At 42.9% G+C, this 116,899-nt stretch overlaps 3 protein-coding genes across 7 annotated transcripts; 1 reads left to right on the plus strand and 2 right to left on the minus strand.

Annotated features, from left to right (window-relative positions):
- Nucleotides 1-12,521: 12,521 nt before the first annotated feature.
- Nucleotides 12,522-13,756, minus strand: LOC128815565 (uncharacterized). The gene is made up of 3 exons (XM_053992374.1): nt 13,477-13,756; nt 12,997-13,316; nt 12,522-12,588 (listed from the first exon to the last, which is right to left on the minus strand). The coding sequence occupies exons 1-3, from the start codon at nt 13,738-13,740 to the stop codon at nt 12,522-12,524; spliced, it is 651 nt and encodes a 216-aa protein (XP_053848349.1). The 5' UTR covers nt 13,741-13,756.
- On the plus strand, nt 13,756-103,096 carry USP22 (ubiquitin specific peptidase 22). 5 transcript variants are annotated; one of them, XM_053991907.1, is made up of 14 exons: nt 13,756-14,254; nt 45,601-45,733; nt 54,568-54,681; nt 55,227-55,271; nt 59,926-60,027; nt 78,410-78,579; nt 85,214-85,361; nt 91,266-91,371; nt 93,220-93,378; nt 95,460-95,586; nt 96,926-97,017; nt 98,437-98,499; nt 100,392-100,541; nt 102,485-103,096. In XM_053991907.1, exons 1-14 carry the CDS (start codon nt 14,129-14,131, stop codon nt 102,525-102,527), a joined length of 1,578 nt encoding a protein of 525 aa, XP_053847882.1. In that variant the 5' UTR covers nt 13,756-14,128; the 3' UTR covers nt 102,528-103,096. The 5 variants fall into 5 exon arrangements, with proteins under 5 accessions (XP_053847882.1, XP_053847883.1, XP_053847887.1 ...); XM_053991911.1 differs by lacking the exon at nt 13,756-14,254 and adding an exon at nt 42,446-42,463; XM_053991913.1 differs by lacking the exon at nt 13,756-14,254 and adding an exon at nt 49,319-49,410 and having other exon boundaries at nt 45,652-45,733.
- A 6,089-nt stretch (nt 103,097-109,185) lies between these two features.
- Nucleotides 109,186-112,222, minus strand: TNFRSF13B (TNF receptor superfamily member 13B). The gene is made up of 4 exons (XM_053992494.1): nt 112,084-112,222; nt 111,003-111,119; nt 110,303-110,512; nt 109,186-109,460 (listed from the first exon to the last, which is right to left on the minus strand). Exons 1-4 carry the CDS (start codon nt 112,220-112,222, stop codon nt 109,186-109,188), a joined length of 741 nt encoding a protein of 246 aa, XP_053848469.1.
- Nucleotides 112,223-116,899: the final 4,677 nt, after the last annotated feature.

The raw sequence follows: 116,899 nt of genomic DNA on the forward strand, positions 1-116,899 counted from the left end.
GGGACAGCCCCAAAATCCCAACCCGTGCCTGAGAGTGAAGGCTCTCCCCCAATCTAGGACTGGTTTGCAGACTGTGCAAGCCCCAACTGGTAAGTGTTGGCACAATCTAAAACTACGCTTGTTGTTTTTATTTGCACTCAAATCTCTTCTCTTTCTCATTTTGTCAGGCCACAGCTGCAGAGGGCTGGAATCCTTTGAGCATGTTAACGCTTCCTTGACAAACATCCTGCTGTTCTGTGGCTGCCCTCTTGCAGTGCAGAACTCTTTCTTGAGCAGGAGAGAAGAAAAAAAATCTCCAAACTCAAGGATTTGAGTTTGCACTTGTGTTTGGTGACATCTGCTTTACTGCAATCACTCAGTGCAGATCTGCAGCCTTTTAACCCTTATCTCTAGGGCAGCAATTTTGTGCCCTAGTTGGGCTATTATTTATCACTTTTTATTGTTTTTTTTCCAAGGAATATAAGATGTAGCTTCTTTCTGTAAGAAAAGCTTTGGTTGCTTACCCTAAGAGCAAAGATCTGGGCAGAAATCCCCACAGGGTAACAAAACCCTTCCCCAGGGAAAACATCCTTGAACTAGTTTGTACTGAGAGCTCCCAGTTTCACAGTGCCTGTGGCTGGAAGATGTAAATGTTCAAAGGGCTGTGGCAGGATTAAAGATTTTCTTGTCTCAGCCTCTCGTACAAGGGTGCAGACTCTCGTCCTCCCCTCCCTGCTCCCATAGTTGGAGTCAATGAAAACATTCTAGGGTGGTAGGGGGGGAAAAAAAAAACAGACCAGGATGGAAAACAGAAAAACAAGGGCTTCTCAGGGCTTCTCCAGTTCTTTGCCCCTGCAGCTGTTTGCAGATTTCTCTGTGTCCCTTCCAGACCCAAGAAGATGGTCTTAACTTTTGCCTCAGTTACAGTTCTGGTTTGGGACTGGGCTCTGACTCAAGGACATCAAACTCCTTTCAGAGAACTCTTTCTGGGTACTTGGTCACTGTTTCTCTCAGCTCTTGTCTCTGGGAGAATTTTGCTGCAGGTTCAGTTCATTGCAGTTCAGTTTTTTTCCACCACCTGAGTATTATTTTTCTTTTCCAGCTCTTTTCTATAAGGTTTGTTTGTAATTACTCTTTCCTCCAGAGCCTGCACTGCAGCATTTCCAAGCTCAGTGTGAGAACAGTGTAGACTTAGTGAAACTGCATTTCTGATGTGTGATCGTGCTGCAAATCCCCAATCCTTGCGGATAACCCAAGAGCTGGGGAAGAGGGAGAGGCAGCAATATCCTCTCCTCCTGCAGCTCAAGATCCCCACCATCACTTTCATGGAGCTAAATGCTTCCAGGGGAGAGAGTGATGTTTTGTCACACACAGAAATGGCAAAGCTGAGGTACCCTTTCCATAAACAGATGCTAATTGTGGTTGTTTTAATTGATGACAGGACAGCTCAGGCCAACTGTACAGAAGTATTTCCTACCTGCAGCTTCACTGCTCTCAGGATATCCAACCCTGTCCTTCCCTACTGCCTTTACTTCTTGGTTTGGAGGGGGGAAAGCAGGTACGGGCGGAGGGCTGGGCCCCCAAGAGCTGAAAAGGCACAGGCACATCTGCCGAGGAGTGGAGAGCCCACCCCTCTCTGGGTTTTGGTGGGTCAGGAAGGAGTTAAATGACAGCAGAGGGAGAGGCTGTGCTATTGTTCAGGCATCCCTGGGTCCAGGGTGGCTGATCTCTATTCCCGGATCTGCCTCCGGCTTCCTGCACGACCTTGGACCGCACACTTACCTTTTCTTTTCCTTAGCTCCCAAACTACAACATGGAAATCCTTCTCTTCCTGTGGTGCCTCGTTCCCTGCGGGTTTCAGGGGGGCTGAGGTTCTCTGGTGGGAGATGAGGGAAGCAGAGGAACGCGTTTCCACTCAGAAAGATTTAAGGAGAGGGCAGCAATTTTTGGGGCATGGCCCTGTTCGTTCAGGAACAGCCCAGCACGGGCTGTGCATATGTGGGTGATATTTGGGGTTTTTTAGCAGCAAACTTGTGGTGAAAGGCAAATGTTGGTGCAGCTGCCCAGAGCGCTGCCAGCTGCAAGGAGCCTGTTCTTCACTAGATGGTGCTTTGATCAAAGATTTGGATGACCGCAGTTCTTTCTGCACATAATTTCCTATTTTTTCTTCCCCAGTCTCCATTCCTGCCCCTTTTTCTGTGCTTTAACACCACGGGGGACACTTAATGATGCTGGATATCGAACAAGGCTAATCTGTGGTACTGCAGGCTCCAAGCACCCACCAGCCCGCCGGGCTCCCGGGCTTTGGGGTTTGAAGTGTGGATCAGTGCTGCTGGGCTGTGGCAGAGAATTGAATTCTTTCCGTGTTTTCTATTCCCATAAGGAAAAGGCTTCAAAGAGCAGGTCCCCTCCCCCTCTCTGCTGGTGAAGGGCATTTAGGGAAGCTGGGAAAGAAATCCAGCCCTGACAGACGCATTTATTTAACAAACCACTGCCTTTCCCTACCTTAGCAGAAGACTGGGTGGGTTTTTTTTTAAAAAGGGGATTGCTGCTTTTATATCCATCTTTGTATTCAGGAGATGGTTACCTAGCCAAGGTCATTGCTGCTGCATGCCTGGGTCGAGCAGCGAGCCATCGTCCTCTTCTTGAACGACCACTGCTTTCAGTGGGGCTCCCCCAAGGAAAAAAAATAGGAATTAGGTTTGGATCTGGCCAGCACAAGGTCCCAAGCTGCTGAGAAAGCCACAGGAACAGCGTCCCCTTTTCCAGCGGCAGCAGAGGAGATGAATGAAGCTGTAATCAAACATTTCCTGTGCAGACATGCACGGGGCTGGGCTGGGCTGTGACAGCCTGTTCCCGGCACTCCAATCCGGCACACGCAGGGAGAACCAGGGGCTGGGCCCCCGCCACGTCTCCCTGAAGCTGTCGCCTCCCTGGGGACGGTCCCTGCAGCCCGGTGTCCCCAGTGCCTCGGTGCCGGGCTGCTGTGCCAGTGCCCGCGGGCATCGCGGCGCTGCCGGCGGCTTCCATGGCGCTCAGCTCCCTCCCCGCGCGGTTGGGCGAACATCAGTGAATGGGCTGGGGCTGGGTGGCTGCTCTGACCCCACAGCCACGCTCAGAGGCACAGCGCGACATCCCGCTCCTGTCCCCGGCACCGCACCGGCCGCTGCTGCCAACGCCAAGCTCGCGGCTTCGATCCCCGGATGGGCCATTCACCTCTGAGTCGGGCTCGGTGATGCTTGTGGGTCCCTCCCAGAATATCCTGGGGTTCTGTGTCTGCACGTGTGTGCTGGCGGTGCAGGATGTCGTGCTCACGGCAGCGATGCCGGACTGCAGCGTGACACAAAACTCCTCTCGGGACCGGGGGCTGACACGGATTTCTGTGTCATTGCCCTGTTAGCGTCCCACTGCACATGCATTTGTTCATCATTATTAAGATATTGATGCCGACTAAACCCTGACCCTGCATCACACAGAAATTCGCCCAGAACTGCGGGGTTCAGACTCGAGTGAGAAGGAGGGACAGGGCATTTCCTCACATCTATTCCATCTGGAGAGCAAACCCCTCTCCCAGCCCCTCCTGCCTGACAGGGAAGGGGTTTGGTGACCCAGGAATTGCATCACTGGTGCATGCAGATTATTTTTTTCGTTTGTTTGTTTTCCCCCTGAAATGTGCTTATTTTATTGTTTTCCTCCGATGCAATTTGCCAGCGTGTCCCAAATTACGTGGTTCTGAGATTTAAAAGCAACATACCTGTGTGGGGGAGAGAAGGAGTGCTTTTCACTGTGCAAGCTGGCTCTCCCTTCCCTCCTCCCTTCTCCCCACATCCCCATGTGCTATGGAGCCAGCTGCTCCCGGAATAGTTTGGGAATGAAATGTCACCATTTGAAACTGGTGAGTCACACTTTTGGGAGGAGGGGAGGAGAGAATCTGAAATCTTGCCGTGTGGCAGAGCGTCTCCTGGTGAGTACAGAGAGATTTTTAAAACCACAGACTCCCTGATGATGGAGTTGAGGGGCTTTGAACGGAGGCTGCTGGGTGTGTCCACGCTGCTTTTTTTTTTTTTTTTTTTTTGCAGGAGGATCTCAAAATCTTCTGCAGACTTGAATTTTCTTCCCCAACATGCCCACTGCAGCTGGATGCCGGTGCCTCCTCCAGCAGCACTGGGTTGTATCCGTCTGACAACACACCTACAGTGACTCTCTTAATTAAGTCTCCCGCACTGCTGCGAGGTGTGTAATTACAGTGAGACCTGACTTAAGCATCCACTCGAGGGACTAACAAAAAGAATTCCTTACCAGAGCAGGGAGGAACAGAACTTTACTGAATAAATTTTTTAAAATATATTTTAGGGAAAGTTTATTAAACAAGGGACGGTAATTATCTCGGTTTTTCTTTCTCCTAAAATAAGGATGATGCCTTTAATATACTGAGCATTAACATAATCAGCTTTTCTTTTCCTACCAAAAGCATACTTGAGAAATTCTGTCTTTTAACAGAGATTACTATAAAAAAGTGTCAATTAGTGCAAATGGTGGCAATGATCTTGCAAAATGAACTACTGTTTATCAGAAGCTCAGCAGTTTTCCCTCTCTGCCCAAGCCCAGTGACAGAATTTTGTAGTGAAAGGGCAGCTTTCAGGATTGCAGTTTTAGGGTGCTATAACCCATTTTCAGCACCCCACCTGGCAGCTTGGCCTCGCAGGTACCAAGAACGGTGTGTCTGGAGGTAGCTGTAACACTAATGGTGCCTCCCAAGGAGCTGTAGCAGTTCCAGGAGGATGGATTTTGGCTGTTGCTGCCCCAGCTCGCTGTCAGAGGTCCCAGTCCTGCCCCCGAGGTGGCAGCTGGGCTGTGCATCCCCACACACAGCCCAGGGTATTAATCCAACCCAGCAATTATTTCAGGTTCTGCTGCCATTCCGAGCACTGTGGTGACACTGAGAGGAGAAGATGTGCCGCCCTAATGATCTCCAGCTGAAGGACAGGGAGAGGCTGGAAATAGGAATATCAGAAATAGCCCCCAGAGGGGCTGTCAACCCTCAGGTCCCACCTTCCATGGCATTCTGAGTTCATGCTGTGAGTAAAACTCCCAAATTGCTCACCAAGCTTGCAGCGAACTTGGTGGGGATTTTGCAAGCATACGGCCCTGGAGGGTTTGATGCCATCTCTGCTTTATTTGGAAGACTGAGCTCAGAGCAAGATTTTATAAAGTGTGCATTTCTATCTCAAATTCTAGATAGCTTTAACTAGAAAGCCACATCCTCCATTGTCACTGGATTTGACAGAAAAACCTGGCTGCAGAAATTTGCTGCAGAGCCTCCGATTTTCTTTAATACAAAATAAAACAACCTCAGAGACAGCCTTGAAAAGTCAAATCCGGGTGCTATTCCACATACATTTTCTCAGCAGAAAAGCCTGTTTATTCTCTGAAGTGTATCAGTGTTGCCCTTTTTTTTTAACTCAGACTGTCACAGTGATTTTGCACTGCAGAGCTCCACAGAGTCCAACCAGCAATGCTGCAGGAGCTGAAAGTTGCAGCAGCAACGCAGGCGTGAGCCAAGGAGCCAGGTCAGAAAAGGAAACCCCTCTGGCTGCACCCTCAGGTGTGAACTTGGAGCTATTCCAGTAACTCCTAAGAGATGGGAATGTCAGTGGATCATCGATTCTGAGGCATAATGACAGCATTTTAGTGCCTGATACTGTCTTACCTCTGTTTGTTCTAGCATAGGTGTCTGCCTGCTAGGTTTAGCTCCCCAGGTTCCTGATGGGGATTCCCTTTAGCCTGCAGCTTCCTGCAGATAATTCCCATGATAATGCTGGGAATGATCAGTGTAAATACTCCCTATGGAAAAGCAGCTTGTTTCTCAGAATGAGGTTATTGTCCTTTCAAATAGAGTAACAAAAGACAGATTTACTAAGTATACAACTCACTGAAATGCTGCATCTTTCAGAGATACTTGATGATTTCTTTAAAACTTGATGGATTTTTGCCCAAATCAAAGGATTTTGTCTCATCAGCTACAGTGGGATTTCCTAGAAGGCCTGAGACAACACATCCTCAGCCTCTTGGACCTTGGCTTAAACTGATACATAATGTGTGGAAGTCTTCTCAAAAGGAACAAGCAACACTGGAAGGCCAAGATTACCACTGATCTGGTTTGGGGGGAAAAAAAAGAAAAAGACAACTGAAATGACGTTGGACATTCATTAGCAAAGCATTGTCAGAACACAATAGAAGAACAGACAAAAGCCAGTCCAGATTCTGTGGTATTTCCTAAAGGGCTCCCTCTGGCACACAGCTATTCCCTGCCAATCCTTCTGTATTGTTTTTGATAATGAATAGACGCTGAACAGATGATTGTTGCATTGTCCACTAAGTGATTCATTTACATTAAATAGTTCTACAAAAGTAGGCTTTGGGTGGACTTTTTTAGTCACTTCAGTTATTTATTTATACAGTTTAATTACTGTCTTTTAACTCTCCACTGTAATAATTATTTCCTGATTGCTTCAGCTAAATTACTCCTCTGAAGTCAGTGGTCCAACAAGCTCTGACATGAGAAGCAGCATCCATTAATTTTCAAAGGAGCTTAATTTTGAATGGCCACCTCAGGGAAGTGCTCCTGGTTTGGGAAGGTGCTGAGATTCTTCAGCACCTGCAGGTCCCTGGTGTCCCTGGTGCCTGGCACTGAAAGAAGCAGAAACTTTGCTGGATAAACCATCTCAGTTCCATGAATTTCCATGTTAACCTCTCAACTCCTGCTAGATCTTCACCAAGGTTCTTGATTAACCCAGGGCTTCCATTGCAATTTCAGACTTGTCTTACAGAGGTCAAAAGTTTTGGTTTGGCTTGGTTTGCAAATGTGACAGATGTCATGTGCTTGAGGACATATTGTTGGAGAAGAACTTCAGTATGAGAAGATGTTTAGCCCCAAATCCACATCCAGGACTGCATGACCACTAATTTGGATGTACTGAAGGGCTCTTTAATGGCTGAAGAATTTGAGGAAATCAACACTCCAGGCCTTTTCATCTCCAGTTCTCTGAGAAGCTGCATGACTTCCTTGAGTAGTTGCAGTTACATCTCAAATTCCCTGATTTTGCAATTATTCTCTCTTCCCTATTCCATGTACAAGGCAGGGAATCAGCAATGCAGAGAGAGGAAGGGAACAGTCCCAACAGTGTTGAGTTGTCCGTGGAATGTGGCCCCAGTTTAAACCTCCCTAGGCAGAGCAAGGCAGCCTTTGCAGGCTGACATTTCCTCAGTCCCCTCTCCTTCCATTTTGGAAAAACAAACTTGCCAGCCCTGTGCCAAGATCCCAAAGAAAGAACAGAAGTTTGTTTTGAAGAGTTTAGATGCCTGCACCTGCCAAAATGAGGCAAGATTGACTTTTTGCAACTAGTTTCCTACCAACTCCTCAGCCAAATGAACACAGAGGACAAGAACATTCCAGTTCCACTGTAGCCTCCCAGTTCCTTGCCATTCCCTACTGCTCTGGCTACAGAAACTGGGCAGAAGCTGCTGTGTGACTACCTAAGCTTTAGGTTTCTGTTTGTGTCACATTTTTGTTACCCAGCTTCAGAAACTGCCTTTACCTGGCCTGTGATTAAAGCAAACTACCCTCCCCCAGGATCTGCCTGAGCTTCAGCCTGCATTTGGGTTATGTGGCATCACCATCAACCCAGATGAGACTCGGCAGACACAGAAATAAAACCATCCCTCCCTCTGCATAAACCCACAAAGCACTGCCAGGGTTTTCCCTGCTGGCTTCCACTTTAACCCTGCAGCGTTGCTCTCCCCGTGTTCCTGCTCTCCCAGGGGCCCGATCGCTCCGTGCTCAGTGGCAGGCACGGAATCAAACACTGCATTAGCAGCTCCATAATAGCTGTGCTCAGTGGAACCCAGCTCCCCTCATTAATCCAGAAAATGAGAGTTGTTTTCGTACATTTGAGAAGCTAATTATTTAAGTGCTGGGAATTAAGGCTCATCAGATGCTGGTGACTGAGTTTGGCTTTGGATCCCAGGGGATGGAAGGAGACCAAGGGAAGCTGGTTTTGCACAGGTGAGCAGTACAGCAACTCACCAGCTGGGAACACATCCCTGTCTACCTGATGCATAAAAGCCCCTCTCTTTGTACATGTCTGTTCTTCCAGACATCATCCAATGACTCAGAGAAGTTGTGAATGCCCAGAGAAGTTCTGAATGCCCCATCTCTGACGTGTTCAAGGCCAGGTTGGACGGGGCTTGAAGCCTCCTGGTCTAGTGGGAAGTGTCCCTGCCCACAGCATGGGGCTGGAACTGGATAATGTTCAGTATCTTTTCCATTCTATGATCCTGTGATTCTTCCCACCACTGATCAAATAATTCTATATATAGGATTTTATTTTTTCCTACCAGGAAAAGGTGTGCCCCACTTGAGGCTGACCAAACCTTTATATTTTGCAATAAATCAATATTGCTTTGTCTCAGGTGGGTTTTTAGAAAGGGAAATGAGCTCACACCATTTGTTCACCTATAATCAGTTGTCATTCAGCCTTACCTTTGACCACCATACTCAGAGAAAGGTTTAGATAGAAATGCTGCTCCCTGACCTAACAAGGGACCTTCCAGTGCCTTGGGAAACAGAAGATGAACTGGGTGAAAACCCCCCTCGTCTGTTAGAAACCACAGATGAGGCCAGATCTGCTGTTCTAAACAAAGTTTTTACAACAGAATGACTTGCAACAGTAGATGGGTGCTTTTGACATTCTTCCCAGAAAGTGACAGAAAATCTATTGATGCTATTGCCAATAACTATAGGCTAAGGAACAGGGACTTGGTTCCTGGATGTCACTGGATGGATCCCCTCTTCATAACAAGCAGCTTGCCAAGAACAAATGTTTCATTTTTTATGGAGATAGCCAATGTCCTGTGTTGTCTTCAGAGACTGAGGGAGTGAACTGCTCTGTGTGTTCACTTGAAGCCAGATGTTAAAGTATTGTCTGGATGTAATTGCCTTGACAAATAGCAGGAGTGACATTTTAGCTCCATTCAAGTCAGTGGCAAAATTCCTGTTGAGTTCAGCTGGGGCCAAGATTTCACCCTCTGACAGTGCTGACGGGAAATCTAACGAGTGATCTTCAGAAAAACAAGCACAGGCATTGTGTTTTTCTAGGACTATTTTCAATCCACGGGCCATGAATCCTTGGAGTCTTGTGCACTGCTTTGAAGAGATCTGCAAAAGATCTCAAAGACAACGAATTTTAGTGTTAGTACCTTTAAATTTGCTATACAGGGGGCCGTGACTCCAAGGGAGAATGTCAAGAGTTGATTACCAAGTCCAAAGTCAGCTTTATCCACTGAAATGCACCTATCTGTGCAGTCCTTGGACTGACAATCATCTTTCTGGCAGGATCTGCTCAGCTGAACCAATCCTTTATCATGGAATGTTGTGGATTCAAGAAACCACTCTGTGTCCTATGCTAAGACTGAGCCACGTGGAAATCTCTGCTCTGGCACCTACCAGGTGCCATTGCCAATGGATTGGGATGACAACAAGGCTTTTTAGAGAAGCTGGCATAGCTGGGACTTTACAACCCATTTGGTTTTGTAGCAAGGTCAGTACTCCATCCCCAAGATAAATGAGAGGTACCAGTGTTTCCCTACAAACCTTCAGGTATCTGAGGTAACTCAGCTGAACTTCACAGGGATTCAGAAGCAATCAGCTTCAGGCAGAATCACACAATGGATTCTGCCTGTGATATCTCCAGAGCTTTTAGCCCTGCAGCCAGACATTCAACCTCATCTGCTTTAAAGCAAGTGGATTAAGCAATGGCAGTACTACTTGGATGGAAGTTTACAATGCTTGGATGACAAAAGGCTTAAGCTCAGGGGAAGAAAAAATTCCTGAAGATTAAAAATAGGGTAATTTTTAAAAGTGTTTTTTTAGTCTTTAAAATATTCTTCTGTGTTTTGGTAAGCAGAGTTGTTCTGTAAGTTCTTTCCTTTTAGAATGTGGAAAAACTTGTATTTTTTAGAGTGCCTGAAAAAATGCAGGAGAGGTACTGAGGAATCTTCACATATTCTGTACTGGTCATTAGCATGGAGAGCCCTTGTGCTTGTGGGAGCAAAGCTCCTGAACATCCCCCTTCAAATCCACTTGTGGAGCCAGGGGCTTCAGCCTCTTGCAGGTCCAAACTTAGGCCAGCTCCACTTGCAATCCAGGGTTATGGGAGGAATCCTACCCAAATCCTTGATGCTGCTCACACACCTGATGGAAGGGAAAGGTTCCTGTTTACCTGAGAATGAAATGGGACATTTTAACACATATCATGGCAAAGCATGCCCAAGTGATGAGGTAACAGCTATCCAGAGGAGCCTAGAAGTGCCACCTTGGGATGGCATGGATAGAAGAGGCAGTTACTTTGCTTTTCCATGTGAAGAATGCTGCTTCTCCCCAGCTGAGCTATCATGGAACGCAGATGACTCTCTGGAGGAAGACTTTGCTGCACATTTGCAGTGTGTTTTAGCTACTATCAACATTTATATTCCACTGGCATTTCAGGGTAAGCACTAATTAGCATAATCATCAATGCTTTAAAATTAAAAATTCTTCCAAGAGACACAGGAGGGATTGAAACTGTTTCCTTTCCCCAGAGGCAAATCCTTTCCCAAGCTATCTGCTGCACCAAAAGGTCTTATTCTAGAAACATTCCCAAGCTATGCCCAGGAGTAAATTAAACTACAGCAAACTTGTAAACTCGTGTGTGTGTGTGTGTGTGTGTGTCTGTGTGTGTGTGTGTGTAGCAAGCAGGCCCTGATTTGACAATTACTCCTGACAAAATGTTGTCACTATTTTCCACTCCTATTTTGTTTTGGCTGCTGCTCTGCTGTTGTGTCACCTTTAGTGTGTGGGCTGCAACAAGCAAGAAATGTTTGTAGAGTTGGAAGTTTTTATACTTCATAGGAAAGATTCTGGTGTCTTCACAGGACAGAAAGCAAAGGGTTTAATGACACATGTAGAGTTTTGCCTCAAGCTCCCCAAATCAGGAGTTGGTCTCAAAAAAATCTCCAAAGCCACTGTTTTCCACACCGTTCCAAAGTGGATTTTTACTCTGGTTCCAATTTACCACAAGAAGCCCAAGCTGAATTTCTAGCATAAATAAACCCCTTTTATGGAGAATAAGGTGCCAAGGGAACCTTGGGGGAGCTTTACGTTTGAAAGGTAATGTCTATATTTTGGAAATATCCCCTAAGAGTGATCTTTCAGTTTGTACATTGCTGCCTTTGGGAAGTGACAGTGGGTCTCACCAGGTGTGCTCCAGGATGTGGGTCCTTTGTGGCTCAGAGGATGCTCCTCTCATCCCCAGCAGGGTCAGAAACCTCCAGGACAGGAGTAGGTAACTGTGCTAATTGTTCTGGAAGTGGCCAGAGAGAAAGATCAGTATTTTTCCAATACTCCTTGAGAGAGAACTAAAAAATGTAGGTGTTTCTTAAAGCAATTGTGTTTAAACTCACAATTCTTGTTATTTCTACGTAAGACACCCTAAAGGGAGTAAACACAGGGACTCTGCAAGACAGAGTGGCACAGAAATCTCTGTGAAAATTTCCGAGTCTGCAGGACATTGAACATATGTATTGTCTCTTTGGTATCCTGTTTTTTCAGCGAGATGGACTTAAATTTCATTGGCAGAAATTCTCTCTTTTATCTTTATCTCCTGTTTTGATGTGGTAGCCATGGAGAAAAGCCCCAGATTAGTAACAGTAGGTTGCTGCAGAATAAGAATAACTTTCTGCTTGTATTTAGATTGTAGCAATATCAGAGGCTTTGTTTAATTGGAAATATTCAGAGAATAATTATTAGATGCTGTTAGGACACTAATCCTGTTCCCTTCTATGCACCTTGAGTTGACAATCCTTAACTTCCCTCTTTTCTGAGGGTGGTTTTCTCAGGGGAGGGGCTGGCTCTCTCTGACTCCTGCTTTTGAAAACTGGTTAATTCTCCTGGAAGTAGGGCTAACACGGGAAGGATGTGCAGCACCAATTCCTGTTCCCTTTCCAAGGAAGTGTAGGCTGCACTGTGATGACTTCGTAGGTCTAATGATTACATAGGGTCAAAGAGAGGGTACAGCCTCCCTCCACATTCCACTCATAATCTTCTGAAACATTCAGTGCAGTTTGTGTACACAGCGGGAAAATCGGGCCCTCTCCTGGCTCTTGGCATTTTTTTTTTTTCCACCTGTGGGACAATTTTTTTTCCACCTGTGGGACAATTCCAGGTTGATCACTGGAGCATAATCCCCAGACTGTGTGGAAGAGGGATTTCTGGGGGAGGCTAATAAGTAGTGTGAGCCAGGAGATGCAACAATTGCAGGAGGACAGCGTGTCCTGCTGCTGCCTCAGCCTGGGGCCACAAACCCAGCTCTGTTCTTAGCCCTGCTTTGCCACCAAAACTTCTAGCTACATACAAATGATAAATTAAGTTTTCTACTGCCCACCTTGCTTTCTTTTTAAAACAGCAGCACCTCAGGAGGAAACGGAAAGTCCTCAGGTGATTGTCACTAATTTTTGCATTTATTTCCTGCTAGCTGCAGCAGCAGCTCGGGAAACTGGACACTATAAGGAAATCTGCAAGGTGAAGATTTCAAGGTTACAGCTCCCGAGGAATGTGATTAGCACGCACTGAAGAATGGGGTTGGTGAAATAATGTGGTGGCACTTCGCCACTTATTTCCTTGTTGCACAGTGTTTGCAGTGCTTGTCTAAGAAGCCTCTGCAAAGCCTCCGGTCTCTCTCTTCAGAAACCACGGCATAATTCCCATCCTTTCCCTCCTGCCTCACTCCATTATGTAACCCTATAGTGTGTGTGGCATACAAGCTAAAAACTATGTACAGATTCCAACATTTTTTCACTGTCTTCCCATTTCCTTGTATAGGAAAAAAGCTGAAATAACAACAAGTTCTGGTTATACACCGCTTTTGTTTCTTCCCTATGGAACACCAGGATGCAGACTGGCGGTATGGAGGGACCACAGACGGTCCTGGGAGCCCTCGGAGCGTGGCGCGGAGCTTCTCCCGGGAGCCCGGCGATGCCGCTCCCCTCAGGAGACCCCTCAGGAAACCACTGAGGGAACGGCGAGAGCGGGACCAGCGGATGTGACAGCAGCGCAGGCTGCTCTGCGAGGGACCGCCCCCTCGCGGACGCCGCCAATCCGATCTCCGCTTGCAACGTGACTGACGTCCATGCCAACCAATCACATCGCCCCTCCCATCACATAGACTCCACCTTTCACCCCCGTTGGTCAGATAAGCTGTTAATCGTCCGGGATGTCCCGCCTCTTTCCGGCGGGGGAAATGCTAGGTAGGAAGGGTGGAGGGGGAGAGAAGAAAGGGAAAGCAACCAATGAGACAGTAGAGATGCGTAGATTGACAGGGATGCGAACCAATCGTCGCGCTCCTTCCCCCCGCCGCTCCCTCCCTCGCGGGCGGCGGGGCAGAGGGGGCGCTCCTCCCGCACCTTCCCCGTTGGTCTATCCCACTCCGGGCCGGGCGGGCTGGGTTGAGTGAGCGGCTCGGACCATTGCTCGCGGCGGGCGGGGGGGGCGCGGGCGAGGCGGAGGAGGAAGGAGCCGGCGAAGGAGGCGGGGGGGCGGTTTAAAGGGACAAGAGCCGTGCGGGCGCCGGCGGGGGAAGCCGGAGCGGCGGCGGGCGGGGACTCGCCCCCTTCCCCACACACGCCCGCTCGCACCGCGGCCGGGGTCGCCGCCGCCAGCGCCCCCATCCCCTCCCTTCCCCTCCGCCCGCCGCTTCCACAGCGGCCTCTATGAGGTAGAAGGGAGCGGCGGCCACTCCGGGGGCGGCAGCGGCCGCTACAGCCGCCGCCTCCTCCTTCTCCTCGCCTCAGAGCGCCCCATCTTTGTGTGTGCGGGAGAAGGGCGGGAGGGAGTGCGCGCTGCCCGCCCGCCGCGCTTTGTTCGGAGCCGGGGGGCCGTGGCGGAGCCCCGGCTCTATGTGCCAGCGGCTCCCCGGCGGCGGCGGCGTGAGGGGCCGGAGCCCCTGAGGGCGGGGGGGCCCCGGCCCGTGTCGGTGCTGCGGGGCGGGGGAAGGGGCCGGCTCGCTGCCCGCCGGCCCGGCCCGTGTGCGGGCGGATTGATGTGGGGGGGTCTGACATGAGTCCGCCGGCGGCCGGGTGCTGCCATGTGACCGGCTTCAAGGTGGAGAACTGGAAGCAGAACCTGCGGGCGATTTACCAGTGCTTCGTGTGGAGCGGCTCGGCCGAGACCAGGAAGCGCAAGGTACCGGGGGCGGCTCGCATCCACCCCCCTTCCCTTCCCTTCCCTCCCTCCTTCCTTCCCTCCCTCCCCGACCCACCCGCCGCCGCCTCGGGGAGGGGACGGGTCCGGTCCCCCTCTAGCCCTCCCTCCTTCCCTCTCCACGGGGCAGGTGGGCCCGAGCTCCCGCACGCGGTCCTGGGGGAGGGAGGAGGAAGCGCTCCGGGATGGCGAGGGGGGGCACCGGGATGGAGGAGGGAACCAGCCCCGGCGGGGCCTCTTTCCCTGCCACCTGCCCCGGCGGCTTTTCCGCAGCGGGGCTGTTCCGCAGCGCCGCCGCTTCCTCCTCCTCCTCCTCCTCCTCCTCCTCCCGGAGGTTTCCCGGAATACCGGGGGGAGGGGAGGCCCGGGGCACCGGGCACGTCCGGCCTGTGGCGGAGCTTTGTGGAGCCCCGCGGGGCCGCGCCCGAGCCCGGGGGGCTGCGCGGAGCACAATGGCTGGGAGCGGGTCCCGGCGCCGGGCGTTGCGGCTCGCTCGGTTATATGTGTGGTTTTCCTTAAAAAGGGGAAAAAAAAAAAATCTGCTCGTGCTGATAATCCACTTGGAAAAGGGGATTCCTGCTCTGGTGGGGCGAGGGGGAAGAAACTGGTTCAGCCTGGAGTACAGGGAAGGGCAGGAGGGGTTTGCTCTGGGAGCTGTTGGCACCTAGGAAAAATCCCTGTAAACCAGGCAAAAAGCAGGAAGAGTGCTTTTCCCCACCTATCTCCTATAATAACATCCTTATACACTTGCATGTTTCTGGAGGGCTGCTCTATGCACTGTGCAACTAATTACTGTTTTTCCCTAGAATCAACTAGTTTTTACTTCAAAGTGACTTGGCAGATTTCTGTCAGTCGTCGCATTGGTGACTGAAGAGGGGAAGGCAGCAGCTGCACGGAGCAAAACTTGGGGTTTGGGACAACACGGATTGTGTTTTTGTTGGAACAACCCATTGAAAACTTTCTGATCCCAGTGCTTTGCATTAAGCTGCTCAGCTTATTATTCGTAATAGAACTAGAGCATGAAGGATGGACTTAAAGGGTGAGGTGCCAAACCATTTCTCTGTGTTCAGTTCATGTTCTCAGGATGATCCAATTTCCCAATTTTTTTTTACCTAAAGAGGAAAAAATGGAATCTGAGAAGAAATACGTTTTAAATGGATTTAATTACTTGGTAGCCCTGCAAAGTATAGCCAGACTTGTTTTAAATACCTTACAATTCCCTACAGGTCGATATTATGGAGTATATTAGTCAAAATCTGGGTTTATTTAGCCTAGAGCATGTTAAAATACAAATTGAGATACAGTTGATGGTGCTTTCGGCTTAAATGGAGAAAAAATTGTGTCTGTGCTGTGGAAGAAAAAAATGGCAAGTGAGGTATGAAGATGTCTCAGACAAATATAAAGCAAATGCTATGTGGAAGAATAAAAATAAAATTTCATAAGCAAAATTACCTTTTTCTAAATACAGAGCATCCTGTGTAACCTGCATACCTCATGTGTGCTGCAACAGCTTTTTCCTTCTGAAATCTAATGTAGGGATACGTTCATCATTGCTTGAGAAAAGAGCTGAAAATACAGAATATTCCATTGTAATCAATCTGTTCTCACTTCCTCTTTGCACAGCCAGGCTCATAAAGCAGAACAGGATTGTTTCAAAATTATCTGTCAGCCCAGGGAAAACACCAGTTTTCCTAATACATGCTAAAAATGCTTTTCTCCCCCCACATTTTTTTTTAAGCAGGTTGCCAGTTTCTGAATCCAGCCCACCTGAAATATGTGGGTGTACATGATCAATATGGGGGAACATTTTGGGTAGCTAAATTGGGATTCAGTTCCCTGTCTATGTTTGTAAAGACTGAAAAAAGTCTATAAATGACAGTTCTGGTACTTTATTCACCCCTTATTTATATGAACATGAGACCTTCTTCCATGGAATTTTAATTCACTGCAATTCCCTGTACATATGTATGCCTGACAGTTTTACATGTAAAATTAGAAAAAGGATGTTTTCTGTTTGGTGGCATATTTATAGTCTAATAACTAGAAATAAAATTACCTAGATAGTCCATATAACTTGAAAACAATCCTTTGTCCTTTAACAGTTTACATACACATATATTATGTATAAGTGTATATATGTATATATTCTAGGAGCAAACTGTGACTGCTTAAGAGCACCTATTTATTGGTGAAGATTCTTCTTAATCCTAATCATCAAAATGATGAGGCTAAATTAAAGGTTTATTAGCAAGTGACATTCTTTTTATTGCATGATCAGTCACATGATATGTTTATCACAGGAAACATTCCATATATATAATTGATCTTTATGGAAGGCACTGGGCAGTTGAACTGTTGTTCAGATGAAGGTAGGTATAAAAATGCCTTGGCTGTTGGTGAGAGCCAGATGTAAATGCTTCTGGTTCTAGAATGGTAACTACTATCCCTCCTAAGCCTGTCTTAAAAATCCAGGGAGCATTGGGAACTGCAGGGGGCAGAAAGGGTCTGTTCTCCTGCTCTACCTACACTGCGTTGTGCCTTGGCAGACCATTTTAGTGCTGTGCTATTTGGTTTTAATACGCACCTTTTCTGTGAATAAGCTTTTACGAGCTCCAGCTCGCGCTTCAGTTTGCTTTACAGCCAGTGCTTCCAGCAGAATGGCTCTAAAGCCTGGTTTATAGTGGGAAAGCTGTCTCCTGAACGTGTATTTCAATCCTCAGTCAGAACCAAGAGGTAATTATGTATGTGTCTTTGTAGGCACTGGGGTTCTGGTGAAGATTTTCAGAGTGTGTTTGCTCCTGAAGCATTGGCTATGCCAGGATTTGAGCTGTCATCACGGTGCATTGTTGTATCCACACGGAGGAGCGAGGCTGTGACTTGCCTCATCTCACTGCATCTTGGCCAAACTCAAATGCAGCACTCGTACAAGCTGTTCTAGGCACAGGGCTTGCCGTGGTGTAATTTTGTTGCTGGTGGTGAAGCCTAAGCAAAGACAAAACTGTCACGCTGGAGAGTGGAACAGGAGAAGAGGGAAAGGGAGAAATCCAAAGACTGACTCTTGAAATTGTAGTTATTGTGATTAAAAGTTGGAGCTAGGTTTTAGAGCTCAAGTTGTGTGTAAAGTGACATAAAATTAGTGTGGACTGTTTCATTGTTGGGCTTTGACTTGTAACTCCTGATTTTTAATTTGCCGTAGTTAGAATCTGTTTAATAACCTGATGGCAAAGCTTGTGTTTCTGTAGGTCATGGACTTTACCTTGAATATTTTGATGTGAAAATTATCTCATGCTTAATTAAATAACACTCTAGAAGAGGTCCTTAAATTTGTCACCACTACTCCCCATTCAGGAATTATGGAGCAGACAGAGGATGCTGAAAAGGCTTGTGCCAGACCTTTGTGTCATCTTTTTCCATTTTTTCTGTAGGGTCACACTTGAAACACTTGGCTTATTCCTTTAGGATTACAGATGAGAAAAATCTGTTTTGCAGTGCTGAATGTAGCTTTTGTCCCCATCAGTGAGCAATTACGCATGTAGATGCATCTTTGTGTCCAGGAGTTGGTAAGTAATGGTTTCATTGCTGGAAGGACAACTGAATTTATGATTAAATTCCCTCTTCCTGGACTATACGCCTTGGAGGAAAACTGTCTCATTCTGAATGGTTCTTACTATCACTGCCCTGAAAAGGCTCCTCATGATAAAAGTAAACTGGTCATTGTGACCACAGTCGTGATACGCACAAGGTTCTGTGTGGAATTTTAGAATGTTTGTTCAGTGCTTCAGCCAATAGATCAAAGAATAATTGCCTGTCAGGGGCTGTGCACTCTCACTGACAGTGGCTGTGTCCTGGCATATTTCTGCCTGTTTGAGAGCTTCTCTTGTTTTTCCCATTACTCTCTCTTCACATGGGTCCTACAGACCAACTCTACCTTTCAGATATGAAGAAATATTTACTTTTATAGGTGATGTCTTTGTCATGTATCGTTCTTCCCATGAACTTGTGACTTCAGTGTGTGGTTCCTTGTAATATTTTGACAGATAATCAATTTTTAGACTTAAACCTGAAATTACTTTGATTCATTTAGTAACTTTCAAAGTTAAAAAGGTTAAAATAACTTAGCAGATAACTGCCATGTCATGTTTTCAGTAGCAGGTGTTTTGGTTCACAGTCTAAATCAGTGTGTCATGTTCTTGCTAGAGTGACCTTGCAGTCTTCAAGGTAAGCTACTGGTGGAACTTCTCACTTCCCACGTTTGGGGCCTTGCCCCACGTACCTGTCCAGGAACAGGGAGGTGTTGCTTTGGTGATTTGCTTTGTACTGTAACAGACAGGCCAGGAACCTCACCAGGCTGTGCCATCTTTGCAGGCTTGGTGTTTGGATTGCTTAAATTAACGAGGAAATCTTAGCTTGTTTTTCTTTAACGTTTTTAGCATGTGCACCAAACTTCTGGATTACAAATCCTGTGGAGCATTTGAAAGAGCAGTCCAGGATTCAAGAAGCATGTCTCTTTTTCAGCTGCGTACTCTGCTGTGGCTGCCTAAGTGACCTGTCTGATTGACTCAGGAAGGATGTTCTTCTTTGCCATGTGCTGTGGGAACTGCCTTCTCCCTGAAAGCCCATGAGAAGTGTCAAAGTCAACTGCAAGCTTCATTGTTCAGGAGGTCTCCAGTTTCATGCTTGAGCAATCTTCCTTAGTTCTTAACCACTAAGGATTTAAAAGGTCCTTAGACCTGCTGGAGGTAATGTTCTCTTTCCTCTCAGTGTGAAGACATGACCTTTGGTGTGAGAGATTCCCAGACTTGAGATTTTAGCTCTGTACCCAGCAGAGCCTGGTGTACGTGGGACATGTCAGATTGAGAATGTTCCACTGAGTTTATGTCTCTGGTGCTGAAGAACATAATACAAGACCTTCCTCTTCCTAGTGGTGCTAAGCCCTATTCTGTATCCTGTACCATGGGTCTTTTAAAATCACTTGTTGGTTTCTGGGCCAAAGGTTAGGAATTAGTCTTGCACCATGAACTTGAAGGTGGTGAATAGCAGTTCTTAAGTTGTGGGATCTGAACCATCAGGACTTCTGTTTTTTAGCATGGATGGGAGAGACAGTAAATGCAGTTTTCTCCCTCCTTGTGTTTGTTTCCTGTTGTAGAGCAGGAAGATGGATCTGCACAAGCAGATGAAGTTAAAAATAGGGATAGTTGGACAAGAAGGCTTACATCTTTTTTTCTGTAGTCTTATCAGCAGTCAAAGGTTTGCTCATAGCCAAGCTGTTTGTAAGAGTAGTCGAACCATCTCTTTAATTTTGTCTGCAGTCAATGATTTTATTTGCTTAACGCTGAAAGCTTTTAAACTGTAATGACAGCGAGTAGTGTGAAGGTGAGCAGGGTGGAATGGCTTTGTTTGATTTGCTGGACTATGTGTTGAGCTTTATTTTAAGCCATCAAAGCTTTAAACCCCAAACAAAGGTTAGGTGATAGCCTCATTTTTTGTTCCAAGCCTTAATCTTTAGGTGAAACCAGAGCTGCAAATTGCTTGCAAACCTTGTACTCTCCTCTCATTTGAGGATTTTCTGTTTCAGTAACTGGTGTAACAAATTTAGAGGCAAATGTTACCGACTGGTACTGGAAGTTTTCTGCTTGTGAATTGCTGACTCTCCTCCTTGAGCTGAGCAAAAAAAAAAAAAAAAGTGTTTTCCTTTGGGATGGACTCTGGGGATCCTTCTTCGTAACAAATGCTCTTGCAACTGTTAGTTTGATTCCCAGTGGTGGCTGATTTGTTTTAAACCAGAGAAACATTAACTCGGTTTAAAACCTTATGTTTCCCACATTAAACCAAGCACCCACAGTTTTTTCCGTTCATGTGCAGATCTATGAATTCTTACGAAGAAACTGGTTTATTTCTGTCTTTTTCCTGGTAGATACAGGATTTTTTTTTATTAGCCACACCTTTCTGTTTCACTTGACTGACAGCTACTTTAAAACTGTGGGTTTGGGCTTTTTATTACATTCTCATGATTCTCCCAGTGTTTGTAATGTGTCTGTAGCCCATAGCAGCACCCAAGGTGAGTAGATACTTATGTCCTCTTATTATACATGAGGTATAGTGGCATCAGGAGAAAGGCAGTCTGAAAGTGACCCATAAACATCTCACTGGCCTGTTCAAAACATTATTAAAAAAGAAATTATTTTTCTCCCCACCACGCAAAGAGCCATTGTTAGAACCTTTCTAGACTTGGACAGAAAGAGCTGCCTAGAGGCACTGTCTCCAGCCTCTTGTTAACCTGTGGACAATGGAGCAAGTGAGTAATGCTGTAATGACATTACAGTTTATTCTGTTATCCTGGACTGTGTTGTCAGCAAGCAGTGTTGGAGTGTAGGGAGAGCCATATGTTACCCAAGAGGCCTGAATTGGGAACCTTTCCTTAGCAGAAGCAGTTCGAGAAGCTGATAGATCTGTTCAGACTGAATGGAAGCTCTGTCTTGGTAGTTGTATTCTCTTACATATTGATTCGGCAGTCCTTTATGTACACTCGGCTTAATTCAAGCTAAGAACTTTGCTGCATTAGCTAGTAATAGAATCAATGTTGTAAAGAGTTACTCCTTGCAAAATTGACCTGCATTCTGTTTGGGAGTGGGACCACATAATGCAACTGGCACAGCAGCTCAAGAACAATCTGTGGTTTAGTGTTGGAGCAGCTGCCATGGTGCTGATCTCTCTCATTTAAGAGAAAGAATCATTTTATCTGTCTCAAGACCTATTTGAGGATCTGTAAAGTGAACTGTTACCAGACACCAGTTGACTCAAAGTAACCTGAGATTCACTTTATCAGTTGATAACTGATTAGCAGCAAGCATTCTGTCCTGTCGCATTCTTTTGTGTGTGGAATGCAGCAAATACTCTACTTTAGATTTTCCATTTCTCTATTTAAGTAGAATGTTCCTTAAGGTTTGGTTTTATTTTTCTTAAAACCTCTCAGAGATACATAACACTAACAAGAAACCCATAATTTTTTTTTTTTGCCTGTCTCTGCTACTTTTAAAGTTGGTAAAAAGAACTTTTTCCCCTCCTCTTATTCTTCCTTTCCTGTGTTTAATGGAGCTTGAAATTAACGTGGCTTTTCTTGTCTACCTCTTGCATAGTATCACTGGTGATGTCAGCATATCCCTGGTGGGAAATATATCTGTGAAGATCTACAGTGCACTAAATTTGTCATTGAATGAAAAAATTTGGTATTAGACAAGGTGAAACTTAAAAAAAAGAGAAAAAAGTGGATATTGGTAACAAGAGTTGTTTTCAACACTACTTAAAATGTAGTATCTTTTTAATGTAACTGTTGAGGGCCAGTGCAAGTTTTCATGTCCTGACACAAATTCTGACATTAAACATGACAAATATATTAAACATCCTCATATTTCAAGTAGTGGTGAGAGGCAGCTCACAAACTGACACTGCTTGGTAGTAAGTCTGAAGACAGAACTGGGATTTGACTGGGCTTAAATGGTCTTGTCCTTGTACCATGCTGGTTTTGCCATGGTTGTTTTGAACACACAGCTGAGCTCTTCTGCATGTACGTGTAAGATGTGAAAATTTAACTATTAATACATTCAGTGAGTTCTGTTTATGTAGAATTAAGATGTAGAGATCATTAATCTACATTTCATTCAAAAGATCATTGGAATATCTTCTCTTTGTTATTAGTGCCTTTATTTGGAGTTCTGTGTTGCCACTCTTCCCTAGTATATTAAACCAAGTTTTCATCCATGTATTAATCCATAGTTTAAAATATATTATATTTAAAAATCACCTAGTTATTAGGCCCTTTTTTTTCTTAAACACATAAAAGAGCCTGCAGTATTTGAATGTAGTTTAGCGATGGGGATGATGGAGTATCAAACACCCATGTGGGCACCATGTTCCATTGCCTCACTTGTCACTCAGAAGTTCATGCATCCAAGTAGCCCCTTTTAAATAGGCTTTGGCTTTGGATTCATCTCACTGAATTGACTGCCAGGGCTTTTATATGTATGTTTTGCTTCTGTTTTTAAAGGGCTTTTGTTTTTGCATCAAGTACAGACTTGAATTACTTCAGTGTTTATCAGCACAAGGAGAGAAAGCAGCAGTTTATAAGCTTTATTTTTGCCTACCTCCCTCTTGCCAACTTCTATTTAAAAAGTATCTTTCCCTCCTTGTGTCTTTGTTCAACCTGATGTTATTTCACAGAGTTTGTCTAATTACAGTTTGTACTTCTGTCCTCTGCAATCAGCCTTGTTGTTGCATTGCAAGTCAGATTTTAAGGGACCTTGTCTACAATATACTCGGTAAATAAAGGTGAGATTTATTGCACAGCAGATGTATGACAGCTCAGTAAGTGCAGACAGCTGAGATAGCTGACTGATTTCAGTACCTCGTTTGTGTTAGGTGAGCTTTTGTGACCCTCTGCCCTCCAGGGACAAATGCAAAATTTGTCTTAAGGTTTTATGTTTTTCTTTGCTGTGCTTCATTATTTTCATATTAGTGCCCAGTTTTGCTCTTAACTGGATCTCTGTCCTGTTGGCAGCTGGTGGCCAGAGTGAAGCTCTCATTCACATTGGCCTCTGTGCATTGTTGACTTCTGCCATGCTCTCTCAGTAAGCATCCCCTCCCGAGAGCTTATTATTGGACATGTTTATCTGCATGATGAACACTCAGTTCTTTGGTCACTCAGGACTACGTTTTGACTACGCTTTTGGTTGTGGGATAATCTTGATGTGGAGAACAGGATGAGAAATGCTGTGAAAATAGTTTCAAAATTCCTGCAATTCTGTGCATAAAGAGGAACAAGACTCTCCTCTGTCATGATGAGGCTGTTCCCTAAGGAAATTTCTTATACTGTGTTCAGCATAATTTTATCTTACTGCCCTTCGTGATGTATTTCCTTGTCACATAGTAGTTCTGCTACTTAGAACTTTTCTTGCTATGCAAGTTCCAGAGTTACCCCAATAAATTAAATTTGTTTTCTGCTTGTCTTTGGAATAATTATATCCTTATTGAGAGGTTTTGGGGAGTAGATTTTTTTTTTTGTCTGCCTTAGGCCGTGTACTGCAAAAATCTGACTGTAGAAAAACAGAACTCCAATTTTGCAGTAACCTGAAGAATTACTTTATTACAGCAATTCTTTATAAAACAAGCAGTTTAACTCTGTAAGCACATTGTACCTGTACGTTGAAACTGGCAGACAAGTTGTTTTAAGCAGTAGTGAAAAGGATGTTAAGGAGAAGGTGAGTTTGCAAATCTGACAAGTTTTAAAATATTGAATTGAAATTTGGAAACTAGTTATAGATACGGGTTCCAGTGAGGCACAAGTACATGATGGAATTGGTAAATGGTTTGGGTGAGAAGAATGCCACTGAGGTAAAGGACAGGCAGTATTTGACTTACCAGAAAAAAGCAAGAGATGTGAAATTTGAAGCTTTCTGTGCATTATCTTGGAGACTGGTGAGTGAAGAACATGAAATCAGCTCTTCAGCTCTAGGTGAACAAGTGTCTTTCCTTAATTGTGTAAGGAATTACCAGCTCTGGGCTGCATGTTCCTGCTGTTGTACCATTGCTGTGTCATGTTTGTGTGGTTGTGCCATGAAACAGAAAGAGCAGATAAAGACGAAAATTTTTTTTTTTACTCCTCTTACTGATACTTCACCAACCTGAGTAGTGACACTGGGAGGCTGCATGTGGCAGCTTGAATAATAACTGCTGCTGTGCTCTGGACTGTGCCAGGGACAGACCATGTGTGAGTGTTGTCCTAATGGTGGCTTCTTCTGTAAAGAGTTTCTAATACCGACTTCATCCAGAAGGTTCTGTGAAGGAACCTCTGTTAGTGCTGCAGTGGTGTGCTTGTACCTGCTGTTCTCACTGGTGTGTGCTGAGCCTGATACATGAAACTTGTCTTATGTCTGCAATTGTTGGAACTTACTCCTGTATGCAAATAAGTTACCCCAGTTTCCTTGTGAAAAATAAATGAATTGGGGAGTGTAGAATGCCTGTAATCTGTGATCAGCTATTACAGTAAATCTACTTTTCATATTATGTTTAATTTAATGAAATGAATAGTGTTTTTCCAAATAATCAAGTTACGAGCCGCTTGTGTCCCTCTTTACAGAGGCCCGTCTCTAAGTTAAGATTTCTGTCTTTTATAATCAAGCTCTAGTAAGCTGACGTAACTTTTTTGTTGGTTTAAAGCATGTGGTCATGGGCCGTGTGCCTAGATCATGCTCCTGCTGCATGTAGTTGAGGATGATGGGATAATGGGACTGTAAATTATCTCTTTATGGTGCTGGTTTTCCTCTGGCCTCCTCCCTTGTGCAGTGTGGAGCAGCCCCAAGGCCGTTCCGAGTGGTGCCAGCTGGCTGGAGCCCTGGGGGCCGCTGTGCCAGATGGAGACAGCAGCACTCCAGTGAAAGCCAAACGTGCTTCCCGGGGTCGTGGGGAGGTGCAGCCTCTGCAACCCTGCCAGGGATCCCTGGGCAAGAGCTGTCCTGGGACTCCGTTACTCCTCTACTGGTGCAGCTGTGGAGGGGACTGGGCTAGGGCATCTGTCAGGCTTTTTTTTTTTTTTTTTTTTTTTCTGGTGTAGATTCTTAATTCAATATTCAGCTATTAAGCATTTTCAATGTGTTAGCATCTCCTTTTTCCTAGTTTATGCTTCTGTACTGTATCTGTGAAATGATCAATTCCATAGCATGTACAGATGCTCGGTATTGAGACAGATTTTTTCAATTTGATTAAGTGTGGTGGTTCCTGATGTGTTGTCCTGCTTTTTTCCTGACTACCGAAAAATGCTGTTATCCATAAGATACTCAGACTAGAAACAGCTTGTTAATGCTGATTTTTTTTCACTAAAATGAAACAAAGCCCCAAACCCTTCATTCCATTGTCTGAAATGACAGCTTCAGATATGCTCAAAAATAAAAGCATCCCTTCATTTGCCTAGTTGACTTTATAGTTTGTATTGAAAAAAATCTATTTCTTAGAATACCATTGAAATCAGTTGTTGGTGTTACTGCATTTTATTCAGCCCTGTGGCTTTTTTTGTATTCCAGAACAATTCTTAGTGTAGAATAGCCTCATCTGCACAAGATATACCCCACAAAACCCATGTGTTTGAATATTCCCATCTTGTGGAGATGAGGACAATAAATGGGTGAAACTCTTCGAAGAATCCAATTCCCTGGTGGCTGCTCAAACAGCTATTTGTTCTGTGAAGGAGCTGAGATACACCAACCTACCCAGTGTTTCTTTACTCTCTTGACCCAGAAGGCTTTGTTCTTATTGACCCATTAATGCAGCTCACACTTCTAATCCAGGAACCCAAAATAGCTGCCAGGCCTGGATTTTACTGTGGTGGCATTTGCTGCACAGGTAGTTGGTATAACCCACCATGCAGAACTGCAGCTGAAAACCCCCCTGAGCTGAGGCACATGAGACTATTTTGGGCAGATATTTCAAGTGTCTGATTTAAGTAAGGTAATAAACCCAACTTGATAGAATGTACAAAGGACTTAGCAGAAGAACAATATATTTGGAGTCAACTCTCCCTGTCAATCTCCAGAACTGGACATGAGTGGGAATAGGGAAGGAGGGATGTGCCTTGTAGCTCCCTTGCCCTGATGATTGTGCTAGAGGAGTGAAGTACAAGGAGAATGGACCACAGAAAGTACTAGTTACCATATTCCAGCCTAAATAGTATTTATCTCTGCTCTTGAAGAAAGAATGATAGTGTTTTTGTGATCTCTTAGGATATGACACAGATTTGGGAGTGATCATTCAGTCTTGTATTAGTAAGGCAAGTGATTTAAGGCTGAGTCTATCCTGAAGGACACACCAGCTTGAGGTAATGAAGCAGTGGGAAGAAATGTATGGTGAGAAATAATTTAAAGGCTTTAGATGCATTTCCCTGGTTTCTTTACAAAGTAGATTTTTTCAAAGTGACCTTCATTTGCAGGAACTGTTTCTACTCAGTGTGTGCTCCTCTTTGCTACACAATATTTTTGGTACCTTTTTGCTTGGAGAAGCTTCAAATCACAGGGAATTGGAGTTAATTTCCTAGCAAGGTAGTAAATGACTTGTAATCGCTTCCTTAACAAAATTCTTAACATGTACTGTTCTCTTAATTCTCTCTTTTGCAGGTGTCTTATATCTACTTACAGGTATCGGAAATAAAGCTTTTCAAGGAAATTGTGAAATTTTCCTTTTGTCATGCAGAAAGAAAGCTCTGCTCTATGTAAAACCTTGCTGAGTGTGATGCCTGCAAGACTGTTCCTGTCACTTTAAATACTTTTATATCCAGCTACTACTAATAGTTAGTGAATTAGTTTTCTTTCAAGATATGAAATCCTTTTGTCCTGCTCTTCCTCAGTGCTGAATCCTTTAACCTCACCAATTCATATGTTTCAGCTCACACTGCTTAACTGCTTAAAGTATTTCCTTCAAGTTAAGGTCTTGAAAGTAGAACACATAATATGTGAAATCAACTCTTACCAGCATTAATGTACTTTTCTTCTGGTTCATGAAGCAAAGAGATTGCATTGGAATTGAAATTGATGATTGGTGGAATTTCCAAACTGTTTATTGAAAAAAAAATTAGCAAACCATATCAAAGGGCAGAAGTCATGCTTTATTTCTGTCAATTCTACAGAGCCGAAGAAGGTTTAAGTGTGGTGTGTGTTCAAACAGGAAGGAGATTCCACTCAGCTTTGTCCTTCACTTCTTCTGCAGGTTTTGCTTTAAGAACTTGTAGTAAGGAGCTTTGGTTCCAGGTTTCTTTGTGGTTTATTAGGTGGAAAAGTGAAATGGATGACCAGGAATCTACTTCTTAGCAGAGATGGTTTTTGTTGTAATTTCCTCTCTGACCTTCTAGCGAGGCCAAAGCTGGTTTTGAACCTGCCCTTAACTCACAGGTAATGGTGAGTTCTGCTGCAGAGCACACAAGATCTGAAAGACTTTGTGATGTCCTGAGTTGGACTCAGTGGTCACACCAAGCTTTCAGTGTGACTTATTTCACATCAGCTTGGTTTGACTGGTTAATTCAATGTTTTTCTGTTAAGCAGAATCTGGTGCATTGTTTCCTGATTTTTGTTCTGTATCTGTTCTTTGAAGCACATTCTCTACAACAGACAGCACCTTGTTTTCAATGGCTACTTTTTAATTTATTCTTTTTTCTTCCATACCATGAGTTTTCCTTCGTGTTCCCACTTCTCTGGCTGTACACTGCCTTTTTCCCTAGAAATTATCTGTTTGTTTACAGTTTAGACAAATGTCTACATTTCTGTGCTCCTAATTTTTTAACGTGAGCCCACCCTTTCGAGCCTAAGCATGGAGCACTACTCCTGACACAGAGTCTGAGCAGACTGTTCCTCATGCCAAGGTTGTAAGTGTTAATCTTGCTGCAGACTGGGGTGATAATTCATTGCTGTCACAGCAACACATGCTGAAAGTTGCTTCTTGCCAGATTTGTTGGCTATATGCTACACTAGAGAAAATTATTTCAAGAGTCTTATTGCATAGCCAGATGCTGCAGAACTCGTGCAATCAACCTCCCCTCCCCCCTTTTTATGGCTCCTCTGACTTCAGGGAGGAAAAACTATTATACACTGAAACACATTCCTGTGTAACACTAGTAAAGACGTGGATGAACTTCTGATTGTGGCTAATTTTTCTGGTTTTTCATGTAGGGAAGTTCTGGTTTGTGTTCAGGATAAAAAGGAAGGAAAGCTTTTAAGGTAGGATGAGGGGAATTTTAAAAGGAAATTAACAGTCTCTCCCCTGCTGTTTGTTGTGTTCTCTGCCATAGTTGGGTGCTGTGGAAATTTTGTGTTTTCTTTAAGAGCTAGTGACTAGGTTGGCTCAATTCTGAAGAACTGGAGCCTTTGCCATCTGTGTCCTTAGGATCTTTCAAATGCAGGAGAACCTTTGTGAACTCTGGATATCATCATATCTCAGCACTGGCCTAAAGATGATTTTTGGTTTAGTTATAGCTGAGATGTAGAGCCCTGAAGAGGAAAATAAGTGGGTTTTTGGTACAGGATTTGAGTCCCCTGTAACAACTTAACATTTGCTCTTATATATGTGCTGTAAAAAAATGCAAGTTATGTAGGTTTTTTCCCAAGGTATCCATTACATTTTGGGCATGGTGGTGTCTGATTACCAGGGAGGTGAGATTTACTGACTGTTTAGTCAGAAAGAAATACACTTTTCCCAATGTATTTCCAGCATAAATCTCATCCAGTGGCTGGGCATTGTGTCACCAATAATTTTATCCTCTCTTGTATTTTAAGAGAAGGTGCCATAGAAATTGCATTATTATGAATGTGTTCCCATGGGACAAGATCCAGGTGAAAATGCAGTGTTAGAGAGTTTATTATTACCCACACATTGTGTGTCAATGCAGAGCTCCCCTGCTTTTCATTCCTTGTGCTACAGTTCTTTGCACTTCTAGATCACAGGAAACACTGCCCTGAAAATCAGAACTAGGAAGGGCTTCTTAGACCTGAGCAAATCACCTCTCTGCTTGGCAGGGAGAGCTTTTCAGCAATTTAAGGTACTCTAAGAAGGCCCGAGGCCTCAATGCTCTCAAATGCTTTTTTAATCCTGCTGTTAAGCACAAAGGCCATGTATTTGTCCCCAAAACACTACCCATGTTTTTAAGTATAGAGACAAAGCAAGAGATCAGGACTAGAAAGCTGTACTGGCTCTCATGGAATATTTTTGCTCTAATCTGTGTGAGATTACTGGTGATTTGCAATTGTAATACTCTCCTGAAGAATCCCTTGGTTTTGCTTCGAGCTCTTAACTGGTTTTTCAAGTGCAATATGCCAAGGAAGTTCTGGCTTTTGTTCAGATGAAAGACTTTATAATTCACTTTCTCCCTCATTCCTATGTTTCCCCTTATCCCGCCCTATCCTGCTGTTGTGGTTTGTGTATGTGTCAGCCTTTCATTTTCCCACGTACAGGGGCTTTAAGAGCCCAGACAGTTCCTGTTGCTGGGGTAGCCTGCACAGCTCTTGGGAGCTGGGGGGAGAAAGGTTGAGTTCCTTGTTCTGTTTCTGGCCTCCACTGCCACATCCAAATGTTGGATTGAGGCTCAATCTGTGCACTATAGATGTTGAATTTATTCCTGGTACTGTTTCCTTGAGTGCAGGAACAGGAATTTGTTTAGAACAAATTGACAGATGAGTTCTCTGTTCTTACCAACATTCAGATTGCACTGTGGTTATTTTTAATAGCAAATACAATGTCCTGTTTTTTTTCTTTTTAGCAATGCCAAACACACACAAATGTCTGCTGCTATGTTAACTTTGGTGAGGGATTTGGAGCTTTGATGAGCTGCTGTATATCAGCTAATGTTTTCCTTAAGTGTTGGTAAGTCTGTCTGAGTTTTGGAAGCTGGGACAGGCTAGATCCATGGAAGAATGTGTAAAAATGTCTCATCTGCCAAAGAAGATTTGTTAGTATGTTCAGGGCAATAAATAATTTAAAGTTTCTGAAAACTGTTAAGGTTTGTGTGATATGGGGAAGAAGGAAAGCAAATGATAAATACATAACTTCCCTCTTTCCCAGTGAGACTGCTGTTTGAGCTGTTCCCTTCTCCCAAATTCAGTTGCTCAGCTGGGAGACAAAGAAGGGTTAAGTTGATCTGTTTGCTTGAACTGATTGATTTCAGACCCCAGTCATTTACAGCTTTGGGGCAGAGCTTGTGGAGTCTTACCTTGTGATGATGTTTCCCTCTTGGAATGCAATGTGGTAATTCATAAGATTGCATCAGATGGATTCCCTGCTTAAGGGGAAGCTGCGGATTCCAGCAGACCATCCACGGTCCTTTAGGGAGAGAACTGAAATTGAGAAGGGAAGGCAGGACCCACAGAGCCCTTGCTGCTCTCTGAACATGGGCTTATGGGCTTCTCTGGAATTCAGTCTTCTGCTTGATAGAAATAATTACCTTCTAACACAACAAAGCTTTCCGTTTCTGTATGGTAAGTAAGTAAATGGCAAATAATGGGAGATGGAAGCCTGTACAACATCTCATACAAAGTGAGGGAATGTGGAAGAGTTAGAGTCAAAGCCTCTTTGTTTTGGGTGGGGGGATGATGAGGGAAGAGTATTTTTAATGTGTTGGTTTTTTTAGGAAACCCCTGAATAGTGAGCAGTGAGGATGTGGCAGGGAATTCACTAACAACTGCCTACTCAAGTGTGGTAGAACAACCCAGAGTTCTGTTCAGGGGTAATGATCCCTCCAGACCTCAGGGAAGAAATGGGATTTCAGGCTGATTCTGTCAGGGTGGTGTTTGGTGGCACAGCTGATTCTGCCCATCCCAGCAATGTGTTCTGTACACAATTGTTAACGTGAGGCCTTGGCACAGAAACTGTTGGCCAAGTTTGATTTCCCTGAAGGACATCGTGAAGTCAGCAGAAATTACAGTGTGGACTCAGCTCAGAGGGAAGTTATGGCTCTTTCCCGTGGATGGACCTTTTGCTTCTTTGTCCTTTTTTTTTTTTTTCTTAATGCATATGTTGACATTCAAATTTAAAACCACATAACAAAGGAAACTTTTTCTATCAGTCTGAAACCCAAAACCCTTTCACTTGGTGCTGCAGTAGCATGTAAGATTCCTTGATTATACCAGTACTCCTTAGTCTTGGAGAGTCTTGAAGGAACATATTGGCTGATGGGAAGCCAGTTGGAAATGAGAACTCTTTTCTTCAATTGGAAAACCAAATTAGTATATGCTTAAGTCCCTCAAAAGCACTGCTCATGCTATCTAATGTCTGTTAATCATTTCTTAGGAGAAATGATGGAAATGTTACTCAATGCACTAATTCTCTACAGTGTTTCTAATTACTCCATTGATTTTTTTGAAGCATAGATTTGTGTAAAGGAACACACGGGTATATTTGAACAAATACAGAGCAATAAAACTGTAATTGTAATTCATGTACATTCAACAAACAAAGCATTAATTTTATTAGTTTTTCCAGCAGTCTGTGTGTTTGAAGTGTGTGGCTGGTTCTTTCTTAAGTCTGTGACTCATTAAAATTTCTGTACTGTATTGTCTCATCTGTCAGGCAATCTCACGTTGATTTGGTGTTTTATATGTACACATTGTATAAGTAATTCATTTTAAAAAGTCAAAAAATGTATGCAAAGGCTGGTTTAGTAGTTGATTGTGGTAAAGTTTACCATTCTCCATGGTATTGTCTTAATCATAAAAGAAAAAAAATGTTCCTCAGGTTGTTCCAGTCAGTCTGCATTCAGTGTCTGAGTTCTGGTCCACTGAACAGTCACTGCTCTGTTATATCCGAGTTAATAATACTGTGACTTCATCTATTGTTTTAATAAAAATGCCAATAATTATTGTAAGTGGTTATGAAATTTCTTCCTTTCAATCCCAGTGTCTCAGAAGAGACTCCTATTAAACTTCATCTCACATCATGAGAGAATGTATGATGAGAAAATGTGTGTTGGTATTTGGAATCCTGTAAGAACACTTACTTATTTCATTTTTGTGATGTTGTCGTTGGGTGGAGCTCAGGGTTTGGAGTTTTTTTTTTCTCCTATATAAATGCATTTCCAGATGTTAACTTTTGAAAGTCTCAGTCTGAATTTTGAGGTTTTAATCCTTCATTTCAAATGCACGGAATCACTGTAGTGGGTTTTTTTTTTTTTTAAGTTTAATTAGGGATTTTTGGTGTGTGTGTGTATATATGTTAAAAACCCACACACATATAGTCACTGGTAATTTGCTTAACCTTGGGCAGGAAAAGTGGAGAATGGTAATAGGAGATGCTTCAAGGTGTGTGGTATCCAGTATAGTACAGAATCTGTTCTTTCTCTGCCTTTTTCAGCCTCAGGTTCACTAATTTAACGATCAATTTAAGAGGCTTCAAGGTCTGCTGTGTTTTGTCAGAGCAGCAGAGCTAGACCATATGGATGATGTTTTTTCCCTTTATCCTTTTTTGTAATTTCTGTGGATGTGTTTGGCTGTTGGTGTTTGTTGTCTTATTCTCCGATTAGAAGACAAATTTAGTTTGCGATGGGAGTTAAAAAGCAATTTGTTTCACCAATGTGTGTTCCAATTTTAATTAGTGTCTTTTTTCTAGTTGGGAGTCTTCAGATAGATGATTTTTGCTTTCCAAAGAAGTTATTTAAATCACATGATTATTATATTTATACAGCTGAAGTTTTCTGTGTTCTGCTTTGCACAAAAGTCCACGTGTGCCAAGTACCCTCACACTCTCCTGATAAAATAAACTCTGAATTATATCTGAGTAATTCTTTTTCTGAAGCTGTCTGCAGCTTTGCTGTACAGATGCCCTTTTGCTAAATGAAACGCTACTTATCTTAATTACTAGTGTTAATGGACGTGCTGTGGGCTCAGTATTTGCTATTGCCAGGTAGAATCTAAGTTATGTCTTTTTCTGCTTGACAAATGTGACAGAACTGTAGTTCTGACTGTCGTGTCTGAATGAATCAGTGCCACGTGCATGAGGAGTTGCTGGCAATCACCTGGAATGCATAAGCAGACTTCTCTTCTTTCAAGCATCTTTTGCAGGCACTGTTATTCCTGAAATGCCACGTGCTCCTAATTTGTCAGGTGCATGTGTTCCAGTGATGGCTTATGGTTTCCCCTTCTGCGTTTTTCTCTTCTTAAAGGTCTCAGCTCTTACAGAATCTGCTTCTGTCCAAGGATGCAATGTGAGCTACTGAAGATCCATGGCATTAATATAGGTAGATGTAAATAGATCAAAACCTCTACCAAAACCCCATGTATTTTCCCATTATACAGACAATTCTTCTGTTAAGGTATTATTTTTAATTTAAATTGCAATGTGCTCCTGGTACTTGGTATTTGCTGAATGTTAAGAGTATATAAATTGTGTTCTGAAACCATCTTTGCAGGAAATTAAGATTCAAATTCTGTTTTCTTTCTTCTAAGTAGAATGCTTACACGATGGTTACACATTCTTAACACATTATGTGTATGTGTGTGTGTGTATATGTACATAAATTGTATTTTCATTTGAGAACGAAGATTAGTTCTTTCCAAAATGCAGAATTTCCCAAGAGCCAATGAAAGAAAAGGGAGCTGAGTGGGCTGAAATAGTTTTGGTCTAGGAAGTTGTCACATTGAATGGAGTTCTATTTTCCCTCTTCCTTCATAGCAGTTCTGACATGACCACTATGTGGATTTTTTTCTCCTTGGTGCTTTTTAGTGTTGTCAACTGAAGTGTTGTGTCTAGCAGAACTGCAGTGATGAACTTGCTGTGCAAACACTTGTTCAAAGGGTCATGTGGAGTATTAATAGATCTGATAAGTGGTTCCTCCATGAGTTTTACCTGGGAATGGTGGACTGGAAAGTCCTAATGCAGGTTTTGGGTTAAACATGGCTAGGTATCACTTTCCCCTCGCTTCATTCATCAGTTACCACTGCCATCACTTGATTATCAGAAATGGGATGTCAGGAAATCCTGCTCTGATTAAGTCTTTTGGCATGTTAATTTCAATTACTGCATTACTGAGGAAGAACTGCCAGGGAATGGTTTTGCAGGACTGATGAAAACCACTTGAACGTGCCTGTAAAGTTTCTGAAAAATTTCCCCTCTCTTAGAGAATCTTTTAATTTCATCCTTAATTTCTGTGTGATTAATGAAAGAACAACTGGATTAATTTATTAACTTTGACAGGCAAATTGTCTTTTACATCAGAGTTCTAGCTCTCTGTCAGTGGAGAAAATTAAATCTCTACTAGAAACCTTGATGTCTTCACAAAAAAAAAAAAAAAGAGGTGGAAAATGTTATGTATTACATAGCATGTTACTTTTTCTTGCTTACAGGGCACAGACATAAGGGCTTGTAGATCACCTGGAAGGTAAGAGGGTTGTGCTTGAATACTTCCCTGACCTGGCTCATGTAAGGGCAGGAGTTAAACTGCTGAATTTGAACCCATTCGTGTTTCTTTTTAAAATCAGGTCTTTGTCACTGAGCTTTATAAGCATTTTTGGTTTGGATGTAGGTTCAAGATAGTCTTTGACATCTTGAAACATTTTGCTTTGCTGTCTTGTAGCTTGAGTTTTTGTATTCTGGTTTAAAGAGCATTTTGTGAGAATGTGAGGCAATGGCACATGATGAGTTCTGAAGCACTGTCAGAAAGATCACTGTGGAATGAAGAGGTGGCATTGTGTCTGAAGTGTTCTGTCTTGATGGTTCGTGTTCTGCAGAACTCTGAACAGTTTCAGGAGCTGGAATAGTTTTAGGATTTTTTTAGAGTTCAGATTTTCAATTTTTTAGGTTTAAAGCTGTGCCCTTTTGAAAGATCACTAATAACTGCTTGGAACTGGCTACCAGACATGGTTCTTGGAACTCCCCAGTTGCTCTGTAAGATGAGTCTTTTATGGGGTACAGCATTAAGGAGTTGTCCTGCTTTCTGATTTGTTTGGGGGGGTGGTTTTTTTTGTTGTTGTTGTTTGTTTGTTTGTTTGTTTTGTTGGTGGTTTTTTTTTTTTTTTTTTTTTACTTTTCACATACTCCTGAAGACACAGGATTTGATGTATTTGGTAGTACAAAGGCAGATGGATTTTTATCTCACCAGGACTGGGTAGCACTTCAACTGAAATATCATCTTCCATTTCCATGTTTCATATTTTAATAGAAGCTTTAGAATTTCATGGAACCTAATCAATTCAGAAACAAACTGGTGTTTACACAGACAGGTTATATAATGCCTACATTATGTTTTCATGCTTTACATCAAGGGAGGAAGGCTTGGTTTAGTTCCTGCACTTTTTAATAGTATTTTGACCCTTTCTTCTGCAGCCCTTCCAGCCCCTTCCTGGAACAGCAGAGGGTAGGTGAGACAGGCTTCTCTGTAAAACCTGGCAAGTCAAATGGCAAAGAGTGGAGGTGCCTTGGGTTTGGTTTGTTCTGTCTTTTAAAGAGACAGGGAAATAGGGAGAAAGATCTGCTGTTGATGTTATGAAATAGACTTTCACTGTAATTAACAGCCTGGGAGTTTTTCTGCTTGCTTTTCTTATCGTGGTGTTGCGAAAGCTTGCTGTCCTGCTGGGATTTCTGTTTGGAATGCAGAGGTGTGCTCTAGCTAAAAGCATGTGCTTTGCCTAATAAGCTTTCCTAGCCACTGAGCCCAGCTGGCTGCTGCAGTCTGCATTTGTTTTGTCTTAACTAATTTTTATAGCCATGCTTTAAATGAAACTAACACTTTTTACATTAAATGGCAAACCAAGCACAATGTCCATAAATGAAACCAAACACTATAATCTTACTAATTTTTCCTTTCAATGGGCAGCATTATATAACTAAGCAGCCTACTAAAAAGGAAGATATGGAAATAATACTGGTGGGATGTGAATGGGGCTGAGCTGAAGGGATCAGCCTTTGTTGGAGGGAATGTCTATGTTGAGTTAAGGGTTTAGCACTTCCTCTCATAAATACAGAAGATGAGTGAAGAGAGTGGGGCCTGGCTGGTCAGCACAAAATGTTCTTGTCAAATCTTGGTATCTTTTGCTGTAGGTGATGATGAATGTCATCAACATGTAGCACTTTGCTGGAGTCTCCTGATGGGTTAACTTTCAGGGTTGCTGTAGTCTTGCAGCTACCTTGAGTTGATAAAAAGTGTTCAGACGCTCTGAAATTCAGCCAGATCTTTCCAATTTGATCCAAATTATGAATGAACAGGAGAAATGTTAGAAGGTAAAACAGGAAATAGAAAGTCTGATTCATTGTTTGTAAGTCTACAGCGGTGACACTGGAATTGTTGTGGAAGTTTGTTCTCCATGAATTTGTGGAAAATAATGGTTTTGTTCTGACTTTTAGCTGAATATGAACATTTTTCATATAGTACTAGTCAAATATACAAAGCTCTGGCCAATTCATGCTTGGCTGTTAGTTTCAGTGGAGCTTTTTTAATATGATGGAGCAGCTGCTTGGAAATTAAAAAAAAACCAAAACAAACCCATAACAACAATAATAAAACCACCACCAACAAAATATCTCTGTAACCTTGTTTATATATTTATTCTCACAGATATAAGGGCAGATTCTTTTCTTCCAGTGAATTCACATAGCTCAAAGTTGCTATGAACAGGAACTTCTCCCATTGCTGTGAGGGTGAGTGTCATCTGACCTGCACACAAATGTTCTCCTGGTCCTTGTAGGCAGCTCTGTCAGCTGGATCAGGGTGAAGGTTTGAATCTCTTTGCTGGTTCTTTTTGCTGCTTTTTGAAGAATTGCGTTGCAGTGAAGCTCTAGACCTCTCTTTTTTTTTTTTTTTTTTTTTTTTTTTTTTTTTTCCTTTACACAAATGTCAGCGGACAGATTTAGGGCCTGGATGTCGGCCCCATTCACTTACAGGTTTGCCTCATGTTTATTAAACTGTGACTGATCAGAATGGTTCTGGAGTCAATTTTTGGAGTCAAAATTACTGAGGATGACGCCTCAGAAAGACACAGATAATTGCATTTGCATTTGCACTATTAAAAATGGTAGACTTCTTCATGTGACTTAACTTTTTTTTCTTTGTGGCACTCCTTTTATAATTTACAGAAGAGACTGTACAAAATATCAGGATGAATTTCTGTGTGCGCCATTAAAAAAAAAATCTCAATTCAGAAATTTGTCAGTTTAGGTCGCCTGAACTAAGCAATGACACTAATATATAACTAATCTATTAATGGCCTCCAGGCAGCTGTGAGAAGGAAATATATGGATTTTTACTTAATACTCATGATTGGTACATTAAGAAAACAAACAAACAAAGTGTTGTTGAGTGTTTGGATATTGCTGGGAAAAAAATCAGAGAAGATCTCTTCAGGTGTAGTCAACAAACTGCAGTGAGGAAAGAATCCAGAACTTGCTTCTGTGATGTTGTCATCCTACATCCTACAGCTCTTCCTATAACTGAAACCTTGTTAAAATACATAATATCCAAGTGGTGTCTTTAATAGTCCTGATACCAGTGGGGCACACTGGATGACATTTTTGTTGCTTCTCGGTTCCATATATGTGATTCCAAACTTCTCTGTGTGGGAAGCACCCCTTCCCTGAGCCCTCCTTAACCATAGGAGGTAGAATTCCCTGTGCCCTGATCCCGAGAGGCAGTCACAGTTTATCAGCACCTTCCTCCCAGTTCATTCCTTTGGGAGGAGGGTAAAATGCACATATTTTGCAAAACAAGTTAATGTTCTAAATACATCACGAAGTGTTAGAACAGAGTTGTCTGTGCACTCTATGGAAAAAGACAGAAGCTCTTTGCTGAGAATCTATCGCCCACCTTCCTACATACTTTGTGATTAATGTTTATTATATTATTGTGGTACTGCAGCAATTTACAAACTCTTTAAATGGATTAAGGAGTAAATCTCTGTCATGAGAATGCTTCTTTCCCAGCTGTCTTTCTGAAGATGCTTTCATTCATCTTACCAGTTTTAATGTGAGAAATCTAAGCTCCTTTTCTCTTCCAGAACATATTTTATGCTCATATTGCTTTAATAATGTTTTTTCTGTGCTGACCTGCCTGTAGAATTCAGAATATCCATCTGTCTAAATCTTGTCCTCTAAAGGGTGACTTGCAATTCTGACTACCTCTGTCTTACCTCTGTAACTTCAGGCTTGCAAATTTGCATAAAAGTTTTATAGTGAATGAAAGACCTCTTCTTGATCTCTAGTAACATGAATTATTAATTTGTTTTGTATTGAGGTGTGAGGAAACAGTAAGCTTCATCTTACTGGATATCAAACATGTTCTGTGCAAGCACATTGAGAATTTGCTTTCATTCTCTGGCTGTTCCTCAGCAGTAACGTGCAGGTTGGCTTGGAGTATTCCTGAACATAAATACTCAGATGCTGACTTCATAAAATCATAAGTGGAACTAGACAAGCAGAATTTCTCATTTCATACATGTGTCATATATAAGAACTGAACCAAGTTTTGACAAATCAGCAATAGATGTACCCTATTCAGTGTGGCCTTGGGGTTTTTAAAATCAGAGTGACTTGGTTTGGAAGGGACCTTAAAGATCCACCAGTCACTAATAGATGCCCTCTATCATTCTACTGCTGCTCATTTTCTACTGTTTGTCTTTTTTGCCATATTTGTCCCACAAGGAAGTCACACCATGGAGAATCTGTGTTGTAGGATCATCCCATCCATCTTTCCTACCAGCAGAATTGCTCTGACTTTGATCTGAGCTAATTAAGTGTCTGTATTTTTATGGCTATCATAGAGCAGTTGAAGAAAAGATAGCTGGAATATGTGTGCTTTTCCAAATGAGCCTGTAGGAGTTGTTAGGGCTTTGATCCCGAAGTTTCTTTTTCTCTTTCCTTTCTGAAAGGATGCTGTCTAGAGTATTTCCATCGAAGTACTGTGGCAAACTTCCCAAGAGCATTCCTGTTTCCATAGGAAGAATCCCATTTCTTAGTTTTACACAGGGCAAAAAGTAATCTCTGCAGCCTGGGCAGGGTTTAATAAGACTCTGCATAGCATCAGGCAGGTTTGGCTGTTCAGCTTATTCCTTGAATTGCTTCCCCAGTCAGAGATCAGAAGAGATCAATATGTTACCTAATAGGACACTTAAAAACATTTCCACGATTTGCTGACGTGGGGGAATGGGGAGGGAAGGGAATAGATTTTGCACTCGATCTGAGCACACACTGCTGCGGTCTTGGCAAGCCCCTTGTTCTCATGTGGAATTTGCTGCTGCAGTGGTGCATTGCAGGAAATAGATAAAAATCAACACACGGAATGTATCCATGCAATGTATATATCCAGGGAAAGAGCCGTGCATTTGAACCTTAAGAAGCTTATGTGTTTTCACAAGGCAAATAGACTTCCCACTGTTAACAGAATCGTACTATAGAAGGACATGTGTTTTAATTTGAATAAGGTCCATTATTTAAATGGTTTAAAAACACAATAGGCTCTTAACTGCATCTCTTATAGAGTACTTGAGAAATCATTTAGGTTTGTAAATGCTGGTGAAGGGGACCTACCAAAGGTGAAGCAAAGAAACAATTTCAGCATAGTCATTTGAATTCCAGAGAATTGCTTTGTTCTTGTTGAAATACAACTTTTTACTACTGTGACTATTTACAGGAAAAGCAGAATTACATTTTTAGAGCATCCTCCTATTTTTTCCTCTAGCTCATGCTGTCTTTTAAATTGTACAACTCTTCTTTTTCTCCCAAGTTTCATTTCAGCCTTGCACCTGTTGCAGAATTTTGTGTAAAACAAAGAATGGAAGAAGTTTTAAAAATTGCAGGGATTCAGTATCCATCTCTTGAAACAAGACACATCATCCAGAATAAGGAGAGCTGGAGAAAAATCTGTATGTAGAATTAATGGTACCTACTCAGTTCTCTGTTTTGCCCCCAGACATAATTATTAATTTCATCTGGGTTATGTATTTGTAGATTGACTTGCATTTTTCTCTTGATGAGAGCCCTTGAACCACAGTCATGTTTTTGTAACTTGGACAGACTTTGGCTATAACATGGTTCTCATTTAGCAACATGACTTCATTTCAGAGTGAATTCAGAAATAGGTGTTGTATTTATTTTGTGTATTTTCCATGCATGAAAACCCTATCAGATGAAAAGGGAAAAAGTTTCCTCAAGTTGCTTTCTAGCGTGTTCAGTGCTTTCCTTTTTCTCTTCCACATTTTTTTCAGTTATAGACAGAAGTAGGACTCGCTGGAATCAGCAGCAAGCTGCTCACATGGTCATAATGGTATATTTTTATTTACACTCCATCTGAGAACTGTGATGTTATTTAACAGCTTAGGCCATTTCATCTTTAATTATAAATTGTGATATTGTTGTCTTCAAACTTCAAGCAGATGGTCAGAGCCAAGTGTCCTGTTCAGTCTGGGAGAGCTGTGTAGACATCTCCTCTCTGCCTTTTTTTTTGGTTCTGCTGCTATCTAAACAAACATTTAGAATAACCCAGTTTATGAAATTACTTGTGATATTCTGAGCACTTACCAAACTCAAAAATTCTGTAACTAGTGCACAGTTTTGCTTGTACAAATAAAACCTTTATGGATACCTCTGACCTCAGTGGGTCTGAAAATAAAATTTACAATATTGATGGCATGTTCTTTTAAAGACCAAATTGACATTTCTAATCTTTCTAATTAAGACTTGGTTGCAGGAAGTGAGTGAACAATACTTAAGTTGATTTTTAAATTATTTAAAGCTGATGTGTCAGAGCAGTGCACTGACTCAGAGTAACTGAATCATCCTATCAGCCTGTGGAGGAGTGATTTATATGCCATATCATGAAGAACTGTAGAATCAATTCCTTCTTTTTGTCTCTTCAACTCTAAGAACATGGCTTTGAAGTTTTAATTATTTAAATTTCTGAAATGTCCCAGCCCCTGTACTGGTGTTTGATGGATTTGTGACAGACTGGTGTCAGGAACACAGCATGGGGAATCTGGGAGTAAATACAGACTAAGGAGTGACAGAATTGTAAGGCAGATTTGACCCATTTTTGTTACTCTTGAGGTGCAGAGTACTCAGGAGTAATAAATGCTCTTGGCTGTGCTTTAATACTGGCTCTGTCCTCCCACAGGGCAGAAGAAACACCACTGTTGGAATAGCCATAGGGTCTCCATCTTCAGCAGTGCTTGGTTTCATGGCCTTTTGTGATTATCTGTCCTTTTTTCCTTTCAAAAAATAGGCCAAGGGAAGCACACTGTTCATCACTCACCATGAGCTGCTGTGGCTGCTTTAGATCTGGGAGAGAATTGGTTGCAAGATGAATGAATAAGAATAAAAATAAAACTCTGTGTCCAGGCTGTGATCTAAACATAGCGAAGGGAATAGAATAGGTAAAAATTCCCAGAGAGGATTGACTGTTCCTAAAATGTGAATGTTAAGGTATGGAACACTGAATATGTGAGGAAATGTTTAAACTTTGCTTCAGTGTCTTGATCAGTGGCCCAATGAAGGCGTTTGCACATCATATAAAAAAAATTTCAGTCTAAGGTCTCTGACTTCCTTGGTTTGGGTTTGTTTTTTCTTCTTTCCCCTGGTCTGCTATTAAGGTAATGAATACTGCAAACCTTAAATCAGTCTCCTCACTTTTGTTCGTGGGTCTGTAAGGGATTAAGGATTCAAGAAAGCAGAGTTTTATTGCAGGAGCTGTCACAGATTCCTAAGGCTCTACACAAGTGTTGCTTTCACCTTCTTTCAAGTCCTCTGAAGCAAAACCTTGTAAGGAATAGTTTGGCAGAGCTGAGGTAACACTTCTGGAGCACAAACACTGCTTCTGGGAAACAAAGCAGGTTATGGTGGCAAACTTGGGCATGGAGGCAGAATTTCCCACATAAATCTGTATTCTCTAGGTAGGCATATGTAGACAAACACCTTAATCTGTGCAGACTGAGAATAAAGTTGTCTCCGAAGAAGGGGGTGGAAAATGAAGCATTCCCACCAAAAACTTCCAGTAATGATTATAACATGTTAGAATATTACAGTTTCTCTTTTTTTTCTGATGTGTCTAAACATCTGTTTTACACAAAAGACTTACTTTAAAAGATGGGGAAATAAAGTAGATTTGGTTTGGGAAGCTTTTACTTTCCTGATGCTATGAATTTGTACCTGATCAAACATTGCAGGGATCCATAACTCATGTTTGCTTTTAGACTGCCTTAGGAATCTGCTTCTTTGAGTTACTTGTGAACACCTACAGGGTGGCAACACCTTCCTTATGATCTTCTAACCTCCCAAGCCTCCCACTGTCTTGTTAGTGTTACCTCGACCATCTTTTCCCCTGTACCTTTGTGGTGGATATGTTTTGCAGATTGTGAAAGGTAGGAGGTCTTTGGCTTACAAGCTTGTAGCTAAAAACCTCTCTGTTCTCTAAGTGCTTTGATATATTTAGTGTGAGCCTAAGAGGCAAGACTCCTAAGTACCACAGTGGAAAACTTCTAAAAAGATGTATACAGTTAAATAAAAATTGTACTTCTAAAGCTATTTCTGAAATAGCTGGAAATGTGGAAGGAGAGTTTGTAATAGCTCAGGTCACTGGATGCCTCTTGCTTTCCCTTTTTTGACTCCTTTTTTTTTTTTTTTTGACTTTATAGGGATAGTTTATTTCCATTGCCATTGGTTGGTGTGAGGAGCCAGTATTACATGAAGTTGAAACAGGTTTGTGGGTTTTTAGAACAACTGATGCTCCTGCCATGTGTGACCTCCTTGCTTTAGGTGGAGCCTGAGCTGGCCCAGGACAGCAGAGCAGGAGCTGTCAGACCAAGAAGTGCAAGGGCAGAACATCAGTGGATGTGTTCATTTTCTCCACTGCTATCCTGATGGTTTGATGGTAAACCAGTAATAAGCTGTTCTGACAATTTGGGAAAATCTGGAGTGTCAGCACTCTAGGTTTTGACCTAGTGATGCCTGCTGCTTTCTTTAACTCATTTTGTATCATGACCGTTCACAGCACTGAGAGCAGTTTTAGAGGTGGACTCTTGCCTTGCCTTGCAGGTGGTCACAGCCAGTTCCCCTGTGTGTGTCAGGCACTATTGTTTGCACCCTCTTTTGCTGGGCTGAACCTCCTCTGTAGAGGGAACAAAACCATTGCTGGGTCTGGGCCTGTGAGTTACCCCAGCCCTGGTAGCAACACAGGAGATCAGCAGAGGGTGAAACACTGCAGAGGGAATTGAGACACTGTCAGAACTATCAGTAACTCTTGGAGTGTGCATACAGAGGTTTAGTGTGGATTGAAGGAAAACTGGCTGGGGACATGAAGATGAGGGATTGTGTATGATGGGGTGAAAGATGGAGAGTGGGGTACTTGGGGGTGAGGATAATACAGGAGGGAAGCAGGAAGGGAGCAGAATAATAGTGGGAGAGAGTGTGAAGGAAGGGGAAAACTCTTAGTTAGATAAGGATCTTCCTGTACCTTGGGGGAGGAGAAGTTACAGGTTAATTCTGTTGCTGAAATCCTGGTTGAGTTCCCTAAAGTATCCAGACCATAAGCAAGACCTAACTTGCTTTTTTAAAAAGTTGAATGCTGTTTTAAAACAAGCTGGTGACTGTATGGATCTGACTGCTTCTCATTACTCATTTGCAGTATTCTGTTTCATCTTAGACTGTAGCCTCAAGAGATGTGAGCAGGGTGGGAGTATTATGAAACAAAGTAATTTGATTATTTGGGGTGGGGTAGGAGAGTGGCAGCTTTGTTTTAACTTAGCAAATTGTTTAAAAGCACAGACAGATGACAAGGAGACAGCTAATCTGGTTAAGAATAGCCACTATGGTTCTTGATATTGATTTCTTTCCACACTCTGTCTTTTAACCTTGTTTTCTTACAACTTTTTGAAAAGCCATCTTGAGCTATACTGAACAAATAGAGGATATGGATAAAATAGCTTCCTTTCAAGAGGTGATTGAAGCCTCTTTCAACTTAGCACTAAATTTCTTATACATTCTTCAATTTCTCTTAATTTCCATTGCAATAAAAACTCCTTAAGATACGAATTTTCTGCCTTTTACCCTAAAATGACCAGCTTTTACATGCTTGTTATGTCATGTGTTTACAATACATTTAATGCTAAAAGATTTATTTTTAGCTGGCTCAGTAGAATAGCTGGTTGCTGGAGTTGTTGTCATAGCAGCAATCTTAACAGATAGGCTGATCCTATTTAGCTTTTGCAGCCAACGAGCGGCCGTTAGGCAACAGTTTGACAGTTCTGCAGCATTTTTCTAAAGATGGAAATTGTGCTGGTGGTGGTGAATTTTTTTTGGCCCAACTTTTAAAATATTTCTCTCTGTAGGTGTGTGGAGTTCGATTCAACATTTTCCCCTAACAACTTATGATAACTTTGAATACACAACATGTGAGATTCAGAATTTAAGTCTTAATTTGTAGGAGCTTGAAAATAAATTACATGGTGCAACATATTGCAAGCTGCTTTGGTGATTTTTTTTTTTAAAAGCCAAAAGTATTCTGGGAGAAAAATGCCAGACTAGAGAACAAGATTGTGCATCATTTATTCAGCAGTAATTTTAAGTCGTGGCAGACTGGGCAAATACTACTGAAGAATTTTGTGGGTTGTTTTTGATGAAATGCACTGCCTGAGTTAGATGATATCTTAGGATTTTAGTAATCCCAATTCTTATTTTTTTTTTAGTATGAAGAGAAAAGGGTCCTTCTATATTGTCAAGCAAAGAAATAGTATTTTCAGATTAGGCTGTAAAATCAGACATACCCCTAAGTGTTCTTTGTAGCTCTAAACTGTTACAGAAGTTCAGTTGCCCTCAGACATAGGTCTGAATGCAGTTCTGAGATGAAAAGTGAATTTGCTGCAAGGAATTTCTCCTGTCTGTAACTTCCAGTCAGATGGTATTGAACCTAAATTACTTTCAAAGTGGTTGAGCAAAAGACTTACTCTCAAAACTCTCTTAAGTCTCTTATTAAACAGAGTAATTAAAAAATTATTGAAGTACTTTAGTTTAATGCTAAGAGATGAGTTCAGATGCCGTTGGCTTAGAGTGCTTCAAATATGATTAAGAGTTAAAAAGTCTTTTTAACCTTCCAGTGACTTTTTTTGCTCCTTAAGCCTCACTTGCCAAAATGTATTGCTGTCATAGACTGTCATATTTGGGGTGTGTGCTTTTTAATTTCCAATGAATCAGGGCAACTTTCCTCAGATCTGCCCATTCTGGGTAGTTTTGGGGAATTGTTCAGCCCGTTCCTTTCAGCTCCTGGTCCAAAGCCAGTCTCAGAATGGCAAAGGCAACTTCTGTAACTCTGGCTGGTATGGATTCCATACTATGCCACTGTTCTTTGGACTAATGTAGAAAAATCTGATGAGGGAATCTGGCAGAATCTCCCAGCAGAGATATGAAATATCATATACCCACACACATTTTAATGTTCAAGTTATATTACAGCTTTTGAGAGCATCAAGTAGGTCAGTGCTGTGAAAAAGCAAAGTTCTTGCCATAGTCCCACCACCCCACCTCCTGCCTCTTCACACCTTAACCTCCCTGCTGGGCATCTCCTTTCCCTGGGTTCTGGTGTTCATCTGAATCATGAGACCTGCTCTCTGGTAGGACTTGAAAATCTCTTGGACAAATGGAAGAGTTTTTTCTTTTATTTTATCTGTTATTATCTGTTATCAAAACCAGCTGCTGGTTTTGTCACATGAGGACAGAGCAGTTTCTGCTGTTGTGCAGCATTCCAGAGTGAAAGGGAAGGGTGGCCGTGAGAGCTGTGCCCGGTTACCTGAGCTGGGGGATGTTTCTGGCACTCACAATCTCTCTCTGTTTTGCTGTTTCAGGCAAAGTCGTGCATTTGTCATATGTGTGGTGCCCACCTGAACAGACTCCACTCTTGCCTCTACTGTGTCTTCTTTGGCTGTTTTACAAAGAAACATATTCACGAGCACGCGAAGACAAAGCGACACAATTTAGGTGAGTTCTCATCCCAGTGGTGCTCATCATCCTCTGTTATCCCTGTCCATTCCAGGCCAGTAAAGTGATATTTTCTTGTAGTTACCTCATTAAGCAGAGAGATAATTTTATTTGAGGTTTGGGTTAGTTTAGTGGTATTATTCTAAACTTGGTGCTTAAACTTCCGTTGCATCACTTTTAAGTTTATCTTCACAGCTTAAAATTTCCTTAGTATCTTGGTATTTATGAATTAATGTCATATATAAAAATGTGAGGAGGCAGAGTTTTGGGGTTTTTTTCCTAAGTGTTAAAAATGGTGGGTTTGATGCCTGGAACTAGAACATTTATTTCAGTAAACTTTTTTTTTCAGGAGGTCATGTTCACTTCTTTTCTTGCTGAGGAATACACCCATCATTTCTGTCACAAAGGAGGCTAATCAAGTAGCAGTCAGAATTATTTAAACTGCTGAAATTTGGAGGCGGGGGGAGTTTCTTCATTTATCTATGTTGGCTTCTTCTTTCTATTGGGGTCAGTAACCTAAGTAGTAAGAAAAGAGTTTAATTCATATGGAGTACCTTTCCCTCAACAGTCTCATAAAATGCTGGTTTCAAGGCCAACAAGTTCTTCTGTTCTGTCAGCTTTGGTGCTATTTCATGTTCAAAACCAAAAGCCTTTGGTTTTGTTTCAAATTACCTATTGCTTTTAGTTCAGAACATTTTTGAGTTATAATGCAAAATCCTGATCTATACTAATATCCTGTTTTAAAATGGATAGATGTAATTTTTCTCCAAATTAAAATACAGTCTTGGTGGAGTGATGTCAGAAACAGGGGAAAAAAATACATTCTTTCATGGCATAAATTTCCTCTTGACCAGCATGGCCACCATTCCTAACTTAATTTATCCTAAAGTGCTTATGGAACAAACTGTCTTTATTTTCCATGAAGACAGAGAAGCTCCAGAAGGCCAACAGAGCTGTGTACTCCTGTGCTTAAGAAATGGGTGTGTAAGTTTACTATTTATGGAAAAGATTATTTAAACCAGCAGATCGTTACAGTTTCTTCCTCCATATGTGTCAAGAAAGCAAAAGATGAGGCTCAGTAGTGGTATAGTTTAAGTTTGTAAATGTCTTGAAAAACAGAATTCTGGGAAATAGTACTGAAAATTCCATCATGGTGTGGCTGAGAGCTCTGGGACTGCTCAGCTCACAGGAGAGGCTCAGGGGAGCCTCATGAACAGGTACAAATACCTGAAAGAGGGGTTCAGAAAGTGCCCTGGGCTCTTTCCAGTGGTGTCCAGGAGGCAGGGAGGACAAAGTGAAATACAGGGAGTTCTCTCTGATTATCACACGACTGTGAGGGTGACCAAGGCCTGGATCATGGAACCCTGAGAGGCTGTGGAGGGTCTATCCCCAAATATATTCAGAATCTCTCTGGACATGGGCCTGGGCAGCCTGGATGGCCCTGCTGGAGCAGGGGCTGGACAAGGTGACCTCAGAGGTCCCTACCAACCTCAGCCATTCTTTGAAAACTGAAAATACCAACTCAATCCTGTGTGACATCTTTTAATTGCTTTTTGCAGAGTATGATCTCAAAGAGCTTTTAAAGTCAATTCATTAGCTGAAATTTTTTTGGAATCTTTACCAATGTGGAATTGCAAATTATTTGAGGTAAACTTGAAGAATTTCTGGTAAAAGGGGTGTGTGGGTGGGTGTGTGTATATATATATATATAAAAAAAACAACCTTTTGTACTAATACAGGTTTATGGCTACATTTCAGGTTTAAAAAACACTGTGCTAAATTGAGACTGTCAACAGTATTTACCTGTTTATCTGTGGACATTTTGTAAACACTGTAATATTTTTACCACTAAACTCACCATATTTATGGAGAACCTTTTTAAAAAGCTTTATATTTGCACACATTCTCAGCTGCTGTTTATGTATTTGCGAAGCTTAAATTCAAGTTATTTTTTGTGCAAGGTAGAATTTGCTGTCATCTGCTGTAGTGAATTAGCTTGTGTTTCCTAAAAGGAAAACCAAAACTGGATGGTGGAGGAGGGAGATTCTTAAAGATGCTCTTGCTTGAGGACTGTTGTGGTTATTGTCCTGGCACTAGACAATCAAGGGTGTGTCAGAAAAGGTATGTCCCAAAAGGAATAGCCTTTAGATAAAAAGGCCAAGAGTTAATTAAGCCAGAGCACAAAATACTTTACTGAATCATCCCAAAAAGGATTCTTCTGCAGCTAAATATAAATTACTTGGTGCACAAATACACATAATGTGAAGATTGTGCAAGCGACTGCTTGATTTCTAGTTTTGGAGATTCCTTTTTCTGTTTTTTTAATGTATATTTTGGTGTTTAATTTCCAGCTGCATGTGAAATGAGATTTAAAAATATTTTTGTAGTTTTACTAGTGCCTTTGGTTGCTTTTGCTGCTGCAGTTTTAGTTGGGAAAATAACATCTGATAGGCAAAAACAAGTTAAGTGCTTTGAGATTTCAAAACGAAGAGGAATTATTTTAAAGCACTTGGTGACTTTTTGCTGAGCCAACATCAGTCTCCATGGAGACAAGCAGGAGCTGCACACTTAATCACAGTTGTAAGAAATACCACGGATTTCAGCTGTAACAGCTGTCTGAGCATGGCAGGGATGTGTTTGCAGCTCTTTGCTGTGTCTTTCAGGAGGCTCCAGCATCAAATTCCAGAGTGGTTTTAAATACATCCCTTGCTACGTCTGCCTGCCTGAACCATCTAAATTAGGCACTCACAATCTGACTTTACAGTGATACCTGGGCTCTTGAATCTGCCTCCCTGTTCAATGTATATTAATAATGCTGGACTTAATTTAATGTATTCCTTGAGTTGTGGATGTGGGTGATGGGTAGGTGAGGTAAGATCCAGCTATAGGAGCTGCTTGCTTTCATCTCTGCATTGCTCAGTCCCTCTCAGTCAGTCTCCAGGAAAGTCTGATATTCCCACTGGGCTTTGTGTGTCTTTTGTGAGGAGTTGTGCAATGGTGAGAGCAAAGTCCTTACTGAGCTCCTCTGGGATTTTTCATGTTTTTGATCCTGTCAGATGTTTTCTTTTCCCCACCTGTAGGAACTTGAACAATTTTAAACTTTTCTTATTGAAACTCCTGTGAGATTCTCAATATCATCATCATCCTTCACTTTTCCAGTTCCAATGTGTCCATTTCTGGTGCCAGCCCTTTGGACTAAGACAGTTTGTTGTGCAAAATGAATGCTTGTATTCTTAGTTAATACATCCATGACTTCTATTTTGTGCTTCTTAACCTGCTGTTCAACACAGAGCTGATACTGTTACTTAGAAGGTAAACTCAGGGACTCCAAAACTTCTTTTCTGATTAGTGTTACTTGACTGCCTCTTCAGTGGTTGGAGGTTGACTCTTGGTGCTATTGCCTGTTTGCTAAGTAACTTGAAATCCTTCTGGAGCTGTTTTGATTATCCTAAATGAATGTGTGCCACCAACATACTCTGTCATCTTCCTAAATAATCCTTCCAAATCAGGTTCAGCACCTGGGGAATCTGCTTGTGGATTCTATCCTTGTAAAAATTGATGGTCTCTTCCTTATCTTTTCTACAGCTGCTCAATGAAGGAAAATACACAGTAACTTAGTCCCAGAGTAGCAGAAGCAGGAAGATGTCTGTGAACAGTAGCTCTAAAAGAGAAGAGAGGTTGGTACTATAAAGTTCATCTCAAAAGCATAGCAGTGATTAATTTATCAGTTTTCTGATTGGGACTGAAAAGTCCTGGGCAGATAGAAATGAAGTTTTAGTATTATTTCAGAGTGAATATTTTCTGTTACATACTGTTGTTTTTTAAATATACACACACACTCTCAGCTGCAGAAAAACCCACTGCTATAGGGCTTATAGTCCATGCAATTCTGAATAAGGTCAAGGACTGAAATTAATATTCCACTCATAACAATTTAGCATAAAATGGTTTGACACACTGTATTCCTCTAAATTAACAGCTAAAAGCATATTTTTTATCTAGATTCCATAGGGACACCAGGACATTTTTTCTTCATCTTATCTTTCCTGGCTTGGGTTCATATGGAGTTGTAGATGATATTCTAAACCATCACAGAGTGTACAGCACAGGGGCTGCCCATTTGGCTCCTGGTGTTAAGTGGTTTGCAGGATAGTATTGGGTGCTTGCCATGTTTGGATTGCAGGCAAAATGAATTTAAACATTAAAACTCTAGATCCATATGGGGCCAGTAGGCATCTTGGAGACTTCAGAGCCACAAAAACACTTCTCACCTGTTGGCTCCTGATTTGAAAAAAGAAGAAAAAGCAGCACTTCATGGAATAGTTCTATCTCAAGTAATAGGAGAAGATACTGAATGTGAGAGGGAAGGATTATTCTTGTCTCTGACTATAGTTTTTAATGTGGATTAAAAGATTTTGGCAACAGAAGGAAGTTTGGGGTTTGTTTTTGTTTGGTTTTTTTTTTTCCCCTGACAAGAAATACCTGCAGTTCTCAATGGCTGGATCATAATTTAGCAGGAGTGTAGTCCCTTTTCCACCTCTTTTCCTCCCTTCTTACCAGTTCAGGAATTCTGACCTGTGGTGCAGATTCCAGGTGCCAGGAGATCAGGGGGAAGGCAATCAGATGCCTGCTTTGTGCTGATAAATCAGAGACAAGATCCAGTGGAGAACTGGCTGAAGTTTAACAAATCACTTCTTGGGAACCTGAGCCAATTACCTGGAATGGGTTTAATGATTAACACTCAAGGTGAGAAATCAGGGAGCATGAATTAGCTTTGGATGTTGGCTTAAAATGGTCTGAAAGAATTGCCAATTGAGCCTCATTTGTTACAGAAGTTGAAGGAAATGCAGGTTTCTTGCATGGAACACAGAATGTGTTGATTTGAGGTTGATAATATGCCAAGACTGAGTCACAGAAATTCACAATGGAATTAATTTTGGTACAGGTGAAAACTGACCTGAATTCTGAGTTGCTGCTGGATGTTTTTTTTTCTGCTTGAGTGCACCCAGTGATCCAAGGGTGATTGATACCACAACATGATTCACAAATATCTCCTATCTGATGAATGGTATCAAATATTATGGTGAAGTATCCCATTCCCAGCTGAGCAAAGTCACTTCTTTTCACCTGGCTCTTTCAAAAAATGAACATCCAAGGTTTTTTACCTGGATGAGAGATAGGCACACTCTGGATGTGGCACACTTCCCTGCTTTTGTTATATTCCCATCATCTCTGGTGTCTAACATTTTCACAAGGACATCAGTGGATATAGTTGTAAAAGTAAAGCACTTGGGCTTAACTAAAACACTTTACTTGGCTCCCAGATGCAGTTTGAAGACTTTTTGCTGCCAGATTTAAAGTTTCACCCCAGAGTTGTTGTTTTTCAAAACTTAGTGTTCCTTGCACCAGTAGATAAAGTTGTTGCTGTTCCTGCATGATCTTCTGTGCTGCCTCCTTGTTTCTCCAGGCTGATAGTTTTATTTTAAAATGAAAAATAAAATATATTTTCATTCCTCTCTTGGGTTGCAGCTGCTTATAATTTTGCATGTAAAGGAGTCCAAGGAGATCAGACTTTCAAGGAAGGGAAGCTTGTTGTCAGCACAGAAGGTATAAAAGCAGAGAAAAATGTTACATTCCAAGAGGTCTTTTCATTCTTAAATTGCTCTGCCTGTGATCACCAAGTAGGTATTTTGAATTCCTAAACCAGGAATCTAGATTGATCAAATTTAATAAAATTACATTGTGATTCTTTTAAATTGCTTTTGGTTCTTCCTTGTGTGAAAGAAAAGGTAGATTTCTACTTGTTGTGTATTGTATTTTCCAAGGGTAATAAATTCTGCATGTGTATTAAGCTAAATGTGAAGTTCACTGATTCCATCCCCCTGTACCTTCCTGTGAGAAGGGTTGGAGTAGTTTTAGGAAAAGCAGATCCTGGAAGTTGGGAGTAGCAGCCATTCCACAGGAGCTCCCTAAAAGAGACGTTCATCGTGAGGAGTGTGGGGCATCCTGGCAGACTTGGCAGTGGGTTAACCCAAAACACCTGGGCATTATTCCTAGGTTGGTGGTTCCCAAACCTTTTCTGAATTTGAGGCCTTTTTGTTAGTTTTGTGATCCAAAATATCAACACAAATACCAGGGATGAAATTTGCTACATGTGCATTCTCATACTTTGCTGTCATGTTTTTTATGGAATTTTCTGGCCAGGTGTTTCAGTTTGGGATAGAGCTTCATGGCACTTTAGTTTAAAACAAAAAATGTTTAGCCTAACAATGAAGTGAAATTTGTTTCATTCCCCCCAGTCCTTTGAGGGAGAAAGTTTTGTGTGGACTTTGTCCTTTGGGTGTGGTGTACCTTCAGTCAGTGCTAAGGAATTGCTTGCTTGGGAAGGGTTTCTGCCTTCAGTGGTTCCTGTGTTCTTCTTCACCTCAAGCCAACCAGCCTAAGAAACTTCAGGTGTATTTCAAGGGTAATAAGTCAAATTACATTATCCTGAAACAATTAACTCTCAAAGTTTCCTACTGGACTCTTTTCCTGAGCAGCTGTGTTCAGGTTCCATGAGAAACTCCTGCCCTTCCTCCATGCTGTGGCCAGGCCTGTGTGGCTGCCTTGTCACTGGTGCTTGAGGTAATTTGTCCAAAACCCTTTGCAGTCATTAAAAAGACATTGGAAGTGTTGGCAAATGTACAACTGCATTGTTCCCATAAGTGTGTTGGAGAGAGGATATTTCCTCAAGACTCCTTAATCAGGTGCTGGACAATCACAGCTTCAACTCCACCAGTGTTTGTGTGAAACTTTCTGATCCTTTACAACAGAAATTCCTTCTGCTCTCTCGTTGGTTTAGATCTTGACATCTCTGTTTTATTGCTCAAGCATGTAAATCCAGGAAGAAAGGAAAAGTAAGGAATCCTCTGAGCACAGCTATGCCTACATGTTCTGATGGTAAATTGTAACAATTAGTGCTCACAGAGTCCTATTTATTCAATATCCTGCCAGCCCTGTTTTATTATTTGGAGGCCTCTTGGTGGGATGCTTTAAAAGTACGTGGAGATCAATATTTGGGTTTGTGTTTTAAGACCCATATTTTGGATTTTCAACAGCTTTTTTGTAGAAAACTGTGCAGAACTGGTAATGCAGTAAGAAATGGAGTAAATATTGTAGAACTTTAATACTCTGTAAGTTGTGATATACCACCCCTGCAGTTGCATAGTGTTTCATTACTGATCCTCCACCACAGCTCAGAGTCTTGTCTCCTTTTGGGATATTCTGCTAAAGGATATTATTATTCAGTCCTCTGGGCATCAGGGTGAAATATTCTGGTGTTGGGACCAACACATTACAACACATTACCTTACACAAAGTAATGAAAATCCTGAGTTTGTGATTTACATGAGGTAACAGTCCTTACCCTCTTCCACAAACTGAGTGTGATCCAAACAGGCAAAACAGAAGAATGGAACACATCAGCAAGATGAAAACTGTTTGAAGTAATTTGGTCTATTGAATAATAGGAGAAGTAACAAACAATTGACATAATCATTGAAAAGGTGATTTTAAAAGAGAGGAAGAAGGAAAAAAAAAACCAGCTTGCAACAGACTAAAGGAGAGGGACAGTAGGTTGTGAGGGGGTGTAAAGGATGGAGGAGATGGGGTTAGAAAGGAACTTCACCAAAAGTCCTCACCACAAGCACTGCCCCACTAACAGGGCAGCACAGAGACTTCACCTGTGTTTGCCTGCTGAGATCCATGGCAGAATTCCTGCTGCATGGCATGTGGTTTGGCTTATTGAGCACTTCAGAGTAATTCCATGCTGTTTCTTGCAGGCTGCCTAATGTGGTAATGGTTTCCTGTGTTTAAAACAAGTTTCCATTGCAGTAAGGCTATTCTAATAATGCTATTATCTGGAAATAAAAGGAATTAAAAACAGAACAAATGAAAGCTCTACACTTTCAGGGAGCTGAAAGGAGGGAGGGAGAAGGGTGATGTATTACTTAGCTGTTTGCTGGTGCAGATTGTGTTGTAGTAAGATTTGTTAGTGCCCACAGATTTTTAACTTCCCTGTGATTGCAGATTTTTTTCATGTCTATGTACTGAAAATTAGCAGTTTACTATGATTACTTTGCACTTTTTCTGTGGTATATGTTGGAGTATAATGACATTTCTCAGTTGGGTATTTATTTTGTTTCTTGGCTTTCTTTTGTTTAAGGTTGTGCAAGAAAAATATTTTTAACATTGGTCAGTGTTCATTTGTTTATTCTGAAAGGGTGTGTGAAATGAAAAATTGAGACAGAAGTAACCTGTGGCATAAACTACCCTGGAAAACCTTTCCCCTGGAGAAACAGCTTTGAATTTGCAATGCTGTCTTCTGTTTGGGCCTTCATTTGTGTTTTAACTAGGTGCTTCCTAATTATTTTAATGGCCTTAAAGAGAAATGGCTGAAGTCTTAGTAAAAGACAGTTCAAACTCATCCATCAACTCTTACAGTGCTGGTTCTGTGTGCATTGTAGTCAGTCACTGTCCTGATGCCTGTTGGTAACTCAGGTGTTTGAAAGGTAAATTGTAGGTTACAAACAGCTTGAAGGCAGCTGATGCTTTGTTGCCCTGCAGAGTTTTCTTGCTGTGCCAGAAGCAACTGAATAACTCACACTGAAACAGGCAAAATGTCTGGGTTCTTCTCTTTTTTTTTTCCCCTTCCAGATTCTAAGGTACAGATTTTTCTTCTTCTGTGGACTGCTTGGAAGAAGGAGTGCCTGACTTGGAAGCCTGCTTTAAAATGCCTTCTGGTTTATGAACTCACATCTTTTTTCCTCCTCCCCAACTTCCCTTCTGTTTTGCAGCCATAGACCTTTTGTATGGGGGTATATACTGCTTTATGTGTCAAGATTACATATACGACAAAGACATGGAACAAATTGCCAAAGAAGAACAACGAAAAGCTTGGAAATTACAAGGTTTGGTTTTCCTGCCTGAATTTCTTGTTTCTGTTTTTAATCATACCTGTCCCTCCCATTTGTTCAGTGGCAAAAAAACACTAAGGGGAAGAAAGAGCTCTTTAGAGAGAGTAGTGCAGGCCATGGGAGAGAGATGTTCTTCCTTTGCAGGAGTCAGACTGTGGGTTTAACACGTGCGCCACACCTAATTGTAGCAAAAAGATTTTAGTTTTAATTGCAAAAAAATTACAGAAATATCTAACATTAATCCTGAAAAACTTGCATAATATCAAAAGTTAGATCTGTATTAGGTAGAGAATGTAACAGTCTGCTCCTTTAGGCTTATTTACGTGGTACAGGCAATAAATCTGTTCCCCTCACATGAAATGCCACCCTTGTGTGTGATTTTTTTTTTAACCTTTTTTTTAAATAGATCATGCCAGCTTACTTACACACCTGTGCTTTCAGGGTACACGCACAGTATCTATGTAGAAATATTTACACACAAATATATGTACACACATTTGTTTTATTCAGTTTGCTTTCCCTAATTTTTTCTTTTTTAGCCTTCACCCCAACAGTGGTTTCTCACTACCAGTGTACAATGACAGGTAAGAGGCGTGGGCTGGCGACGCACCTCACTAACAAGCGTCCCTTTGCTGATTATCCTGCCATTTTAGACATGAATCACAGTTAAGAATGCCAGTTTTATCGTGCAAATCGTTTTCCTCTTGTTTGGATATGTTCCAATGATTGAATAATTGCAGCAGACTTGATTTCATATGCTCTTTCCTTGATAGAATTCCTCCAAAACAAACCTTTTCTATTTTTTTTGATTTGGTTTTGGTGTTTTTGTTTGGAAAGGAAATATCGTTTATTCTAAACTGAGTAGTTTGTAAGCATCACTTTTAAAAGCTTGTCATCTTCCATTTCCAGTGGCCTCTGGGGGGTATGTTTTCTTAAAGTGGGAAAGTCTGTATTTGAAGACAGATGACTTCTGTCTAGTAATGTCTCTTCTGGAATCCATGGCATCCTGTTTCAATGTGACAGCCTTAGTCAGGGCTGATATGACTTCAAACCATTCTTAACCTCATTTCCAATTTTAAAAATAGCAGCTAGCATCGTATTAACGAGAGCTTTTCTGCTGGCTCAAAAGATAGCTGCCTTCACTTGGTTCCTACTACAGATCCCAGTCTGCTTCCTGCTTGTTCCCTGTCTGAGGGAAGGGAGTCACAGGAAGGGAGGATAGTGAGTCCTGGAACAAGGAAATACACCTGAAAATATTTTAGCACAAAGCACTGGTTTTCAAAGCAAGGCAAAATGGGAATATGTTTAAAAACCTTTTATTCAAGCTCTGCACCTATTCTACAAACTCCTTCAATCTGTGTTTGGGGCACCAAATGAATCAGCTGCAACAACATAACAGATCTTCATTATGCTATGGAAGAGGAAACCTCCCCCAGTACCTTACTTTTAAATATGCAGATTTAAAGAGTAATTTCTTAGTTATGTTGTCCTTATCAATTCATACATTTGTGCCTTGTGGACTGAGATGCAGCCACTTTGTCCTGCTATGGACATCAGCCTGCTGTAGTTTATATTCCAGGGAATTACAGCTACAAGATTGTGCTCCAAGATGACCAGAGGAACAGAGTTGTGTAGAGAAGGTCAAAGAATCACCCAGAGGAACTGCCAGGCAGGAAGCCTCTGTACTGATTAACTGCCTATTGAATGGCACATTAAATATATACACACAAATGCATATTTGTGTGAATTTGCACATTCCATCTTCTCTCCCTGGAGAACTAATCTGTAGTGACCAGTGGAGGCAGAAAATCAAGGAATAGACAACAACACTTTAAATTACTGGAGTCTACAATGTAGAATTTTTTTTTTCTTTAAAGTCATGGCATAGGTTCTTTTTTGTGTCTTTTTATTATGAAACCACGTGTTTCCTCAAAATTTTATCTAAGGAGTGAGAAATGTACATGAGAGACATAATGGAGAGCTATGTCTGCTTTTTTCCTTCTCTCTGTTGTTCCAATCTCTGTGCTCCCTCCCTCTTGTTATCTGAAGGATCCCTTCTTGCTCCAAACTGAATGTCAAGAGGAGCACAAACCCCAAACTCAGTGTCTTGGGTTTATATTGCTACCACATAGTTAATTTACCTCAGATCTTTTTGCCAACTTAAAGAACTTCAGAAGTGAATCCAGTCTGCAGAAACTGATTGGCTGAAAAACTGAAGGGTAAATGCTGTATTCAAATTTCTCTCCACAGTGCTTGAAGGGTGTTTATACTTTAATAGATGCTCACATAACAACATGATGCCTGGAGGAAAAAATAAAAAAACAAACTTTAAGAAAACCCCCAAATATCATGAGATTCATTTCATACTCCTGTAGTATTAACTCCCAGTGTGCTGAGTTCCCCAGTCCAGCTGTAGTTCAGGGTTATCTGATGTAACTCTGAATGTTGCAACTTGGTCAGTATTTTTTCCTTTGGTATTGAATGTTAATAACAGGGGAGGTGAGAATACACAGAGCCCTTTGTTCTAATTAATGTCTGAATTTTTGGGAGAGGAACAATTGGAATTTGCTGAAGTTTAGCAAAGTAAACAATGATTGAAAAAAATGTGACTTTTATAAGCCTGAGCCTTCATTGCCTTTTCCTTCACTCATCCCTATGCCCCTGATGAATTCTTTTAGAAATGCCAATTTGAGTATTTCATCCAATAAAATAATTTCTTAGATGGAGATTTCACATGCTGACTTGAATCTCTGGCTATTTTATAGCAGCATTTTAAAAATTACTAATTTTCACTTCTCTAACACTACTTTCCTTTAATTGTAAATGGTGTCCTGTGCATGGTTAGCAAATCTTTGTTTAAGGTAGTTTATATTGGAGTTTTTGGCATGCTTGTAAGTGTTATTAAACCTTTTTATTAAACCTCTTTCCTTCTTTGTCTTTTGGTTATTTTTTTGTTGTTGTTTTTAATTTTTAAACATCAAACCATTTCTAATAAATGTCTCTGCCAAATTTTCAAGAGTAATATAACCTCAGCATTCCTGCTAAGTTATATACTTGGAATGGAACACGTTTTAATTTCTATGTCTGACTTAACTTGTGCTCCTTCTAAAGAAAGGCTTCTGCAATAATGTTTACTGTCTGGTTTGCTCTGTTTGTGGCATTAATTGCACATATTTTTTTGTTTTCTTTCATTTCTTTTAAATTGAACAAATATTTGATTCACCCAGAATCCTTAAAAGTAACCCAGTCTGTCATGTTTAACCTTACTTAGAGTTGCTCTTGTGACATGCTTTAGTCCCATTCTCTACAGTATTTAAACTATATAATTATATATAGATATATATAAATATATATGAATAGTGCTGCTGATATACATGGAGCTATTGCATGCCTAAAGTGCACATGTATTTCCAGGTATGAATTTCATTGTGTTTTACTTAAACCAGGATTTAAACATACCCAAGGTGGTATTTTTAAATTATGATCAGGGTTCATCACACTGACTGGCTGTGTTTGGCCATGTTTTAACTGTAGTGAACCCAAACACAGGAATTTACAGCTGCACAATGCAATTGCTGCTACTAACATGGTGTTACCAATGAATTTATATAAATTCCTGAGGGAGCATTACAAACATGACCAGGGTGCTGGAGACATCCAGTGCCAAACCTGTTGGAAGCCAGTGTTCCATCCTGTGTGAAGTGTCCATCTGTGCATCTCCAAAGGGTCTCTGCAGATGTGCAGTGTGTCCAAAGCATTGCAGCTGTGTTATCTCATCAGTCTCAGTCATTCCCTGCCTTTTCTGTTTTCCTGGGTGTGTAGCTTGATGTTGAACCTTGGATAAAGGAAAGGGATTCTGGTATTGTTCCTTAAGTTCCTTGCATAATCTGTTGTTGAATCAAATAAAGTGAGAGATGGGTGTGTTTGTGTAAATAGGAATTCTCTAGTCCTTGAGAATCTGAAAATGAGACCTTCTATTCCTAGAACCTGGAGGGTCAGTAGTAACGATGAATTGAACATTTTTGGGAGGGTAGTTTCTGACAAGCATATCTATTTCTGAAAACAAAGATCAAAGCGCTATTAAAATTTAATGTATTTTATGCAGAATGTGTAAGCCTCCAGCTATATTTTTCTACTATCCTTTTCATATGTATGATTTATAATTTATTTTCTGTAGCAAAGTGTTGCTTCTGCTCCATGCATTCTGTGAAAAATAACTCTTAATTGACTTTAATTCTCAGTTTTAGAATAGACTGCTTGCCGTCTTAAAATTCTTTATTTTTAATGCCGAGATGCCTTTGTGACTCACAATAATTGACCTTGCACAGCAATTTCTGTGCTACATGGAAAGCTGCAGCAGTATTGAGCCGGTCAGCACGTGAGTCTTCACTGTTATGTTTTTCTTGTATCAGGTTTACACTGAACACAGCTCTCTGCTGATTTCAAATCTGGTCTCCATACTACTGACCTGACTCATTTCTACTGCACTTTCCTTTGAGCAAAAGAAATCTACTGGAAATTCAATATTGGTCTTCAAAAAGAATAATGACAGATTTTAGCTCATGAAAAAGGGTGGTTTAATATTTGGAGAGTTTTGACTGGTTGGTGGAGGGAGGGTGGTGTTTTTAACTACTACTAATTTCATTTTTAGATAACATTAGATATGTCAGCAAAGTGAATGTCAAAAATTAAAACTTGTCTAATCCTCTGTCAATAGTATAAGGAGAGGCCATTCTGTGTAATGGCATATACATGTAGTAACTGTTTAGTATATTGAATTACTAAATTCTGTGTTCTCTAAAGATTATCTGTCCATTAAGTTGGATCAGTTTAGATTTATTTAATAACTTGTCAAGTTCATCAATGCTGGTTCTGTCATTTAACCTCCTCTGAGCACAAAGAAATGTATTTTTGAGTAATAGCAAGTTTATTCTTGTGCTGGAATTTCTTTTTTTAACTGAAAGGAGGATTATAATCCAATAATGGAAAGTTTATTGGCGTAGCTGTTCTTTATAAGTAAAAAAGCACCTTTTCTTATATTAGTTCTTCTTTGTTCAAAAATTTGGTGATACCTTTTCAAACCATATTTTTTGAGAAGGGGTAAAAAGCAATCAGTGTCCTTAACTTGTGCATAAATTGAATCTAACCTAATGGACAGCACGTTGAAAGTTTGACTTGAACAGAATTTTTAATCCTTTTACTAAAGAACTTCCTGAAACTTTGTTTTCATCTGCTTAGGCATTGGAGAGAAGTATTCAACATGGGAGCCGACCAAGAGAGAGTTAGAATTGCTACGACACAACCCCAAGCGAAGAAAAATAACCACAAACTGCACCATAGGTGAGTTCCAGAAATCCTTTCTGGAGCCAAATTGTCACTGATGTGTATGTTCAAAATTCTGTGTTGTTTTTCCATTGGTGGTTGCAGTGGATTTCTGTAAGCTTTAGGATAACAAAATCAGTTTATTTTACACTACCTTTTTCTTGCTGTGGAAGGATATCTGCTCTGTCACTGCGAGTACTGCTGATGATTGAGCTGTGTAACAGCTACAAAACACAATCCTTTTTTTTACAATATGCTTGTAATGAGAAATCACTGATACTATCTCAACTCAGCCTTCAGCAGAGATCCCGTGCAGGGATGTGAAGGGAAATCCTGTAGTTGATGCATCCTTAACCAAAGCAGTCTATTGGTAAATCTGGTTTAGCAGAAGGACCACATTCTTACTTCATGTTTTACACTCTAAATGGGATCTCTTCAATTTCATATGAGCTCTAAAAAGTGAATTTATTTCTCCAGTGGTGTCAAATAGCAGGCTTGAAATGCATCTCAAAGGTTTAATGCTTAAGAGTTCAGTGGTCTGGAGCAAAGAATTCTCTGAAGTGGGTGCATCTGCTTCTGGCTGGACAGTATTTGGGTAAAGGTGATAAAAATTAACAGTTCTTCCAGTGTTTTCCCTGCTGTTTTTAGGTTGGGTAGCAGGGGGTTAAAATTAGCTCCCTGACAAGCTCTGATTAAGATTATTGGGCATTTTCCTATGCTGTTAAATGCACAGTAACATTTTAATGGTGAAGTTTGGAAATAATGGTTAATGGTACAAGATTGTTAATTGTACAAGGTTGGAGGTGTAGCCATAGACATTGCAAGTAAGAAACTGATTTTTTTTTTCCACAATTTTAAAGCTCTGTACTGTTTCATGGAACATGTCACGTTTTCAGCACGTTTGCATTTGTCAAAATACACTGAGCATATTTTCTAAAGCTTTCTAATGCAGTAAGTCATTTAATCCAAAGTATGTGTATATTTATTTGGAAAAAATGGACTGAGAAGCACAGAGTAAGTTGAAAATGTATATAAAATGGTAATTCTAAAGAACCTATGTTTTTGTAGTCATGGGACAGGGAAGACAGTTGGAAAAACATCTGGACTTCGGAAACTTTAAGCAGCCTAGGAAAAATTAACTAAGCAAAGATTGCTTGCATCATGTTCACATTGAGATTTGTGTTCTGTGAAACTCCAGTATATTTTGTAAAGAACATTACAAATTCGTAAAGATAATAGAGCTGGGGAGGGGAGAAGAAGTTTGATAGAATTTTGAAGGTTACAGTGACCTTTGTGAAGAACTGAAGCACATTTCAGTGTTTCTCTTCCCAATCAGAAGGAATGCTCTGCTTGCTCTTGGAGGATTTTAAATCTTTCAGGCTGTTTAAAAAGGCCGTGTCTGGTTGCGTGAAATCTCATCTGCGGCTGCCTGGGCGGGGGAGCTCCAGGAGCACGGGGACAAGGGAATGACTGATCTCTTCACTTCTGCAGGCCTGCTTTTAAGAGTTCTTCTGAGCCCTGGAGCTGCCTGTGTGCTGAGATTTAGAAAGTAAAGAGAAAAATCAAAGCACCCAGGAGCCATAATGCAGTTTTGGCCTGCAGTTAAAAGCAGAAAGACTTGCTTTCTTTCACAAAAATGCATTGGGGGTTCAACTCAAGGAAGAAAAGATCTGCCATTGTCCTTGAGCCTTTTCTCTCCACCTAACCTGCTGCTAAATATAAATCTGCTTCAGTGTCTTTTTGACTTTCCTCCCCTCACTTTGACTTGTCTGTTTGCAGTTTCAGATCAGTGAAGAGCCTATATGCAAACTGAAATGCTGCAGTAGCTGAACACTCTTGTTTCTCTCTTTTTCTAATACTCAATTCTTTTGACATCAGGTTTTTATCAATCCCATAGCAGATATTAGTGAATCCAGTTTGTCTTCTGAGGTAGGTAAATGGCTCAGAGAATAGGCATGGTGTCCAGTTTTATTGGTTCTGGAAATGAAAATGATGCTGATAACCATCTCTGATAGGCCCTGCACATCTGTTGAGCACTTCTGTTTACACAAGAGTCTGTTAAAACATTACCAGCTGCCTTTTATGCATAAAATGCTCTTTTCAAAGCTGTTTTAAGAGGAGGGCCAGGGGGAGGTTTGTGGCTTTCTACCCTCCAGATAGATCCACAGATACCCGCAGAGATCCACAGATTTCACTTGGGAGTGGGACATTTTGCTGCTCTGCCATGAGCTGGAATGATGGTTGTGCCAACACTTGTTTCAGCATTTGTGTAAGACAAGTCTATCAGAGTTATAACTAAAATAGTTGGGACAACAGACTGAAACCTGGGCAGGTGTGGCCTTGAAAGGATCTACATAACTTGTATTTGAAGGATTTGCATGTGATTTTGAGCCCTGACAATAAAATACATTAAACTTGATGTTATTCCTGTCTAAAACACACTTAGGTGGTACAATATATTTGTTGCACTTGCCTGTCACATCTGTATTACGTGCATGACACTCATTTAGGTGGATGTTTACTCCATGGCTGAACATTCTGGGTACATGAAGGGAATTTTTTTATCCCAGATTTGTAGCAATCTCATGGTGCTTCTCAAAACAGCTGGATGTGTCTGCTGCTTTTTGAGCTTTTTGAACTTTTGTACAGCTGCAGGATCTTTTGTCTTTGATCAGCACCATGAATTAAAACTGAAGAATACTCAGACGTGAGATGAATATCTTATAATGGAGACTTGAACCGGTAGTTCACCAGAGGAAATAATGTGCAAAATTCACAGCTTTTGATTTTTCTACTTGAGTGACAATTTGAAACCCATTGAAGAAGAAACTTCTTGTTCACATCCTCAGAAAAATGAGGAAAAAACCAGAAATCCATAGTTTTTCCATAGTTCTCTTTAAAATGCTGTGTGTTTCCATCTCATAGATACTTTTTCCATCTAGTAAGAAGATAGTGCAGGTAACTTGACTTGAATCTCTATTTTGCCACTGAGCAAATTGCTCTTGAAATGAGAGCTCACACTGGGCACTTCTGCAGGCTGTGGAAACTGTGCTGATTCCTGTCTTTTGGGATGTACAGGGTTGTTCCCAATGTTGCACATAAGCACCGTCAAAGTGACTTGGAACACACTGTTAACCAAGTGGAAAGGTTGAGTTGTCTTACAGGCAAAAAGCCATGATGAGAAATCCTTGCAGTGTGGATTTTATGTGGGACATTGCATGTTCTGGTGTCCTGACTTGACATTTTGATGGAGCTTCTGTATTTCAGGAGACTGAGGAGTAGTGTCACGTCCACTCAGACCATAAATGTGCTCTGTGGAAGCAGTGTCAGCTTAAGACATTCTCAGACCTTGTTCTACCTCAGACACTTGCATGCTGATTTTCTTCATTGTGTTGCCACAGCTTTTTCCACAGATCAGACTGAAGGGATGGCATATTGTGGGGAATGTAGAAATTTCCCAAGTTATTTTATGTTGCTCTCAGCAGCAGGACTGATTAGTGTCCTGGACTATTCAATATTCATAGAAATGCTCATCTTGATTTTGGGTTGAAACTGATGTTTCAAGCATCCCATAAACACAAAAACTTTTACATGGAAAAATTAGGTAAGACTTAACAGCTATGAAATTAGATTCCAACATTGTAAAAGAAAAAAATCTAATTTTTTCAGTCTCCTCTTGTCTGTAAAGTGGCCTCCCTCTGCAAGGGAGGGAAGGGACAGAGCTCCACGTTCACAAGCAAATTATTTGTTAGGGGATTGAACTAGAAGTGATACAATATCTTTTGGGAACTATTTTCCAAGCTCATCTTGCTCTGTTGTCATTAATACCCCCAGCAGATCCATTCTCCTGAGTATATGAAATATTAGCTTGGGATCAGCTGCTCTCTGATTAGCATATGAAGTGACTTTGTGGCTAAAGATGGGTGTATTAACAATAGGAAGAATTAGACTCCCAGTGCACATGGGTAATTAGCAGGAGCCACCCGGGATTCCCATTTGCAGTGTTGCAAAAAGGCAGAGGGGAGACAAACCTTTCCAGGAGACTGAGCAAATCCTCTTCACCAGGAGTGATGGGATGGAGAGGTGGCAAAACCAAAACAGCCTGGGATTAGCAGGTGGGCTTTGCAGCTGCAGTGCTGAGCAGCCTGATGGGCCAAAGAGCAGCATCAGTGGAATAAATACTGCAGAACTCCCATGTGAAGGTGGCGAGGGAAGAGGAACGGTGACCTGGAAAATATTTCTGGTTCTCTAGACAAGCTACCAGAAGCATTTTTGCTTCTTTAACTTGGAAGTGTTGAAGGTTGCATTAATACTTGGATGGTTTTTGTGAATGTACCAGCACTCAGGTGGGCTTTTTCTCTTTGGATGGTACTTAAGGTAGCTCAAGTGGAAAAATGGAATGAAAAATATGGTTTGGTACAGCACCACATTTTTAGCTATGGCTTTAAATTTAAATTACTGATTTGTAAGCAGTAATACTTTGATATTTGGAGTTATGACTGCACAAAGTGCATCCTGAATAGAAATCTCTGATTCTTAAATTCTTTTTAGATTTTCCTCTTTAGAGGAAAGAAAATCACCTTTAAGACTACTCAGGTGAATGTTTCCTCTTTGGCTTTATTTGTATTAACTTCATTATTAAAATGGTTTTCTTGATGAAAAATTGTTTCTTAAAATTTTGGATTGGTAAAAAAAAAAAAAAGAGATACTTTCATATCAACAGGGAGAGCCTTCTGTTCCTGTTTTACTTTGTCACGAGCTTAGCACGTCTGACCATTGGACCCAGTTGTGTAATACATTTCTTAGGTCTAAAATTGATAAAGCTGATCCAAAATATAAATTTAAAAAGCCCCCTCCTCCTAAAGCTCCCAGGGAATTCTAAGAAAAATTAGAGTGATGTGAATATTTTAAGAATTCTAAAACACAAGTAGTGATTTACTCTCTGAGGTTTGTAGAGCTGTACTTTCAGAAAGTCTTGTTAAACTTCCTAAATTTAGCTCTTTATCAATATAAAATAGAAGCTTTCCTCTGCAAAAGGCTTTGTGAGGAAAAATTCTGGATTGGATGCTGCAGTTGCCTTTTTGTGTATTGGCTGTCTGGGAACTTGTCACCTGGTTTTCCAAAGCTGGTGCCAGAAAGCAATTTGCATCACTGCAGTAATGTCACTGTGTGTGGTTTATCTGCACAGCAGTTGATTATCTGTGATTTAATTGTTCCTGGATAAGATTAGGAACATCCCAGTTATCAGTGAAGTCCCTGCAGCATTTTCCTGCTTTGAGTGAGCAAACTTTTGTTGTAGAAACTTCTGTTAGACCAAAATCAATCAGCATCTGAAGAGCTGACTGGTGAGCAGCACTTCCTCAGAATGCCTTGTTGCCACCAGGCCAGCTCCAATGAGGAATGAGGGGCGTTCTGATCTTGTTACCTCAGTACTTGTTTGAATTTTAGACCCTCTTTCAGGAAGATCAGGAGCTGCTGTCACTCAGTGTATGAGCTGTCCTGTTGATGTTTTCATTTCACATCAGCTAAAACCCCAGCAGACTGTACAAACTGTGTGTGAAATCAGCAGATTACAGTTGGGGTTGAATTTTTCTGTTATCCTGTCTTGGAAAATTGCCATTCCTATTACTTGCATAGAAAATACTTTAATTTTGTAACTCTAGGTGGCTCTTGGGGATTGGAGGGAAAGGAAGATACCCTGTGTGTGTTTGCACAATGGGAAATTCCTTAGAAGACAAGGTTGTTGATCCAGGGCTTGGATCATGTTCCAAACTTCTAACTGAAACCTGATTTTCCTGCTCTGGACTTTTTAGAAGTAGATCCATGGTTGTTACTGATCCAGACACATTATTTTTAGTTTACAGACAGTGTTTCAATTTGATTTTCCTAAACTGTTCTGCACTTCCTCAGGTGAAACTTCATCACTGAAATCCAGTTGAAAAAAAGCACCCAAAAGAGCCCTCTTTTTTTTTTTTTCCCTCATAGATGCTGATTTCCAGTGTAAAATGTTTGCTGGCTCAATTATTTGTCTTAAGTCTTTCTCTACTGGTAGTTAATTTTTTTTCCTGTGCTGTGTTTCCTTCACCAAGTAATTTTGTAAACTGCATTATGCAGTCAAAACAGCAGCCTTTCAATAAAAAATGCAGTCAGTGTCGGTGACTTTGTCATCTGTTTGAATGGGTTTTTGTGGAAATCTGAATTTTCTTACCAAGGAAAACCCAACAGCAGCACTCAGCCAGAATCTCATTATGGCCTTCTGAACCAGATACCTTATTTAGATGAGGTATTTGTTGTTACAGATGTGAAAGTTGAGAATTAGCCCATGGAGCTGCAGTGGTTATAGACAAGTGCCTGTTGTCTTGCCATGGGCAGAGATGTGTCCTTAGCATGAGAAGGTTCATTTCATAGAATCACAAAATGGGTTGGGTTGGAAGGGACCTTAAAGCTCATCCAGTTCCAGCCCCTGCCATGGCAGGGACACCTTCCACTATCCCAGGTTTCTCCAAACCCTGTCCAACCTGGCCTTGGACACTTCCAGGGGTGGGACATCCATAGATCTCTCTAGCCAACAATTTGAAATAAACCTCAATTTGCCACTGTATTTTCACCTGATTAACTCAGTGTCAGCACAGCAAGCATGGTGTTTTCAACAAGGCCAGTCATCCCCATCTCAGTTTTGTTCTTTTGTGGATTGCTTTTGGATTATATTTACTCTGACCTTCCATTCTGCTCTTTCCTGTTGGCTTTCTGTGGCCAGAAGGTAGATACAGTATATACTGAAAGCAGGAATATGCATAAACAGCATGTGGCATGGTTTGTGTGTTGTGGATTGTTGGACGAGCTCTGTGCCAGTTCATCAACAATAATTTGTGCATATTAATATATTTGGATGCATTTCATTTCATTGGCGCTTAGCCTGCTCCTTAAGTTATTAATTTGTGAAATCTGTTTGGAGGAAGGGTAAAAACTTGTAGGCAGCATATGGTGTGATATTGGGGGGAAAGGACGGCTGCGGGTGTGAATTTTATTTTGTCAGTTTGGTGGGAGTACCTCTTGTTCTTTATGGGTGCCATCTGCACAAGGCTCTCTCTGCAAGGCTTGTGCTCTGTGCAGAGCACAGAAGAGCTCGCTGAGCTTTTAACTTTGGCTGCTTTGGGGGAGGGCAAAGAGAATATTTTATTCTGTGCCACCTTTTGAAGTGTTTTGTTTTATATAAAGGCTCTTCTTTTGCCAGAGGAAAACACCTTGAAGGGTCTACAGCTTATCTGGCTGTGAAAGGCCAGTGTCATAAAGCTCTGGATCCATCATTCAGGCATTTTCACAAACGTATTTCCTGTTCTTTGCCTGCTGCTGTTACTTTTTTGATGCTGGATGTCGTCTGTCTGTTCTTCCTGACCTTCCAGCAATTATGAGAATAATCATTATTTTCATGCTCTGGTTCTTAGGACTTCAGTGTCTTGAACTTTATAAGGTCTGTGAGACAGGGCACCTCCTGGCTGCTTTGAGAGCTTCTCCATAGCTTTATTCAACTTTAAATTTGTTCGGCTTTGTATATCTGAATATACAACAGGCACCACTCTGGCTTCAGTAGTAAATGAAGGCATTTTGTTCAGTGCATATACTTAAATGTGACATTTGTGTTGTTCTTTCTGCTTTTCAGGAATAAGTGCCTTTTTGTTTCTGAAGCTCTTGTTGTGACATGCTTCCACAACTCCAGTGGAAGGCGTCCCTGCCCATGGCAGGGGGTTGGAATTTGGAGATCTCTAAGCTCTCTTCCAACCCAAACCATTCCAAGATTCTATGATTCTGTCTTTCTCCTCCAGCCATTGATCTTCATCTTTTACAGGGATCATGTAATGCTTTGATATTTAGTAATTGATTATGTGGTTATTTCCAGTGACATATATGAAAGATCTCAATGCTCAGAGATCCTGACAGATGAGATCAGGTTGAAGCACAACAAGCAAAATTTGTTCAGTGGGTCTTGATGTGCCAGGACAGGAATTCAGAGAATTTTGGTTCAAGTTCTACTGCAGAACTTAATGTTTTTTTCAGCTTTTTTCATTTCAGCTGAGAGAATCAAACAGAGAAACAGTTGCTGTGGATGATTACATGCTGTATAGGTTTCTGGGTTTGAGAACATGCTGCATTGGTTTCTTCCTGACACCTGAGAGAGAAAAACAATTTCACAATGCAGATGGTCAATAAAAATGCTGAAATACAAAATTACAGATATAAAAACTGGCATTTTCCATGACCTTGAAGGGGAAAAAAAAGGCTTTTATATTCAGGGTCCTCATCTTGTGAGATGACTTAGCAAAAGGTTCCAAACTACTCTCACACAATGCAGAGATCATTTCCTTTAACTCCCCTTTTCCTTTCCCCCACGTTTATTTTAAACTTAAGCTTGCTGTGGGAGACAGTAAATTCACATAGAGAAAACCAGTGATAACCCAGTATCTTGGACAAGTTGTCTCTTCCTTCATTTTTGGAGCTTTTGTAAAGCTATTGCTGTTTGCAGCACTACATTTATCCTAATTCAGAAGCTCTAGCACTAGGGGAGCTTATCTGTAGGTTTTACTGTATGTGTATCTTCCATATTGATGTTGCTGCAACTCTGACTTAGTTTGTTTACAAAGATGAGACCTCGGAGCACTTCAGAATACAAGAGGCATCAGAGAATATTACAGAATCTTATAATTGAAGAGATTTAAGGACAATTTAGAGAAACATTTGTCAGGAATAATACAAGTACTGTTAATCCTATACTGAGGTATAGGGACAGATCAGGTAACATCTCAAGGACTTCTGCAGCTGTTTCCTGTGATTTTAGTGGAAGTTTCAATGCACTTTTTAGTGGCTTGGTCAAAACTCCTCACTTTATTTTGTTTTGGAAACACGTTTCTTAATTTAAATTCAGAGGGAAGAGATACTTTCAGTCCCTTGTCTAGCTTCTCTATTTACACAGGCCATATGAAAAATTAACCTTAAGGGGTTTGTTTGTATTGCCAGATATTTTAGGATTGCTGACTCATTTTACCAAGCTGAGGGTGTGCACACAGGAGCCAATTGCCACCAAATCAGAAGGAGGAGAACTTAAAGGACATCAAGTGCTCCTACCCTGTCTGTGTGCTTGGTCTTAATCTGGGCATGCAGCCACTGTAAAGTGACAGGCTGTAGCCTCACAGCCCACACCATCCAAGGAGATCACTTGCCTTGTGTGAAGTGCTTTTAGCCTGGAGAAATAGGAATTACAGCAATCCTAACTGAGCCATACCCCTCCAGAGAATCAGGAGCACGGTGGTGCTTGCACGCTGCTGAATGCACACAGCAACCCCAGGAAATGAAAGCTCAGGGAGTGTGCCCTAAGGCAGGGAATGGGAACTCGTCTGGGCAGTGGAAAGGCTCCTGTTTTGGCATCATCGGTTTGGGAATTGGCTCAAAGATACACATGCTGGAAGTGTAGAGAGTATTTTGTGTGTCTGGCACACTGTGCACACTCAGGAGTCGTTTCTGGCTCGGAGGTTTCTTCTGTGCAGTAATAATATAAAATGATACACTTGATGTTGGATCATACTCTTGGTAACTTGTTTGATGTGTTTGCTCCAACGGTGTCACTTGCCCTTAGGTTCTTCCAACAATATGTGTCCGAGTGGGATGTGTGGAAAGGCCAAGCTGTTGCTCTGGGGAAGGATCTGTAGTAAAGCCATCTTTGGTAGTCATTGCTTAGAGATGTCATTTTCCTCCTAAGTCTGACAAAGGACAACCTTTCTTGAATCTCATTTCCATTTGTTGCTGGTTATTTCTGTGTTATTGCTAGAAATAATAAAAGAAGAGTCACAGGATAATGCAAAGAGTTTGCCTGGGTCCAGTGGTGTGTCAGTGTCATGGAGCTGATTTTATTTGAAGGTGCAGCACAATACAGGGACTCCATTGAGCTCCTCCAGAATTGATTTTAAACCTTGATAGCTGCAAATTTAAATTTTCCTTGACACAGAGTAGCATGTGTGATACAAAGGTAATGAACCAAAATACCAGGCCCAGGCGATCTCTTTGCATTATCGTGTGATTCTTCTTTTGCATTACTAAATGGAGAGAGTGATGCATTGAGCCACAAATGCAAAAGCCCGTGCACAGAATACCTATGCAGTCTAAAAATAACATTGAGGAGAGTTAGCAGCACTCATTCCAGCAGCAGTTGTTACCTGTTCTCCAGCCTTGCCTGAGTGGCAGCAGGGTAGGTAATTTTGGTTTCCAGAGCCATGAGGTCGGGTAGGGATCCAGGCATGAAGGCTGTTCACTGCTCAGCCTGTGGCTTTTAGCCACCTGCCTGCACTGGGGGTTTGTTACAGGAGAGGGGCTGAGGGGTGGCTGGTTTTGGGAGGCACTGACAGTTCCTGCATCCCTCTCTTTTTTCTGGCACTGTCTGTGTGTCCTGGCCTGCTGTGAGCTGGGTGAAGCTGGTCAGAGACTCATTGCTGTGTGCGGGGGGTGAGTTCATCCTTTCTGTGGCACCTCTTTTGCAGTTGGCATCAGGTGGGCTGAGCTGTTGTGTGGAAGTGCCCTCACCTTCCCCTTCCTGCCAGAGCTGGTCTGTGTGCTTTGTACCAGGCTGCAGCACCAGTAACAATGGCTGAGCAGTCTCAGGATGAGAAACAGGGAAGGATATCAAACACCTCTCCTGAGTTGGGTACACTGGGCTGACAGAGCTGCCTTTGGAACCACTCCAACAATTCAGAGTCCCAAACTCCCTCATTGCAATGTTTTCTAACTGAGACAATTATTTTTAATATCTAATTAAATTTTGCTTCTTGTGAGCTCAGTCTTTTTTTATTATAGCTTTGGTAGGTCACAAGAGTTAATTACAGTCCTCATTGTAGTGGCCTGTAACATACTTGAAAATTGTCAGCCTGGCTGTTCCTCCACCAACACTATCTGGTTTTAATTAATTAACTTAGCCAGTGGATTCATCAGTTGTTTCTCCAGTCTCAAATATTAATTCCATACAAATTTTTACTCATGTTCTTGACTTTGCATAATTTCTTTTTAAAATGGGTGCTCAATTCCAGACATTGGGCAGCTGCGGTTTACCTGACACCAGAGCACAATGACTTCTCAGGCCTTCTCATGTTCCTGTAAAGTTCCAAAATGCTGTTTGTAGAAGAACTACAGCTCAAGATTAAGTTGTTGAGGCTGAGTTACTGTAGCCATTACTCATTGTTTTGTGTTTGTCTGCTTAATTTTTTCTTGTTTCCTACTTCACAGTTGCTTTTATTGAATTTAATTGATTTCAGATAGTTTCTCCCCTTTAACAAGTTGCTCTTGAGTTATTGTTTTGTCTTCCAATTACATTTGCACTGTCCTGGTGTGGTTTGTCCCTTCTCTAAGTGTGTATTATGTGATGTCACTGGAGCTATTGAATAAGAATAGTGAATGCAATAAATTCCCTGTTAACTAAGAGGGGTGGGGACAGACAAAATGCTGGGAAAACATTTTTGTTGTCTCAGTAAGTGCTGTTGTTTCCATGTGGTGTGGATGACCTAGGTCCTCTTCATAGATGTGCTAGAAAATAGGTTAATCTCTGCTTCTGAACTGCTGCAAATCTCACTGTGCATCTCTCCTGGCAATGTAATGTAGGTGGGTTGTGGCCATTTGGTAACATTTCATGGGTTTATGGATATTTTAATGGAGAAAAAGAATAAAAACATTCACTCTTGAATGGCAATTCTAACACAACATAAAGAATAAATCTGGAAAGCTTCCTAGGAATGCTGAGGTCACTCCAGAACTGCCCAGTTGCACACAAATATGCCAGAAATTATCCAAAAAAAGACTTGACGTTGCCCTGTGAGCCTGAATAAAGTACTTGAAGATGCTTCTAAGTGTTGGATTTAAATCAAAACACATAAGGTAAGATTTTTCTTACAGACTGGGAAATAGGAACGGCTGTGTTGTTTTGTTTATTTTGAACCACTTAAAATCTGGAAGGTGGGAAATTAATTCCTCTTTTAGAAAAACAAAACCACCCTTGGTCAGGAACAAGTACCTTAGGAAAAGTAAGTGCATGCCAGAGCATCTGGTTGAGGTGCCAGCCTGCATTCAGTGCGTGGGACACGTTCCCCTTTTGGGTCTGGGTTGGCAGTTGCTCAGGTGGAGTGAATTGTGTCTGGATCACTCCTTTAAAAGGACTGACTAAGCTGGTTTTGCCTCGGGGTAGAGCTGTGTTAACAGTGAAAAAGGTCAGTAATGAGGATGAATTCCTCCAACTCTGTACAGCAGTGACACACCAGGACTGAGAACTTTGGGGTTTGATGATTCAGCCTTATAAACAGTCCTTGTCTTCTGGTGCTGCTCATACATCCAAGGAGGAATAATGACTATATTGTTTTCTCTCTACAGTTAATGATTTTGGAATACATGTGCCACTCATGGCATATTCTTTTTCCCTCCAATGTAGCAGCTTCTGTAGTTGGACTCCAGCGTTCTCAACCGGATACAAACTCATGGACAGTTTCCTTTTGTACACATAAGCAAATTTTTTGCTATTGAGCAATCTGTTACTTCAATAGCAATAGAAAAAATGCAGTGATCCAGAAACCTTTAGCTGGAAATGGGAAAGTTAAAGATGGGCTTTCATTTAAAATTCAAGTATTTCTTTTTCCTATGATGACTCTTTTTTTCATTCAAGAAGACATTTTCTGTTTTATTGACCTTTCTGCTGTGTAGGGGTGGCTAAACTTGTAGGTTTTGGTGCAGTGCACAATAGAGTGTATCTAAAATAGTCCTGTAATTTATTTTCTCTCTGTTTACAGGAGTTATTCTTCATTGTCTTATGCTGACTGCTTCTGGACTCAGTGTCTTCTGTATTATCACGGCTTTTAGATGAAGGGGCTGTTTTTTATTTCATTCCTATCAGTGACAAATGAAAATACTTACTTATAGTTAAAACAGAAAAAAGAAATCCAAATTTTTATAACAATATTATCTAAATACAGTGTCCTCTGTCATCCTCTCAGCCTCCCTGCAGGATTCAACATGGCCTATGAATCTTGATATCACACACATATATATGCTATTCGAGAGATATTTTTAGATAATGGAGTGATACAGTAAAATACTCATGTACAGAATATAACATATATAGAAAAACTTGAAAAAATGTATTGCAGATCTCATTTTCTAAATTAAGATGTATTGCTCTAAAACTATTCTGACTTGTGATCTAAAAGGCTTAGCTTAAAAGTTGGGTAGAGCAGAAGAGTGAGGGAAGCTCTCCAGGTTGTGCCTATTGGTGATGGAATAGCTCAGGGGGTGGAGGGTGGGTGGGTGGTGCTGGTGAAACAGCTCGGGGAAGGTGGTTTGTTTCCACAGGGATTTACAGTGATTCAAACTGAGCAGTGACTGACCTGGCAGCCCTGAATAGCTGGAGAAGAGGAAAAAATAAAAAAAGAGGGAGCATGAGCATGTTTTCACCTGGTTCAGCAGTAACCCAGCAAGGGAAGATGATTGCCCTGAGTGTTCATCTTCACTTCTTTGATCTGTCATGTAGTCTCTTGCTTTGTGTTGCTGTCAAAACTACTCTATTGGAAAAAGAGATCTACTGATGAACCAATGTGAATCAATGAATCACATATTTTCTGCTTCCTCTTCTCCCTCCCAAGATGTTTTTTTTTCTTTCTGGGTAGATTGCATGTCCTGTGTTTGCTGGAGGTAGTTCAGTTGTTCAGTTAGTTTTTAAGATCATGTGGTTGAAATTTCTTCATTTAATTTGGCCGTGGCAAAAGTTTCTGTAGCTTTTTCTTAAACAGTTGTCAAAACAATTCAATACCCAAATGTGGGTATTGGTAAGTTTGTAAAAAATGTTATGTAAAAACATCTGAAGAAAAAGTTCTAATTAATTTGACTCAGTGTTCCTTCTTCTGTAGTTACTGTGGGTTTCAGTCCCAGTGAAAGGATGCTTAGCTGAAGTGTTGGGGAATAAATTAACCAGAACTGCATGGTTGGGGCTTTTTTGGTCACTCACATGATCATTGGTGTCACAGAATGTGATGAGTTTTCCTGTGTAGACTTGTAATTTCACATATCTGTATACTGCTGCTTTCTGAAATGAGTATTTTTGTATTAACATTTCAGAAGGGATTAGCTTTGGAAAATAATTGCTGTCACTAACCCCATTAGCAAAACTGCTGCTCCTGGCATGCAGGTGGAACAGCAGCTCTGGGTCTGACTGGGCCAGTGTTTGTGGCAGCTCCATTCAGGTCACGTGTGATATGTTCTACACCTGAACAGTGAGAGCTGAGAGAGAATTTGGGTGTGATTTTAGGTGCTGGGAAGTAGGGTAGACCTCTTCTGAAATATCTTCAGAAAGATGCTCTTAAATGTTGTTGCTAATTCTTGTTGGATGAACACAGGACAAAGACCCAAAATTCTTCTAGAAATCTTCACTGCTGTGCTACACTGTTTGCAAGTGTGATGTTGAACTGTCTTTAAAGATTTCAGTGAGCTCTTCCTCAGCTTGCACTGACTTGTGACACCATCTGATGGAGCTGCAGGGAAGCATCAACAACGCCAGATGGGGGGCTGGGGGTAGGGGACAAGGATTGCTCTAAGGTGTTGCCAACCTGGGCTTCATGTAGAGAGGATCTCAGGCTGGCTGTGCTTCGGTGCAGCTGAATCATCTCCTGGTTGTCTCACCAAGGTGCATTGTCCAGTGACTGCTGCTCTTCCTTACAGAGCCTTCATTGCACTAAATTCCAGGATTCTGCATGAGAACATTTGTTCAGACTGGTTTGTTTGCTGTCTTTCCAGTCCCAGCCTGAAGCTTGGGTTTAGAGGCAAACAGAACCTCCTCCATGAGGGCAAGATTGGGTTTTCTGTATTTTCTAATCATGTGTGGTCCTCTCATTTCCCTGCTTCCCTACCTCTAATTGCTGTAGAGTTGCATTTATGGAGAAGTGGAATTTCCTTATCTTGTCTTGGATTTTTCATCTCCCCTGTGTGGGTGTACTGGCAAAACCAATGTTCTGGATCTCCCTGCATCCCAACAACCATTGTTGCCCAGTGTTGCAGATCTATTGCTTTGAGCATTGGAAAAACAGAATCCATTCCTGGAAGAAGACGGAAGAATTGAAGCTGACAAAGGTAAGCCAGCCAGAACCCAGTCTTAAGACCAAATGTACAAAGAATTTCCCAGATGGGTTTCCCTGTGCTCAAGGCATTGCAAAAGTAGATTTCTTGCCATTGCTTATGCCCTCCCTGCCCAGCTTTTGGTAGAATGAGAGTAGTGTTTGTATTCCATGCATGATGATTAAAGGATATTTCCTTATTTTATGATTATACCGTACATGACAATTTTGTCTTCTCAGCAGCATTAATTTATTCCAATATTTACAATTGTATCAGCATGGTTCAGAGCTAAAACTTCTTTCATGTGAAGTACATTTACCACAACACCACGCATGCATGTGTAGAAAATATTAAGCATCTCACAGGTTGCCCTTGCTCATTTCAGAACAATTCATAAGAAGCAAAAATAAAGACAATGCTATGAAGCACAGCAGAATTTTGCAAAGTACCAGAGCTTTATTATTAGTTGGGGTTGGAGCCTGCTGACAATCCTTAGACTGTGACACTGTGTTCTGATTAGAGCCTGGTGGAGACCACTGTTGGTGCTCTAGCACAAATGGACTGCTGCATGTGAGGTTTTGGCACATTATTTTTCTGTTAATTTATGACCCACATGTTGCAATGCTTGACTGTTCCAGCAAAACCTTGCCAGGCTTTATTAAAGGGGAGGGAATAGGTGTGGCAGGCACAAAGCTTTTACATTCTCAATATGTTATTGACCAGAGTGCTGTACAGACTTTAATTTTTAGCTGTTTTTCTTTCCAACAAAACTCATTATTCCCCATAAAAGTTAAGCACAAGAGGATGTGTTGTTCTGAGTTCTGTCAGCTCTTTAGTTTACCTACATCAAATTCTGATGTTTTCCAGTGTGCTGCAATTACTTATGCAGTACCTGAGCTGTAGTTACTCATACCTGTTTCATTTCAAACAGCAGTTTGAGAGACTGTACAGCAGCTGCAGTCATTGCTCCCACAAGGATAAGACTGATACGTGCTGCTTTCCTTTTTCCCTTTTCAACTGAGTACGTTCTCATGTTTTGCCTACAAATCACCATTTTTCTGATTTTTATTGGGGTTTGGAGTATTCACATTTCAGCCTTGTCTGTTTTGCAGGTTGCTTTGTCTTGGTTCATTCAAGTGAAGTCCCAGCACATGAATTGCTCCATTTAGATCCATGAAAAACTGACAGCAAAGACCAAGCAAGCAAAGTAAACCAAGAGCATTCTGAGTTTGATGCCTGTAATTGTCTCCTGGTGGCAACTTTAAGGAAGATTTGATTCTTGTGGTCACATGGAAAGACAGTCCAGCCACAGGCATGTAATAAATGATGCTTAATAAATGATTCCAAAAAGCTGCCTTTATGTGTTTGTTTTGTGACTGCTCTGTTAGACACCAAAAAGTGCTAGGGGGAATCTCTAGATTTACTACTGGTTTTCCTCTAGTTTTCTGTGCTGAACAGGCTGGCTTTGAAATCTGGTGCTAACCAGAGGGAGAAATAGGGAGAGAATCTTCTGCTTCTCAAAATGCATGTCAGGGAGCCTTCCAGCCTCCTGTGAGCACAGCCTGTGATTTAAAAAAATCCAATAAATTTTAAATCCAGAAAACAAGGGGAGAGGTAAGCAAGAGGTACCAAAATGTTTCTCCACTTGCACAGCACAAACCTCCTCCTGTTGTGACACTGTTTGCAGAGACACAGACTGGGAATTGAAATAGGATTGTGGACCAAGCTGAAGCATCACACAATATTTCAAGCTGCTCCAACAAATTAACTATTTAACACTCTGCTAATGTTGTGCACACACTTATTGCCTCCCAGCATGAAAATCAAGCAAATAATTGCAACAAGCTTCTGCCCAGTAGAAGTCACTGTAATGTAATGAGAAACTTTGTCCTGTGAGTAAACAGAAGGAGCAGGAAGCTGTTGGAAGCAGGTCGATGCTGCTTTAGATACAGGAAGAACGATTCAGGAGGGCTCTGTGTCGGTGCCTTCAGCTCCGGGTGCAGTTTCCAGCTGCTGTGGTGGCTGTTCTCCGCGGTAACGCAGCAACTGGACCACACCCCCTCCTGCTGCAGGATGCTAAAGAGCCCTTGGAGCACTATCTGCTGTACTGCACGGGAACTGCACCGCTTCTAATTACCACAGCACTGCCAGCTGAGAGGCTTTTTCATCCCACGGAATGACAAGGAAATTCCTCGTTCTGTGTCTAGTGATCCTGTTGTGTTTTCTTTCAATGTTTCTGTAGTAATCCTGTTTTTATTGCAGAAGAGGACTATGTTGATTTTAAATCAATACCAGAGTTGTATCTATCGGTGCATTTTATCTCATTTCAAAGTAAGTTGTTGATTAAAAATAAGCATTCTTGGCCACCTGATGCTCTTCTTGTTTAGTGCTCCTGTATGGTGGTATTATGTTAATATTTTGGAAGAATACTCAAGGATTTGAGCATGTTTTTCTTCTCACTTAGACCTTGCAAATGACTGAAAAGCTTTCCCCACTCCTAACCTCTCTTCTGTTGTGCAACAAAAGAGCTTTCCTTTAAGCATCTTGGTTTCCAAGCACAAGGAATCATCTCTGGGCATTACTGAACGTTTGACTTAAGGTGTGATGAATCCTCTTATGCCAAGTTGAATTTTTTTATGTATGCTGTAGATTAATGTTTAATTTACCTAAAATGAGTGTGGAATTAGTGTTGTTCAGAGTTCTTTTTTAAAGTTGTTCTGTTCAGATCTTGGGTTTAAAATCTCTGAAGTCTGCATTGGATGTCATAGCCTGACTTGGTTTGTCTTAGATGATGATTATAACAGTACAAAAACCTTGTTCTGGCTTCATGACCCGCATAGGGGGAAAGCTTTTTAAACAATCTGAAAACTTACTCACTGATTTCTTTAAATGTATTTTTTGGTTTCTTACTGTACTGACTTAGCAGTTGTTGTCATTGCACTTTGGTACCAGTCTTGGGGAGGGACATGTTTTGGTGACATGTGGCACAGCAGCCATTGCAAAATAATGGTGTTGGTGTTGCTGAACTTTTAGGTTTCCTTGTTTCTTAGAATTTAAGAAATCCTAGTGTAGTTCAGAAAGCTTCTGCAGCTTCTTGTGACTTGAGTACAAAAATACCAATAGCCTCCCTAAACCAGTATAAAACTGTGTTTGGAGCTGTGCATGTAATACAGTAAATCCATGGCAATATTGTGAAAACTATATAAAAATGCAAATCTACCTTTTTTTAACTTGATAATGCTTATGCATCCCCTCCTCCTTTCTGTCTTTATAGGTCTACGAGGGCTAATCAATCTTGGGAACACATGTTTTATGAACTGTATTGTCCAGGCACTTACCCACACTCCACTGCTGCGAGATTTCTTCCTCTCCGACAGGCACAAATGTGAAATGCAAAGCCCCAGCTCATGTCTGGTCTGTGAAATGTCTACGCTCTTTCAGGAGGTGAGTGCTCTTTGCCACAAAGCATCACCTTGCCACAGATGCTGTTTCTTACCCCAAAAGGAATTGTGTTCTATTTCAAATATAAAGGGAATGCAAGTCGTGTTTCCTCTCAAAATGTAGTAAAACAAAGCAGTAAAGATTGAGACCTCACTGTCAAAAATACCCAGCTGCTGAAAGGGAATCTAATGGCTTTTAAGTGCTATTGTGAAGTCACCCTTGTTTAGGCAAAGCTGGTATTGGAAATAATTACAGTGCTGCCTGTTCTTCTGAGACTGAGCTGGGAATCCTTAGTCTTAAAGCTGAATGTGTGCTTTAATTAAAGGTGCAAGTTGTAACTGGAAAATATGTCACGAGCTCTTCAGGTGATAATGGGAGTGAGAATAAAGCAGCAGTATACATCCTTGTGGTTTAAGGTACTGCATTATGTAGGTCTGTATGAATATTTTAAAGATCTCAATTTAGTGCTTGTTCACCAGCAGAAACATCTTTTCTGTCATCTCTTATGTGCAAACGCAGTAAGGGCCAGGAAGGAGGATAAAGAGAAGTGAATGTTTTGCTACAGTTTGTGTCTTCCCTGTACAAGCTGCACTTCTTTCCCTTTCCCACTCAGGAACTTGGCTTTGCAGTGTGTCTTTTCTGTAGGTCTGGTTCATGCTGTGGGAGACAAGCACAGCCTTTTCCTTAATAAATAGTCCAGGAGCTTTATTATCTGTCTTAATTCCACATCAGTATTGTAAGGACTGTGGGTGGACATGGGCTCCTAGTTTTATGATGTCTTTCAAAACAAACCCAATTCTGTGCCTTTCCCTCAGTGGTAGATCTGCTTTCTTGGTAAGTAAAATAAAACCAACCAAAAAAACAGAAAGAGCTGTAGTGTACGTGCTGACATGGAGCATTTAAAATTGCTGGAGATGTCTGTACACAGAGCAGGTTTTCTGTGGATGTGCTGTCATGGAAGTTCATTCTGACAGGGACCAACTTAAAATAGCTTTACCTTTATCTTGTGATTTTCAATTTGATTTTACTCCTGTGCCTTTTTCACCAGAGATGATTCTTTTTGCTCACTGCAGGGGAGTTAAACATATATAGAAGAAGGTAAAGCCCCCTTAGTTGTTCCAGTACAAAGTTGTTTTCTGCTCATACTCAAGACTTCTGAGGAATTTGCAACATTTCATGCTGCTTATCAATCATCAGCTGTATGTTACATTTTTTATTTTTTGTTCTATTTTTCAATTGTTCCTGAGTCTGTCAGGAAAGGAAGTAAAAACAAAAGGCAGGCAGACCAATAGGTAGCAGCTGTAGGATTATTGAAACCAGATGTGCAGTTAAGTGGGGAAATACCACAATGCCTAGATGAAAAAATCAGTCATGGTATAGAAATACCAGTTTCTGTAGACTATTAATACAGAAACCTCTTTGCTTATTTAAAACTAAGGAACTATTATATTCCTGATATCCTTTCATTAAATAGAGATAAAGAAGTCTCAACACTGATGAACATCACCACACTCTATTTACACATGCATTTTTAAAAAAATCCCTTGGGAAGGGGGAAATGAGTGTTACATTACAGATTGAGAGGCTGCAGGAAAGATCAAGACTCTCTAGGTAATGATTTTTGTTTCCATTTTTGTGTGTGGAGCCCTGTTGATGGCTCAGGATGCTTTTTGCTCTACTATGAGCATGGAACAAAGAACAGGCTGTTATCCAAAATGGGGTTTAAATGCAGCATTTGTGTTATTGTGTTAGTTTCAGTTGTAATCAAGTTTAATTTCATACACAACTTTGGGAAGCTCAGCCTTCATTTTCAAATCAAAATTCATGCCTGCACTTGCATTACTTCTATTAATTAAATGTTCTGCAACATGAGGGTGTATGGATGAGGGAACAGCCATATCTGTGATACCAGACTGTGCAGACAGCAATAGTCCCTGTCCTTATTTCACATTAAATACTTCAGCCATGTGCTGTGGGAGGACACAGAAAATGACTCAACCTCCTTGAAGTAAAACTGGAGCTTAATCCTCCTAAGGAAAGCTGTTGGGTCTGTAACCAACTTGGTATATTTTAACTCACAAGCAGTAAATACCTTGTCATGCTTATGGCTCTGTCAGCACCCATTGTACAGTTCTGTTCCCAGTGAGTTATAAATTCTTTGCATTCAGAATTAAAACAAAAATCTTACAATTTTTGGAGCAGACCAGTGGTTATGTTTCACATCCCAGCTCTCTGCAGTGGTTGTAATGAAGATTCTGTCGCTGCCTTTGCAGAGCTGAGGTCTGAGCAAAGGAAGGCAAACCAGGAGATCTCAGTGCTATGGTTAAGAATTCCTTTGTAATTGAATTACCAGGGAAACTTTGATTCAGGTTCTGTCTTGTTTCTACATAGCTTTCCCACTGGGATTAACTGGTGTGGTTATCCCAAAGCATCTTACCCAGGGACAAACAATCAGGGCAAGGGTTAATTTCATCTCCCCTCCACCCTTCTCATCTGAAGGTGTGATCTTAGGCAAATGGAATGCCAGGGGATCTGGTGAGTGCCTGAGTGGGAGCTCTCCAGGAGAAAAAGAGAGACTGTTTTGAACATTGAATAAAACTTACTATATATAAATAACCAAGTTTTGCTCTTTTGCCTCTTAAACAGAACTTACCCATCCCACTTTATTTCTTTTTTGTTTAAAATCGTGTAGTTATATATAGGTTGAGGTGGTTTCTGTGTGATAAATAGGAAGCTACACAGTTCTTCCACCTTGAAGTAGGTTGGTGGTGAGTAATGACTATCAGATGGTTCTCAGGACTGAGGTGGTTTTTTCCTGGTAGCTTTTCTGGCAGACACACCAAGCATTGAGATCTGTTTGTTTTAAAAATATCTGACTGCATCAATTAACATTCTCCTTTGTGCTACATGAAACCCATTTCTCAATAGAATCATGGCATGACTTACACTGCATAAGAAAAGGAATGGAAAGGATTTGGGAGTAACAGATAGTGGTGAAGCTGGACAGGGGGAAGATAGAACACACAGAATCCATTCATTGATCCTTTTGGCTGAAAAGCTTGGTGCACTCCTTTTTACCTACTGGCATTTGTGTTGTAGTTTTGTTTCACCAGTGAAAATTAATTTCAGGATGGTCCACACCCTGAGGTTTATCTAAATCCTTTCCAGAATGACCACTCAGGAGGGTAGGATTAGAAGTTCTGTGTCTCATGTGCTCTGTGACTGGAATAGTAGGAATGGGAGTAGAGCAGAATGCAGTGCATCCACTCAGAGGTGGAAGGAACAAACCCTTCCTTTTCCCCATCATTGCTTATCCCTGTGAGCCTAGCACAGTGCACAGCACAAGCACGGGAAGAGTTGAGAAGTGAGGACCAAGAGGGAAAAGGAGATGATTTATGGCTTTGATATCTGAAGATGCTACTGTTGAAGTGACTTACGTATAAAATAAATTACAGCAAAGGTACTGGAGGGGAGAAAAATGTAGTTAAGGCTCTTTACATAGACAGAAGCCTTGCAATTTGTCATGGAAAATAGAGTTTGTGGTGATTTAGTAAAATTCAGTACTTTTCCCTGAAAGAAGTGAAGAACATACAGAGTTCATGCAAGCAAAATGTATTTTATGATTCTTTGAACCATTGTTCTTTGGGAAGCCTCCAGAAGGTGTTCTCTTGCACGTGTTCCATGTGTTGCTCAGTCCTTTCATCCATTGTAAATTGCCAGAAAATTTGAAGTCTGTACTGAGAACCAATTTCCAAGAGGAGTTTTTGAATCCTCAAATTGGACTTGAACCTGGTACAGGATTTCTGCCTATAAACTCGTAATTACAAAGCTCAGAGACAGTTTAGCGGATACATGTGCAGGATAAATCAAATTTATCTGTTTATTCACATAATTGAGAAACTTCTGTGCATGTTTTTGGCAGGAGGAGAAAGAAGTACAGATGTGTACAATGGGGTCTTGCTTTGTTTTAAAACTTCACTGTTGTCTGTATATTTTTGGTAACAATAATGCAAATTACAAAGCCTATAGTTTTCTAAATCCTCCATAGATTCTTTCTAGAATGCAGCAGCAAGTGTTTTAAGTGGAAAAACAAAATTACTTTTACTTGGGCTGTGTGTAAGAATGGAGGCTTTGAATCCTGGTTGGTTTGTTCTTTCTCCCCCTCTCCCTTTTTTTTTTCCTGGAATAGCAATTAAGCAGTGTATTACCCAGCACTTTGAAATTGCTCAGACTAGTTCTCTCCAATATAAACAACTGATACTGCTGAATTGAAAACAAATTTAAACAAAAAAAAGCTTAAGTTATGTTTGGAACAGTTGTTTAACAGTTGTATTTTAAAGGTGACTTGCAAATACATCATTGTTTATATTTGCACACTTCAGTGAAAAGGTTGGAATAAAACTTTGCATGGACTCTTTTCCTTTTTGTGGACTGGAACAGCTCTGATAGGCTGCTTTTCCCAGAAGCAAGGAAATGACAGAGATGGGATGGATGTTTTATACATTCCAGTTAAAATATTGTTATTGAATGTGTTCAGATTCTTTATTTTATTTAATATTTATCTGAGCAGTGAAGCTTTTCCCCCCATCCCACATTCTTACCAGGCAGATTTCTAGATTTTTGTGTGATAATAGTTAATAATTTGATAAAGCTTCATGTCAGATCCTTCTCATCCTACTGAGGCAGCAGAGAATGTAAAATCTGCTGGCAGGTCTTGTGTCTGCAGTGGAGTAATTACATGGAGTGCTGGTGGTTAAAATGACCAGAGAGCTCTGGGACTAATTGTAAGGAGTGACAGAACAGGGAAGTTTTATTGCTGCAGTTCCCTGAATTATGTTGAGCAGCAGCTGCATCAGCAGATTTCAATTACCACACTCCTGCTCCAGTCCCTCAGTGTCATCCTTGTTGGCATCAGAGTTAACTATTGATCTTTGTATTTATAGGAGCATTTTGTGGTGTTTGGCTGCAGAGGTGCAGCTTCTTGTTTGGGAAAAGTGGAGCTTGTGAGGAAGAAATTTCTGAGGGAGGAAATACACTGAAATCATGTAGAAAACCCTACTAATATGAGGACTAGATGAAGATTGTGCTGCCTTTTGCCAACCTGTCCCTTAAAATACAGTGTTTTCTCTCAGCAGGTTTGTAGCACAGTGCCTGTGCTTGGACTTGCATAAAATGCTCAGAGACTGTTCAGGGAGAAACTCAGGGCTGGGGAAGGAAGCTCACTTTTCCAATAAGGATGAGAATGATATACTGCTGGGGCTTGAAATCTTGTTTTTTGTTCTATGTATTTGCCACTTACTGTCTTCTGTTTGGGAAGAGTAACTGAAAAGAAACCACCATGGATTTGATAGGATCTTGGGAAAACATAATTGTGGTGTTGCAGGCAGCATTTACTGGCAGATACCTTTGCTGAAGGTGAGGGAAGGCAAAATGACTCACAAATGTTCCCTGTCAAGGGAATAAACTCTTCTGGGCCTTTCCTGACTCCTGCAGGGACACCATGAGCATCCCTGCTTTACTTTTGGAACTGGTACCACTGTGCAGGGATAAAGGAAGGGCTGAACCTCAACCCAGCAAAACAACAGACCCTTAGCATGGGTGGTTTTTTGGCATGGTTTTTTTTTGGGGGGGGTGGGTTGGTTGGGGAGTTTTTTGTTTGTTTGGGTTTTTTCAAGTGGGACCTGGCTGGTTTTTAATTTTAAAAAGTTTCTGTTGGCTGTGTCCTCCTGCCCTGTGCTGATTTCCCTCCCCAGCTGTGTCACCCTCCAGCAGCAGCAGTGTTTCACATCAGGCTGTGCTGACTGAATAATTCATCTATGCACTCTCTAATGTGCTTCTGGCAAAATCACCTGGGGCAGTTTTAGTCACTCTGGAGTCAGCTCATCAGATTTTGACTGAAGCAGATGAAGGAGCATCTGCAGGAGATGGTCCAGCACCAGATTCCCAGGCAGGGGACACCCTGCTGGAGCAGGGATGGCAGCTGGCTCTGGGGATCACTGCCTGAATGGGGACCTTCAGCTCTGCTAACAGCTGGCTCAATAAAGTTGGTTTTAAAGCCTTTTACGTTGAAAGGCCAGTACTGGCATGAGGCTGCTGCCCTGCTTAGAAATTTTTCCATAAAACTGAAGTGTGCACAGCATTTGGATGCAGAGTTGTCGTGGGTCAGGGATTGGCTGACAGTCAGCATCTTATATTCTCATCTTCAGTGTTTGTTCTGGTATGGGGGTGCATTTCATTCACATAATTTGTGAATGAAATTGCTGATCCTTTTCAAGTGCAGGAATTTTTTTCCTCTCTTTCCTCCCCAGGCTATTTTAATAAAAGCCAGTGGTATCAGTAAGCAAACTGTGAGTGATGTTTGTGTCTGTCTCCCCCACTCCCTGCACCCCCACGTTTTTCAGGCTAATCCATCACAAATTGATGGAATTTCAGGGAAGAAAACTGAGCTGCTCAGTTCTGAGATCACTCCTCCAGTAGTGTGTGACAAAAGCTGTCTCTCTCCTTTATTATTAAGGCCATCAGAATTAAACGGTTTAAATTGATTTGACTAATTGCACTCATTTGACTTTTTAATAATGCAATGCACCGAGGCTGTGTCAGCTGTTAACAATCATGTCCTTCTCTTTGCTTTGAGCAGTTTTACTCTGGGCACCGATCTCCTCACATTCCATATAGGTTATTGCACCTGGTATGGACTCACGCACGGCATTTAGCAGGGTACGAGCAACAAGATGCACACGAGTTCCTCATTGCTGCATTAGATGTGCTACACAGACACTGCAAAGGTAAGGCTTCTCCTGGGGCTCCAGTCAACAAGGATTATTGCATCAAAAGGAGGTAGAACCATCTCTTCTTAAACCAAGTCTAGTGCAGCACTCTTAGCAAGTGCCTTTAAAAATGTTCGGTAGACTTAAAATATTTAGAAATAAATAAACCATTTTCACTGTCAAAAAGTACCAAGAGTTAGAAGCAGACAAGCCTGTACATTGGTTTGAATCACCATCATGATATTCTCTTATTGGTTGTGAGTCACTGTCTTTTCTTTTAAATTGCCATTTTAATTCTATTTATACTTTAAGCAGTTAGATCTGTTACTCAGTGTGTCATGGGACTCTTGAAAATAACATGGGGGAGAGGTTATGTTCTTAATACTTAATATTATTATTCTGCTTAAATATGATTCTACTGTATTTCTGATACCAAATTGCTTACAGAAATGTGAATAAGAAAGAGCAATGGGTGGCTATGGTATCTTGTTTTATTAGTCTGTATAGAACAATACATAATTGTACAACACAATAAAAATATTCAGTGTCATGCTTTTTGATATGAAGTATCTAAGTCTTGATTTCGTAATATGATATGAAATGATGTATTTTCTGTTTGTTAGCTGAACTCAAGCTGAGCTGAAAATTTCCCAATCTGCCAATGTTTGCTCTAGCTTGATTCACTTACTGCAGCAGCAGCAAAATTTTTACTATTCCTCCAAGGAAGAAGTAGTAGGGTTGATACTAACAGAACAAACAAAAAGTCCTTGGTTATCAAAAAGAAGATTTAAGTTCAACTTTGCTCAAATGCTCTTAGGAAAAGCACTTAGGGTTTAGTTTTTTGGCTTATCAGAGGACTGTCAAAGGAAAGGCTGCTGCTACTTCTCTGAACCATTGTGAATCTTGCTTTTATCTCTAAGGTAGCCCTGCATGACAGCAGATGGGCTTGTTCACATCCATAATTGGTGCCTCCAAATGAATTCTCTCCAAAAAAAGTATTGCCAAGGACAGGAGTACACAGAGCAGTTCCTTTGTAGTTATTAATGTCTGTCATATGACAACCACTAACTGGATTTCAATAATCCAAATTAAACTGGCGTGGAAGTCCAGTAAGGAACAAAATCTACCCAAATATTGACTTCTTAACACTGAATAAATTCAGCTGCAAACAGAAGCACTTCTTTGTTCATGTTAAATTTCTGAACCGTTGATCTAACAAATCTTGAAGGTTTTTTCATCATCTCTGATATAAGATAATGCTCACATTTCTTCTAGACATCCTCATTAATTAATGAAGTAGTATTTGTGTCTCAGAATTGTAAAGAGAAAAACTTGCAACAGTAAAGGTCCCTGAGCTCTTCTCAAACTGATAAAGAATCTGAAAGGACTTTAGAAAAAAAAATGTGGTTTGACTTTAAATGAAGAATCTCTCTGACATATCTTCCTTGACATCTCTGCAGCCAGGTTTTCAAACTTCTGTTTTTGAAGAAATAGAGAGGCTTTTATTAAATCATAGTAAATAATCTATACCACATCAAGGTAATTTAAAAGAAGTGGTTGAGCAGTTGTGTGGGAACCAAACAAGTTAATCTAAACCAGAATTTCAAGTATAGTCATGCAAAACCACATTTGGAATGAACTAGTTTTCAGTGTAATGAGAAAGTTTTCCCACTTGTGTATGCACACAGACACACTTGCATGTGAAGTGTGCAGATGTAAAAATATTATTACTAATAGTGAGAATATGTCCTACAGCTACAATAAGCAAATAATACCTCCCCTGCCAATACTAAATATTTATTTTAATGAACAAAAAAAGCTTTTAAAGCTTCCAGTCAATAGTAATGAAGTTTTACAATTAACACACAGTGAAATAAAATAAAGTCTTGGGGGAAATTTTGCTCCAGTTTTTGGACATTATTCATGATCACCAAGGCTTCAAGCACCAAAGTAAATGAAAGTGTTCCTTATGTATAAATATCCAGTGATGTTTGTCTGGCTGACATTAGTCATTTATCCCTTTTCCATTCTGTGTACTCAGCTGTCTTAATGCAAGGAAGTGTCTTAATGCAAGTGAAGACAAAGCTGTGAATATTTGTTGTTGATTTGTCACTGCCTAAATTAAGAAAAATACATGATTTTGATGGCCATGTAAAGATAAATTTTGTAATCCTACAACTGCCCTGAGATGATTATGTGAGCAGGCTGGCCCAGGCAATTTTGTTTTGATTTGGTTGGTGTTTTAAATGCTGGTTGAATCTATACTTTGCTTTAGTGGCATCTATGGAGTTTTGGAAGGCCAGGATACCTGTCTGATCTCCATGTAGATCCTGTCTGAGGGGTGACAGATGTGCTGGCACTGTTGGGTTGAGCTGTGGCATCTGGGCAGGGCATATTCTAAACCCTCAATAGGGCTCCTCTGTGCTGCTGGAGTAATAGAAAATATTTCTGAATAAAAAGGGCTTGAATGTGTCTTGCCTCTGCATCACTTTTTCATTTCAACAGCTGGAGGCAGGTGATCTAACTGAAAAGTAGTATTTTGGTGGAAGAAATAGTGTAAATAATCTGTATTTCTGCCCAGGCTGAAAAGCATTAAGCCAGCTTTTAGTCAACATGACAGATGCATCTTTATCCCCAGTGCTCTGGGATAAATTCGGGGTTCTAACTCTGCAAACTTCCACACCAGTGAGGTTCCAATCATGCAGACACCTTTTAGTTTCCCACCTTTGTGTCAGACATCTTCAAGCTTGGGGAAATTTAGACCAGAATTACTGTTCTCTTAAAAGGATCAAGACTGCAAGTCAAAAATTACTGTTCTGTCCAGTGGCATCACTGGCTGTGGGGGTTTCTGCAGGAACAACAGCACTCAAGTGGCAGAGATGGGCACTGGTACACAAAGGTTCAAAAAGCAAGATAAAAAAATAGAAGTAATCTGTGTTTTTATCCCAAACTTTATTCAGTAGTTTTAAAAAAGGGAGAGTAGTACTTTAAAGCTGATTATTCCTCATTTATTTGGATTTCTTGAAGCATTTGGCATTCACCTTTAGCAAGGAGTGCTGCAAAACAAATCTGAAGCCAGAAAAAGAATGGTGTACTGAGATTTGGGAGGAAAACACTGCCCTGCTCTGTGAATTCTGTATGATATTCTGAGGAATTGATAGAGCATATGCTTGTGAAACATGTCATCTGCTCTGATCCATATAGATTTGTGTGTACACTGCTTTGTCAGAAATAACAAGCACTTGTTCAGAACACCAGGGACCAGAGCAAAGCAGAAATATTAACATTAATATCTTGTTTTGATAAAAAACCCTTTTAAAAGCTGACAGTTCTTGGGTTCGCTTTTCTCATTTAAAATACAGAATGGAAGACTGAGGCAAAACTTGTATTTTTACATCAAAACCAAAAGCAATCGTTAAAAGTTTTTACTGTTGCTGTGTATTATTTACCTTTAGTGGTATATTAAATGCCTAATTTGAACACTGATAAACATGCTTAGTTATTTCACAGGCACAGTGAACCTGTGTGGGGTTTTTTGAGAGTTGCATTTAATTTGAGTCTAAACTCCTAAACTCAATTTTCAGCCATTCTCATAACCACATTAATGTGTACATTGATGTATTTTTAAGTTTGCTTTTAGTCTTGTGCTGACCATTCTTAGAAGCTGCTGATTTCCCTGGACGGATTTAACCCCCCCAAAAAAAAATCTGAAATTAAAACCTCATTTGGGAGACAGAAATGTTGAAGGGAACCTTAACTTGAGCACAACAATCTAGCAGCTTCTAGTTCTCAGCTGCATAATATACCTCCCCTCAGCATCTGTTCCATATTGACAAGTGTGTGTAGGTGGTAATCTTACTCTTTTTTTCCCTCCTCTCCAACCAAATGTCATGGGAAATAATGTTGAGTGGATAATACCCTTCTGTTTTGCTGGGAACAAGCTTGCAGGATATTCATTTGAGACCCTCTCATCACTGATGCTAATTGACTTGTGTAATTGAAAAGGGAGAGCTCAATTCTTTCTGCAGGAGGAAATGACTGACTGCACAAGGTGTCCAGCTGGGATGGTACCTGTGATCCAGGGAAAAGCTCTCAGCACTGCTTTTCTCCTTCTGCCCCCTCAAAACAAAGCAGAGACAATGCTTGAAATGGGGAGATTACAAGGATGTGGTACTTCTTTAAAAAGGAAAAGTGGAGTTTAAACTACAACCCAGTTAATTCTATTTTGAATTTTTTTTTCTTTAGTGCTTGTGAATATAAGTGAAGCTTTTTCTCTAGGTGAAGGATGCCTTGCACAGTCTCTATCCTGTATGCTCTCTTCATTAGCTTAGCATCATTGAGCCCTTTAAAAGCTCTTAAGTTCAGTAAGATTTAGCTGAAATTCCCATCAAGAAACGCCTCAGACCCAGTGTGATAACCCCCAACTTGAACCTCATACACTTGAAATCTAATTTTAGAGCATTTTCTTCAAGAGTCTTCTTAAGGAAACAATGTGCTTTTCTTGGCAATTGAAACAAAAGTTTCTAAAGCCTAAATCTGGCAGCTGAGGGAGAACTTTCCTGAGGCATTTAGAATCTAATTAACTCAAGTGGCCCACTGCAGCTTAGTAGGTATCACCTATGACTGCTTTTCCACACTTACTATCCAGTGGAACCTTTGCCAGCTTATTATATAATACTTTTCAGCATAATTCTAAAGCTTCATTGGAAAAAAAAAATTATCTGTTCCTACTACAAGAAAACTCCAGCTAGAGCACCTTAGACACATGAAAATGGTCTGTTGCCCTGCTTTTAGAAACTTTTCACTTCTTCACGTGGTTTTTTTTGGACATTCTTGAGTAGAAAATAATTGGTTTTGAGTAGCAGCAGAGATTTGAGGAGTATTTCAGTATTTCAATCTTAGCATTTCAGTTTCAGAAATCAAATACTTCCCAGTAAGTTAAATACACTGGGAAACCTGTCCAAACTTAGTTCTGTTGAAGGAGATGGAAAAACATCTTGAGATGTATTTTAAGAAACAATTAGCTGGTGCTGTGTAGTAGTTGGTGTGTGCATCTCTGATTGCAAAGCAAGCCCAGCTGCATCTGTCCTAGCCAAGGAAAATAAGCAGTGGGCAGTCTGGAAATCCAAGGAAAAGGGTGTCATTCCTACTTCACCTTGGGGAATGGAGGGAGAAGGATTTGAAGCTGAGAACTGTGTGCAGAAGTGTTTCATTATTTAATACTCTGGTTATTGTGAGAAAGTTGAGTTGGTCTAGTCTCAGCACTCAAGTCCTAAAAATGACACTTTACTCCTGGGACCTGCAGTGACAGTGTGTGATGCCTGAAAGATGGGAATGTGTTCACTGTGCCTCTGGGGAAGCTGGAGGAGGACACAGCATTACCTCCTCACTTCAGATAAGGACATCTTTCATTTTCCCACTGATGAAAACCTGCATGGAAGGTGCACATTGATGGAAGCAGGGGGCTGGGGATGAATGGCTCTTAACAAACTCTCTCCCCTCATTCTGCTCGCAGAAGTTAACTGGGATAGAAGTAAAACGTAGCATTTGCTGCTGTGAAGTTTAAATACTGATTTTCATGAACCACCTTAGTAACTCCTTTGTCTTAGGAGTTGCCAGGCAGTGCAAAACAAACCTCTGTAAAGGGAGATACACTGAGCAAGGATTTAGCTAAGAACTACTATGGCTTAAAGCTTCACCTCTACATTTAGTCACCTTTTCGTTATCTTCATATTTTTCAAGGAATTCCAATCGTGTTTCATTGTTTTCTTCAATGCACAACTTCTGCAGGGTTCTGTATTATCCTTGTGAACTTGCAGTATAAGTTTGAGTTAGAAGGAGTTACTGGAGACACAGTCCAAGACAAACCACTGTTCCCTCAGAGGATTTTTGATTTCTGAGCCTGTGTTTGCATTCCTGCAGGTGATGATAATGGGAAGAAGGCCAACAACCCCAACCACTGTAACTGCATCATAGACCAAATCTTCACAGGCGGACTGCAGTCGGACGTTACCTGTCAAGTCTGCCAGTAAGTCACTTTTCCTGATCCTGGGCTCTGATTCCAACCTGCACCCCCTCCAGTGCAGTGCACTGAACCTTTCCTCTCTTGAGTACCAATAAATACTGGCAAAACTCCAGAAAGACAAGAACTGTGTTAGTGCAGCACCTTGAGGCACCAGCACAGATTTCCCAGAGAAGCTGTGGCTGCCCCATCCCTGGCAGTGTTCAGTGCCAGGCTGGATGGAGCTCTGAGCAGCCTGGTCTAGTGGAAGGTGTCCCTGCCCATGGCAAGGGCTGGAATGAGATGATGTTTAAGGTCTCTTCCAACCAAACCATCCTGGGATTTTCTAATTCTGTAATTCTGTCAGCTAAATGCAATCAATTACCAGTTAACAGTCATGTATTAACACATACCTGAAAAGCTGCCTGGGAAGTACTACAGGCTTATGCACACAAACCTTTACTAGTCTGGAAAAGGTGGTTGTTTTCCAAGACCATAAAGAAAATACTTCCAAGATCTCTTTGAATTTCAAATTACATAATTGCAACTACATTTGAGGAAAATTCTGATGCAGAACCACATTTTCCTTCAGTCAGGAGCCTCATGTATCATCAGGAGAGGTTTCAAAGAGGCTGATGCCTAATGTAATCTCAGGTACCAGAAAAGCCTTTACTAGAGTATGGAAAAACGTATTTATTGTCCTACTCTGTACTGGAACAAGTTGACTTCTCGTTGGAGATGTTTGGTGTTGCCATAGTGCAGAAGTCAGAGTTCTTGTTTTTTGTTCTGCCTTGCATTCTTGCTGTCCTGCTCATGGGCTGGGCTTGTTTGAATCTGCTTTTATTCTCAGTTTCCTGGAGGGATTTGCAAAAGATTTACTGTAAGGAAAACATAGGAAATTTTGTTCTTTGCCTGGTAGAGACACAGAATCCTTACATGATAATGCAAAGCTTGACTTCTTACAACACAATATTAACATTGATGAAACTTTGACAAAAGAAGTTTTCTTTTGAAATTGACAACTTTTGCACAAATGAAGCAGAGGGAAAAGGCATATTGAAGGCTTAATGAGATTGCAGAGTGAAAACCACTGGTTTTAGGGGAAGAGAGAACTCAAAAAATAAATGTAACAGGGAGCTTAGACCCCTGAAGTTCTCTTAAAAATGTGATGCTGGAAGAAAAGATTTGAGTCAATAGCAGTTACAATTGTGAGCAGCTTTTTCCACAGTCTGGCTGTTGGCCTTTCTTCAGCTGTCTTTGGAGAACTCTGATGGAGAACACAAGCTACTGCTTGGTGCAGTTATTCTTTGGCCCCTCAAATCCCAAAGGCTTTGGCCCCTCAGATCCTAAGGCATCCCAAAGGAGATGCTGAGAGGAACTGCAAAGCTGAATTTAGTGCACTGCTAGACAGCAAGACTATTTTTAAAGCCTTCTCTTTTTTGAGGTAGCCTCAAGCACCATCTTCCATGTCTTGAGCAGGCAAGACCAGCTTGTAAACTAGTTGGATGGCACATAGCCGTTATCACAGATGTTAACTGGTTTATACTGGTCAGTAGTGCCTCTGTCTCAAAGCAGCTCTGCTTTGAGTCTCAGGGCTCCAGCGAGTGGGAGAATGTCTTAAATACTTTTTATTTTGTATTTAATACATCATGTACATTTCCCCAAACATACAGCTTTTAAATGTGCAGGGAAACGATCGATTGTGGGCAAACACTCTGGAGCAGCTCTGTTTTCTGTCATCTCTGAGTGCCCTCTAGGGGTGATGGAGATCCCAAAGTCCTTCAAATTAAGCACCTGGAGTGCACCCCAAAGCGAGAGAGAAACTGTTCATTTGGCTTCCTTTAAAGGTGTGTGGAACCCTTCTGTTTCCCACAGTGGTGTTTCCACGACGATAGACCCGTTCTGGGACATCAGTTTGGATCTGCCAGGCTCCTCCACCCCCTTCTGGCCGCTGAGTCCGGGCAGCGATGGCAGCGTGGTCAATGGGGAAAGCCACGTGTCGGGCACCACCACCCTCACAGACTGCTTGAGAAGGTATGGCCTGCCACAAGCACAGCTTGGCCTTGGAGAGAGGGAATTCGGCTTCTTCTTCTTCTCCAGGTGGCTCTGAGCACTGGGACTAAGTGGTGCTTTGTCACAGCTCTGTCCCCAAACAGCATTTTTACATGTATCTTTGTTTGTCTGTGAGAAAGTAAGAAGGCTCAGAGCAACAATAAGCACTCAAAGCCTTTTGCCACATGCTGTAAGAAAACAAATTTTACATTGGCTACTGCCAGAAAATGTCGTTTTACATGATCAAAATCACTAAAGTCTGTCTCCTTATTCTTGGTTCTGGTGGCTGAGGAGGCACATGAAAAGAGTTTACATTGCATTTGATATTTATCTAAATTCTAACACCAAGCAGGAATCAGATTTTGCTCTGAGCACAACTGAGAGTCAGCTACTGCCAGCTTAGTTGCAGGGATGCCATTAAGGATTAAAGGAATGGAGCTTTCAAAAAGAAAAGGTAATTCTGAAGCTGACACTTAGGCATCTTGGAAACTGATACCTGGGGAGAAGGTTATGGCTTTGTGTACAGTTCACTTGGATCTTTCAGCAGATCTGAAAGTCATTCTCCTGTGGCAAATGCAGAAATTTGCCTGAGGAAGAGGTTACCTGGAGCCTGGGGCAAAGCTAATCTTCCTGAAATAAAAATTCATAGTCTTTAACATCTGATTTCTAATCTGCTTGACACCGTTAAGATCAGTAATTTTAAGGAAATGAGGGAATTAGTACACATGAAAAATTGCTGATGCAGGAATACATCAAGAGGCAAAACCAATTGAATTTTGGTTATTTTCTTCAACATAGAGATTAGTAGAATCAAAGCTGATGATAAGGAAGGAAAAATATGCAAGTTCAAAGATACTTCCAGCAAGTATGGATTTTGGAAAGAAGTTGAACTCTAATGAATAAAGAGGATGGGTCTATGTTTTTATCCAGAAGTTAGCAAGAAAAAAGGTGTGTAACTTCATGTCAGTGTGGCCATGCAGCTGAAGTTAACCCGAAGAAGGAAGGATTGGACAGGAATGTAACACAAAAATGGAAAGATAAGGGCATTCCAAACAACTATCAGAGCAAGTTTATAAGCCTTTTTAGAGACTTATGGATAAACAAATACAAAGCGAAAGAAAGAAAAACCAAAGAATGATGGCACATAGGCCAGGTAAAGAAAATCTTGTTAATTAATCAGGAAGCTGTGATGTCATTTAGTGCTGGAGGCTGCTTTGGCCATAGTTAGTGAGGGTGAGGGACAAACTGACACCACGTTGCCCTCACATTCTTCATTTAATGAAGAAACATAACGTTTTTAACTATATTTTTGAAACATTTCATCTCAAAAATCTTAGTTACAAGGCAGCCTCTGGGGAAATGGTTGATTTGCCTTTTGAAAATCTAAACTTGGAGGAAAGGACTGAGAAAGGAAAGCCCATGGTCCTGGCCTTTCTGTGCTGAGTTTCTGGAAAAGAGGGATTTTGCTTTAGTTTGTAGTGTGAACATCGAGGTAGTCCATTTTCTGTGAGCACTTCCCTGTTCCCTAATGGTTTCTTCCCATGGCTCCTTTGAGCAGTTCTGTCTGAAAATTTTGAAAGAGATTTTTGTCAACAAAGGTTTTTTAGAAGGGTATCTGTATTTTGAAAAGAACTTTGTGTTTACAGGCCTTTCCATCTCAGAGCTTTGATCCCAGCCCTGGAGGGCTACAAGGTAGAATAGTGTGTTGCAGAAGAGTGTCTTCCATATCAATGTTTCTGGGTTTGAAAACAAAAGATCTTTCTTTGCTTTCTGTATGAAAATGAGCTGCTCTGCTGTAGGAGATGAACTGACACTGAGCTCCTTTCTCAGCCACTGATTCACTTCAGTGCAAGTTAGAGCCATGATCCATGTCACATTTGGATATCTGAGCCATAGCACTTCGCATTATTATGGTTTGATTGTAGGTTTTTCCAAAATGACTTAAAACCCACTGACTCTTGTCTCTTGTGGTGCCAGTGACCCACAAGTAAAAGCATTTCCAGCACATGTCAAAAACCATCTGATTGTTTTGTGCATTCCTTTGCTTTTCAATATTTTTTTAGGTTTACAAGGCCAGAACATCTAGGAAGCAGTGCCAAAATCAAATGTAGTGGTTGCCATAGCTACCAAGAATCTACCAAACAACTCACTATGAAGAAGTTACCCATTGTGGCCTGTTTTCATCTCAAAGTAAGTTCACAGGGGGCCAACAGAGCAGAGGATGTGATTTCCTCTCTGAGAGGATGAGCTGAATTCTTGGACATGTCTTCTGGCTTTCACTGACTAAACTTTTATGATATAAATTAATATAAAGAACTTTTGCTTCGCCCAGCTAGATTTTCTATTAAGATAGTGTTACATTATCTCTGATGTAGCTTTGCAGTGTGTCTGGGGGAACTTAACCAGCTTGAATCTAGAGACAGAATGGAAGGCTGGCCCAAAACCTGAACCAGCACAGAAACCAATCTCCAGTTACACCCCCTCATCCTACATGGTACAATTTTATACTTTCACTGAAAGTTTGCCACTGTATTGAAGGAAAAGCATGGAGAAGTTCTGAGGGAAGTCAAGGTGAATGTGCTCCGCTCCTTTCCTATACTCAGTTCAGTATTTGTATTATTCAAAATGACTGAAGATCTTTTGGAAAATAAATTACTTTCCCTAAGTGATTGTGTTGTCCTGTCTATGTAAAATGCAAATTTCATTTTGTGTGTTAACGCAAGAGAGAAACACAAAAGATAAGAATTACAGAAATCTCAGCTTTTCACATCTGGATCTGTTGCTAGGGAGTTGTAACAGCATCACAATTGGAAAATAATTACCTTGAAGTGTAAATAGAGAAGAATTTCTGAGAAATGGAGAGGGAAGCTGCCTTTAAATAGAAACTCATTCATCTCTTTCTGGTATTTGTTCCTGTTCCAATTTAATGTTCAATGAAGGAGATGAGGAGAGGGTGGTGGGTACTGCAGGCCCCTTTTGGCTGAGGAACAAGGCTTTTTTTGTTAGCATATTCCATTTTTTTGCCTTAATTTGAATGGGTATTCCTGTGTAGGTTTGACTCCTGTCACTTGAGATGATTGGATGGGTGGATTCAAAGTGTGACTCCAAAGGCAAACTCTGTCATCACCAGTTCTGTGAGCCAGGGTAGGCAGCAGCCATGGGTTTGAATAGCCCTGGTGCAAATGAACACTGCTTTGGGTAAAGGTTCTTAAAATATAAACTCTCCTTGTTTCATGTATTTTTTCTTTGATGTCAGGTGGGAATAGATTTGTATGCATAGATATCAAGGTAAATAAGCTAATTAATACTGTGTTAACATTGAGCCCACAAATTGTGGCTTATTTTCTGCTAGAAATGTGTTGTTATTTACATGGACATTCCCATAGAGCTGGTAGGAATAATCTGGGGCTGTCCCTGCATAGTGACTGCTAATGTGCTTTCATGTTATTGTTTCTAAGCTTAGGACATTTATAAAAAACACTAAATGTAACCTTTCTCTAAAGAAGAAACCTCTTGCCTTTGCCTGCAGCGGTTTGAACACTCAGCCAAACTGAGGCGGAAGATCACTACGTATGTCTCGTTTCCACTGGAGCTGGACATGACACCTTTCATGGCTTCCAGGTGGGTTCCAAGTCCAAAACCCCCCACAGAGCTGGGCAGAACTGGTTCCCACGTCATACACAAAACTAGGAGCACACTTGAGGGTACAGAACAGTGTCTGTGCTGGTACTTCTGCCATGAGCTTCTCTGTGGAAGCTGTGGCTTGTCTAAACCCATTTTTAGATAAACTGTTCAGATTCACGTGCCTGAAGAGGATTTATATTTAAACAGTGTGGTGGGGTTTTTTAATTAATGTGTGTTATGTTTCTGGTTGCCTGTTAAATTTATAGACCCAGATCCATCCTGCCTTCAGATCCCTGCTTTGGTCCTGTTCCCTCAGTGCTCACCCACCTGCCATCCTGTGCAGCTGGCCAACCTAATCCCTAACCAGTATTCCTGAAGTTATAAAAATCCTTCCTTTTTATTCCTGCACATAGGCAAATCTGGGGGTTTTTGTTTAGTACCTTCAACTTCTGTTTAGAGAATGCTGCAAGAAGCAAAAGCATAGCCCTGATTAAAATAGTAACAACAAGACTTCTCCTACCTCCCAGGTTTGTGGAAGACGTGGCATTTGTATAAATGCACCTTTATTAAAGGAATTTAATCAGCTTAATTAAAAAGTATTTGTCAGACATTCATGCAAATATGCAAGAGGATATTCAGATTTAATTTATATCTGAAGCAGTGCAGAAAGCCCCAAACCATGGTATCTCTTAACAGAGAGACTCTATTTGATGCTGAAATTTTACTTATCATTTCAAGCGTTGCCTGCACTCCTTATTTCCCAGGAAAAAAAAGTAGATGCTTCTACCAAGAGAGAAAGGAGAGCCCTGAAGCTCTGTTAAATACTGTTATATTAAGGGTATATGGTTTATTCCAATATATTCTTGAGACTTCCTTGTTCCTCTCTGGTGAATTCTCCCTGGATAGAACAGGCTCTGCTGATGAAAGGTACCCAGCATAATGGAATAGAGATGGGATAATCAGCAGGCATAACTCAGTAGTCTGAATTTCACCAGCTAGGAAATCAACAGCATAATCCTATTGCTGCTGTCAAAACACAAAATGAATTTAGAAGTCAGAGCCAAGATGATTGACCCATTACAAGATAAAGGATTGATGTAATTAGATAATTTCCCAGGTTCTAAATACAAATATTTTCTTAACCTGTTTTTAATCTTTTTGGATAAAACATTTGACGTAAACAGATGTGTATTTGCAGCACTGAAGCCTTGACCAGGAGGAGAAATGATATTTGTGATGTAGCACTGCTGTGAGAGCAAATAAAGCATCTTTAGCATCCTAATCAGCCCTTTGCTGCTCAGCTGGAATAAGCACCTGGATTCAGAAAACAGGCTGTGTGTCGTGTCACAGCAATTTCCTGGGTTTGGGAAGCCACTGCTTTAAGTGACTGGATTTTTGTGTGTGTGTGTGTTGCAGTAAAGAGAGCAGAATGAACGGGCAGTACCAGCAGCCGACGGATAGTCTAAACAATGATAATAAGTAAGTGGTACATTCCATGACTCCTATTGTGAAAGGTAGTTGCCTTCTAGAAGGAGATAGTGTTGCTTTATATCCTGCAGTGCCAGTGCATTACCATATCTGACAGCACAGTAACTCTGGAATGTTGCAAAGTAAAGCTTCACTCACTGCTGTTCCTGCCCTTCCATGGGGCTGTGGCAGCTGTTCCAGAGCTGAGGGTGATGCCCTCAAATGGTCGGTGGGCAAAAAGAAATGCTGTGGTCACAATGTTTATTACAAGGGATGGGTGTTTCCTTGAAATATTCCTCTTCCTGTTGCAATGGCAAAGGGAGTTCCAGAGGACCAAAGAAAGTTAACAGAATGCTGACACTCAAAGTCAGGAGTAATAATCCCAGTAATTCTGGGCTCTATTGGGCAGGTATTGATTGATTCCAGTCAGAATGAATGATGGACTGGTGTGGGACTTGCTCAAGAATGTAAAGGGGGTGTAATTGAAACCAGTATCCATTGCTTTATGGGAATAGGAATGGTCACACAAACCTTACCTCTTCAGTTAAATAAGGTTACAAGTTTCATTGCTGCTGTTGTGTATTTAAATTCAAGGCACTTGGTTTGCCACTAAAAGTTTCAGTAAGAAACTGGAATCACACAGAGATGTAAAACCAAACTCACAGGTCTTAGTGCAGGTGCCACCAGGCAGGTAGCAGGCAGGTGTTGTGTGGGCCTACAGCTTGAATCATTAGCTGTGGGGTGTTCAGTAGTGCTAGAAAAGGTCTGAAGGTAACACAGTTGATCACTTTTGAGATTTGCAGATGCCTTAACTTGGAGAAACTGTTAAAAATTAAGCAGATTTAGGTAATGAGAGCAAAGGTGTCTGCATTCCTCAGGGATCTGGGTGCCAGGCTCCAGCTGGGCAATGTCAGAAGGCTCCAGCTGGGACTGGAGTGTGCTGTCCATCCTAGTTGGATCATGGACTCCCCTAGAGAGGGTGGCTCTAAATCAGTGGCTCTGTAGGCAGTCAGTGAATAGGTGCCTTGTTGTGGCACCACTGTGTCAAAAGAGTTCTGTGAATTTTCAACTTGAGTAGGACAATATCAAGTGAGATTAGAGAGATTATTTTACCATTGTGTAGCTGTGCTTGTGACACACACAAAGTGTGAGGGAAACATTTTATGAAAGAGTTAAAGAGAGTGGAAAATGCTTGAAAAAGAGCCACTAGTGTATTTAAGACTGGAAATAAAATCTTACCTTAAAACAAAAGAGCCAAAGACTTCAGTCTTGCACTTTTGAAAAAAAAAAAAAAAGAAAAAGAAAACGAGAGCAACTTGCTTATCAGTATCTTTTTTAGAACAGAGGTGGGCCTGCAAGTTTTCAGGCAAATGCACAGCAGCATTTGAGAGCTGGAAGTTGAGTCTGAATATATTCAGTATTTCAAAATAAGTACAGGCTTTGCAGATTAAGGACAGTTAATCAATTCAGCAGTTTATCATTGGAAATACCTAAGATTATCTCCTTCCCCATACCTCAAATGCATTTTTTTCTGGTTCACTAGAATAAATCAGGGAAGTAGAAAGTCAGACTGGATAATCAGTGGTCCTCTTCAGGAATGCACCAATATTGATCTACTTTAGAAGCAAATTCGGTAGCCAGTATTGCTAAAGCTGACAGTGATCACCAGACTGGAGAGCTGCAGAAATAGAAAGACAGGAAAAGAAAATTTTTTTCTTTTTTTTTTTTTTTTCCCTGGGCAGGGCCACCCTCTTCCCAGCTAGTGTTAAAGCTGATGTTTTACTGATGGATCAGATCCTTTACCATTGCTACGTGTGCTTATGAACAGAAGTTTCTGCCTGTCTGAAATGCCCATTGTTTCCTCCCTTTTGATGCACATACTCATGGTGTGTTTTCTGCCCCAGGTATTCCTTGTTTGCAGTAGTTAATCACCAGGGAACCTTGGAGAGTGGGCACTATACCAGCTTCATCCGGCAGCACAAGGACCAGTGGTTCAAGTGTGATGATGCCATTATCACCAAGGCAAGCATTAAGGATGTGCTAGACAGTGAAGGGTAAGTGGTCCCCTGGGAAGGGGAAAGGAAGGCAAACTTTGACCTTTGTTGGGTTTCCCTTACTTTAAAAAACCCCTTTTAATCATAGAGAAGGATAATTTCTCTCTTGAATATCCCCTGTAATGCTCAGTGCTTCAGCATGGAGACTGCACAGTTACATTTATCCATAATTGCTTTATAACCCTGGATTTGCTGAAAGAAAGGAAAGGGAAGAACAAGGGACATAGGTGACTGCAATGTCTGGAACTGGTGCTCATGTCCAAACTCCTGCTAATGGAAGGGATTCTGAAAACCAAAGTGATGTGATCACCCAGTGCAGGAGCAGTGCTTACCTCTGTGACACAATCCAGTCTGTGCCTGCAGAACCTTTGGATTATGATAAATGTAAAAGATTTGAAGAAAAGCCATTAAGGAGGTGCTGTGACCCAGAACAGCAAGGCTCTATGGGAGGCAGGTAGAGAACATGAGCTGTTTCTTAGCTCATGGCTTTAAATTAATCTCAGATTGACATTATGGCTTCTGATATTTATATTATACAAGCTTTGGGAGGACAGAGCAATATTTTTCAAGGGAAGCACTGTAGTGTTCCTCATTTGAGGGAAACACTGGGGACTGGTTTATGTTCCAAGAAAAAAGCAACTTAAAATCTGATGTCTTCATTTTGCATTTTCAACTATGGACCTGGTACTGCAGAGATAAGTCTTTACCATTCTTGTTTTAATTATTCATGACATTTTTAAGGATTGCTGCAGGCACAATGTTCAGGTTGTAATTTTTTAAATAGATTTTTCCGTTTTTCCTTTTTTTAAACTTCAATCGGGAAGTAAAAACAGAGATCTATAATACCTGAATTTTAGTGTTAAATGACTTGACAGGGAACTTCTGCTTTGAGGTGAGCAGAGAAATGAGTTTGTTGTAATTCAGTAACACATGCCTGGTGCTCAGGTGGGGTTATGCCCATGGAAGAACCTGCCAGAGGCAAGGAGGAGAGGATGTACAGCACAACTATTGCCCATAAAGGCTGGTTTGAGCTTTGATCCATTTCCCTGGTTACATGAAGGCTGACACAGTAGCTCTGTGTCGTGTGAGGGAATCCATAGGGCTTGGATGGAATTAGAACGATTGGAACATCTCAGAAGTGCTCTGAGGACTCCCCAGTGGCTGTGTCAGAGTGGGTAAGGGTTGTGTGGAGATCAGTCCCCTTGTTCTGTGTGACTGCTGAGGGGCTGGGCTCCCTTCTGTGCCAGTACACACACAGCAACTGGGGTCAGGAAGAACTTCATCCTTTAAAACACCAGAGTTGAGTGCAGATTGGCACATCAGATATTTGACTGGGACATGAGTGTTCACCCACACGGCTGCTGCTTCATTTTGCTTCTGTTCCAGCAAATGGGAGGCAGTTTGCAGTAATCCTGGTCTGATCTCTGGTAGTGTGACTCTAAAGCAAGAGCTGTCTCTTAAAGCACCTTTATTTTGCATCACATTAGTGTTAAATGGTTGCTGCCTGTCTGAGCACCAACAGAACCCAATATTCCAGAGTTTCCAGGTCCTGAGTAGATTTTATAAGGTTTGACTCTTTCATAGAGTCATGGAATGGCCTGGCTAAGAAAAGACCTTAAATCTCATCTCACTCCAAGCCCCTGCCATGGGCAGGGACACCTTTCACTATCCCAGATTGCTCCAAGCCCTGTCCCTGGCCTTGAACACTTCCAGGGATGGGGCACCCATGGGGTTTCTCTTTGATGTACAGCTGTTCAGTTCCCTGAGTTGCTGGTAAAATCATGTCAGCTGGCTTCCCTCCTTCTCATCCCTGGTTAGTGTCCTGGAATCGCCTCAAATTGAAAAGAAAACCAAAATTAACAGCCCTCGTGTCTTATGGTTGCATCAATGGAAACTCATCTGCTTTGGCACAGAACTGACACTGTCCCTCTGCTCTCTTCCAGATATTTGCTGTTCTATCACAAACAGTTCCTGGAGTATGAATAGCCTTATCCAGCAGCTTGTCAGATGTAAACAAGGAAGAAACAACGCAAGCCTTCTGAATCGACACACAAACCTACCTGAAAAGAAAAGACCCATTACAAACCAACTCGCACTGAGCTGTAACAGGACCTACTTGACACTGACTCACAGCCTGGAGAGTGAGAAATGAACAATGTCCGACGTGTGTGCAGTCCCACGAGCACAGAAAGGGGGAAAAGAGGCTGCAGTCAGTCACTTAACAGAGGAAATATAAAATGAAAGGAATGCTCTGGGTGGGGGAAATGGGAGCAGAGGAGTCCGGGCACTGGTACATCTCCTGTGTTCCTCCAAAAATGTGTGTGGGAAGGCAAAGGATTCTACCCTCATCTCCATAAAGCATCTTCTCCATTTGGTGCTTCAGCTCCAACGACCAATCATATAACAGTTAAAATTAAAAATCCAAACCCATTTTTTTATGCATATGGGTCTGAAAGCAGTAGAGTGGAGGAGGAGGGGATGAGACAACTAAAGGACTTTGCAAGTATCTTTTTATTTGTGAATTTTAGTTATTAAATAAATACAGTATGAAACTATTAGGCTCTTTTTTTTCCAACAACCATAAAAGAAATCCTGGATTGTGGAACTGAAGCTGCAGTACTCAGACAGGTTTTCAAGCATGCCTGCTTGCACAGGTAATGTTCAATGCCATCGGACTGCTCATCCAAAAGCATCAGCACAGATTCTGTTGTTTGAGCCCTTTTTTGTTTTGTTTTCTATAAATAGCTATTTTCTTAATTTTTTTTTCCTTTTATTCCCTTTTTTCACGAGAATGAAATTCATAAATGCAACCATCAGTAAAAATGAATGAATTGGTGTGTTTATACTGTAAGAGTGGTCTTGGTTCTTTTTCGTTTTGTTTTGTTGTTTTTTTTTTAATCTTGTGAATAAGTTTGAATTTCTCAAAAGCGCTTATTTTGTTGTTACTGGTTTTGGTTTGTTTTTTTTTTCCTTCCCTGCTGCTTTCCAAAGGTGGATTTATATATATCTGACACTTGAGAGAACCTCAGTAGTGAAAAATGTACCATCTGTTGGGAATGGTCGCTGCCGGGGCAGCTTTGAGCGATGGATCTGCTGCTATTGAGCCCTTCTGCAGTGCTCTAAGTAAACAACACATTTTCCTGGTATGTGCTAGGCTGGTATTGGTTCCTTGTATCCTCCCACATGGATTAACTCTTCACGTGCTCTTCTCCTCTTGCAGTGGCACAGCCTGTGTGTCGATGTTCTCAGGGGCCTTTCCTCCCCCTCCGTCGCTACCAGCAGGAGCTGCTCGTGCTGGATCTTGCTCTTGGAGCTTGGGCTTGGGGGTGGAATTGCAGCCTGGGAGAGGAAGCCTTCAGAACAGAGCTGGAAGAGCAGAAACAGCTTTGTTCTCCCGTGTGGAGAGGGTGAAGTGTCAGTTGGGCACTGTGTAAATAAATTGGTGTCACACCGAAAGTCACAGAATGGTTTGGGTTGGACTTTCAGGATCATCTTGTTCCAGCCCCTGCCATGGGCAGGGACACCTTCCACTACCCCAGGGTGCTCCAAGCCCCATCCAACCTGGCCCTGGACACTTCAGGGATCCAGAGAAGCCACAGCTGCTCTGATCTTTAACCTCTGCATAAATCCCCAGGCAGCCATTCCTCAGCTTTGCCAGTGTGGAAAGGCAGGGAGGGACCTAAGCCTTTAAGTTCTGTGCTCCAGGAATGAGGTACAGGTGTCTAACACAGTCTGATAAACAGAAAAACAGGAAAATAAGGGAATTGAGCGTGTTTGGGTTTTAAATCACCATCTTACAAGAGCAGCTGAACAGGTGCAAATCTTTTGATTTGCACACAGCCTGGAACAGTACGAGGAGTTTCTGTACATCTGTGACAGGGCACGGAGGAGGAAAGGACAAGTGGAAGCATCTCGAGCCAGACCCAGGAGGTTGGGTGTGGTGTGGGAAGCAAAGCCAGAAAGTGCTTTTAGCTACATTTTCACGTCCCTCAGCCACTCGAGTCGAGATAGAGCTTTGCCTGATGCTGGTGCCTGATAGAAAAATCAGAAATGTGAGAATTGGTTGAACCCTGGGCGGGGCACCCTGCTCGAATCACTGTCCTTAATTCCATGTGTGGGGGCGCCCCGGTGCTGCCGAGGCCATCGCGTTCCCTGCCTGTGTAACGATTTAACTTCCATTTGTGCTGGGTGCCGCCCGGTTGAAGCGGAGCATTCCTGCGCTGGGGAGCTGCAGGAGGGAGATGGGAGATGGGAAATGATGGGAGATGATGGGAGATGGGAGATGAGCCGGGCGCTCCCGCGGCAGAGGGGCCCCTCCTTCCCCGTGCAGATGCCGTGCCGCGCTCTCTGCTGCTCTTTAATAATGCAGCAGGCTTGCGGAGGAAGGCAGCAGCCTTCTCGTCATCCCCAGCGCTGCTGCACTGCCATTCCCGCCTGGACGAGGGCTGCCACCCCGCGGCAGCCGCCCGCCGAGGGTGAGGATGACTCCGGCTGTGCCTTCGCTTTGCGACGCCGAGGTCCGAGCCTTTGGCTGCCCTTTTGATGAATTCTGTTTTCCACAGCACACGCTCAGCCGGCGGAGCTGCTGCAGCCGGCTTTGTTAAGCCTTCAGGAACAAATTGTTTAGCGACGAGGCAGCCGTATAAATCACCCTTAATTTTTCCTCCCCGCCCATCTGGTGGAGAGGGTTCTGCTCTGTGCGGCTGCAGCGGCGCAGATGGTTCTCGGGGGGAGCTTTCAAGGCTCTCTTTCTGGTTTCAAAAGCAGAATTCTTAGGGTATTAAAAGGTCTATTATTCTTTTCTTCCCCCCTCTCCCGCCTACCAACCCACCCCCCGTGTCCCTGCCCGAATCACACCAGGTTCTATTTCCAGCAGCAGTAAATCCATGCCGGTTCCGAGAGGAGGGGACAGCATTTTCCCTTTTCCTACAAAAATGGAAGAGCAGCTGCTGGCGTACGAGCAGCGCTGCCCCTCATGCTGCTTTCTCTCAAACACAGCCTTCTCTCCCCCTCCATCCCTCCAGCAGCAGCCACGCAGCTCATGCCCTGAATTCAGCTCATGCACCGAATTATTCCCGGCAGAGCCGGGAGGTTTCTCCGTGGAATTCCCTCAACATCGCCTGGAGGAAAACGCCGGCCACGGAACAGCCGAAGGGAGGGTGCAGCGAAGCCTCCCCGATGTGCTGACAGCCAGCAGCGACAGCTCCTCGTTCAGGGGAGCACTTTGGGCTTGACTTGTTTATTTTGAGGTACATTTTCTGTCGGCACAGCTGGATCTGTTGGGAGGAGGCATTTGCAGAAATGACTGGAAACAAAGAGTGGTGCAGCGATGCAGGCTCACGGTGGGGTGTGCTCTGTTACCTGCCAGCAGTGAACACAGCTCTACAGGGGACACAAAAATAGCCAGAAAGTGCTTTTAGCTACATTTTCACGTCCCTCAGCCACTCGAGTCGAGATAAAGCTTTGCCTGATGCTGGTGCCTGATGGAAAAATCAGAAATGTGAGAATTGGTTAAACCCTGGGCAGGGGATCCTGCTCAGAATCAGTGCCCTTAATTCCCTGAATGTGGTTTGACTTGTCCCATCTGGAATTGCTGTACGTAGTGTCCCTCCAGCATTGGAACTGATGTCTCCAGGTATGATCCTGCAGAGCTGCTGGCCAGTGGCTGTAAAACACCAAAATCCATTGATTCGGTTCTCCAGCTAAGGGGGTTTGTTATTTTCCTGCTAATTTGTTCAAGTTGCTCTCTGTTACCTTTTCTCTGCTGATAATTGTAGTTGCATTCCCACAATGAGGGGAGAGTGAGGGATGCTCCCCTCTTGTGTCTGGGCAGGACTTGGCCTCTGATGAGTGTTTTCCCCAATTTTTGGACACCACATGGTGCCAGGAGGAGCAGCCCTGTCCCAGCCCTGGCTTTGCCTGGGTGTGAGGTGAGTGACCTCCTGAGCCAGGAGCTGCTGGTGCCACACAGGGTGAGCTCCTGCTCTCACTAGCACAGGCATGGCCCTAAAATCCTTCTCATTTGAATAATTGATGCCTCTTGATCCTCCAGGGATGCCCTAATTGCAGCACTGGTGGCACGCATTCACTTAATTCTGTCCTGTTTTTAAATAAGCTTCTGAATCTCTTTCTATAAATACCACGGCCAGGGGTTCCTGGAGGTGACACTTGAAGGTCTGTAGGTCACCAGAGCTGGACTGGATCCACGTGTCCCCAGGAGCTCCCTGCTGGCAAGGGGCAGCCCGGTGAGGCACTGGCTGCTGCTGAGGGTTTTCCTTCTCCTGAATTCCCTATCCTTGCTGGGAAGTGCTTGGGCAGAGAGGGCACAGAGCTGGAGGCATTCCCAGCCCTGGTGCTGCCCCAAGGCCACCTGGAGCAGTGATTCCAGCTCTGGAGCCCCTGACAGACAGGATGTGGAACTGTGGAGTGAGGCCAGAGAGCTGCTCCGAGGGCTGGAGCAGCCATGGAGCCGGGCTGGCACAGCTTGGGGTATCCAAATGGAGAGGAGAAGGATCCAGGGAGAGCTCAGAGCCCCTTCCAGGGCCTAAAGGGGCTCCAGGAGAGCTGGAGAGGGACTGGGGACAAGGGGTGGAGGGACAGGACACAGGGAATGGCTTCCCACTGCCAGAGGGCAGGGTTAGATGGGATATGGGGAAGGAATTGTTCTCTGTGAGGGTGGGCAGGCCCTGGCACAGGGTGCCCAGAGCAGCTGTGGCTGCCCCTGAATCCCTGGCAGTGTCTTGGAGCAGCCTGGGATGGTGGAAGGTGTCCCTGCCATGGCAGGGGCTGGAATGTGATAATCTTTAGGATTCCTTCCAAACCAAACCATCCTGGGATTCTCCCTGCAGAGTCTGGGAAGGGAAACCCAGAGGAGGAGATGATGTGGGGCTGTCAGTGCTGGGGGCCCCACCTGAGGGGGGATCAGGGCCCCAGTGAGGGTGGGGGACGTGGTGCTGCAGGAAGGAGCGAGGGGAGAGGAGAAGCCAAGAGGAACCTGAGGAGAAGAGAGCAGGAGCAGAGCACGAATGCAAAGGGAGGCTGAAGGATGCAGGAGATGAACAACAGAGCCAGAGATGGTGGGAGGGCAGGAAAGGGACTGGGCAGGAGCTGAGAGCCTGGGGAAGCTGAGGGAGAGCTGAATCCACACCAGGCTGCAGAACGAGGGAGAGCTGAGGCTGAGCAGGGCTGGGGGGCTGAGCAAGGGTGGAGGCCAAGGTGATTTCTGGGGCTGAAAGACTTTTGGAGTTCTAGAGGAACTGGGTTGCATTGCTGGCACGGGATTTGGGGCCGTGGTGTTGGAGACTGCGGGATCTGAGGCTGTGGGGCAGGAAAGCACAGGAGCTGGGAGCAGGAGAGCAGAATCTGCCCTGGAGCAGATTCCACAGGAGCTGAGGCTGTGGAAGGTGCTGCTGTGGAGGTGCAGGGGAAGGTGCTGATGTGAGAGGGGAGGCCAAGGGGGTCTCCAGGTGTGCTGGGACACAGTGAAGGTCTGGAGGTTGGGAGGCCCATGGACTGTGGGTGCTGGGAGAGTGGGAGGTGACCAGAGTGAGAGGCTCAACCTCCAGGTGATGCCTTTTTTAATGATAAGAAAGTATTTACATTTAAAGGAATGTGTAATATAGAAGGGATAGAATCTGTTATAAATCTGTTCATGTTTTCTCCAGCTGTCTGCTTTCCCAGCACTGATTTGTGCATATATTGAATTACATTTATTCTTTCAAGTTTAAAGCTCTAGTTTAAAACAGTGGAGGGGATGGGCTCCTATCAGGAGTGATTCCTTGCAAAAAGAAAAAAAATCCTACAGTCTCCTTTAGTGGAAATGAGAACTTCAAATTACACATTAAAACTCTTATTTTTCCAGGATAGCTTTCAAAGCCAGGTTAGATAAAAATATTCTCTCAAAGCAGCTTTATCTCCAGCTGATTCCTCACTTTTACCAGCTCTTCAGAATAACCCAGGTCAGATATACATAAATCCAGTTTTGTAGAAATATCTCAGCCTTGGATGAATTTTCATATTTAAACCCAGTTCCACTGAGGGCTTTGGTGCCTGTCCCAGCTCCTCATGTGCAGCATCGTGTCCTGGTCATGAGGCAAAGCTTCACCATCACCCGTGGCAGTGCTGGAAACTGGCACTGGAGCTTCCCACACTGGCTCCTTATCAATTTCACCAGTAAATCCTTGGATCCAATTCCACGTTTGAGACATTTACAGCTGTGCTGAAAATTGTTCTGATTCATGAAGGAATCTCCAGGCAGGGAGAGGTGAGCTCTCCATGGGGACCAGTGGGCACCAGCTGACCCTTTGCAGGGATGCTGGTGGTGGAACCAGGATGAAAAGCCCCCATGAGATGCCCCCAATGGGCAGGATGCCCCCAGGTCAAGCTGGAGGATGAAGTCAGATGCTGCTACATGGGAAGTGACTTCTTCCACTGGGAGTGCACGAGAATAATGGGAATTTGGTTTCCTGAGTGGAAGCAAACAGCTCTGTGCAACCTGCAGCCCTGTCTGTGTCCTGCAGCCCTTGGCACAGCCAGGCTGGGCAGAGGCTGTTCCAGTCACTGGCAACAGAGGGTGAAGCAGCTTTGGTTTGGGGGCAGAGAGAGCATCCCTCCGCTGTGATCCCGTGCTGGAACACCTCTGTGGTCACACCATGGGTGTCTTCTCCTGGGCAGGAGAACAGATGATTTTGAAGTGGCCGTCGTCGGGGCTGGGAACGGCCCCGGCGCTTCCCGTGCTGCAGATCCCGGAGAAGGAGGGAGCAGCCCTTTCCCCAGGGTGGCAGGAGCTGCTGTGGCAGGATTTGGTCTCTTGTACAGCAGAGCCATGTCCAGGGAAGCAGAAGCCACAGGTTTCCACTGGCTCTGGGATTCTGATGCTGGTGAATCCATCACCAACGCTGCCAGCTTCCACCAGCCCATCTGCAAACAAAGCCGGTGTCAGCTCAGGGGGCCCAGGAGCAGCTTTCACCTGGGAATGCTCTGAAGTCCTGCACTAGAACCTGTGAAAAGCTGGTCCTGGAACTGGAGAGGACACCCAGCTCCCAGCATGGATTCACTGCATCACCTAGAACACCCAGAAAATCTCTCCAAACCTGGTGGCTTATCTTAAAAATGACCCTTTGATCCCTGTGTCCTTCAGCAGACAAGAATGGCTTGAGGGACAGTCCTTGCAGTGACTCCAGGTGTCACATTGGCTCATGGGGCATTCCTCTGTGATTTTTGACATTGATGGCTTTGAGGTGGATGTGTGTAGACATGGATGTGTGTGATATGTGTGCAGAAATAGGTAAGTAGGCAATTTTTCTTTGGAAAGGCAGGAGAGAAAAAAAGGAGGAAGAATAAAACCACCTTTTCCATGTTGAATTGTTCCACATTATCCTTTCTCCTTTTCTCCCTACCACAAGGACTTGTGAAGCCCCTCTAGCTGCAGAACTAGAACTGGGTTTTTGTGGAACAGGTGTTTGTTTTGGAAGAGGGTTGGCTTTTGTCCCCTCAGCCTCTGGATGGAGACTGGAGAGGTGCTGCCCATGGAGCAGCTCCAAGAGGGAAGCCATGCCTGGGGAGGGAGTGACTGAGGGGTTAGGGTGGAGAATCGGGCACAGGGCTCCAGTCCTGCTCCTCTTCCAGGCTCACACTCGTTGTCTTTGCTTTTTCTCCCTCCCTTTTTGGGAAATGGCTCTGCTTTTTTTTCTGGCAGCCCAAGCCTGCCCCCACAAGCTCCCCCACCCTCTCCCAGTGCCCCCAGTGCTGCCAGCACCCACCTTTGGCAGGGTCCTCCCTGCAGTGGCAGGTCCCAGCGCTGGCCTGGCAGGAGACAGCCTCTCCCTTCCTGCGCAGGTGGGTCCAGCCCAGGAGCAGGGAGCAGATGAGGGTGCAGAGGCAGAGCCCCAGCAGCAGGTACAGCACCAGCCACGGGTCCTGCTCCGCGCACGCCTTCTGCTCCAGCACGGCCGCCGGCCCCGCGGGCGTGGCTGTGGGGCAGGAGAGATGGGGCAGCTCAGACACCTCCGGGGTGCCTTTTTGGGATGGAGAGAGCTGGCAGCGCCGGTGCCCTCCACCGGGAAAGAGTTTGGGAGCAGCTCTGTGTCCCCTCTGCTCGCTGGCACTTCTCGGTGGTGAGGTAGAGGAGATCCCTTCCCACGCCCCATCCACACCCTCCCCCGTCTTCAGGGATCGTCTCGACCCCAGTGTAGGACTGGGAGATCTTGGGGCTCTACCTGTCCCCGAGGGCTGGGGCAGCTCAGCCGGGTGGGATCCACAGCTGCCAACCCCACCCTGCCTGGGGGAGCTGCCCAACCTGTAAAACACCAGCAGCACACGGCAGGGAAAAGCCACTGTGGCGTGGAGAAAATGGGAAAGAGATGCCCTGGCTGCTTTTCCCCAGCCCCGGTGCTGGCAGCCCCCAAGAGTGCAGTTCCCTGGGACAAAGGGGGGGTTTCTGCCGCCCCCTCCCCGACTCACGCTCGCAGGACAGGGCACATTCCCGGGGGTGCTGCCCGCACACCGAGCTGCACTTGATGCAGTTCTTCACGAGATCATCGTAGTAAAATCCAGGTCTCTTGTTGCAGTCCATGGACTCTGGGGGAGGGAGGGGAGGGAGATGACCACGGTGTCCTCAGCACATCCCCCCACCACCCCAGTTCACGGGAGGAGGAGCCCAGCTCACTGCTCTGGCAGGCACACGGTGGGACCTGCACTGACAGCCTCTGCAGGGCTGCCGGGGTGACACACCTGGGATTTGGGTGGTGTTTGGCTGGAGAGCTGGGGAAAGGCATCTGCAGGCAGCTGCCCGGGGAGGGGATGGTCTCAGCCAGCCAGAGGCAGCTGGGCTCACCTGGAGCTCCTGGCTGCTGCTGCTGCCCTGGGGCTTGCACAGCTTTTTGGGACACACCACAACCTGCCTCAGGATGCCAGGAACGGCATCTCCTGTCCTCAAGGAGGAGATGTTCACCTGTGGCTGCTGAATGAGCCCTGGGATGGGTGAAGCCACCTCAGCCTGTGACTCATGGAAGGGCACTGGCACAGGGCTGGGCTGCAAAGTTCATTTGTCCCTTGTCCTCCTCCCCAGTTGTTTCCAGGACACCCCAGGGCCTGTCCCAGGCCGGGGGTTTATCATTATCCACATGCCTGCCTTTGGAGGGTGGGGTGGTCCCAGTAGGGAGCAGGAGTGTGGGTGCAGCCTTGTGACCCCAGAAGGGAGCAGTGCAGAGGTGCAGGCACCTGGTCCTGGTCCTGAGCTGTTGCCAGCTCCAGCCCATCCATGGGGAGCTGTCACATCCCCCTGTGGTTTTGGCTTGAAGCTCTGCAAAGCTGAACTGGCTCCGAGCCTGCCCTGGGGTTCCTGCCCCATCCCTGGAAGTGTCCAAGGCCAGGTTGGACTTGGAGCCACCTGGGACAGGGGAAGGTGTCCCTGCCCATGGCAGGGGGCTGGAACTGGATGAGAATTCAGCTCCCTACCAGCTCAAACCATCCCAGGCTCTGATCCTCCCTCCCAGCTGGGCCCCATCCCTGACTCTTCCCTGCAGGGCACCCCAGCACTCACCACACACAGCATCACACTTCCTGGCCAGGGACTGCCCGCAGGCGAGGCTGCAGGGGATGCACTGGGAAACGAGGGTGTCCCAGTACTCCTGGTCTGTGCAGTTCTTCATGGCATCCTGCCCCACTCGTGGCCCATCCATGGCTGCAGGGCAGAGACACAGGTAGGTACAGGGGCTGCTCTGCAGCCACCTTGTCCCTTTCTAGGGCTGGGACCCCTGGCAGGGAGATCCTGGCTGTCCCTCAGCCCTCTCTGGTCCCAGGCTTGAGCAGCCAAATCTGCTTTCCAAGCTGTGTGTGTGTGTCCTGTGCCAGTCCCAGGGGACACACAGAGAGCCCACCCTGGCCTAGAGGTGGCCCCAGGCTGTGCCCCGAGGGTCTGGGGGTCCCTGCACCTGCCAGTGGGAGCAAAGCTCTGGGGACTGTTCCTGTCCTCACAGACTTCTCTGAAAGTACCAGAACCACGACCTTGTGTGTCATTCCTGCCCTTTCTCTTGGGTGTTCTGGTGTCATAGTGAAACCCAGGCTGATGTGTAAGATGTGTCAGAGCAGAAGAAGGAGGGAAGTCTCCCCAGGAGACTTTAGGCACCAGTTTAACCAGTGCCAGCTGGAGGTGGACGTGCTCCTGTCCCTATCACGGGCTGCTTGTCCCATCCTCTGCTGCCCCAGTGCTCCCAGTGCCCTTGTGCACTGGGTGTGATGCCAGAGGCACAGGAGCAGTTCTCAGCAGCATAAAAATCATCAAAACCTCCCATTTTGAAGAATGAGCTGGCTGGTAACAGCTCCTGTGTTGTGCCACTCGCAGGGGCTGCAGAGGAGCAGCTGCAGGAAGCTCTAACCCAGCAGGAGGGTGGCCGTGGTGGCAATGTCCCCTTTGCTGCCTGAGAGGGCTCCCGGGAGCCTCATCCCACCCCGGAGCCGAGCCTGGAGCCGCAGCTGCTTCCTGCAGGGTGGGGGATGCTGGTGCCGACGGGGCCCAAAGGTTCAAAACCTCCCCAAGCTTTAGAGTCAGCCTCTGTGTGCCCAAAGGCTGAGCCGCTGCTTTGGCAGAGCCAAACCTTTGATTTTTACACAGAAAATCCCCTGTGCTCTGCCAGGATTTCTCCTCTCTCTCTCCAGGACTCAGAGATTGGGCACTTTGCACGTCTGTCCTGCCCCTGCCCAGCCAGCACCTTCCCTGCAGGATGGGCAGGGTCCTGCCTGGGCCAGCACACGGGAAACCCTCCCACTCCCAGGGAAAAATCCTCTCTGCACTGGGATGCTGGCCTGACACTCCCAGCTGTTCAATTAACACTGCTATAAAATTAAAGAATGACTTTCTGTCGCGCTGACTGGAGACATCCCCAGGGCAGAGCAAGGCTCAGGCCATTGCTCTCCTCGGGTGCTCTTGGAAGAAACTGGGCTTTGCACCCAGAGGAGCCCCCCAGGGTGGCAGGAAGCCCTTTGGGGGGTACTGCAAGCCCTGGGGATGGCAGGGAGCTGAGCCATCCTGACCTAGGTGGGGTTTCCCATGGGATAATTGATGGGAAGCAGATCTGGGGCTGTGTCAAAGCTGAGGGGCTGCAGGCTGGGAACCTCCCTCCCAGTGCTGCAAGGACACGTCCAAGGAGATGTTTGGCCTCATCTAGGACAGATCTTCCCCTCCTTGGGGAGTCCCAAGGAGCTCCCAGCATGGACTTCTCAGCCATGATTTTCCAGCAGATCCAGGTGAGTCTTTCCCTCTTCCTCTCAACCACCAGACCCCTTTGAATTCCCCCACAGACCCCTCATGCCAAGCTTTAAGCAACCACAGGACGAGGGGGAATGGCTTTAAGCTGAAGGAGGGTAGATTTAGATTAGTTGTTAGGGAAAAATTCTTTCTTGTGAGGGTGGGGAGGCCCTGGCACAGGTTGCCCAGAGATTTTCTGGCTGTCCCTGGATCCCTGGAAGTGTCCAAGGCCAGGTTGGACAGGGCTTGGAGCCACCTGGGACAGGGGAAGGTGTCCCTGCCTGGGACAGGGGAAGGTGTCCCTGCCTGGGGCAGGGGCTTGGAACTGGATGAGAATTCAGCTCCCTACCAGCTCAAACCATTCTGTGATTCCCTCCCCAGCCCCACAGCACTGACCTCCTTCAGCAGGGTGGGAGCTCTGAGCAGACCCTCCACTCCCTGCTGGCAGTGGGAGCATGCCCAGCCCCCAGCCCTGGCCCCCAAACCCCTCACCCCATCCCCCCAGAGCCCCTCCGAGGGGTCACTCACGTCTGGCTCTCCAGCAGTGGCTACTCCCCCTCAGCTCCAGCCATGGCCCCACGAGCTGCAGCCCCGAGCCCCTGCATGGCTCAGGGGTTATTATTAGAGAGATTTGGTTAATGCCTGGCTGTGCATTTCCTGGGGCTTCCCCTCGTCCCTTCCATGCAAATCGGCTGCACGCTCAGCGCCTTGCATTGGCCCGTGGGGTCCCTGGGCTGCTGGGGACAGGGTGGGGGGACACTGCGGGGTGATGTGTCACCAGGACCAGGGACAGGTGTCCTGGGCCAGGTGGCTGCATTTCAGAGGGCCTTGGTGGAGTGGGAGCTCTGCAGCACCTGCTCTTGCAGCAGAATGCCAGAATCAGAAAGGCTGGAAAAGCCCTCTAAGGTCATCGAGTGCAACCATGCCCCCAGCACTGCCACGTTCACTGAGGAGCCATGTCCCCAAGTGCCACACTTAAACACCTCTTAAATCCCTCCAGGGGTGGTGGTTCCACCACTGCAGCCCGTGCCAGTGGGATGTTTCCTGCGGGGGAAGGTGTTTCACTCTGTACAAGAGGCGCTGCCAGGACCCAGCACTGCTGGGAGCATCCATCCTGTCCGTGTGCTCGGGGTGGTCAGCACAAGGCACTGTCCTGTCTCCTGCTCACACCTCACAGAACACCTCTGGAGCCCAGTGAGGTGCCTCGTGACGCTGTTGAGCCAGGGACAGGAGAAAGAAGGTAAATGAATGTTTATTCAAAAGCACATCTCTCTTTTATAGAGAGCACCGTGAACATTCATTCCATTGGTCTTAAAGTAAAAACATTTCACCTGATTGGTACACTGGACTTAGGTCAGTGTGGTAGAACATATCTATAAACAATATGAACGGAAAACAAGATAATAGATTGTTTACATTCCTCTCAGACTTTTCCCCAGGCTTAGCCTGGCAGAAATCTTTCTCTTTTTCTCTCTGACTGAACGGAGAATATCCACAGCCTCAAACACGGATTTTCTCAGGTGCCTCCATGTCTGGGAGGCAGGAGGTCTGTGCTATGCCCTGCATGGGCCGCTGAGTCCTGGGCTGGGGGCACAAAGCATTAGTAGCTCATTAATAGCACGTTAATAGCTCATTAATAGCACGTTAATAACTCATTAATAGCACATTAACAGCACAGCTTGTTTTCACAGAGGCAAAGGGCCACCTCTGCACTGCTGGCAGCCTCCAGAGGTTTGTCCCTGCTCCTGCAGGGATGCCGGGCATGGCTTTGGCAGCGGTGCCAGGAAGGGGCACGAGGTGCTGGGAGCGTGGCAGAACTGTGACTCAGCTCAGGCCAGGGGGACCTTTCTGCAGAAGCAGCCGAAGGAGGAAGGAAGCAGCAATACCTGTGACTCAAAACATTCGTGGAGCAGCGTCAAGGGTTCTTCTGTTTGGTTCAGAAACTCCCGGTCTGTGCTTGCCACGTGGAGCTGGACAGGCCAGAGGATGTTTTGCTACTGTGTCCATTGCAGGGACATTGGAGGCTGATCCTGCTCATGGGGAGCAGAGCCCAAAGCAGAGGAGCCCAGCACCTTGTGTTTGGGTGTGGCCCTTCACATCCCGGATCCTGAAGGAGGGTGGGAAGCAGCGCCGGCACCATCCAGCCCAGCACAGGGCTCGGAGCAAGGACCAGGAGAGGAGGCACCACGCCACAGGGACACTGCAGCACTGCCACATGCCACAAGTCTGGTACAAAGGATGAGATCATTGCTGTGCTGAGCCTCCCACTGGGAGGGAAATCACGATTTTGGCGTTGCCTGGGCTGGCTGAGTGTGGCAGAGCAGGGAGATGGCCCTGGAGAGAGGTGGCCCCAGCCCGCTGCTCTCGGGGTTTTGCAGGGGAAACTCACCTCTGTAAATAGCACCAGAGACTCGCAGTTTCCACCCTGGTGAGCCCTCAAGAGGGAAGTGAGAAGCACTTGGGGGTGGTTTGTCCCTCCTCGCTGAGCAGGGATCAGTGTGGTTTCAGCTGTAGAATTCTGGGGCTGTCTGGACTGGATGGAGCCCCATTTCCTCGGCTGTGTGGCCTCACCCCCCGTGCCCCAGACACCATCACCCCTTCCTACAGCCTCGGAGGGCGCTCTGTGGCTCTCCAACACCCCCAGACATGGTGCCCCATGAGCTCCTGGCTCACAACCAAGGCAGTGGCTGCCGCCCTGCCCCGCCTGGAGTTGTTCCTGTGGTTTGGGCAGCCACCACCAGCCCCCCTGTTCCGGATTTCTGGATTAAACCTTTCCTTTGCTGAGTTCACTGGTTCCCCAGAGCATCAACCAGCAGCTCCCCGTGCATCCTCCCAGTGCCACGCATCCCTCTGCATCCCTCTGCACGGCTTTGCATCCCCCTTCCCATGCTTTTGCATCCTGCAGTGCCCATCTGCACCTGGCTCTGGAGGTGCCACACTCTCTTTCGGGTGACAGAGCCCAGTTTTTCCCTGACAACAAAATATATTTTTCTGCTGGGCACTTGCCCCAGTGGCAATGCTGCAAGGAGAGCTGCAGGTAGCAGGCAGACAGGGTGGATAATGTTTGGATCTGAAGCTTTTAGGGGGTGCTTTACCTTCCCTTTGAGCAGCT

Source organism: Vidua macroura, chromosome 16, assembly GCF_024509145.1.
Source record: "Vidua macroura isolate BioBank_ID:100142 chromosome 16, ASM2450914v1, whole genome shotgun sequence".
Taxonomy (NCBI): domain Eukaryota; kingdom Metazoa; phylum Chordata; class Aves; order Passeriformes; family Viduidae; genus Vidua; species Vidua macroura.

Coding starts and splice junctions, on each gene's coding strand:
- LOC128815565 (XM_053992374.1), bottom strand. CDS start 13,740: ATGGGGGCGCTGGCGGCGGCGACCCCGGCCGCGGTGCGAGCGGGCGTG. Junction 13,317..13,476: donor GGGATAGACCAACGGGGAAG/GTGCGGGAGGAG, acceptor CTTCCTACCTAG/CATTTCCCCCGCCGGAAAGA. Junction 12,589..12,996: donor CTCCGAGGGCTCCCAGGACC/GTCTGTGGTCCC, acceptor TTCACCTTGCAG/ATTTCCTTATAGTGTCCAGT.
- USP22 (XM_053991907.1), top strand. CDS start 14,129: ATGAGTCCGCCGGCGGCCGGGTGCTGCCATGTGACCGGCTTCAAGGTG. Junction 78,580..85,213: donor TGTCTACGCTCTTTCAGGAG/GTGAGTGCTCTT, acceptor TGCTTTGAGCAG/TTTTACTCTGGGCACCGATC. Junction 91,372..93,219: donor GTTACCTGTCAAGTCTGCCA/GTAAGTCACTTT, acceptor TGTTTCCCACAG/TGGTGTTTCCACGACGATAG.
- TNFRSF13B (XM_053992494.1), bottom strand. CDS start 112,222: ATGGATGGGCCACGAGTGGGGCAGGATGCCATGAAGAACTGCACAGAC. Junction 111,120..112,083: donor GAAGTGTGATGCTGTGTGTG/GTGAGTGCTGGG, acceptor TCCCTCCCCCAG/AGTCCATGGACTGCAACAAG. Junction 109,461..110,302: donor CAGGGAGGACCCTGCCAAAG/GTGGGTGCTGGC, acceptor CTTTGTTTGCAG/ATGGGCTGGTGGAAGCTGGC.